Source organism: Mobula birostris, chromosome 8 (assembly GCF_030028105.1).
Source record: "Mobula birostris isolate sMobBir1 chromosome 8, sMobBir1.hap1, whole genome shotgun sequence".
Lineage (NCBI taxonomy): Eukaryota > Metazoa > Chordata > Chondrichthyes > Myliobatiformes > Myliobatidae > Mobula > Mobula birostris.
In genome coordinates, this window is record NC_092377.1 from 85823790 (window position 1) to 85945685 (window position 121896).

Sequence of the window (121896 nt, forward strand, 5' to 3'; positions counted from 1 at the left end):
AGCTGCATCATTACATCGCGACTCTTAAACTCTATCCCTCGACTTATGAAAGCCAACACCCCATAAGCTTTCTTATCTACCCTATCTACCTGTAACGCAACTTTCAGGGATCTGTGGACATGTAACCCCAGATCCCTCTGCTGCTCCACACTACCAAGTATCCTGCCATTTACTTTGTACTCTGCCTTGGAGTTTGTCCTTCCAAAGTGTACCACCTCACACTTCTCCAGGTTGAACTCCATTTGCCACTTCTCAGCCCACTTCTGCATCCTATCAATGTCTCTCTGCAATCTTTGACAATCCTCTACACTATCTACAACACCACCAACCTTCATGTCATCTGCAAACTTGCCAACCCACCCTTCTACCCCCACATCCAGGTCGTTAATAAAAATCATGAAAAGTAGAGGTCCCAGAACAGATCCTTGTGGGACACCACTAGTCACAATCCTCCAATCAGAATGTACTCCCTCCACCACCACCATCTTGCTTCTGTAGGCAAGCCAATTCTGAATCCACCTGGCCAAACTTCCCTGGATCCCATGCCTTCTGACTTTCTGAATAAGCCTACCATGATAGAGCTGGCTGAGTTTGCAACTTTCTGCAACCTTTTCTGATCCTGTGCAGTGGTCCCTCCATACCTGACGGTGATGCAACCTGATAGAATGCTTTCCACAGCACATCTGTAGAAGTTTGCTAGACTCTTTGATGACATACTAAATCTCCTCAAACTCCTAATGAAATAGAGCCACTGTCATCCTTACTTCTAATTGTATCACTATGTTGGGCCCAGGATAGATAGATGTTGACGCCTAGGAACTTGAAACTGCTCCTTCATTCCACAGCTAATCCCTCCACGAGAACTGGTGTGTTCCCTTGACTCTACCTCCTTGAAGTCCGCAATCAATTCCTTGATCTTATTGACGTTGAGTGCAACACCGCTCAACCAGCTGATCTACCACACTCCTGTACACCTCGTAACCATCTGAAATTCTGTCAACAATAGTTGTGTCATCGGTAAATTTATGGATGGCGTTTGAAATGTGCCTGGACATACAGTAGAGCAGTGGGTTGAGCAGGCATCCTTGCGGTGTGCCAGTGTTGATTGTCAGTGAGGAGGAGATGTTACTTCCAATCCACACTGACCGTGCTGCCTACAAGAGGAAGTCAAGGATCCAGTTGCACAGGGAGGGACAGAGGCCAGCTTTTGGAGCTTAGTATTACTGAGGGCATGATGGAGTTGAATGCTGAGCTGTAATCAATAAACAGCAGCTTGATATAGGTATTGCTATTTTCCAGGTAATCCAAGGCTGAGAAAAATGAAATGACCTGAGGAGACATTCTTATGTAAACCATGACAGCTGATTACATAATGAGGGTTACTGAGCTCGAAAGTACAACATAGCTGAAATAATTTATAATATTAAGATGACACATTCATTAAAACTCCTTGGGTTAATGACTGTTCTGACATTAATTTAACTTCCCTCACACAGTTCAAACTCTCCTATTCTTGCTCGATGCCTCTTTCATTGATGTCATTCACAGTCATGGTCTAAAGAGTGATAGTCCTTTTCTCAAGAGAAGTAAGTCACAACATTAACAAAAGTATTAAAGTCTTTGCTTTGAATACAGGATTCAAATTGTGAGACAGCCTGTTATTCTCACTGGTTTTGCATTAACAATCAAGTGCATTGCAAGAATCACAAGACATATTTGCTTCCTAGTAATTAAGTGTGCCCTATACTTAAAAATATGTTTTTTAAGAAGAGGCAGAGCTATGGTTTAAAAAGGTATTCACCATACACCAGAGCCACATTCTGAAAACATTTTGTACAGTTACCACTGACTTACCCCCTAAGTCTTATCAATTGTGGGCAGAACCCAGGGCAGAGGATTCTATGAGTTCCTCAAATTTATGCTTTCATAATTAATATTTTACTTTAAAAATGATTAATTTAATCTTACAACAACAAAATTTGGAAAGGAAAACTAGCTTGGTAATTTAAAATGTGATTGTGATGTGCAAATTGTAGAGGATGGTTCAGCACATAAAGTGTTAACTTTGGCTGTCAAGCACTGACACATTACATAAAAAGGCAAATTTTCATCGATGGACTGTTTTTAAAAATCATACATAATTTCAATTTATAATAGTGCCAATTATTATTACAATAATGATCCTACCAACCGCTTTTACTAAGTCTCATCTGGTCAATAACCTTGCAACAGTTTATAGAATTATAGGAAACTGAATTCTTGACACACACTGGTGCAATTCAATGCAGGGATTGATTTCATCTGTAATCAAATTATTACTCAGTAAATTATAATTTTTACATTCACATGAGAAACAACTTATTAAAACCTGTAATTTACTCTGGAAATGAAAACAAAAAAAAAAAATCAATTAGTTTCAAGCCAGTGGGTACATTTGAATTTATTAAACAAAAGGTCATGGACAGCGTGCAGAACATATACCCGATGCCAGCCAGTAACAGTTCATGGATGTAATTGGCATAATAAAAGTATTCTCTCTCTACAGCTGTACAGACATATGGTCAAGAAATTCTTTGGCACAGGGAATGCACTTACCTTCATGTTTAGTTATACAAGAAAACATAGGCTTCATTTCCTGTTCAGGGGAAGGGAAGGTAGTGGGGGTTGGGGGTGTGCAGTTGCTAGCATTGGTGGAAACTGCTATTGTCCATTGATCTTGTAAAGCAGCAAAAAAAAATCCTGTTTGGATTCTATTTTCAATAGCAAATACTTCCAATTTAACTTGTTTAGGTGTCAATTCACTTGCAAGGTGGGAGAATTGCCTGCCTCACTTCTATGCGTACAATTTCAGGGTCCCAAGAGTTGAAGATAAAATTGTCATTGTGAAACTTTACTCAATCAACAAGTCCTGCTCTCAGGCAGTTTTACCAAAACAACAAAGAAATATTGATCTGCTGGAGCAATCTTTCGAATTCATTGTGGGTTTTTGACTTGTTACTCATATGGTTCAAAATATACACAAGCAAACAAACATGCACACTCAAACCCCGATACCATTGATTTTACTGAGACTTGCCATAAAAGGTGGGAAATGGACATTTTTTTTGTGACTGGTAATAGGATTACGTTGGCTACTAGCTCTATAACTGGGAGCCCTAAACCATCCTTAAATTTTCACTTCTCATGGGGATGTATCATTGTTACTTTACTTAGCTGACTACAGCGGCAAGAAAGCAGCGAGAGAAAAAGCCTGGGATTACAGCAGTGATGGTTACAATGTACACAAAGGCTGGTGGATCAGGTGGGCCAACAGAAGTCGAACAATTCAGTCAAATAGGATGGTAGTGGGGAATTTCACCGTCACTTAATACTTGCAAGTTTCATCTTTCCGCTATGGTGAAGACTAATGTGGATATAAGTGACAAGAAGGGGTTGCTGCTCACAAAATGGACTATTAAAATAATACATTTGGAACTGGTGCTAAAATGTTATTATACATTTAACCCCAATCTATTTGCTTTCATTGGGTTGTAATAAAGAAGCTGCTCAATTTTCATACACCTAAAAGTAGATTTTCTTTTAATTTTAAGGATCGTAGAATTATCTGTTGAATCACTTATTAGGATCTCCGAGTCAAAGTTCATCAGAAATGAGACTGTAATGGTGTAATGTTTTCGTACGGATCTCTAGCTGTCCTAGTTGGCCCAATTTCATCACTTTAAATGTTGTCACTCTAAACTGCACTTGGATTAAAGACCACGAGCTGTGAGGTACAGGTTTTTTGCCTACAGTCTGATAATTTTTGAGCTATTGGCAACTTGGGAATTTCCTTCCCTTATCACTGGGGTTCAGCTAACTTCACAAGCACTAATCAGAGCTCAAATCATTCATTCAAGGATTGCATGATCATGTTTTTCTTTAGCACTGACAGCTGTCTAGGCCTCATTAGCAATGCAGATGAGCTTGTCTAATAGGTTAATGCAGAACACGCGTAAATTAGGTTTAATCCCCAGTGAAATAATCTAACAATTTCTAATTTCTTGATGTTGGGATAGAGACATCGCCAGTGACTCAATTAGATGTAATGCAGATCAAAGCAAATTTACTTTCTGCCTGAACCTTCCCCACAGTTTAGTCTCTAGACTTCAATGCATTGCTGTATCAGTGAGAGCTGGCTGGCAGGTACGTACGTTTGCAGACACATACCCACTGCGTGGAAACAGAGTGGCAGAAAGCTTTAGCAAATCTTTGCTGCCTTTTCTTTGTAATAATTAAGAAAGGACATCTCGGACGCATTGCTTTTTCGGTCTGAAAGAGAGAGCAAACCAAACATTATATAGCCCTGTGGCTAAATTAATTCTTTTCTTGACATCTTAATTCCAAGCCCTTGTGTGTGGTCAAATCATCTTGCTAAAAGAAATGCAATCAGGCAATTATTCTAAATTATATTTGTTCAAATCAAACTGATTGGTAATTCATTTTTATTGGGTAAGCTCATTAATTTTGAAGAGATTACTTATTACCTTAAATATTATTTTTCTCTTCATCGTATCTGCTAGAACCAGTCTACTCATGTTTCGGCTTAGCGTGCGCACTAAACAAGTCTCAGTGATCCATACTGTTGTATATTCAGCAATTACTCACACATTCCTTGTTAAATTTGATGTGAGAACTAATGAGATAAGGCAAGTTATCAAGACTGATCCAATAATATTCTTATTTCTTCAGCATTTGCCATCAAATAAATAGAAATTAATGAAGGTACATCAGACAACAGTCTGAAAGAAGTGTACTGACCATCACATTTGAACATCGTATTACCTTAATGACATTTAGGTTTTCATTCTGTATTGTACTTCCAAGTACAAAAAAAAACTTCCTGTAACTGATTTCCATGCATATTTGCAAACAATAAAACAAAGATGGAACATTATTTACACAATGACTAATTATAGTGTAAAGGAAGGCCTCATGCATTTATTTTTCATAGAACATCCTTAATGATGATGAAATATTGTATTAAGACAAATATCTGTATGCAATCGAGAAGGAATTCCAGCCTAGTTCAAAATGCCAAAAATTTTACAGATAAATAAAACCCAACATGACAGCCATTTTCACATCCCAATTTAGATATTCTGTTTTCCACTGTCTTACATTAATTGCTTTCTATATTATCTGCTTGAAAAAAACTGTTAATGTGATTATTGCTTCAAAAAAAAATCACAAGATGTTTAAATGAAAGCACTTGAATAAAGCAATTTAGGCAATAATGAAGATGATCCTTGCTTTGAATCAAACTGTATCTGTACCTCTGGAGCAGGAGACAGTAACGTTTAATTTGAAATATTTGCAGTGCACCTTTTGATTTAGAGAGTAATGTAAATATTTTTTATATCTATAAACATACTCAAGACAAATGAGAAGACTCATGTTGCTTTTGTCTGAGATGCTGAAGAGCTCTACAAACTTAAAAGCTCAACCTCAATTAAGCTCATCTTCATCTGAAAAATGAGCAACATAAAGCTGAATACATTAGGTAATGCATTCTTGCTGAAGAGCTTGCCTTTCATAGGCACAGCCTCTCTCTCTCTCACACACACACACACACGTGCACACACACACACACACACACACACACACACACGCACAGACACACACAAACAGACGCACATACACTATATTCTTGATATCTAGAAAAGGGCCGGACTGAGAGCTTCTAAATGCTAATATACTTCAAGCTGTTTTGTAAAAACAATATGAGGTATCCATGTTCAACAAAGACTGAATTAATGGCAACCTTTCCCATAGTATCTCATACATCATAACAAGAAGGAAAGTAACAGAGAGAAAAAAATATAGTAACTAATTTAAGGACAAAGGGATGACCTCTAGCATTTCATTAAAGGAACTGAATGAAAAAAGGAAGATTGACAGTATTCATCCTCATTCAATTCAACCAACCAATTTCCACATGCAAATCATAATCTGCAGATGTTGGAGCACGATATGTTTAAAATACCATCTCTCTCAATTTCAAACCATCAGAAATTTGAATTTAAAACAACATCAGGCCATGCTTCAGTGTGTTTAATAGTTATCTTGGAACTTGGATGTTATTTATGAACAGCACAATTTGTTTTCCTCAGTTTAGCTGAATCTCAAGTGTTCAGTGCACTATAAAGGCGACATCATTTATTTTGTATAAAAGAGCAAAGTTGCCTGTGAACTTACTGGAGCCACTGCACAAAAATATGTCATCCTCCACTTAACAATATTTATACATGGTGCAAAATTAATTTCTTTATGAGCAAAATGGATATTATCAGTCTATATCTCTACATTAAAATATCACTGAATAATAATTTTCACTGCGGTCTTTATTCATTCAAATCTTCTAGTGTCTTTTGCTGAGGAATGGTTTGTTGTCCAAAATGTGAATGTTACCATCCCCACCTAACACAATGCACACATACCAATGCCATAATTTTGTATGGGCTAAAGTGATTATTCGTTGCACTGTTTGCAGTGTTCCCCTGCCATACGTGTGGGCAATTGGAAGAAGAATCCTATTGCACAGTTTTATGTGCAGCAAGTCCACAAAACCAACCCATCCTCAAGTTCCACAATCACATTTTACAACTTGTCACCAACGAAAAATCTCAGGATGTCAGGTTAATGTCTGAATATCATTTCAATGTTAATGAGCTGCATTAATTATATTCCATTTATTTCAATCCCAATCATGTGCATACATAATAAGTTTAATTGAAAAAATATATTTGTTAAATTCAGTGTAAAAGAATAATTATTTCATGTGCATGCTTCTTCATTCAGACTGTCCTATAATTACTCATCTCTGCAGTGTTCCAATCACAAGCATAATTACAGTCCCGGAATTAAAGGTTATTTTTTATGTTGTTTCTGTATTGCAAGAACTTTTTATAACTATCCTAAATAAAACATAATTTTATTTCAGAAGTGTTTTTTTTTAAAGAGGTGACCTAGTTTGCTTCTGTGATTTCTGTAAGTGATTGTGACTGATATTCAATTCCAGCACCAAGTTTAAGCTGCCGTATAAATCCAAAGCCATCAAGTTACTGTGGAAATTCTCTGATAATTTGATGGAGCGACTTCAATCCCTCTTCAAACTGATTCAAATGAGCTTCTTGTTCCAGCATATTTAAACAACTTGGAGCACAAAGAAAGCAAAGCCCTGGTTAGAACAAGCAAGGCTCATTGCCTCATCAGTCATGCCAAGTACCCTGCAAATGTCAGAGACATACAAACCCTGCAGCTGTCTGCAGACAAAATAAATGACTTCCGGGGGAAGAGAAAAATTCAATGTATTCATGTGTGTGTGCGGTGAAAGAGCCTTTGTCCATCCTGTGACACAAAACGTTAAGGTACTGCTTCATGACGATTTTATTTATATTGAATAATCCTGTGATAGAACCTATTGTTACCACTGAACAGCTGGATGGCATCAGTATTCCAGGAAAGAATTATCAAACAATATGATAATACTTGCAGGGTCAGCCTAGCCTAAAATTATCTAAAGTGAAGATTTGCTTTTTTGTTGAATGCTGACATTTCAGAAGTGTGTGGTCTTTCCTTTCCTCACCTTTACATTGCTTGAACTATGAGGTGGGAATATTTGGACTGTGAATCAAAAACAGCCAATGCTGGCAAGACCCAACAAGTCAGACAGTTTCTGGAAAGACTTCATGCTTCAGGTCGAAGATGAGTCCATTTCCCTTTCCACAGATGTTGCCTAACCTATTTCCAGCATTTTCTGTTTTTTTTTCATATTTCTTTGGATTTTTCACATATGGTCTGTGGATCCCACAGTCATTTTGAATACAGCTTTTAATGATTTGAACAACAGGGCAGCGCTCATCTTCATCCTTAGCTTCTCTATACACCACTGCCAGATGAACTGCTGAGCAATCTAATTAGCAGAATCAGTAAGACACAGTAAGCAACAAAACTAACCAAGATTAGAGATGGACCTCCAAGTTCTCAATTTCCATAACTTGAGCTAATGTGCAAGCTTCAATGCTCACCTTGTGGCCCATTTTAAGAGCAGAATTTCTCCACTCTTTACTGCCTTGAAAGAGAAGTTCAAACAGATGCGAGTTCCCTTCCACCATTAGTATTTAAGTTTTCAGTCCACCATTCCTGTATCTAAGAAGCAAGCACTGGCTTTTCCTGAGGGACTCAGCTTGCATTTAATTGCAGACATGAAGTAGAAAACTGGAGATGATGGAAATCTGAAAGAAAAACGGAAAATGCGGGAGGTATTCAGTGGCTCAAATGGTGTCTCTGGAAAGAGAAAACAGGATTGATGTTTCAGAAAAGTTGGAAAGAGCCACGTTTTAAAATTATTTTTAAAAAAGGGAGAATGGCATCTGTAGACTTTTGCTCTTCTCTCCCAACAGATGCTGCCTGTATACAGTATATTGATCACTTCCAGCATTTTGTACTTTTATTTTTTAAAATTTCTAGCACCCACAGAGTTTTTGCTCTTTGCCCACATGACATATCTTCCCCTCCCCCTCTCTTCCTTGCTTTCAAAGGGACAAATCCCCAGTTCACTCTTCAATCGCCACTGACACCTCTTTTCACAGCACTGTCTTATACCATCAACACCTATCACTTCCTCACAGGCTGGGATCCAAACAGTCCTTTTAATTTGTGCTTTGCATTTGGTTCTCTCAATGTGGTCTCCTCTATGTTGACAAAACCAAGAAGATCTTTGTTCACTCCTCAAGAATGACATTGAGCTTCTGGTTCCTTCTCCATACTGTTTCCATTCGGATCCCCCTCCCTCTGTGACCACAATAAACTTTGAACAAAATCAAACACAATTTTTTTCAGGAAGAGCACCCCACCTTCGAGATTGACTCATTTTAGCTATGGGGACATAATTCAGCAATTTTTGTATAACCAGCCATTCCAGTTTGTTGCTGAATTGGCCATTTCCAACCATAGCATTAACTCAGTGTTTTTCTCTCCACAGATGCTAGCTGATCTGCTGAGTAGTTCCAGCAGACATATTTTCATGACAAGTACCCAGCAGTGGCCATGTTCTGGGTGACTCAGCCGTAGCAGTATGTTAGTCCTTTTCCCCCTTCACTTCATCTCCCTCTACTTACACCTCCTCTGGACAGACAAATACTCTCTGCCCTCTCTTAGCCAGCATCAACATGCACTTGGGCCATCTGGATTCTCTTAATCTCCACTCTAAAGCAGATACTCCTTTTGTTACCTCCACTTCCCTGTGATTTAAAGCAGGCTTCTAATTGCACTTTTTCCAGTTCTACCTCCACATCACTGTCAGCTTGTCAATATTCACTTGCTGTGCTGTAGTTTCTCTGCAGTAAAGTTTCCTCCTATACCCCCCGCTGTTCCTTTCTCCTTGATAAGATTGTAACCTCTTGGTCAGCCTGAAGTTGCCATTTTACCATGTTGGAGGGTCATAGAAACATTTAACAATGCCTTAAAACTAAGCAAATAAAGGCACACAAGCACAAAAGTAGCATTCCTCGCTAAAATTAAATGACTAGCTTTGCAGAATACTTTTTTAAAAAAGATTTTAATTATGAATAAATAATTTTATGCATTTTAATAAGATCACTAATTTCCTGTTTGAGTTTTATTTCCAATGCAGAACAGAAAGCAATGTACTTAACAACAGGCCAACATATAAACAGTGTTGATATATTTATTTTAATAAGATGCTGCAGAATCAAGTGGATCAGTATCAGGCGAAATTGGTTGTTTGCAGCAGCAGTACAATGCAATACATAAAAAATTACTAAGTAGCACATATAAATAAATAGTGCAAAAGACAAATAATAAGGTAGTGTTCATGAACTGTTCAGCAATACGATGACAGGAAGGAAGAAGCTATTCTTAAAATGTTGAATTTGGGTCTTCACCATCCTGTACTTCCTCCCTGATGGTACTTGTACAATGACAGCGTGTCCCAGATGGTAAGGGTCTTTAATGATGGGTGCTGCCTTCTTGAGGCATTCAATATTTACCATGTAATGCAAATGGATGGTCACTTTAAGGCACGGCAGCACAAAGCTCATATGATGATGCACTATGTGAAAGTGCATTCAATTGTATTCTAATCTCAAACAAATGGGAAACTTTGACTTTTTTGAATAAAGTTCAAGTGCTTCTTCATGAGTAGCAATTCACAAACGAACATTCAAATACCAGCTCAGAAAAAAATCAGGAGCCAAGTCAATTGGGGAATATTACATTGTTGCTTTATCATGTCAAGTTGATTCACCGAGCAGCCAGAGGTCGTGGTCATTGTAGGTACCAATGACGCTGGTATGAAGAGTGACAAGATTTTGCAAAATGAGATCAGGGAGTTAGGTGTAAGTTAAAGGGCAGGACCTCCAGGGTTGTGATCTCAGGATTGCTACCTGAGCCGCGTGCCAGTGAGGCCAGAAATAGGAAGATCACACAGTTTAACATGTGGCTAAGGAGTTGGTGTAGGAGAGAGTGCATCAAATTTTTGGATCATTGGGCTCTCTTCCAGGGACGGTGGGGCCTCTACAGAAGAGACAGTCTCCACCAAAACTGGAGGGGGAATATATCTGAGCGGGAAGGTTTGCTAGTGCTGCACGGGTGGGTTTAAACTGGAGTCGCAGGGAGATGGTAACCAGAGTGCCAGAACAGATAGTGGAGTGGTTGTGGAGAAAGATGCTGTTAAAAGTCAGGAATAAAAAAATTTAACATGGTGCAACTAATGTTCTGAGCTGCGTATACGCAAGAAGTATTGTAGGAAAGGCAGATGAGCTCAAGGCATGGATCAACACATGGAATTATGATATTGTAGCCATTAGTGGCTACATTTGCAGGAGGGGCAGGACTGGCAGCTCAGTACTCTGGGATTCTGTTGTTTCAGACGTGACAGAGTGGAGGGGTTAAAGGTGGAGGGATTAAAGGGGGAGGGGTGGCATTACTTCTCAGGAAAAATGTCACGGCAGTGCTCAGTCAGGACAGACTGGAAGACTCATCTAGTGAAGCTTTATGGGTGGAAATGAGAAATAAGAAAGCTATGGGGCTATTATTACCGACCACCCAACAGCCCTAGGGATTTAGAGGAACAAATTTGTAAAGAGATCACAGACTGTTGCAAGAAACATAAGGTTGTTATAGTAGGTGATTCTAACTTTCCACATATTGACTGGGGCTAAAGGACTAGATGGGATAGAGTTTGTCGAATGTGTTCAGGAAAGTTTCCTTATTCAATACACAGAAGTCCCAGCGAGAGATTGTGCATTCTTGCTCTCTGATTAGGAAATGAGACAGGGTCTGGAGAAACTCAGCAGGTCAGGCAGCATCTACAGAAATGAATAAACAGTCGATGTTTTGGGTTGTGGCCCTTCATCAGGACTGGAAAGGAAAGGGGAAGATGCTAGAATAAAAAGGTGGGGGGGGGGGGAAGGGGAAGGAGGATAGCTAGAATGTGATAGGTGAAGCCAGGTGGGTAGGAATATAAGGTGGTGCTCCTCCACCCTAAGGGTGACTTCAGCTTGACACAAGAGGCAGCCATTGTCTGATATATCAGAACAGGAATGGAAATTGGAATTAAAATGTTTGGCCACTAGGAAGTTCTGCTTTTCGCGGACGGAGTGGGGGTGCTCGACGAATTTACGACAGGTCTCATCAATGTACAGGAAGTCACATTGGGAGCACTAAACACAATAGTTGACCCCAGCAGTTTCATAAGTGAAGTATTGCCTCACCTGGGGCGCTGAATGGAGGTGAATGGGCAGATGTAGCACTTTGGCTGCTTTAAGGGAAAAGTGTGGGAAGAGATGAATAGACAAGGGAATTACAGAGGGAGTGATCCCTGTGGAAAGCAAAGGAGGAAGTAAGGATATGACTGGAGGTAAGATCCCTTTGGAGATGGCTGAAGTTGCGGAGGATGACGTGTTGGATGCAGAGGCTCATGGGGTGGTAAGGACAAAGGGGCCTTTATCATTGTTAAGATGGTGGGAAGATGGGGTGAGTGTGGATGTTCAGGAAATGCAGGAGATGCAGTTGAGAGCAGCATCAACGGTGCAGAAAGGGAAATCCTGTTCCTTGAAGAAAGAGGACATCTCGCTGATGTCCTGAAAAGGAAAGCTGCATCCTGGGGACAGATGTAGCCGAAACGATGGAACAGAGAAAGAGGAATAGCATTTTTAAAGGAGACAGCATAGGTTGAGGTATAGTCAAGAGGTGACAGAAGCTTGTGTAGGGGACACTTTGCATCTAGTGGTCATAATGCCATTAGTTTCAAAGTAAATATGGAAAAAGATAGTTCTGGTCCTTGGGTTGAGGTTTTTAAATTGGAGAAAGGCCAGTTTACGGCATCAGAAAGGATCTGGAAAGTGTGGATTGGGACAAGCTGTTTTCTGGGAAAGGTGTACTTGGTAAGTAGGAGGTCTTCAAAAGTGAAGTTTTGAGAGTGCAAAGCTCATATGTCCCTATCAGAATAAAAGGAAAAGATAACAGGTTTTCAATGGATATTGAAGCCCTGGTTAAGAAAAAAAAAGAGGTGCAGAGCAGGTATAGGCGGATAAAAAACAAACGAGGTACTTATGGAGCATAAAGAATGCAAGAGAACACTTAAGATAGAAATCGGGACAGCTAAAAGCAGGCATCAGTTTGCCCTAGCAGACAAGGTGAAGGAGAATCCTTACGGCTTCCACAGATATGTTAAGAGCAGAAGGTTGCAAACAACAAAATTGGTCCTCTGGAAGATCAGAATGGTAATCTATGTGTAGAGCCAAAAGAGAAGGGGGAGATGTTAAAAGGATTTTTTGCATCTGTATTTATTCGGGAGATGGATGCAGAGTCAATAGAAGTGAGAAAAAAACAGCAGCGGGGTCATAGACCCTGTACAGATTACGGAGCAGGAGGTGTTTGCTGTCTTGAGGTAAGTTAGGGTGGATAAATCCCCAGGGCCTGACAAGGTGTTCCCTCAGATGCTATGGGCGGCAAATACAGAAATTGCAGGGGCCCTTGCAGAGATATTTATACCATCCTTAGTAACAGGTGAGATACCAGTAGGATAGCTAATGTTGCTTCGCTGTTTAAGAAAAGCTCCAAAAAATAAACCAGGAAATTATATGCTGGTGAGCCTGACATCAGGTAATCTAAGGGACTAGATATAGGAGTACTTGGATAGACATAGACTGATTAGGGTTAGTCAGCATGGCTTTGTGCTTGGTAGGTCGTGTTTAACTAATCTTGTAGAGATTTTTGAGAAAGTTACCAGGAAAGTTAATGAAGGCATGGCTATGGATGTTGTCTACATGGACTTTTGGAAGGCATTTGACAAGGCTCACATGGAAGGATCAGTTGCTTGGTATGGAAGATGAGCTAGTACATTAGATTTGTGGGAGAAGCCAAACAGTGGTCATACGTGGTTGCATCTAAAACTGGAGGCCTGTGACTAGTGGAGTGCCGCAGGAATCAGAGTTGTTTGTTATCTATATCAACAATCTGGGTGACAATGTGGATAACTGGATCAGCAAATTTGCAGGTGACACCAAGGTTGGAGATGTAGTGGACAGTGAGGAAGCCAATCAGAGCTTGCAGCAGGATCTGGACCAGTTGGAAAAATGGGCTGAGAAATGTCAGATGGAATTTAATGCAGACAAGTGTGAGGTGTTGCACTTCAGTAGGACCAACCAGGGTAGGTCTTACACAGTGAGTGACAGGACACTGAGGAGTGTGGTAGAACAAAGGGATCTGGGAATCAGGTCCATAATTCATTGAAAGTGGCATCACAGGTAGATAGGGTCATAAAGAAAGCTTTTGGCACATTGGCCTTAATAAATCAAAGTATTGCATACAGGGGATGGGATGTGATGCTGAAGTTGTATAAGATGTTGTTGAGGCCTAATTTGGAGTATTGTGTGCAGTTCTGGTCACCTACCTACAGGAAAGGTGTAAATAAGGTTGAAAAGTATACGGGAAACTTACAAGGATGTTGCTGGGACTGGAGATCCTGAGTTATAAGGAAAGATTGAATAGGTTAGGACGTTATTCCTTGTAACGTAGAAGACTGAGAGGAGATTTGATAGAGGTATCAAAATTATGAGGGGTAGAGGTAGGGCAAGTGCAAGCAGGACTTATGCACTGAGGTTGGGTGGGACTACAACCAGAAATTCTAGTTTAAGGGGGATAGGTGAAAAGTTTAAGGGGAACATGGGGTGGCGGGGACTTCTTCACTCAGAGTGTCATGAGACTGTGGAATGAGCTGCCTGCACAAGTGGTGCATGCAAATTCAATTTCAAAGTTTAAGTGAAGTTTGGATAGGTACATAGAAGACAGGGGTATGGAGGGCTGTGGTCCACATGCAGGTTGATGGGACTAGGCAGTTTAAATGGTTTGGCACAGACTAGATGGGCTGAAGGGTATGTTTCTGTGCTGTACTTTCTATGACTCTATGATGAGCAAAAGACAGCACAAGTGAAGATGGAAAGAGTGCAGAAAATTTGAAGAGAAATACAGTGTATATATTATCTTCAACCTAAAACTTTCTAAACGGCTGTCTCCAGAAACAATTTAATATGTCTTATCCAATTCGTTGCAATCAATTAAGCAATTGTAATTAAACACCCAAAGCTAATTGCAAAAAAAATCAAGCTTAATGTTTACATTTTGGATATAAATTAGTAAGCATTAATCTTAACAGTGACCATGTACTGCGTTAAGTTGAACAGTAATGTTCTTAGTACCCAGAAGAAACTCTATTGTGTTTCAATTAAGATGTAAAATGGCATGAAAGACTCACACGTAAGTAATATTTAATAAATGTTTATAAACATCTAGCAGAAAATTCCAACAAGCTTTTGTCAAACTTGAAGTAGCATCATCATTGCTAATGTAGAAAATATCCCACTGGATTAATGTGTCTAAATCAACAAACAACCTACAACAAGTAGTACAGAAATTAGAAAGGTCAATTCCCAACAAAGCAGGACACTCGAAAAAAATAAATTCTCAGAGAAAACAGTATTTATTTAAAAGTCAGCAAAGAAGCTAATCAGAGAATTCTGTGTCAACAAACAAAGGCAGACACAACCCCTTTAATAAAGGAGCATCCATGCATATCAATACTTTGCAAGCAAGGGCTCAGTAAAGGGGCACCTCACACATAACTCCCAGGAAACACTCAGATGCCACTGAAAGAGACCAGAAAGATGATTTTTTTAAAAAAGTAATCAGGAGTCAGCTTTTGCCTACCTCAGAGTGCTGATTGTACTAACATGTTAAACATTTGTTTTTATATATTACTTTGTATCTTATAATTTGTGTATAATTTATAGTCAGTGTATTGAATGCATGTACAATGCTGCTACAAGCAAGTTTTTCACTGCCTGTGCCTCATCACACTGTGCACATGACAATATATTCGACTTGAGACTGCAAAGATCTCTGTAGTTTCAGCCCGACTACATTGACCTTTCCATGTTATTTCCTTTTGTCCAAATGGACAGCAAGTTAAGGTTAGCATCCTGCTTATCCTCTACTGCTAAACAGGCTATGCTGAGAGTTTAATGGCTAGGTGCCAGGAAGTTAACCTATCCATCACAACATATCATGTTTGTGAGATGCTTGTAGAAACACGGGCTACAGCATGGGATAAATGTGATGATTTATCCAGTGGACTAGATTTTACCAATCAAAAAGGACTTGGGAACATGGCCAACGTGCCTTACCTCAGGTGGAAACTGGAATTGCTAAAACAGAACCACTTCATTCAGCTCAGCCAAACCTGTGTTGGAGTAAATACTAGGCAGAAGCAGTAGTTTGAATGCCATGTACTCTCTCATATTCCTTTCCTTCCGACCATTAACGTGACCTGCTCCTAAGTGCTGACATAATGCCTATTTCAGTTTCCACTCTGTGCATTCCACAGTACAGTATTATAATTCTCTTATGCTCTCTGGTTAACCACTACTGAACGTGAAGGGCTGCTAGTGTTTAACGACCAAGATTTCTGCTCGTGCCAAAATTATCCCACCTCATACATGATCCATTGTGACAGGTTGTACCCATCAATAGGTTCTATAAAAATGCAAGTGTTGTTCAAAATATTAAACAAGAAACCCAGAGAACCTTTGCTGCCATCAAGTAGTTGTTTACTTAGATATTAATGTATTTGGCAAGAACAAATTAGAGTACAGGACTTTCATTTGGAAACAAATCAGATGGTGGCTAGATGTTGTATTACTAAAAAAAATCACGATGTGAATCCTGGCTACCTACATCCTAGAAGAGAGGCTGGCTAACATGAAAGTTGGAGATGGCCTTCAGTGTTTTCTCTTGGCCAACATTGCCACCTTTTTGTCATTCAGTCTCGCTCAACCACCACCCCATCACAGCCAGTCCTTTGCTCGATAAACCCCTCCCTCATCCTCTTTTTAATGCATACGTGATTTCCACTTTTGTCTGCTTCTGATGACATCATTGACAATCAATTTATTTTTGTCACATGTACCCAGGTACAGTAAAAAAACTTTTATACTGTATGCCATCCAAATCCAGGTACACTGAGATAGTACAAATGATAATGAAATGATAGAATGTAGAATTACAGAGAAAGATCAGTGCTGCTCGGCAAATCTGTGGACAATTCTGATTTGATGGAGATGGACGTGAAAGTACAGAGGAACATCTGGAAAAATTTCTGAAACGCTCGTTCGCTGCTGTCATTACTGCGCGGTCGGGAATCTTCCGGAGGGAAGACCTCAAAATCCCCGGCTTTGCCTGCTGTTGGTGACCGAGATGGAGGTCGAATCGTTTCGATAGAGATGGCGCTTAGTACTTAGTGTCGGAGAGCTGATCAGAGCTCGAAGTTTTCAGATGACTCAGAGTCAGACTGCGGTCAGGTATGGCAGGGAGAGTTTTTCTTCCTTCTCCCGTCTGCGTGAGATGTGGGACATTTGAGAGACTTTGAACTTTTACTGTGCTCATGTACTTCTTCATCAAGTTATGGTATTGTTGCACTGTTGTAACTATGTTATAATTATGTGGTTTTATTAGTTTTTTTCAGTCTTGGTCTGTCCTGTCTTTTGTGATATCACACCGGAGGAAATATTGTATCATTTCTTAATGCATGCATTGCTAAATGACAATAAAAGAGGAGACTGCATGTCTTCATAATCTATATCTATAAATAAGGTGCAATGGCCATGACAAGGTAGCATGAAAGATCAAGATTTCATCTTTAGTATGTAAGAAGTACCCTCATGAGCCTTGTAACTGAGAGGTAGAAATATTAAGGCAGACCAATTTTCCATAGATGACACCTGACCTGCTGAGTGCTTCCAGCATTCTTTGCTCTTATTTTAGGTCTCCAGCATCTCCAGCTTTTTGCTGTTGATCTCCAAATAGTCTGGATCGGTTACGAACAGTTGCCAAGGATTTGGACGGACCTGGAAACATTTAGCAGGACCCAGGATAAGTGGGGGAAAGTAACATCTGTCAGATACCAACACTTATGCTTTCAGTTCCCTATAATCCATAGTAAGAATTTCTGTGCATCCAGTCCTGGATGACAGACAAGAATTTTGATCATTTTAAGATAGGTCAAGGGAGGTGGTGGTGGGGGAAAGTTGGGTGTCAGCAGGACCCACTTGAAATCTGACCCAGTATGTTTGGATGTTGCTGGTGATGAGAACCGGGTGGAAACCAAAGATTGATCTCAAGGACCTCAGTGGTAATACTGCCGGGATGGGAAACGAGCCATTACTGGGATACCTTTGATGTTTAACAATAATTTTCAAGATTAAGACTGGTGTGAAAATATTGTCCCTTGCCGCTTTTAAGTCCTCATATTAATTACTGAACACACAGTAGATCCCAGCACTACGCTCCCAAAACCAACAGACACTTTTAGTAGGCCTGACTAATAGAAAAGATTTTAATGGGATCTGGAGGGAAATATATTGTTTACAGGCTTTACAAAAGTGTCCCGGGCTACTTCAGCTCCCTTCCACCCCTTCTCCTCTGACTTCTTTCTTAGAAGTTTGCGAAGATTTGGTAAGTCATCTAAAAACCTTGACAAACTTTTATAGATTAGTGTTGGAGAGTACATTAACTGGTTGCACACAACCTGGTATGGAAACACCAATGTCCTCGAACAGAAAAGCCTCCAAAAAGTAGTGGATACAGGCTAGTCCATGATGGGTAAAGCCCCTCCCCACCACTGAGCATGTCGATAGGAATGATGTCTCAGGAAGTAGCATCCATCGTCAGGGACCACCACCAATTAGGTCAGGCTTTCTTTTCATACTGCCATCAGGAAGGAGGTACAGGAGCCTCAGGACCCACAGTACCAGGTTCTGGAACAGTTATTACCCCTCACCATCAGCCTCTTGAACCAGAGGGGATAACTTCACTCACCCGCACTGAACTGTTCCCACAAAAAATCGACTCACTTTCAAGGACTCTTGATCTCGTGCTCAATATTTATTGTCTATTTATCCATTATTATTATTTTTCTCTTTTGTATTTGCATAGTTTGTTGTCTTTTGCACATTGGTGTTTGTCCATCTTGATGGGTGCAGTATTTCATTGATTCTATTGTATTTCTGTGTATCAGCTGTGAATGCCCGCAAAAAAAATGAAGCTCAGGGTTGCATATGGTGACATATATGCACTTTTGTAGCGACCCACTTTCTACACAAGCGAATCGGCTCACAAAATAGCCCGCGCGCGGGGAGAAACTTTTGTAATGCACCTCTGACGTCATTTCCGCCCGGAGAGGGCTGGAAGGGAACTGCTTAAAAGCTGTGCCGCGAAGTTTGAATAAACTAGTCTCGAGTGCGACTTACCGACTGCGTGTCGTTATTGCTAGCTCTCTGTGTGGCACATCGCTACATTGGTGACCCCGACGGTCCAAACAGGATTTGGACCAAAGATGATTGACTCTTCTTCATCTGTTCACGCAGTTCCGCTAAAACTGCCAACTTTCTGGACGCTGCAACCACGCGTGTGGTTTGACCAAGCAGAAGCCCAGTTCCAGATTTGGCAGATATCTTCTGATTCCACACGTTACTATTACGTGGTGAGCTCCCTTGACCAGGAGACAGCCGCACGGGTTGGGAATTTCATACAGTCCCCCCCTGAAGAAGGCAAATATGCAGCATTCAAAGCGCTGCTTATAGGGACCTTTGGCCTCTCATGGCATGAACGAGGTGCCTACTTGCTGCACCTGGACTGTTTGGAAGACAGGCCGCCGTCAGCATTAATGAACAAGATGCTGGCCCTGGCTGAAGAACACAAGCCCTGCCTCATGTTTGAGCAGGCATTCCTAGAACAACTGCCCAAGGACATACATCTGCTGCTGGCTGACGCAGATTTCAGTGACCCCCAGAAGGTGGCGGCCCGGGCAGATGTGCTGTGGAAAGCCAAGAGGGAGAGCGGGGCGTCCGTCAGACAGATTACCAAGCCACGCGCCCAACAGCAGGCCAGACCAGGCCCGGCAACGGAGCGCACACAACCCAGAGGCAGGAGTGAGGAGGCCAATGAACAGTGGTGTTTCTACCACCAGCGGTAGGGCACAGAAGCCCGCCGTTGTTGCCCACCCTGCAAGTTCCCGGGAAAATGCCAGGGCCAGCTGCCACTAATGGCTATGGCGGCTGGCCACCAGGACAACCTCCTGTACGTCTAGGACAAACAGTCAGGACGCTGCTTCTTGGTCGACACCAAAGCAGAGATCAGCGTCTTACCCCCGACGGGGTATGACACCCGCAACAGGGAGCCGGGACCCACCCTGAGGGCCGCAAACGGCAGCACGACTCAGACGTACGGCACCCGCACAGTGCAGCTACAGTTTGGCGCCAGCCGGTTCACGTGGGACTTCACACTGGCCGCCGTGGCCCAACCACTCCTGGGGGCGGACTTCTTGCGAGCTCACAGCCTGCTGGTCGACTTGCAAGGGAAAAGACTGGTCCATGCCAGGACTTTCCAGATGTTCTCCCTGGGTGAAGCCAAGTTGCCGGCTCCACACCTGGACTCCAGCAGGCTGTCTGACAACAAATTCACCAGAATCCTGGCGGACTTTCCATCGGTTCTGGCACTGCAGTTCACGGCAGCCATGCCCAGACACGGAGTACAGCACCTCATTCTGACCCAGAGACCACCCCACCATGCCTGTGCTCGAAGGCTCCCCCTGGACAAGCTCTGCCTGGCGAAGGCAGAGTTCAAGAGGATGGAGGAATTGGGGATCGTGTAGCGGTCCGACAGCCCATGGCCCCCCCCCCCGCACATGGTGCCCAAAGCAGCCGGGGGCTGGAGACCATGCGGCGACTATCGCAGACTGAACGAGGCTACAACTCCAGACCACTACCCATGCCGCACATACAGGACTTGCAGAAAACCTATATGGGGCACGCATCTTTTCCAAAGTAGACCTCGTCTGGGGGTACCATCAAATCCCGGTACACCCTGAAGACATCCGCAAAACAGCACGCATCACCCCGTTCGGCCTGTTCGAATTCCTCCGAATGCCGTTCGGCCTGAAGAATGCTGCACAGATGTCCCAGAGACTAATGGATGCAGTGGGATGCAACCTGGAATTTGTGTTCATCTATTTGGACAACATCCTCATAGCCAGCAGTAGTCGTCAGGAGCATCTATCCCACCTCCGCCAGCTCTACTCCTGCCTGAGTGATTTTGGCCTCACGATCAACCCGGCCAAATGCCAGTTTAGACTCAACACCATCGACTTCCTGGGCCACAGGACTACCAAAGACAGGGCAACACCTCTGCCCGCCAAGGTAGACGCGATCCGCCACTTCGCCCGACCCAACACAGTCAAAGGCCTGCAGGAGTTCATTGGTATGGTGAACTTCTACCACCGCTTCCTCCCCTCAGCAGCCCATATCATGCACCCTTTGTACACCCTGATGTTGGGTAAAGGCAAGGACATTACTTGGGATGAAGAGGCCGCGGCCGCTTTCGTTAAAGCCAAGGAAGCCTTGGCAGACGCCGCGATGCTGGTGCACCCCAGAACGGACGTTCCAACCGCCCTCACAGTGGACGCATCCAACACAGCAGTCGATGGAGTGTTGGCACAACTCATCAAGGGGTGCTGGCAACCCCTGGCGTTCTTCAGCAGGCACCTACGGCCACCCGAACTCAAGTACAGTGCCTTCAATTGGGAGCTGTTGGCACTATATCTGGCAATCCGGCATTTCAGGTACTTCTTAGAAGGCAGGCCATTCACCGCGTTCACGGACCACAAACCGTTGACCTTCGCATTCACTGGTCGGCCTGCCAGCAGCGACGTCTGTCCTACATCTCCCAGTACACGACGGACATCCAGCATGTCTCTGGAAAGGACAACGTCATGGCAGACGCACTTTCCAGACCTACCATACAGGCCCTGTCCCAGGACTATGCAGCACTGGCGGAGGCGCAGCAGGCAGACGACGAGATGCCCAGCTACAGGACCGCAGTCTCGGGTTTGCAGCTGCAAGATTTCCTCGTAGGCCCAAGTGAGAGGACCCTCCTGTGTGACATGGTTACCGGCCAACCTCGCCCCATTGTCTCGGCAGCCTGGCGGCAGCGAGTTTTCAACTCCATACACGGCTTGGCGCACCCATCTATCAGGACAACCATCCGGATGGTCTCCAGCAAGTTCATGTGGCACAGACTTCACCAACACGTCAGCGAATGGGCCAAAACATGCACTCAGTGCCAAACAGCCAAGGTGCAGTGGTGCACCAAAGCCCCGCCGCAGCAGTTCGAACCCACCCGCCGGAGGTTCAACCACATTCATGTGGATATCGTGGGGCCCCTGCCAGTGTCGCGAGGAGCGCGGTACCTCCTAACTATGATAGACCGGTTCACGAGATGGCCAGAGGCAGTCCCGCTCAACGACACCACCGCCGATTCCTGCACCCGAGCGCTGATTGCAAACTGGGTAGCACGCTTCGGGATACTGGCCCACATTACCTCTGACAGGGGCGCCCAGTTCACCTCCAGCCTGTGGTCAGCCGTGGCCAGCCTGTTGGGAACACAGCTACACCACACAACTGCCTACCACCCACAGTCAAACGGACTAGTGGAATGCTTCCACCGTCACTTAAAGTCGGCTCTCATGGCCCGCCTGAAAGGGCCTAACTGGGTGGACGAGCTTCCCTGGGTCCTGCTTTGAATCCGCACAGCACCCAAAGAGGATCTGCACACCCCGTCGGCCGAGCTGGTGTATGGCACACCCCTGGTCATCTCAGGAGAGTTCATACTGGCCTCAAGGGGGCAAGAGGAGAACCCGCAGCAGTCATGGACAGACTACGCGAAAGGCTCGGCAACCTGGCCCCCGTACCGACTTCACAGCACGGACAGATCCCGACTGTGTACCCAAAGACCTGTAGAACTGTAAGTTTGTATTCGTACGAAGGGGTGCACACTGGGCACCACTACAGCGGCTGTACGAGGGACCATTCAAGGTGATCAGTAACAATGGGTCCACATACATTCTGGACATTGGGGGGGAAAGAGGAGGTTTTCACGGTGGACCGACTCAAACCAGTCCATGTGGACTTGGCGCAGTCGGTCGAGGTTCAGGCACCGCGGCGCAGAGGCAGACCACCCAAACGGTGACTGATCCAGACTGTGGACATTGGGGGTGTATCGCTGGTTCTGGGGGGGGGGGGGTTATGTGGCGACCCACTTTCTACACAAGCGAACCGGCTCACAAAATAGCCCGCACACGGGGAGAGACTTCTTGTAATGCACCTCTGACGTCATTTCCACCTGGAGAGGGCTGCAGGGGAACTGCTTAAAAGCTGTGCCACGAAGTTTGAATAAACTAGTCTCGAGTGCGACTTACTGACTGCGTGTTGTTATTGCTAGCTCTGTGTGTGGCACATCGCTACACTTTGTTTAAAAATTTACTTCGAACTTTGTGGTGTGACCTGGCAGTCAGCTGTGTAACAGCTAGTTTATTTCTACTTGCGACTGGACAACATCAGCCACTGCCTGCTGAAAAGTTGTTTCACTCTGTGCTGGAAACTTTCTGGGCACTTGGTTGCCACAGGACATGGACACATTGGGATTGGGCATCTATGCTCAACTTGAAAGGTTTAGAACATGGAACACAGAACATTACAGCACAGTGCAGTCTCTTCCGCCCATGATACTGTGCAGGCCTTTTAACCTACTCTAAGATCAATCTAACCCTTTCCTCTTACATAGCCCTCCATTTTTCTACCATCCATGTGTCTTTCTAAGAGTTTCTTTAAATGTTCCTAATGTATCTGCCATGACTACCACCCTTGGTAGGGGGTTTCACCAATCCATCATTCTCTGACATCCCCCCAGTACTTTTCTCCAATCACTTTAAAATTATGATCTCTCACTTTAATCATTTCCACCCTGGGAGAAAGTCTCTAGCTGTCTACTCGATCTATGCCTCTTATCATCTTAAACACCTCTATCAAGTCACTTCTCATCCTCCTTTGCTCCCTAGCTCGCTCAATCTATCTTCGTAAAACATGTTCCTAATCCAGGCTGCATCCTGGCATTCCTCTAAATCATCTCTAAAGCTTCCACATCCTTCCTACAATGAGGCAACCAGAACTGAACATCATATTCCAAATGCGGTCTAACCAGGGTTTTATAAAACTGCAACATTACCTCACAGTTCTTGAATTGGTTTCCACAACTAAAGAAGGCTAATCCACCATACCAGCTCCAAAAATAACCCCTGGGTTTCTAGGTTAACTTGAGCTTTTCACCCTCAAATCAATGCTTGATAACTCTTGGGGATCTCTGAGGTAAGGATAAGCTTGTTTACAGGTGAAATGCCCAGCATGGAAAATAGGCTCCTTTACCCTCCAATCTCACACAACAATGATGTGCTTTTGGTCAGCCCTAAAATTTGCTCCTGCCCATTAAAATGTATACAACATAACATTAACATGTGTAGGGGAGGCCAGAGAAATTCTTTTTTTAAGTAAAAAAACTGATTATTGGAACTCATCTGAAAAACTGAAGACTAAAATATAAAATTGTCTTTAAATTAAATATATACATTTTCATTTCCTTAGTATTAAGCATTAATCTTAAAGAACTCACAGGGAACTGCAACGGAATTGATTTCAAAATAATATTACTGAGGGGCAGCTGGCAAAAAATTTAAGTTGAGATTTTGCTTCCTTTTGGAGAGATGTGAATGCTGATATCACTGGCCTAGCTTGTCACCTCATGCTTCTGAGGTGATGAATGCTATGATGGGAATCTATAAATTTAAATGCACCTTCTTCACAAGTGTTAATGACATTTCATCAAAATGTGATTAACAATCCACACTCCTCCAAGTCCTTTCACATTTATCATGAAGAAACCATCCTTTGCTTGGTTACAAATCACCCTTTGGGAATTTCATGATTGTGTGCTGGGTACACAGGTCACAGACGCCTTCAACGATTTTATTAAATGAAACTGTACAGCAATCAATGTTACTGTTATAATCCCTCTGCTGTCTCACTGGCCATTTGGACAATCTCTGCAGCAATCTAAAATGGCCCAGTATATTTTCCAACAGAGAGAATCCTTCATTCAGAAGGCACTACTTACTCCAGTGAAGTCAGAAATCATTAAGATTTATTTGAAGTTTTGCTTTGCTTTGCACTGAACTAATTTAAATCTCTCTTTCCTAAATTATTGAAGGAATTTATAACAGGCTGGTTATAATTAGTTAAGGGCTGGTCTTGGTGACTCCGGTGGCAATCCTATGTAACCTAACCAAAATTGTCTCAAATAGAGATGCATGGTACTGCTCCATATTCCATCACATGATGGTGCTCAATTAACTGACCTTTGTCAGGGCGACTGCGGAACTGAATCAATTGACTAGACCAAAGGGAGTGAGGAAACAGTCAAGCATTTCCAGGCATAGCTCCAATCTTAAAATTTCTTCTTGAAAACCCAAGTTTTGATGCCAGGTTCACTCTGCATTAGTGTACAGGCTACTAAGATCTATCAGTGGCCCTCTCCTATTTTTCATCCCTGTGCTATGTCATCCAAGAGCTAATCGTATAGGTACTGGTATCAGTTCCTACCATTTCTCTTAAAATCTCAGCTATTTCTGATTCGTCATAGTACTTGCCTGACAAAAATGCATGAACTAAATCTTCCATAACTAAACATTGTGGAAAGTTGATCCACTGTTTTGATTCAAACACACCCATAGCCTGCTTGTCAGTACCTGCATAACTCACCTAATCTCTCCAGATCTCTGCACTCCGACAAATCTGGCCCCTTGCATATTATCAGATTTATTCTCTTCAAGTCGGGCAACCGTATATTCAGCCAGCTTGCTTTTTGTTCTGAAATCCCCACCCGCTCTCCCTCTCTACACCTTTAGGTTGCTCTCTGGCCCAGTGTCAAAATGGTAAATTGATGATGCTATTGTAAAGGGTCTTAGGATAAAGCAGCAGCTTAGAAGTTGCTGTCAACAACTGGACCCTCTATCAACGTTTGTAAAATACAGCAGGACAGTGAGCACACATGGAACTAACTAAATACCGAAGTGGAGAAAAATAATTCCAGACTTAACGTACAACAGCCAGCCTTGAACAGTGAAATATTCAACAGAAAATCCAAAAAGTTTGCATCACTCTACCAGTAACATTGTTGACAAATCAGTGGATAACTTCCACATAAATTAATGACATGATTAATATTTCTGTAAAACACGTGTGTCTACAATTATAAAGAATTGTTCATGAAATATTTTGGCCTATCCTCAGAATTTGCAAGGTATGATATAAATATCAATTCCTTTGATATCCTAATTTAAGACACGCAAACTCGGCTTTGCTTCAAATTCAATGCTCATGTGTCTCATAATTATTTTAGACTGGATCACGTTCCCATTAATATGAGATGTTCATGTCCCTTTGTATCTGCATTGATTTACATGAGTAAGAACACCCTTGAGACTGTACAAGGTAAAAAGATATGGATGATCAAATACTATTACTGTACAGGCATGCTTACTAAAGTATTCTTTCTTACAAGAAAAAAAAAAGAAATGGACCAGAAATAGTTGGTTGAAAATACAACAATACAGAAAACAATGTTTGTTAATAGAGAAGCACAGTTAACATTTTAAGTCGATAAGGTCTCAGTACGAACGTGTCTGATCACCTGAGTATTTTCAACATTCTATTTATTTATTTAGAGTTATGGTGTGGAACAGGCGAGCTGCAAGACCCTGCAACCCACTTATTTAAACCTAGCCTAATCACAGGACAATTTACAATGGCCAATTCTGGTTTTCTTCTGGTTTTCCAACATTTGTATTCTTAAGTTCTTTGTTTGTCTTTTTTTGAAACTACATTATAGCAGCTTCACTCATCTAGCAAATTTTTTTGGGAGACCACCATTGATAAGAGAATAGAAATATTTCATGACAAAACAAAGCCATTCAGCCCATCAGGTTTATGCCAGCTCCTTTCTCAGAGCCTTTGCAAATTATCCTCTGTCAAGTGTCCACCTGATTCCCCTTCGAAGGCACTACCAAAATAGACAGTCAATTAAATATTTTCTGTGTAAATAAGCCTTTTCCTCACATACCCTCTGTAAAAGATCTTAACACCTGTGTTCCCTGCTCCTCAAACCATTTGCCAATAAAAAGTTTTCTGCTACATAGACTATTATGACTATTAAATTTCACCCTAATCAAAGAGAACAACTTCACCCTTGCCAGTCTAACCCAATACCTGGCCTTCATGTTCAACAATTAGCTATGAAAACTTTCCTAGGATAAACTGTCAAAACGCCATGAAACCACAACACAGGAGATGGAAGTGTGGTTCTACTTTGGGGTTTAAATAACACCTTCTTCTCTCTTGCATTCATTTTAATGACGAGAGCAGATCCTGGTGTTATCCCGAGGTCTGGTCCTGCACATAAGGTAGTCTGTGCAATTAAGGTCACTCACTGCCCAAGTACTATCTGTGAAGAATCAAATTAATGCACCTTGAGTTATGATCATGGACAGTTTCTGGAGATGGTCTGCAACTTCTCAGGGGTCTCTGTCCACTGGGATGAAGCCAAGGTCTCAGCTCAAAAATAAGTTTCAGAAAAGTACTCTCCCACTCATTCTACAAGCGCCTAGATGTTGGAACACTGTGGTTTGTAACTTCGTCTTATGGAATTGAGCAGTAAATGCATACATTTCAAAAGAATTACTTTATTAGGAAACACTTGAAGACTTGGTTTATTAACAGCTGAAATTATGCATTTATCACAGTGAAATTATGAATGCAACTGCTGGACTGAGCTTCATACCCACACTTCTAGCTGTGCTGCATGTGTTAACTGCTCATCTAACAAGCTCTCACTTGTCACTCGCACAAATCTTTGCTGGTGTCATGGTGACCCTTAGACTGTGGCTGAATTGTTCCTAACAATGGTTGAAGTCTTTACTAAACATTTGTTTCAGCCTGTGTGCTTGCAGCACATCCAGATCATTCTAACAAGGATAATTACTTGTATTTAGACACCACCTTAAAATGGAGCAAAGCATCCCAATGCATTATCACACAATAATCGACAGCAAGGTGCAATATGAGGTATTACCATATGGGGAGGTATGTGATCAAAGGAGGGTTTTGAGGAGATAATACAGGAGGGGAAAGGTAAAGAAGCAAGGAGGTTTCGAATTTGAATTCAGATCACATATTTTGAGACTTCACTATTTGGTACCAAGTGCCCGTCCTGTCTTATCTGTCATCTGTTGAACAATGATCACCATGCTTAGTTCCAAACAGCTGTAGGTCTGCAGATTTCTCGGCTAATTTGTTTTGCTCTGACTTCCTAGTTTTTTCTCTCTCTCTGCTTGCTAATAACTTTTCTAATCAAAGTGGCCAACTTGAGCAGGATGTGGGCTTGGCTTAAAGCCAGGGAAAGGAGGGGCTGGGACAAGGCAGAACAGCCAGTTCCGACTGCTTCTTTAAACCCATGTCGCGCTTGTCAACTGACAACTGCTCTTCTGTGCTTGTTTGAACTGTCCCTCCCAATTAGTGGTAATAAGTAAGTCTGTAAGGATGAGCAAACACAGTGTATTCATCCTTCCAATCCACTAAATTCCCAAGAGCACAACCCTGCTAATAGACGGAGGAAGCCAACTGCATCTTGTGCTCTGCCAACAAGTGCAAGCAAGGAGGCAAATTAATGACAAGTCATTTGAAGAGTTTGGTAGAAATTATGTTATGTTGTCTATCCACTGTAGAATTGATTAGTTTCTGTGTGATGAAAGTGGGTGAATCAATAAGCTAAAGCAAAGAGCAGACAAAGCATGCTCCAATCCAATTTACTCACTGCAATGGTTTGTTTTTTTTTACAAACCTGACATATAAACTGCAGGGTACAAATTGCTGCTCTAGGACTGGGCCTGTTTAGAGCGACTACTTATGGCAAGCTCAGGGAAACCTGTACGATCATCCATCTCTCTGGTGAATTCAAGCCCAACAGATTCGCCAATGACTATTTCGGCAGTGGTGAAGACTTCCAGGTCACCTAACACGTGCCCGCCGATCATCCTGCCATCCTTGTCCGCCAGAGCTATGTGCAAGTGGGGTACTTCATTCAGGGTTCCAACCAACGAGACGATTTCGAACTTTTCATTCAAATGCACGATCTGACAATGAGAAATGCAGCACAGTCAAGTTAAAAGGTGTTAACATTACAACTTCCATGTATCTGCACCCTATCTTCAAAGGTACTTCAAAGCATGCACGGACAGAAACCTACACATGAACGTCCTGTTGCAAGACCCAAATCAAAACAAAAAGAAGTTTGGATTAATATTCTGTTCCCAACAAGGATTCCTCCCCTCTGTGAGGAATCCACGCATTTCTGGGCAATAAAACACAGAACGGGGGTATAGCAAGTGGTGAATTAATAGCATGATGAATGACCTACTGATGGAGAATGCACATCTCTAGTTCAGACACTGGGTTGTGTACAGCTCACTAACCTTTGCCAAATTCTTATCCTTTGGAAGTGCACATTGTTAGATGGACACAAGAAGACTGCTATCTTTGTGTGATGCATTCCATAGCGGACAAGGTTGGCAACATTCCAGTCTACATTTCAAAATAGTTCATTAACTTCAATTTCTAAAAGAAGTCAGAAGTTTCTTAAGTTTCATTGGCCATTGAGCCATTGATAATTTGGAAATGATTGTAACAGGGCCTAATTTATACCCCTTACAAGTCCTGGTTCTGAGTTTGTTAATGTTTGTAACACAGGAGAATGCTTGCAAACCATTGTCTCAAGTCTTTTTTTCCAGATCAAGAATTGTACTTTCAAAACTAATTTAACGCATGGTTTATTCCCCAATTTCATGGTCAAGACACACCGAAGTTGCAACTTGATATCTGCTTGACAGAAATGATGTTAAAATATCAGTACACCGCATGCATGCTCTATGGCTGGATGTCGTGCACATGCATAGAACAAAAAGGCCACTGATAAACGACAGAATCTGTATTTACCTATATTGTGTCATTCATGTTCTAAACCTATCCCAAATGGAACAAAGCAACTGAATAAAAGTTTGAAGCCAAGACAATGTCGCGATGCCGGCAATGCAGCAGCCAAATTATGCACAGAAAATTGCCAGAAATATTCAACCTTAATCATCTGATGCTCGGATCCTGAAACATTAATGCTGTTTCTCTCTATCTAGTTACTGCTTGACCAGCTGATCATTTCCAGCATTTGTCAAGTTATAAAACCCATTAATCTGTACAGTTTTTCTGTGGTCTCAGTTGAGGAATAATGATTGGCGAGATCACTCCCCACTCTTTTACAGTCAGTATCATGGCCTCTGAACATCCACCTTGGGTTTCAATTCTACACCTCAGCAGAAAGGCAGCACCTAACAACACAGAGATGAATTACAAAGGTGCAGAAATGTACAATAGTACACTCGCTCAAGTTAAGTGCTATCACTGGGTCTTTTTGGGGAAAGCTTATTTGCACAATTGTGCAGGAAAGGGATGGTATGAAAGGTGCTTAAAACTCACACCAAGCAATTCTCTTTACCTCAGCCAGGCATAAGCCATGACAGCATTGGTTAAGCTCAGGAAATCAGCATGTGACCACACCACACCATGATTTGACTCTGGGCTGACCCATCACCTGTCACACACAAGCCATGTAGTGCTGCCAAAAGTGGAGGAGTTTGGTAGGAGATGAGTTTGTGGTAATTTTTCCTAACATTGCAACCTGGTTGATCTTTGACACAAGGGACAGAGAGAAACCTGGAGTTCCTTCAATGTGTGATCACCCTTCGTATAGCTGGGAAAAGGGTCCTTCATAACAGTAGACGAGGAGCAAGCCAATGATGTGCAGTGGTAAGAAATGTGTCTTAAACCAAGGACTGGTGAGAGAAAATGAAATATTCTGCACTCTTCAGATATACTTCGCTAAATGTTGACATAAGAGAATGTAGATTCTGGAATCTACAGCAGCAACAATTTGCTGGAACAATTCACTGGGTCCAGCAGCAACTGAGCAGGGAAATGGATAGTCAATGGACAGTCAATGCTTCGGGTCCCAGATTGGAATTGGAATCCAAGCTTGTCAGAAACAACTAATGGAGCCCATATGAAGCATCTCACCCAAAACATCATCTGTTGCTCTACCCTGAGTTATTCGCAGTCTATTCTTCCCACTCTTACCCTGAGCAAACATTGTAAGTAAGTCAAGTACTTCACATTGAGCAGAAGAGAGCAGAGAGGATAAGCACCATATTGGATTGCTGTCTTGCACCTATTACTTTGGAGGTGGCTTGGAGGGCCACTGGCTTACCCAAACTCAAGCCACTGTCAGTCAGTGGCTAGCTGTGGGAGGGGTCCTGGCAGCCAGAAAAAAACATTGAGCTAATTGGATAAAAAATACTGTACACTAATGACAAAGTGGGGTCAAGTGAAATCCAATCTCAGATTCTTTTCCAGTCCTGATGAAGGGTCTCGGCCCGAAACATCAACTGCTTACTCTTTTCCATAGATGCTGCCTGGCCTGCTGAGTTCCTCCAGCCATTTGTGTGTCTTACCTCAGACTTAGAGAACTGCTTACACCATTTAAAGCTCACTTGTACCACTTTTGACACAATATGAAGCACTCAATTTTATTACAGGTCTTATGAACCAGTGCTAGGTGGCCATTAGTTTTAAGATATTGGGGTGTATTTAGTTACATAAATTCACTGTGTTCGCATAACATAAATGAAACCCATTCTCAGGTTTTCGCTCTGCAGTTCAATAATGCATCAGGATCATCTAAATCTGTCTGACTGACTCGCATCTATACTGTGCTGCTGGAAGTGTCTACTTGACTTTTGCCTTTTAAGTCATACTGTTTACTTTCCTCAGTTTTCTCCTTAGCATTATATATTGTGGGATAATCTTTCATTGGACCCAAGGAGCCATTTAGGTGGTCAAGTAGTTTGAATTGGAACCTCATCTAATCTTTGGATCTTGTCTATATAAGCATGGGCAAGTGAGCTACAATTGGGATTGGGATTGGGATTGGGAGTGGGATTGGGATTGAGAGAGGAGAACATGGCTGGTCTTCCTGTCGCAATGGATGTAATGCTGAGTGCCGTACTAAACTGGAGTGACAAAATCATCAGAGGTTTTACGTCCAGAACGTGGTCCACTTTAGCTCTATTGTACATTTACCCAGTGAAGACACTTGCTTCACGATAAAGGAGAAAAACTGTGTTCTACTTCTCCTCGTTCCCTTGCCACACAACAGCTCCATAAACAAAGAGAACTGATTTAATTGAAGAAAAGAGAAGTTGTTCTTACTTTCATTTGCAGCTGAAAACTGGACTAACATCAAAATGTGTAGATCCAAACAAACACAGCCTTTGCAAAGAAACTCAGGCTTAAATTAAACCCAGGTCAGCCACTGTGGTAACACACCATTTATAAAATCTCACAATTGTGCTTCAGCTGGATGCTCAACTCATGAACTTTTCGTCAGGCAAAAGTGAATAATGATTTCTTTACTAAAAAAGGTTTTCCATGGATCCCTTTATCAGCTTGTCTGTGCTTTAAAAAAGGCAAACACCTTAATGGACTATTCTCATTCCCTTTTGCCAATAAACTTTGTTCTGCATTTTTGTTTTTAAATTTTCCAATTGTCTAAGCTTAAAATTACATAATACACATTTCAGGGAGAAACAAAAGCCACTTTGGAGGGAAGATCTTCACAGGGCTGTGTTCCCTATTAAAGAGCTGTCTTTCTATAATTGTATATAGTTCAATGGAAAAGTTAACATAATAAAAGGTCAAAATAAAAAGGAAACCACCCAATAGAATTGATCTCCTCATCAATTTACATCAGTGAGAAGCCACTGTGTATTTTAGTCCAAATTTGCATTTATTTTATTACCATTCTGCTACTCTAAACTGAACTTTTTGTTAATGTTCAGCATAGCTGAACAGCATAAATTTGTTTACTAAATGATGTTGCTATGTTGGAGATTACTGTGCCTGTACACTGCTGGAAGGATTAAAATCGAACACATTTTGTTCTTTAAAGGTGTTGCTCAAGATTAGACACACAGTAAAGAGAAACTATCTCAAACATTCAGTTTATCTCCAGCCAGCTTTTTGCACCCCAGGCACAGCGATTGCTGCCAGTACTACTACCATCAGACATGCCAGTACCTCATTAGTATTCAAAGCAGTGGCATTTGCCAGTCTGAGCGTTGCCTTGGTTACACTGCCCACACAAGTGATGATAAATGGAGCTTTCAGCTTCTTATCCTTCACAAACATTATCAAAGAGGTCAGAATTTCTTCGCCAGGGCTCAAACGCAATGCATAGACTGAAAGGGGGCTTGATCCAGCCTACAAGAGTAAAACAATTGGCACATGAGCTGGAGGTTTTAACAAAGATGTCACAATTTTCTATTACAAAATAGCAACCCAGTCAGTCTAACACTCTGATGTGTCACAGCATCTGATGGAAACACAGGTTGTTTATAACTCCTTGACTAATTGCAAGTGTGTGTAAGACAGCCTTCCTTTTAAGCACATGCTCATTGTTTGAACACACTTTCCTGTGGTTCCAAAGAGAGGATTATTCTAATTCAAACAGATTAAGGCAGCAGTCGCACTGCAGCCCACCATTCCCTCACCAGACTCTGCAGAATGCAATGTGCAGCTGTTTCAGCAGAGTACCACGAGCAGCTGGGCATCCTCGCACCCAGTTTGGAAGCTTGAAAAGAACCTTCCGGCAGTTGGCAATCTTTCATAACGTCAGCATGGCAGCACCATATTCTCAAAACCAGAGGGAGTTAAGACGGGGTTTGAAAGTTCCCACCTTTCTCAAAGGAGGTTCTGTATTTGAATCTAAGTGCCGCAACTGAGCTCCCGATTCCACTCACACCACCAAGAGAGTGAGCAGGAACGAGGAACATTGCTCCGAACAATTCCCTGCATATCGAAAAGCCCGTTAAATGCCTGCTTCCACCACTCCTCTCGTGGTCCTTTCCAGGTACCTACCATTCTCTGTATAAAAAACATGACCGCATATCGTCTTTAAACTTACCCCTCCTCACTTTAAATGCATGTCCTCTAGTTCTCGATATTTCTAATGCTGGGAAAAGAAGATTTTGACTGTCTACCCTATCTATGCCCCTCATAATCATGTTCAAAAGTATTTGCATAAACAGACTTGATCCAAAGATTTATGATTTCTCATGTCTTGCTCTGCCCTTCTCATCTGAGATGTTGGGACATCTCAATTTATTTAATAGAAGTAAACCAATCTTTTGCAGAACTAAAACTGAGGAGAAATGAGTGTAACTAGTTACAAACTATTCTTTAAGCAGACTCTCAGAATGGTGGAGCATTTGTTTCTGCTCCAGTTCCGTGGTTTCTGAAATAGCAAAGAAGGCCAATGTACAACACACAAATTCTGCCATAGTCTCTGCCATGTGTTTGTGCTGGACCCCGATGTAGTTCATCAGCTGAGGGAGAATTTGTTGATGTCAGTTAGGAGCAGGTTTCCTTACTGGTGTTTTGACATTATATTTTGAGTTATCACGAACTGCAGGCTGAAGTTGAGGACTCTAAAGTCAAAACTATGACACTGTGCTACTGCCTGTGTTGTGCCCATCCTACTGAAAGGACAACACTGAACTAGGGATGATAAAGAAATATGGCACATGAACTATGGTTCTGCATGTGTTAACATGTTGATTTGAGGCTTGAATAACCTGGCCCAGTTGGGAGAGCTTAACTTGTGCTTCCAGTGTCGACAGCCCAGGTGTTTCACAATCACCACCACTGTTATTAGGTTTTTATACCATATTTATTGAATAAACTGAATTTACATTCCCAGCTGCCAAGGGATTTGAATCTGTGACACTAGATCATTAGCCTGGTCCTCCGTCCCTCTAACAAATGTTACTTTGTATTTACTATTCCAGAATAAATTTTCTTCCTCAGACCTCTACCATGACCTTTCTTGCTGAATACACGAACCAATCTGTTCTGAGTGGCTTTACATAAACTACAGGTACCTTAATTGTCTGAGATGGTATAAAGGCAGCCTTCCATTTACACAATTGAATCACCTGAACAGATACTGATGCTGGCACCTATTAAACATGACCTTGGCCGTCTTCGTCCCGATCTTCCCCCATCCGCGCAGGATTGCTTTACAAGTCAGGAGAGCTGCACAGTCAAGCAATAATTTAATACTTTTCTCTCAAATCATTATGTCTATCAGCCAATTTCCCAGACTTCACTGTCAATATATACCATTCCAATGAAAGGACAGACCCGGTCAAAGTTCAAAATTCAAAGTTCAAAGTACATTTTGTTATCAAAGCATGCATACTTTACACAACCTTGAGTTTTGTCTCCTTACAGGCAGCCATCTATCCATACAGACAGGTGTTTATGCAGTCAGAAGATGATGGCACTGACAGTCGAAAATCATTATTGTTCTCCATCTTGATCTTCACATAAAATAATTATGCAACATGCTCAATTTATAAGTGAGTTTTGATAACGCTCAGCACCTATACTCAGGATGCTGTCCAAGTTGCATGCCGTCTTGGACAATGTCTCCCATCCACTACATAATGTACTGGTTGGGCACAGGAGTACATTCAGCCAGAGACTCATTCCACCAAGATGCAGCACAGAGCATCATAGGAAGTCATTCCTGCCTGTGGCCATCAAACTTTACAACTCCTCCCTTGGAGGGTCAGACACGCTGAGCCAATAGGCTGGTCCTGGACTTATTTCCCGGCATAATTTACATATTACTATTTAACTATTTATGGTTTTATTAATATTTAATTATTTATGGTGCAACTGTAACGGAAACCAATTTCCCCCAGGATCAATAAAGTATGACTATGACTATGATGGTGCAGATCAAAGGTGAACTTGGTCAGGAAAGGAAATGGACTGAAGAGAATGAAACTAGTGTCAGGCAACATATCTGAGTCTATATTAATGACGAGGGAGCAAAAACTTGGTCTGTTGTGGTGAACTGCACACATGACACTAACCTTAGGTATTTATACTTATCGTGTTTTTTTAAAATTGTACTCTTTTTGCTTATTGTGCTTTTTTTTCGCTGCATCGGATCCAGAGTAAGAAACATTTTGTTCTCCTTTACAGGTCTGCACCGGCTGGTGGTGTAGTGATACCTGCACCAGACTTTGAGGTGAGTGGTCACAGGTTCGAATCCGGCTGGCTCCTTGCACGCTTTCCATCCATGCTGGGTTAAGCGTTGAGCTAGCAACTCGGCCTCGAAAAAAAAAATCAGACAAATGCTAAAGAAATGATGCACCACAAGGCACGGAGAGGAACAACAACACTTCTGTGCTGAAGAATGACAACAGGCAATCTGAATCTTAAACACGTGAAAGTCTGCCGATGCAGGAAATCCAAAGCAACATGCACACACAATTCCACAGGACCTCAGCAGGTCAGGCAGCATCTCCGGAATTGAATGAACAGTCCACGTTTCGGGCCAAGACCCTTCTTCAGGACTGGAAAGGAAGGGGAAAGATGCCAGAATAAAAAGATGGGGGATGGTGAAGGAGGCTAGCTAGAAGGTGATAGGTGGAACCAGTTGGGTGGGAAAGGTCAAGGGTTGGAAAGGAAGGAATTTGATAGGAGAGAAGAGTGGACTATGGGAGAAAGGAAAGGCGGAGAGGATCAGGGGGAAGTGATGGGCAGGTGAAAAGAGGTAAATGGCCAGAGTGGGGAATAGAAGAAGAGGGGAAGGGGAGGGTATTTTTTTTTACCGGAAGGAAAAATCAATACTCTTGAATTTTGAATGGGGTGAACAGTAGGAGAGGGGAACTCCATGACTAACAAACGAAATTTAATTCCAACTGTTAGTAAGTAGTGCACAAAGGAAGCAAAGATAAATGTCATGCACTCCATGAATATCTATGGATTAAATTGGAAGAGATGTAGCTGCTTTTGTAGTCCCAACTTTCAACATGCTCAAGGATTGCAGATGAGCAATTAGCAAAATTAACGGCACGTCAACTGTACAGACAAACAGCATGCGTCAGAATGTGTACTTGTATTCTAGACCAAAATTACATTGAAAATAGATTCCCGGTCTGGTATCCAAGTGCTTCAAAAGGGCCAACAGTTCTGTAGAAATTGATGGCACAAAAGAAAACCATTCAGCCCAGTATGTCCCTGCCAAAGAAACAGCTGAGCTACTTTTGATCACTTTCTAGATCTTGGTTTTCAACTTTGCAGGCTGCATTTCAAGTGCTCATGCAGACTTTGTACACCCTCCCTTTGGAACGTGCGAGTTTTCTCCAGGTGCCCTGGTTTCCTCCCAAAGTGCAAGTGCTCACTGGGCAGGTTAATTGGTTAATGTATATTCTCCAGTGATTAGGTTAGGGTTAAATCGGGGTTGTCAGGCACTGCCGAGCAGCATCCTCCAAAAGACCAGACGGGCTTCTTCCGTGCTGTGTCTCTAAATAAATAAATAGAAATACTCGCTCAGGCAGTGAGTTACAAACCACTGCCCCCACCCACCACCTACTGACAGGATGGGTGAAAAACTGCAATTACCCCATAACTTAAACTTAGACTAGTCATCAAACTCTCCGTTAACAAGAATATATCTTCTCTCTTCATCTTATCTAAGCTGTTCATAATTTTACAAAAATCTCCCTCATTTTCCATTGTTTCACAGAAAACAAACTCAGCAGGTCTCCCCTTCAGGCTATAATTCTCCAACTCGGGCAACAACACCAAATCTCCTCTGCACCATCTCAGGTGCTTTCCAATAAGCAGAAACGTACATAATGCTGTAGCTAGAGCACAATCAACGTTTGTGTACAGTTTTAGTCTGACTGCACTGCTCTGATAATCTAGGCTTCACCTGATAAAGGCAAATTTCCTGTATACCTTGCTAGCCACCCTAACTAACACGCCAGCCAACACGGGTTCTGAATAGACCTTCCCAAACTCTCTAGGTCCTCAGTTGTATCATACCTATTAATGTGAGTACCCTTGCCTCGTTTGTAGTATCTCAGACCTTGCCAATTTCAATTTCAATTCTATTCACCATTTTTGTTACCTACTGATATCTTTCTCCAGCCTAGAACTTTGCTTCTCACTAGAAATCTGTACCTTTGGCAAACCACTTAAACTAAGGACTCAATATTTCATAAGAGTTTTCCCCCAGAGTGAAAAAGACTTACTACGAGGGGGCATCATTTTAAGGTGATTGGTGGAAAGTATAGGGGGATGTCAGAGACAAGTTCTTTACACAGAAAGTGGTGAGTGTGTGGAACGCCCTGCCAGGGGTGGTGGTAGAGGCAGATATATTAGAGATAGCTAAGAAACTTGTAGATAGACACATGAAAGATAGATAAATGGAGGGCAAAGTAGGAGGGAAGGGTTTGACTGATCTTAAAGTAGGTTAAAAGGTTGGCACAACAAGGCCCTTGTGGCCCAAAAGGCCTGCACTGTGCTGTTCTATGTTTAGCATATATCATGAAAAGCAAGGGATAAGGCTCATTTTGACCATTACCCTGTGCTTCCTACACTTGCCATTTTCCCTTGGATCCAATAGCTTTGTATTGTTTTTATTAACCCATCATGTATGAGTTTATCAACATCTTGGTGAATTCCATAGAGACAACATAATATGCTCCACCCTCACCAACTCATTTTCTAAGCTCCTCCAAAGTATTCAACCTTTTGTGAACCCAAGTCCCCTCAGCAAATCCCTGCATTAACCTGCACCTTTCAAAATGTCTGCTCCCCAGTTTCATGCTTTGAGCTGGCAGCAAAGAATGGAGATGCTTTGGGTCATTTTTTTCTGGAATAGCTTATGTGCTATAGAGTTCCAATGATGTTAAAATGGTATCACTTGCCTTGGGCCCAAGATATGATTGAAAGAGCTGAGTATGTGAATACTTGGAACAGCAATCTATCAGATAGTTAAATAGCTCATTGATGATTAACCTAGTTGTTAGTGCTCAGTAAATTCACTATTCTGAACAGGTCTGCAATAAATGGCTTCTCCAAATAGTGCCCAGAAAAGCAGGAGTTAAACTCATGGTTGAGCAAAATTTAAAACTATACTTGTAACTGTTCATTTGATGAAGGAGAGTAACTGTCCAGACTGCTTTTGAAGAGGTCTCTTCAAGCACATGGGTCAAGACATGGACACATTTTTTAAGACTTCAGCAACACCCAATTAATGCTCCTTCTGAAGATACTTTGTTCTGTGCACCTTTTAAACAGCAGGGATTTTATTTGCGATTCTTGGCACCAAAGGGGTAAAGAGGTTGGACAGTAGAAAAAGGTAGTCATCTTCTTCTCCTCCTGTGAAATTCAGTGCTGTGCGTTTTCTCTTTTGGTTCTGAAATTGTCTCGATAACTTCCTCGCCTGAACTTAGCCCTTAGACATTGGCTCCCAATTCCTCATCTCCCTTATCTGAAATTTGTATTCTGAGTTGCGTTCACCTCAAAGACTTAACCCTCTCAAGCATGATAAGATCCAACAGAACTGCAAGGTTCACCCAGAGTTCCTTTGCTCTTGCTTCTTGTGTGCTTCAATCCTACCAAAGGTTTCTAGGCCTCTGGATTTTGTTTTTTGAATTTCCTGTTCCACATTTCACCAGCTCGAGTGGTTCCCCTTTCTTAGAAACCATCTCTTTGACCAAGTATTCGATCATCTTCACCCATCAGAGACATATCGCAGTGCTTCTCCTGATTACCTGTTGCATAAATGCAAACTGTTTGTACAGGACTGAATTAAATATCTCTGGAAAAAGACTGCAAAAAAAAAAGTTGTAGCAAATTAATCTGAATTCCTATAATTAGTAATCAGTTTAGATATTTACTTCCAGCTTAAAATTTGATTGCAACATGGTATAAAATAGTGCAATCAATAACTTTTACTATCATGGTTCTTTGATTTCTGAGTATATTTAAAAAAGTGGGCAATTCAGGTTTAAAACTTACTATATATTTTGTGGTTAATTTGATATTCATAGCTGAATCATTGAAAAAAAATCATCCTACCAGAGCAAATTTTGGAGTAACAGATGTGCTGTCAGAAACATCATAATCTGATAACATTTTCTCCAGGGCAAATAACGGTATCAATAATGGAATACCACTGAAACTGAATCAAAAGTGATCTCTCTCGGCAAAACAGTCCTAAAAGCTATATCAATAAATTCATAAATATTTCAATCAATTCATTGTAAATAGGAAGGCTGAGAGATTTCCTCAGCAAAAAGTCAGAATTGGTGTTTTTTTTTGAAGATTTGCGCAGTGTATTCTATATTTTTCAGCTATGCCACAGAGAAAACAGAGTCTTTGATGAAAGAGATCAGTTTTAACCTGTTATTAGTGCTGTCAGTCACAGAGGGCACAATTTAGTCACAGTCCAGTTCTTCGTAAACACTGTGAAGTGATTGTCAAATAACATCAGTTTTCAGCTGGGAATCTGAAATTCAACAACAGATAAAGGCTGGATCCTGTCCCATTATAATTCACAGTGCCTTTATTATGTGCCAACTCAAATGGGACAGGTTGTCAAGTATTAAACACAAGCAATGTAAGCCGTGTAAGCTCGGTAATAAGCATTCAATTCAGCAGTCATCTGTAATGAGTAAATAAATTAGAGGGGGGTCTTTAAAGGGCTCTCATCAGCTGTCATCCTCCCCACCCCTGAGGAGCATACAGAGTCTCCTTAAATCAGCCCTGCACACAAATAACAATAACGGTTCCTAATCACAGTGTGAATATCTTTTTCTTAAGGTGTTGACTGAACAGAGAGGAGACTTAGAATATTATCCTCAACAATGTGCAATCATTTGCACAGTTTTTGGGCACTACAGAAATCTTCATAGCTGAAACACACTGTCTGTTGGACACACACTCTCCTGTGGGGTGAACTATGCCATATGGATATGGCAGTGATTATCAAAATGCGGAGTGCCCAGAAAATGATGTCATTGGCATGCCATGAAGATTTAAAACCAGCTACTGCCATTTTGCTTCATTTCAGGCCTTCTCTCTACACTGTAGGGCAAACACACACATTCAGCAGCAGCACCATCTGAAGGGATTATCAGTAACTCCTGGCTGTAGCCTACAACGTACCCTTCCTTATTTACTTCAGGTTGCAAAAGTCGACTGTAAGTAGTCCCGATGAACAGTCTTGGCCCAAAACTGTTCATTCCCTTCCGTCGATGCTGCCTGGCCTGCTGAGTTCTTTCAGCATTTTGTGTGTGTTGCTCTGGATTTCCAGCATCTGCAGAATCTCCTGTGTTAGTAAATAGTCCAACAGGTGGAGAGGGAGCTCTCATTGGCTTTCCAACTTCCGCACAAACCTGTTACTCACAGACAGAGTAGGCACTCCTCTGGACATACAACTTGGCTGGAGGAATGAGGAGACTGCACAAAGAGCAAGACAAGCAGCTGAAATGCATGGGGTGGGGTGAAAACAGGACAACATGAGGTCACCTTAACCGAAGGTTATCTAGGTATCACTCTTCAATCAGATCTTCAATGAATAGCAATATATGAAAGATCAGCAGTTCACGAGGACATCCAGTGATACCTGTCACACAGGGCAGTCTCAGCTGTATCTTCAGAACTGGGTTGGTACTGTGTTACAAGGGGCAGCTAATAACTGGATCTTTCCAGGTTGCTGCTGTTGATATTTGCGACATTTTGTTGCTTGCTTTCAACCTCCACATCCTGAGGGAGTCCTCAGAGAGAAACTAACTACAGAAGTTACGTGGCCTGTCTTAAGACTGCAAACTTACCATGGTGCATGGTGCTGTTAGCTGCATGTGAATTGCTTGGGGGATGGAGCCAGCCCACTTTGCTCCACTTATGAGCTTTAGGAGGTCATCTTCACTGACCAGCTGTCACAGTTTGTGTCATCTGGTACCCTGGCAGTAGCCGCGTTGTCTTCATTCTGCACGGGGTCACCATCCAATCTGGATTGGTTACTGCAGCAACCAAAGCAGAACTTCCATATAACAAGGGCTGCACAGAATCAGAAGCAGAATCAGGTTTATTACCATTGACACACGCTGTGAAACACGCAAGTAATCTATGCACACAATGGAAGGGCAGACCTGGCTCTGGGCGCCCATCTGGCCCGCAAACCCAACACTGTTTGTGCTGTCACTGGAAGAGATGAACAGGTCAGGAGAGGAAAATATTCAAGGATGTGGTCAAAATCTCTTTGAAAACTGCATCATTGACAGAGTTGGGAACTGCTGGCCACCTTCAATGTCATAGAGAGGTTGTAGTGAACTGGGCAGTGTCTTGATGTCAGTTGTCCAGTTGGTAAGATGTAGCATTTGAAAACATTTTTTCTGGCTTCAACATGTCAGTTCGCAGCATGTGGCTCAACTCAAGGTTTGACTCGCTGGAACACCTTTCAGGACAATCTCCTTCCACACCCTAATATCTGTGGAGGACAGCCTCCCTCTACAGATACAGCACATCTCTTCTTTTCATGCAGTCTACATCTCCTCGATGGTGTTATTCTGTAATACATTCGTTTATAGGGAGAACGCAAAAGAATGGGGTTGATAGGGTCAATAAGTAAGCCATGATGGAATAGCGCAGCACTCGACAGGCTGAATGGCCTAATTATGCTCTTATATCTTGTGGTCTAATACTTGTGTTGGCCTGCGAACACAGTGAGCATGCTGTGCTGCTGCCGGAATGTGTGGCAACACTTGCGGGCTGCCCCCAGCACACCGTTAGGTCGTGTTGGTCACTGCCGTAAGTGACGCACTTCATTGTACGTTTTGATGTATGTATGATAAGCGAATGAACCTGAATTAATGCTTTCAGCCAGGATGATCTCTAAACCATCCTTGTTTAAGATGACCTCCTGCCGAGTGCCTCCTTCTCCTCCAACCCCAGTCACCATGCACTTTCCCCATAAAAGGTGCAGTCCTGTTGACCTTCTACTGGCACACAGGATATTGCCCCCCCCCACTGATTTGCCAGCCGGTCAACACTCATGTAGCATAGTGCCCCACAGTTCCAAGGTCCCAGCTTCATCCCTGACTGAGTGGAGTTTCCACGGTTTCCCTGTAAGCTTCGAGTCTCCTCCACACGGGTGCTCTGGCTTCCTCCCACCTCCCAAAAACAAGTTTGTATATTTATTGGGCCCTAAAGTGGATGAGCTGCAAAAGGATTTAAGGAGCGTGGGCAGACACGTGAGAGAGAAAAAGTTGCAGCACCTCAAAGAAATAGGGAGGGGAGGGTGAATGGGACAAATGAGATTGCTCTGCTTGAACCTACAAAGTTACATAAATACTATTGATAACCCATGGGTGAAATGGACTCTTAAAATATGGAAAACTATTATAAAAGTATATAAACTAGAGAGAGACATTGCAATTCTTAAATGGTCTGCATATAACTCGGATTTTACGCTGAATAAACTGGATGCTAGATTTAAGGACTGGACAGCTAAAGGAATAACAGCTATTTGCAATATAATGAAAGAAGGAACACTGTTCAGTTTTGAAATGCTCAAAGAGAAACACTTATTAGAAAAACAAGACTTTTACCGATATTTACAGATGTGACAGTATGTTAATAGGAGGGTTAAAAATGTAACCAAGGCAAGTACATGTCTGATAGAGCTATTCAGAAAAGCATATAATTCAGATAACGGTAGTAGAATCATTTCAAGTGTGTATAAGGGTTTGTCAAATCTTAAAACACATTCGACGTCATACATTAAAACAAAATGGGAGAAGGAAGGAGGGATAATAATATCTGAGGAAGAATGGACAATTATATGGAGGTATCAATGGAAGTGTACCAGTTCACAGAAATGGAGGGAGTTCAGGTGGAAAAACTTGATAAGATATTTTATTACACCCTCTCAGAAATCCCATTATGATAGTAACTTCCCTGTTTGCTGGAGAAATTGTGGAAATCAAAATGCAAACCATTATCATATTTTCTGGGAATGCCCCATTATCAAAGACTATTGGAGTGGGATACACAATGCCCTGCAAGACATCTTTAAATGTGAAATACCCTTAGAGAGTAAGACCATATATTTTGGGTATATACCTCAAAAATGGTTGAAAAGAGATAGATATTTAATTAATATACTGCTGGTGGCTGGTAAAAAGACCCTTACCAGGAAATGGTTATCACAGGAGAGCCCAATTTTCAATGTATGGATGGAAATTACATGGACATTTACAAAATGGAGAAGATAACAGCATCTGTTAATCATAAGTTGGAACAATTTGGTTCATACTGGGAAAAATGGTTTAACTACATAACACCTCACAGGCCTGATTTTATTCACACAAGTCAATGAATATGTTGTAAAAAAAAAAGATCACTCCCTACTCTGTATATAGTTTTCTTCTTTCGATGGTTCTTTCTTTCTCTTTCTATAAGTGTATACCTCAGATAAATATTATGTGGAGATTTGCGACAAATATGATTATATGATACATATGTACAGTATCTGAAATACATCTTATGGAAATATTTGTTTGATGATGAACTTCAATAAAAAATTACCAAAAAAAAGAGATTGCTCTGCTTGGGGATAGAATGAATCTGCAGGGCCAAATGGCCTCCTCCTATGTCAAAGCAACTAACTCTGTTTAGCATTGGTCAGACATTAAAGTTATCGAAATACAGTAAGCATAAAGTTAATGTACTTCTGACGCTGTAATTAATAGGCATAAACCAATCTCATATTGTGATCCCTCTGCCCTTTATTTCAAGGGTGAGTGAATTTGCTTCCGTAACTGTTTTACAACAGTTAAAGGAGATTGAATTAAAAGGGAGCCAACCATTCTAACTCCTGAATAAGAGCCTGATGACATGAGTATTATCACTGCTCTGTCTAGGGGAAAGCAAGTCCGCAGGTGTTCAAAATGCTGTATAACCTTACCATTCTGTTCTCTGCTACAATGCAAAAGCTCTCTGCTCCCACTGCATGTTCCTGCATTCTTGCCCTATAATTTACCTCCATTTGCTGTTGACCTATTAGCTTTGCCTCTCATTTCTGTTCGATTTAAAGACAGTGAAATTGGTAGGTTACAGAAATAAAACACGGCTAAACAATGTGAAGATTATCTAATGTCACTCTTAGAAGCATGGTTCACGCCTTTTGGGCATCTCAATCCATAAGTGGTTTCTTTAATGTGATATTTAATTAATGAAAAATTACTTCTAAATTACAGTTAAAATTAAAACTAATTTTAAATAAAATAAGACAACTAAAATTTAATAACTTAATCAACAGGGAATCATTTTGTAAAAGCACCATCTCACATATTCCAGTAAACACGTGATGAAGATCTTTATGCATTAAAACCAAAGTAATATTTGCACTATTTTAGAAAACTAAACACGATTGCTTCGCAACTGAATGGCTTCAGTAAAGGTACGTTGGTAGGGTGGAGCACTAACAGAATTGCACTTTGTGGACTAGCACATGTTTGTGGGTTGCTGTTGACTACATCAGATCCTCAAACATACTTCCTCATTCATGGACTCCTGAATTGTATTGAGAACCCATGAAAGAATTCAGGTAAATTCCGAACCAGATTTCAGGGTGGAGAGATTTGAGGGGTGGTTGTGGACACCCCCTTGTGCTGGAAGACCAAAACATCTCCAGCAGACTAAGTTCGTGATTCACTGAAGTGATAATAAGCCTGATTCTGAAGTTGATGTTCTTCCAATAGTAATCAATGTCTATGTCTCCGGCCACAAAGCACAGAGTCCTACACCAGGATCGAGACTCCAGACAGAGTTTCACTAAAATCCTTTTGTTACATACTCTTCTGACTCATGTTGTCTAGGCTTGAAATTAAAAATAGCTCGCTTGAACCTGGACGTGTGATGGCACTTGTGAATACCTTGCCCGACGTGAGTGTGAACCGACAAGCCAGTGGGGGTCAGCAGTGAAAAGTTGAAGGACAATAAAACAACATTAGTAACTAAAACACTCATCAAGTCCTTTCATTGGTGATTAGGGTAGCACATAAAAGATGAGAAAATATGACTTGGATAATTGATCATTTGGTTAGCAGCTTAATGATCTGAAACTTACACAAGTGTCGAATCAAATATAACTTTCTGTGGCAAATCTGTCAGAATTTAGCAGTAACTGTAGCAGGTGTAAAGTGCCCGTTTCCATAAACAGATGGTAGGGGTCCAGTTCCCGGAGTGGCTCTTTATTCCATCCCATCTGCTACTGGCAGGCAGGAGTGAATTTTGATTTTACTCAGCCCAGTATACTGAAATTGCAAAACACCACCGCTGCTCCAGAATCATACAAATGGCCCAACATGAACGGAAACATATCCTTCCCTGTAAGGAGCTGGAGAAAGCTATTATTTTTAACCACATTTCACAGCTTCTTTTAGATTCCTTTTCACTGATTCACTGGCAAGGCTAGCATTTCAAGGATCAATTTTATTCACCATATACTTTTACCTGTATTAGGAATTTGCTGTTGTGTGCAACAGGTAACAAAAAAAAACAAAATTCAACATTTATAACGTATAAAGAATTTTATAAAAATAAGTTAGAGGTTAAAGTACGGATATGGAATTAAATGTGCATAAATACATAATTACCAGCATGTATTTACAACCTAAACAGCATTTTCAGAAGTGGTTTACAGTGCTGTGCCATGAGTGGGGTAATAGACCCATTTCCCTTCTCTAATTGCCCTTGAGAAGGAACTGTGGAGCTGACTTTTGAACCACTGCAATCCTTCTGGTGAAGGTAGTGTGCTGGTGGGTCGGGAGATCCCGACCTTAGACCAGGCGGTGATGCATTTCCAGGTCAGGACGGTGTGTAAGGTCAGAGCAATGTGAAGAAGGTGGTGGTGGTGTTTCCATGTACCAGCTGCCGTTGTCCGTGGTGATAGAGGCTGTGGGTTTGGGAACTGCTGCTGGAGTTGTCTGGGTGAATAGCTGCAGTCCATTTTCTACATAGTATGCAATGCAATCACCATGTACTAATAATGGAGGGAATTAATGACTAAGGAGGCTGATAAAATATCACCTAAGCATGCTGCTTTGTCCTGGAGTCATGCACTATGTGTGGTGTGCATGTGGGTACGTGTGCATTTAGGGACAGCAAATTCAATCGGCACATTTAATGCCAGAGAAATGTATACAATGCACATCCTAAAATTCTTTTTCTTCGCAAATAACCACAGAAACAGAGGAGTGACCCAAAGAATGAATGACAGTTAAATGTTAGAATCCCAAAGCGCCCCCCCCCAGCTTCACCCCCACGCATAAGCAGCAGCAAAGCATCGACCCCCCCCTCCCCCCACCACCAGCAAAAAACATTGGGACCCCCCACCGAGCACTCAAGCATGCAGCAAAGCATCATGCTCTGAAACATGATTCAGTTACTGGAATAGACTTCCATAGTCCTACAACATCCAGGTATCAACATAATGCCATTTCTTGATCCTCCCCGAACTACTCATTCCATCAAAGAAATCTGTAACTTCTGCTGACAAAGCCCCAAGCTCTTAAGTTCCTGCACCAAACACTTCCTGGTCTCAACAAGCTCTTTAAAACCCAACTCTTTGACCACATTTTAATTATTTGCCTTGACATCATCTTAGGTGGCTCATTATGAAATTCTGTTTGATAATGTTGCTGGGAAGAAGATTGTGACGATTTCCTCAAGTAAAGACATCAATGAAATAGAAAATATTGCTAATCATGAACAACTGAAGACATCAAGGTGATGGCGAAAGTTTGGAGGTCTTTTGGGTGTTCCAGCACTCTGCGGTCTCTGAGAGGGTTCTGGGAGACAGAGACAATGGGCAGGTTGCAGGACAGAGCACAAGCTGGTGTTTGGTTCCATGTCCTCAATTAGAGCTTCCATTGTTCGCTGGCTAAAGTGACGAGGGCGACTGAAGCGAGTGCGGAGGGTGAGCTCTGGTGCCTGGCTTTTGATCGCTCTGCTAAGCTACCAGAGAGGGTAGGGCCTGCTGCTGCACCCGGAGAGTGTTACCCTGGTTTCTTCTGCGTGTTGGCTGTGGACTTGGACTATAAAATCTTTTTTCCAGTCTTAGAGAAACATAGAAAACCTACAGCACAATACAGGCCCTTCAGCCCACAAATCTGTGCCGAACGTGTCCTTACCTTAGAAATTACCTAGAGTTACCCATAGCCCTCTACTTTTCTCAGCTCCATGTACCTGTCCAGGAGTCTCTTAAAAGACTCTATCATATCTGCCTCCACCACCGTCGGCGGCAGCCCATTCCACGCGCTCACCCCTTACTGTTCTTTTGCCCGATCTCAGTGTTTTTTTGTGCAGGAGGAGGAATTTTGGGGGGGGGGGGGTCAATGTGCCTGGATCATTTTGCTCCATTTTTCTGCAGTGGGGGGGGGTGGAGGGATTTCGGGGTTGATGTGCCTGATCCATTTTGTCTGTTTTTTTTGTAGGAGATGGGATTTGGGGGCTAATGATCATGCTGAATTTCTTTCCTGGTTTCATGGCTGCCCAGAGAATTGAAGAATTTCAGAGTTGCATACTTTGATAATAAAATGAATCTTTGAAATTAATAGATAATTTAAAAAAAAACTGGTCAACAGATGCTGCCTGGTCCACTGAGTGTTTCCAGCATGTTCTGTTTATATTTTAGGGAAAATTAACTGCCAGATTTCCAGTCTAGAGTCAGAGAGACATAGCAAAGTACAACACAGAAATAGGCCCTTCAGCCCATCTAGTCCATGCCAAACCATTTAAACTGCCTACTCCCATCAACCTACACTGGGATCATAATCCTCCAGACTCCTACCACCCATGTACCTATCTAAATCTCTCTTAAATGTTGAAATCGAGTTCGCATGGACCACTTACACTGGCAACTCGTTCCATACTTTCATGACCCTCTGAGTGAATTTTCCCCTCAAGTTCCACTTAAACTTTTTACCTTTCACTCTTAACCATGAAATCTAGTTATAATCCCATCCAACCTCAGAGGAGAAAGCCTGCTTGCATTTACCCTATCAATACCCCTCATAATTCTGTATACCTCTAACAAATCTCCTCGATTGCTACCTCCTCTTGCTGAAGACTTAACATGTTGCCTGGACTGTGTTTATTATTCATAGTTGAATGGGTAGTCAACAGACCTTAAGTGGGGACAATGTACACCATTTAGCAGCCTGGATGCTTAGCCTCACAAAGCCAGATATAGAAGGATACTGGACAAATATTAGATCATGGGATTAATGTAGATGACTGCTAGGTGGCCAACACAGAGGCGGCGGGACGAATGGCTGTTTCCTTGCTCTATGACTCTATGACTCAGAGGAAATCTGCTGCTGATTAAAGAGACATTAGTATATTTACCAGTCATTATTTAGACCACTAAGAGTATAAGGTTCAAAATAGTCCACCTCTCCCCCAACCTCAACCCTCCACCAACAATTCTCAATCTTTGAATTAAAATTGGGAACCTGGATTCTCTGATATACGTTTGTCTTAAGTAGCTGACTATGTGCATTCCTGCCAGAAGGGCCAAAAGATTTTCAAACCCAATTTATTCAAGACATTGGATGGCACCTATGGAGACAGTCTATGGACACCAATGATATTCTGGTCAAGGGCTCTAATCTGCATAAAGCACCAACAAAATCAGGTAGTCACAAGTCTAGGTTTCATTTCAGGTTGGGGAGAGGGGTCAATTGAAAAAAATCTCTACCTGAGGAGATTAAAATTATCACAGAGAAATGAAAGGTGTTACATTTTGGACTAAAATGAGATGAGGCTATATAAACGAAAGGATACAGTTCTAAAACAGGTACAAGAACAGAGGGATCTGTGGATTTATGTGGAATTAATAATCAAAAATGGCAGGGCAGGTTGAGGAAGCGATTAATAAAGCACAGGAATCCTGGACTTCATAAAGACATGGATTATAGCAGGTCAGTCATGAAGAATATTTATAAACCATAGGGCTTACCTACAACTAGATCCTGTATCTTGTTCTGGGTGTCATATTTCTGTAACAATATAAAGGCTTGAGAGACAGAGCAAAGACCAGTACAGCACAGGATAGCTCATTCAACCCAATTTGTTCTTCCCATCTTCATACCTTTATACTATCCCTCCATTCCTTTCATATCCATCGATCTATCTAAAAGCCTCTTAAACTCCACCAGGCTGTGTGCCTTCGTTACTACCCCTGATAACTTGTTCCAGGGACCACCACTCTGTATAAAAAACTTGCCCCTCACATCACCTTTAAACATCTCCCCTCCACCAACCTTAAAAGCATATCCTCTGGTATTTCTCATTTCTACCCTAGGAAACAGATTTGGACTGTCTGCTCTGCCTTTGCCTCTCATAATTGTTATAAACCTCTATCCAGTCTCCCCTCAGTCTCCATTGCTCTAGGAAGAACAACCCAAGTTTGTCCAACCTTTCCTTATGGCTCATACCCTCTAATCCAGGCAGCATTCTAATAAACCTTTTTCACCCCTTTCGACAGAATCCACATCCTGCGGTGACCAGAACTGCACATGGTACTTCAAGAACAATCTGACTAAAGTTTTATTTAGCTGCAGCATAGCTTCCCTACTCTTATACTCAACACTCCATACTAATGAAGGCAAGCATGTCATTTGCCTTCTTTACCACCTTATCCACTTGTGTAACCACTTACAGTGAACTCTGAACCTGACTAACACGCGCTGTGCACGGCAACCTTAGAAACGTTCCGGGACCGCTGGGCTTCGCGGGGGGTTGGGGGGGGGTAATTGCCATCATTGACAGGGGTGGAAACATTTTGATTTAATGTGTATTGTCTATTTGTAGTGAAGTAATTGTGTTAGTCACTGTTTTGTATAATTAACACTGAATTTGTAATAAAGATATTTTGTATAGTAAAAAAAAGATCCCCTGGTACCTCAATGCTCTGAAAGGGTCAACTGATAAATGTATTCTTTCTCCTTTCATTTGACCTCCCAATGTCCAATGCCACACATGCCCCAATTAAACTCCATCTGCCACTTCTCTGCCCATATCTGAAACTAATCTATATCCCACTGTACTATTTGATAGTTCTTGTTATACTGTCCACAACTCCATCAATCTTAACTTTATCCACAAATTTGCAAATCCAGCCATCTTCATCTTCATCCAAATCACTGAAATGCACTCAGTGGCCACTTTATTAGGTACAGGAGTGGATACTGGTGTGGTCTTCTGCTGCTGCTGCAGCCCATCCACTTCAAGCTTTGACATATTGTGCATTCAAATGCTTGTCTGCACACCATTGTTGTAATTATTTGAATTTCTGGCACCTTTCTGTCAGCTTGAATCTGTCTGCCTATTCTCCTACAACCTCTCTCATTAACAAGACATTTTTGCCCACAAAACTGCCACTCACTGGATGTTTTTGTTTATTGCATCATTCCCTGTAACTTCTAGAGACTGTTGTGTGTGAAAATCCCACAAGTTCAGCAATTTCTGAGATATTCATGCCACCCTCTCAGGTGCCAACAGTCAAAGTCACTTAGATCACATTTCTTCCCCACTCTGTTGTTTGGTCTGAACAACAATTGAACCCCTTGACCACCTCTGTATGCTTTTGTGCATTGAAGAGTTGCATTATGACTAGTTGATTAGACAGTTGCATTAACGAGCAGGTGTACAATACTTAATAAAGTGGCTACTGAGTGGATATCATAAACAGAAACCCCAACACTGATGCCTGCAGAAAAACACTGACCATGGACTTCTAGCCAGAATAACATTCTTTCATCCCTACTCTGTCATCTATGTGCAAGATAGTTCCAAATCCAAACTTCCAATTCACCCTGGATCCCATGCGTCTTCCGAATCAACCAACCATATCTTATCAACCTTATCAAATGACTTATTAACGTCCACGTAGATATCATCCACAACTTTACCATCATCAAGTACCTTTGTCACCTCCTCAATAAACTCAATGAAGTTTGTAGGGCATGACCTATCACACACAAAGTCATGCTCACTGTCCCAACGCAGGCCACACCTTTCCATATGTGCATTGGTCCTATCCTTCAGCATCTTCTTCAGCAGTTTCCCTACCACTGAGGTGAGGCTCATTAGTCTATATTCACCTTATTTATCCACATCTCCTTTCTTGAACAAAGACACAACATTTGCTACTCTCCAGTCCTCTGGGACCTCACCTGTTACTAGCGAGCACTCCAAGTCTTTATCAAAGCTCCAGCAAGTTTCTCAGTTGCCTCTTACAGTATTCCAGGATATATACCACCAGGCCCTGGGGACTTAGCCGCCTTAATGCTTTTCAGAAAGTTTAGCACTACCTCCTCCTTAATCTCAAAATGTCCATGCACATTTGCACGCCCAACTCATTTTTCACTACCCTCCAAATCCTTCTCTTTGGTAAATACCAACACCAAGTGCTCATTTAGTACTTCAGATATTTGCTCGGACTCCAAGTTCAAATTTCCTCCTACCTTGAGTGAACCTACCGTCATCTCAGCTATCTACTTCTTCTACACTTTGTATATGTAAGTATACAATGCCTTGGGACTCTCGTTGAGTCTGCTCACCAAAGATATTTCTGGCCTTCCTAATTGCCTGCTTGAACGCTTTCCTGCTACCTTTATGTTCCACAAGGGGCCAGTCTGATTCTTGCTTCTTTAATCTTATACATGCCTCCTTTTCCTTCCTAACTAAATGTAGGACCTTTCAGGTCATCCAAGGTTCCCTTGCCTTACTATCCTTGTCCTTACTCCTTCCCGGAACTCACCAATCCTGAACTCTGCAGCAGGCCAGGCAGCACCCATGGAGAAAAAGTACAGACGACGTTTCAGGCCGACACTTTTCATCAGGACTGGAGAAAAAAATCTGAGGAGTAGATTTAAAAGTTGGGGGAGGGGAGAGAGAAACACCAGGTGATAGGTGAAACCTGAGGGGGGAGGGATGAAGTAAAGAGCTGGGAAATTGATTGATGAAAGAGACAGAAGGCCATGGAGGAAAGAAAAACGGGGGAGGAGCACCAGAGGGAGGATGGGTGGGCAAGGAGATAAGGTGAGAGAGGGAAAAGGGGATGGGAAATGGTGAAGGAGGGAAGGAGGGGGAGTGTTGGGGGGGGGGCATTACCAGAAGTTTGAGAAATCGATGTTCATGCCATCAGGCTGGAGGCTAACCAAATGGAATGTGAGGTGTTGTTCCTCCAAGTTTGTTGTACTCCAGGTTGGAGGAACAACACCTCATATGCCACTTATTTCACCAGTTTATGTTAAAATCAATTAGTCTATTCTGCTTTTAAGTGTCCACCTTTCCTGCAAATGATGGAGCATCAGTGACCTCTCCCAAAGCTCACTCAATGGACCAAATATGAATTCCCTTCCCAGATACTGTATATCACTGGTATCTTATATAAAACATGCTACTGGAGCCTGTGATGTGCAGTTCAGAATTCGATCGAATGATCTAGCACTCTGCTATGTCTGGGGAGGACCGACAACACAAACTGTCTCATGGGAAAGACCAGAGGTGGGGTCATGAGCGACTCCATTTCAAAGCAGCAAGCAAGGTTGAAGCATCGAACCCAATGCAGACGAGGTCAGCAGTTGCTCCCAGTGGAGACCACGGGCGCTACAGTCGGGTTGGTGGCATTCGTACCCAGCGCGGCGGGTGCTCCCCACGGAAGGACTGCATTCACACGACTGCTCTCCTTGGATGGTGACAGGAGGATGTTTTCAACAGTCTGAGATCTGTGTGATTATTGGACTGTACTTTGCATCGGTTTCCTTCAGCTTTTGGTGTTTTCTTTCTTGTTGCCGACTGGTGGGTGAGTGATATGTTACTTTTTATGAGAGGGAGAAGTTGGGGTTTGGGGTCTGATGTTCCTGTTGGTGTTTTTCTGTGTGGGCTATCCGTTAGTTTTTTTATTTGTGAGAGAGAGGGTTGGGACAGGTTTGATGTTGTTCTTTTCTGTGAGGGAGGAGGTTGGGGATTTGATGTTATTGTTGCTGTTTTTTGCTAGGGAGGGGGTTGGGGAATTGATGTTATCGTCATTTCTTGCGAGGGAGTTGGCATGTGGCCAAGTGGTTAAGGCGTCAGTCTAGTGATCTGAAGGTCGCTATTTCGAGCCTCAGCTGAGTTGTGTCCTTGAGCAAGGCACTTAACCACGCATTGCTCTGCGACGACACCGGTGCCAAGCTGTATCGGCCCTAGTGCCCTTCCCTTGGACAACATTGGTGGCGTGGAGAGGGGAGACTTGCAGCATGGGCAACTACTGGTCTTCCAAATAATCTTGCCCAGGCCTGCACCCTGGAAACCTTCCAAGGCACAAATCCATGGTCTCACAAGACTAACGGATGCCTTGAATTTTTGTGAGGGAGGGGGTTGGAGATTTGATGTTATCATCGTTGTTTTTCTGCGAGGGAGGGGGTTGGGTGGAGATTTGATAATATTGTCGTATTTTGCGAGGGAGGGGGTTGGGGATTTGATGCTATTGTCGCTGTTTTCTGCAAAGGAGGGGGTTGGGAATTTGATGTTATCGTTCTTTCTTGTGAGGGAGGGGTTGGGTGGAGGCTTGATATTATTGTTGTTGTTTTTTGCCAGGGAGGGGGTTGGGGATTTGATCTTATAATCACTGTTTTTTGCAAGGGAGGGGGTTGGGGATTTGATGTTATCGTTGCCTTTTTTTGCGAGGGAGGGGGTTGGGGGTTTGGGATTTTTGATGTTCCAGCTGCTGTTTTCCATGTGAGTGATCTGTTAGTTTTATGTGCGGGAGGTGGGGGGTTTGATGTTTGCGAATTTTGTTTCTTCTCTTTTTCGGGGAGGGGGGAGTTGATGTCTCTTCTTTTAATAACTTCTATGGTTTTTTTGTATTTCATGGCTATCTGGAGAAGACAAATATCAGAGTTGTATTGTAAATACATAATTTGACAATAACATGAACCTTGTGAGTAGATGATTCATCTGCTACTGTCATTGTGTCTGCTCTCTATTTCACTGCCTGCTATTTATGAACTCGGTGACTAGTAAATTTATTATATTGTTGTCTTAATTGGCATAATAGCATAGTGGTTAGCACATTGCCACAGCACTGGAGATCACCGATCAGGGTTCAATTCCTGCCACTTTCTGTAAGGAGTTTGTACCTTCTCCCCATGACCGTGAGGGTTTCCTCCTGGTGCTCTGGTTTCCTCCCACATTCCAAAGGCCTACAGTTAGGGTTAGGGTTAGCGAGTTGTGGACACATTATGTTGGCGCCTGAAGTGTGGTGACACTTGCCAGCTGCCTCCAGCATAATCCTCAGACTATATTGGTCGCTGATGCAAAACAATTGCACCTCACTGTGTGTCTTGATAAATATGCAACAAATAAAGCTAATTTTTAACTTCAAAGATGGCATACTCTCACCGATAAATATATTATTATTTCCTACAGATAGATATTATTTCTCTCTGTGGCAGATTGATAAAACTTCAGGATTATATAATGATGTCTTCTGCTCTCACAAGAATTGGTTAACTTACTTTAATCAAGGTACTAAGAAAACATCCAGATCAATGATATCAGACAGACATTAAAAAATTCCAGTGAACTACAAGACAGGAGTATAAAAGTTGAGTTTTGTAATCTAAAATTTATTGATCTACCTAAATGGTAAGTATCACAGATGAAGTTCATCTTTTCTCTTCCCCCCCCAACTCCTCTGTACAAGTCTCACCGCACCCCCGCCATCCTCATTAGTTTCTTAGCATTTAATCTCTTCTTTTCCTCTTCTCAATGGCTTCCTCTCACTTGTTGTAAGCACAGTCCTTTCTCTCTCCTTTTAAAACCACCACAACACTGAAAGGCCCAACTCAAGTCGGCCACCTGGAAGCAGCAATGCAGCTTTCTCCCAGGCCTGGCTCCCTGCCAGTTGCCAGCTGTGTCATTGTCTGCAACCATCCTTCTTAATCTCACGCACAGCGATCGTATTAACAGTGTTTACAACAACCTTCTGCCCCACCCCCAACCCCTTCTCCCACCCTGTCCCACTCCCAATTGTCCTCACCTCCTCTTGTTTAATTCTGTTTTGCAAGTTATTAAGCTGGGGAAGTCCATTAATCACAGTTCATGTCTTGTGTAAGCCCACACAAGGAAGAGAGAAAGTGGCTGGGAGGGGAGGGGAGGGGAAGGGAAGGGAAGGCACGTTCACTCTGTTGAATGAGCATGGACGGTGGTCCATTCAGATCTCTAACGAGATCATTACTGCTAACTAAATACAAACCTGCCCCCTTGACCCACTGGGAAATTATGTAGGCCTAGTGCAAGACATTAATATGCTTCTCCACCCCCTCTCCCTGATAAACAGAGAACTAAATGCGTGATCAAAAAAGGCTTAATCACTGCTGTGATTGTGATAAACCAAGACTGACGGGCATTTCTGCAAAGCCCCTCAATAGCTGCGGCAGTGCCACCCCTGTGTATAAGTTCGATCTGCCATGCTCTGCAAGGAGCCTCCAACCGCCTCTCCCCGTTTCTTGCACTGAGACCACCTGGGAGGCCAATTTCAATGCAGCAGCATCCCATCATTCCCACTAATACCCACCCTCAGCCCTTGCTACTAAAATGAATTCCACTTAATCCACTGACCCAGCTGAGCATTCCTTTTTTTAACACTACTCTGAAGAAGCCAGTTTTAACAAGGGATTACACACTTTCATTTCTTCTCTAGGACACCTGAAAAGAGCCACTGGCCAAATATTACAACCTCCACATCCCACCATGCTTGGAGCCATTCCACATGATTCACACTGATCAGCTTTAACCTCACCTGGACACAAGGTCTTAGCATGGTCAGGAAAGCTTGCTTGATAAGTAGGGTAATGATCCACCACTTTGGCAGAGCAAGTGATGGGAAAGGTTGCTGCAAGAACTGAAGTGACTAACATGAAGATTAAAACAGAACCACTTCCACTCTGAGGTATTCTATTCATAGGCCTGGTCACCACAATTTGAACAAGAAATCACCAAATTAAAAACCTTAGAATGAACACCCTGTTTATTTTTGCAAACACGAGGAAATCTGCAGATGCTGGAATTTCAAGCAACACACATAAAAGTTGCTGGTGAACACAGCGGGCCAGGCAGCATCTCTAGGAAGAGGTACAGTCGACGTTTCGGGCCGAGACCCTTCGTCAGGACTAACTGAAAGAGCTAGTAAGAGATTTGAAAGTGGGATAGGGAGGGGGAGGGGGAGATCCAAAATGATAGGAGAAGACAGGAGAGGGAGGAATGGAGCCAAGAGCTGGACAGTTGATTGGCAAAAGGGACATGAGAGGATCATGGGACAGGAGGCCCAGGGAGAAAGAAAAGGGGGAGGGGGGGAAAGCCCAGAGGATAGGCAAGGAGTATAGTGAGAGGGACAGAGGGAGAAAAAGGAGAGAGAGGAAAAGAATGTGTGTATATAAATAAATAACGGATGGGGTACGAGGGGGAGGTGGGGCATTAGCGGAAGTTTGAGAAGTCAATGTTCATGCCATCAGGTTGGAGGCCACCCAGACAGAATATAAGGTGCTGTTCCTCCAACCTGAGTGTGGATTCATCTTGACAGTAGAGGAGGCCGTGAATAGACATATCAGAATGGGAATGGGACGTGGAATTAAAATGTGTGGCCACTGGGAGATCCTGCTTTCTCTGGCGGACAGAGCGTAGGTGTTCAGCAAAACGATCTCCCAGTCTGCGTCGGGTCTCGCCAATATATAGAAGGCCACATCGGGAGCATCGGATGCAGTATATCACCCCAGCCGACTCACAGGTGAAGCCTCACCTGGAAGGACTGTTTGGGGCCCTGAATGGTAGTGAGGGAGGAAGTGTAATGGCATGTGTAGCACTTGTTCCGCTTACACGGATAAGTGCCTGGAGGGAGGTCGGTGGGGAGGGATGGGGGGGGGGACAAATGAACAAGGGAGTCGCGTAGGGAGCGATCCCTGCGGAAAGCAGAGAGAGGGAGGGAGGGAAAGATGGGCTTAGTGATGGGATCCCGTTGAAGGTGGGAGAAGTTACTGAGAATTATATGTTGGACCCGGAGGTTGGTGGGGTGGTAGGTGAGGACAAGGGGGAACCCTATTCCTAGTGGGGTGGCGGGAGGATGGAGTGAGAGCAGATGTGCGTGAAATGGGGGAGATGCGTTTGAAAGCAGAGTTGATGGTGGAGGAAGGGAAGCCTCTTTCTTTAAAAAAGGAGGACATCTCCTTTGTCCTGGAATGAAAAGCCTCATCCTGAGAGCAGATGCAGCAAAGATGGAGAAATTGCAAAAAGGCGATGGCATTTTTGCAAGAGACAGGGTAAAAAGAGGAATAGTCCAGATAGCTGTGAGAGTCAGTAGGCTTATAGTAGACATCAGTAGATAAGCTGTCTCCAGAGACAGAGACAGAAAGATCTAGAAAGGGGAGGGAGGTGTCAGAAATGGACCAGGTAAACTTGAGGGCAGGGTGAAAGTTGGAGGCAAAGTTAATAAAGTCAACGAGCTCAGCATGTGTGCAGGAAGCAGCACCAATGCAGTCGTCGATGTAGCAAAGGAAAAGTGGGAGACAGATACCAGAATAGGTTTAGAACATAGATTGTTCCATAAAGCCAACAAAAAGGCAGGCATAGCTAGGACCCATACGGGTGCCCACGGTTACACCTTTAGTTTGGAGGAAGTGAGAGGAGCCAAGGGAGAAATTATTAAGATTTCGCTAGACGGAGCAGAGTGGCGGTAGAGGGGAACTGATTAGGTCTGGAATCCAAAAAGAAGCAGAGAGCTTTGAGACCTTCCTGATGGAGGATGGAAGTATATAGGGACTGGACATCCATGGTGAAAATAAAGCGGTGGGGACCAGGGAACTTAAAATCATGGAAAAGTTTAAGAGCGTGAGAAGTGTCATGAACATAGGTGGAAGGGATTGAACAAGGGGGGATAAAACAGTGTTGAGGTATGCAGAAACGAGTTCGGTGAGGCAGGAGCAAGCTGAGACAATAGGTCTGCCAGGACAGGCAGGTTTGTGGATCTTGGGTAGGAGGTAGAAACGGGAAGTGCGGGGTGTGGGAACTATAAGGTTGGTAGCAGTGGATGGGAGATCCCCTGAGCGGATAAAGTCGGTGATGGTGTGGGAGACAATGGTCTGGTGCTCCTTAGTGGGGTCACGATCGAGGGGTAAATAAGAGGAGGTATCCGCAAGTTGTCGCTGTGCCTCGGCAAGGTAGAGGTCAGTGCGCCAGACTACAACAGCACCCCACTTATCGGCGGGTTTTATAGTAGGGTTAGGATTATTTTCTTGTTTTTACCCTGCCATTACCCCTTCGAGCCAATCTACTATGTGATCTGATCTGACTAAAGGTCAGACTGACAGGGTAATTAAAATTTATAACAGCCTGCTCCTGCCTCATTCTCTCCCTCTCTCCACAGGTAAGTGTATCCACCAACTGCCCACCATCCATTCAGTAATTAAATGAAGCAGAAAGTCTGGGAGTATTATTTTCTCTTCCTGCCTGTGAATATGAAGTGTTAATTTGATGTTCCCAATTGACAATGCCATTGTTAACAAAGGCTTCAAAACAGAACCCAAGGAGAACATAGCTCGTGAAGAAAATAACCTCATGGGTTTGATTGTCTCTGGACTTTACTGGCAGTGAGCAAAAGCCCATGCTGCTTAGTGTGTCCTCTGCCAACTAATGAAGCCCGCATACCTCAGTGCACAGAATGAATCACCTGAAATACTCACTTATCTACCTTCACAGTATTGTGCTAAACCCACTGGCAGGCCACTGCTCTTTTCCAAGCAATGATTAATTTGACAAGAGTGAGAAACCTAACCCCTTTATTTTGCTAAAATTTTAAACAAAGGTCTTCTTCTTCTCAAAAGGATTAAAACGTAGCATTAACAAAGGAATGAGGCGTGAAATTCCATTCCCCACCTGAGGCTCCATTATTCAGTTCCTGTTCATGGCACCAACACAGGAGCCCCAGTTGTCAGGCGCACAGCACTTAAAACCACATACATTCAAGACTCCAATAATCTGCTATCAGACTATTCAGAATATCAACAGATTGGCATCTGATTTTTACCTCTCTTCGACACACCAAGACACACCAATGGTTACTAATTACTGTTAAATTCACCATGGTGTGGTTCCTGTACTATCCTTGTATAAGGTGATATTAAACCTGATTTCTGCTTCTTTGTTCCTTTTAAATTTAGGGTAAAATTCATTACATTACTCTGTAGCAACTGAAAAAGTAAATTGCTAGCAACACACACAAAATGTTGGAGGAACTCAGCAGGCAAGGCAGCATCTATGGGAAAGAGTACAGTCGACGTTTTGGCCCGAAACCAGTTCTGCCGAAGGGTTTTGGCCCAAAATGTTAACCGCACTTTTTTTTCCATAGATGCTGCCTGGCCTGCTGAGTTCCTTCAGCATTTTGTGTGTTGCTCAGATTTCCAGTATCTGCAGATTTTCTCTTGTAAAGAAAATTGCTAGTTTGTTGCAGTATTAATCAGACTCATGTCCAATGGACCAGAAAATCTGCTGGTCTGTATCACCAACATACGGAGTGTGTCAGAGTAATGGAGATGAACATTCGAGATAGGCAGTAAGTGGAAGCAAAAGCAAATTCCACGATCTAATTGTAAATTTTTTGGTATATTTTCTTTTCTTGCTGGTGGTTGATGTTTATTTTTAGAGGCTTTTTGTATGACGCATGACTCCGAAGTTGTACACCTGATGGTTTTTTTTTCTCACTTTTTTGCTTAGTAGGTTTTTTTTGTTATCACAATATTTTTTTTCAATCTTTAGGATGATGTCTTTTTTGTGACATTGTAAGTGTTGTTACTTCAATGTAATGTTATTTTTTTGTATAATATAACAATAAAAAATATTGGAAAAGAAATGAAAAAAAAGTAAATTCAGGTCTATTACAATAAAAACAGAGAATAGAGAAAATGGCGGAAATACACAGTGGGTCAGACAGGATCAAGAGAGAAGAACGGAGTTAATGTTTCAGGTTGATAACCTTTCATCAGAATTGAGAAAAGTTAGTAATTAGACGATTTTAAATTGCAGTCAGGGGGTGGTGGGGAGATTGGAGGGAATGCCAAGAAAGAGTGAATACTAAGAGAGATTGAAATGATGCTAGTTCTGACTGAGAGAAGATGGTGAAGGCCTGTTACCCATATCTGATTACCCTGGGGAGATGTAAATAGATGGAGAACAATGGAAATAGAGGGAAAAGTGGGGGGAAGCCATCAATGACGGAACTTTTGAGATATAAACAGGAAAAATAAAACACTGCAGAAGCTGCAAATCCAAAATAAAAATAGGGAATGCTGGAAATTGTTAACAGACCAGGGCACAGATATGGGGGAACTGGATTATCATTACAAATTGTTGGCCTTTCATCAGAACTGGTCAGTGCTGTACACATTGCAGAGAATTAATTAAATAACAGTGGCCGCAACATTACAGAGGCTTGCATCCTTGGAAAGCAACCCATATTGCAATTTTCTGTAACTTGAAACGTTGTCATCTGTGCATGCATCAGGAAAAATGAGTTGATAAGATAAATTTTTGAGTTTATTAATTTAATTTTTTTACACTTAAAAATCCACAATAATGAATTTTAATCTGTATCTCAAATTTTTGGGGCAGTGATTTGTCAATACTGCAAGAGTGAATTTACATAGTCCAAATGGCTAGCGGTCTCGTCTTGTCTTGGAGAAGATGTGGATTAGGTCTATATACTTATTACATAATAAATGCTGGTAGTGTTTTTATTGAAGTAGATTTTATACAAGAGGATCTGGCACCTATTTTCTGATGCTTCCTCTTATGGGAAATTCCTGAACTAGGATCATATTCTCTATATAAAGGGTTGTCCATGCCAGACTACAATGAAAATAAATTCCTTTTCTAATAGTAATGAATCCTTGAAATTCTCTATCTCAATGAGCTGGGGATTTGGAGGCATTAAGTCTGTTAATGGCTGAGAAACATGTTTGAACTGTAACAAATTATAACTGCTATGGTAGCGTAGGGGTTAGTGCCACACAATTACAGCTCAGGTAATTCAGAGTTCAATTCCAGTGCTGTCTGTAAGGAGTTTGTACATTCTCCCCGTGTCCGCGCGGTTTCCCTCAGGTGCTCTGGTTTCCTCCCACAGTCCAAATACGTACTGGTTAGTAGGTTAATTGGTCATTGTAAATTGTCCTGTGATTAGGCGAGGGTTAAGTCGGTGGGTTGCTGGGTGCAGCAGCTCATTGGGCCAGAAGGGCTTGTTCTGCACAGTATCTAAACAAAATTAATGAAAAGGAAATGCAGGAAAGACACTGCAGTTTAGGGAGCATCTGTGGGGAGGGAAGTGAGGTGATGATGCAGGTTGATGATCTTTCACCAACACCGAGCACGATAAAATGAATACTGAATGTTGGGACACATGCCTGAATTATTTAAATTTCCTTCCTGCCGCGATGAAGATGCTCCTTGCTATCTCTGACAAATGATCACATGAAGTGCATGGATTGTGGGTATTTTAACACTTATACAAAAGCTATGTTGTGGCCACAAATTCCTCTCCCTCAGCTCCAGATTCCCCACCAAATACGCTTCTGCATTTCCTCTTTACTGTGTTTTCTCCAAGTCAGACCATTCACAAAACCCATAATAAGCTCCTCACATTCCTGCTTCTTATCAGCCACTACTGCCTCTCCAGCCTGGCTCTCTGCTCATGATCTTCACAAGCACCCTGACTAGCCCTCTCCTCAAGATGGACACCTAAATCCCAGCCATTCTTTTCACCTCCTGCTTTAACTCAACGTTTCCATCCCCCCTCCCCCCACACAAACTCCTGGGAGGTTTTGCCAATGTACATTTTGGCTCCAATCACTCTTGATGACTTTACTCTAAAACTGGTAAATGATCCGCAGAAGGCAACTTGCCAAATGTAGTAAATGGGATTACAAAAAGGCACTTGAAGGTTGGTATGGACAGGGTAGGCCAAAGAGCAAGCATGTCACTGTGCTGTAGGACTGTTCAACCTGATTTCTGCACATAAAACACTAGCTGAAGATATCTCTCTCTCTCTCACACACACACACAGTAATTCAATATTAAAGAAAATAAAATCTGGCAGAAGTCTTTAGGCTGACATTCAGCCTAGCCCATCATATGTCACCTACAGCTAGTTGGTTGATGCTTTACCCCTGAGTCTGCAAGAATTGGGTTCAAGTCCTGCTCCAGAGATTGCTGAGCATAGAAATCCTTATGGATGCTGCAGCGCTCTCTTTCATGCATTATGTTAATTTGAGGCTCAGCCTTTTCTTTAGGATGAACATAATAGATTTGCGATACTATCATGACCTACCCACCCCTGGAGTCCTTTCAAGCTCTTGTTGTAGAAACATCAGGTACTCCATTCCTCCCCTTTTAACTGCTAACTGGTAAGAAAATCCAAACGAGTTGATGAGCACGTTTCTTTTTTCCAAATATTCCACGAAGCCTTGTCTTCCTGCTCCTGAAAATCTACCACTGCGGATCTGCGTTTGCTTGCTGTCAGGAATCGGAGTGCAGTGGTCCACCCGTCGCAGTGGGCTGAGCTCGTGCAGTTCCGGTGCTGGGGACACTGCCCTGGGAGAGGATGCTAGTGTTGATCATCCCAACCTGACAATGGACCTGGATGATTCTGCAATGTTCTGAGTTGCTAACTATTTTTTTTTGGTGTAGATAGGAAGGCCTTGAGGTGAATGTCAATTTAATGTCTTGATCTCGGGGCTAGCGTTTCTTCACTCAGCTGTATACACTAAGGTCAGTGGTGTATTATCCATACAGAGGATGTAGAGCACGGGCTCCCAACATTTCTTATACCATGGACCCCTACCATTAACCGAGCGGTCTGTGGACCCCAGGTCAGGAACCCCTGATACATAAGAAATACTTAAAAGTTCTAGTTGACATCTCTTTACTATAATTATCTATGATTTCTGCCAAAAACTCAATTTTCACAATGCTTCTGTATGGAACGTACTGTGCAGATTTTTGTTTAAAAAAGATATCATTGCTAACCCCCTTTTACTGCTTGTTATTAAAGCAAACAGCCTGTCAGTACAGAATTCCACAATAAATCTGTACACTTACTCAACTAGAGATCTGCATAGAAGTCCCAGGGGCAGTAAAACGATAGTCTGAGTGGATGCAAGCAATCAGAAATTATCTGCATTATTGATTTGGTCTTGAAAATTCACTATGACAGTGAATATCAATGCATGGAGTGGTGTATGTTCCACTTTAGCACAAAGTCTGTCAAGCATCTCCAAATGAGAGCAACAATATAGTTTCATAGTCCTTAATTCATCCTTAAGCAAAATATAAACAAATACAAATATGTTTACTCACACGTATATAAAAGTTCTCTTTTCTGAAAAAAATGAACTGTTACAGAAATGAATATTGATTCAAAGCCTGAAAATCTTCACACAGAAATAGTATTCATTAATTCATGTAAGCAATATCACTTCTATATTCATATATTTCCTTACAAGATAGAAAGAGGTGATTTTGGCCCTTTGAATCTCCCAATTCACAGAGCAATTCCAATTCCTCACTAATTTTTCTTGTAACCTGTTCTCCCACATTCTCATTAACTCCTTCAATGGCCATTCGTGTGGGAGGAAACTAGAGCACCTGGAGGAAGCCCACACAGTTACAGGGAGAACATGCAAACTCCACACAGAGAGGGCCAGAGGTCAGGACGTGTCACTGGAGAGGTGAGTAGTGGTGCCACGACACTGGCTTCAGACTCTTTCTCTCAACAAATCATTCTGTCATCAGAGGAATGGAGAACAGAATGAAACGAGAATCCAGTCAACTTAATTTTTGAACATTACTTTGCATTGCTCTTAAGAGCCTGGAATGGAGGAAGAATGCAATAGCAAGAATTAATTGAACACATGAGAAACAGAACATGTACCTTTAATTAAAAGGGATGGCTCAATTGAGTAGAATTGGATAGGGATAAAGAGGGAGGAGAAGATGGTGGCATTACGCAGCATGTGCGGCTGTTCCGAATGAATATCGATTATGTGTAACTAGGGGGCTGTGCACAATCCGGATTTGATGGGGACAGCCGTGAGAAGCGCAGAGGAACATCTGGAGTAACTTCTGAAATGGCTGCTTCGCTGCCGCTGCTACTGTGCCATCGAGAATCTCCGGAGGGGAAGGCCCCAAATCTTCGGCTTTGCCTATTGCCTGTTGCCGGGGCTGGGGTTGATGTGCTCGGCAAAGATGGTGCTCGGTGCTCGGTGTCAGCTGGTCGGAGGCTCGGAGTTTTCGGATGGACTTGGAGTCGGATTGTGGTCGGATGCTTCCAGGATGCTGCATTGGCAAGTTTGCGGCACTGGAAGTTCACCATCTGCGTGAGATGATGGGACTTTCGAGAGACTTTGAGACTTTTACTGTGCCATGGTCTGTTCTTATCAAATTACAGTATTGCTTTGCACTGTTGTAACTATAAGTTACAGTTATGTGGTTTTTGTTAGTTTTTAAGTCGGTTTGTCATGTGTTTCTGCGATATCATTCTGGAAAAACATTGTATCATTTCTTAATGCATGCATTACTAAATGACAATAAAAGGGGACTGCGTGTCCTCATAATCATCATAATCTTAATTGCCCAGAAACTAACTTGCACATTTGACAATATGTCACACTGGTTCAAATGCAGTAGTGTACAGAGCTCTACACACTGTGATCTTATTGAGCATGCACTGTACGAGGACAGGCCTTTCCTTCGCCACTACATGACATGTAAAGAGAATCAGGTGAAGACCAGTGCTGGGACTGGAGATAGGAGCAGGGATGTCCCCCAGTTTCCTGGTTTGTTAACAAACGCCAATTTCCAGGTACATTTACAGCTCACTAACTGCGGTATTATCTGCAGAAATGTGCACTGAATTGAATAATACAAGAAGACAGAATTTGAAATAGTCCACAGAAATCACTTGAGTATTTCGATTATTGATTCTGCAATATTGTTTTTTTTGTGAGACGTGGTTTATATAAAAAATGAAGGATTTGGTTATTTGTTTTTCCTAAGTCCCTCATCTGTGTTTCTTATAACTTTCAATTCATTCATCTTCATTGAGGCATCTGAATTTATCATCAGATAAAATTCAGCGTCTCTCTTGACATTGTAGATGGATGGCAATTCCATAATTTAAAACCCAGAGTTACCACGTGAGGAGCCATTTGACAGATGTACACTATCTCAGATAAAGTAGCTTACTCGTTTGGCACTCCATCCATTACCTTAAATCCTTTGCTGTCTCCACCTACTCAACATGAAGCTGTGTGCAGCATTTACAAATCCAACAGCAGTAACTAGTTAAGGCTTCTTTGACAGCACCTTCCAAAGCTACAGCCTCTTCCATCTAAAAGAACAAGAGCTGCAGATCCATGGGAACACCACTACCCGCGTGCTGCCTTGCAAACTGCACATCACTCTCCCAAACCCTGGACTCCCAGCCCAACAATGCTGTCAACAGGAATTCTGCAGATGCTGGAAATTCAAGCAACACACATCAAAGTTGCTGGTGAATGCAGCAGGCCAGGCAGCATCTCTAGGAAGAGGTGCAGTCGACGTTTCAGGCCGAGACCTTTCGTCAGGACTAACTGAAGGAAGAGTGAGTAAGGGATTTGAAAGTTGGAGGGGGAGGGGGAGATCCAAAATGATAGGAGAAAACAGGAGGGGGAGGGATGGAGCCAAGAGCTGGACAGGTGATAGGCAAAAGGGGATACGAGAGGATCATGGGACAGGAGGTCCGGGAAGAAAGACAAGGGGGGGGGCCCAGAGGATGGGCAAGGGGTATATTCAGAGGGACAGAGAGAGAAAAAGGAGAGAGAGAGAGAGAGAAAGAATGTGTGTATAAAAATAAGTAACAGATGGGGTACGAGGGGGAGGTGGGGCATTAGCGTAAGTTAGAGAAGTCGATGTTCATGCCATCAGGTTGGAGGCTACCCAGACGGAATATACGGTGTTGTTCCTCCAACCTGAGTGTGGCTTCATCTTTACAGTAGAGGAGGCCGTGGATAGACATGTCAGAATGGGAATGGGATGTGGAATTAAAATGTGTGGCCACTGGGAGATCCTGCTTTCTCTGGCGGACAGAGCGTAGATGTTCAGCAAAGCGGTCTCCCAGTCTGCGTTGGGTCTCGCCAATATATAAAAGGCCACATCGGGAGCACCGGACGCAGTATCCTCCCGCCACCCCACTAGGAATATGGTTCCCCTGGTCCTCACCTACCACCCCACCAGCCTCCGGGTCCAACATTTTATTCTCCGTCATCTCCCCCATTTCACGTACATCTGCTCTCACTCCATCCTCCCGCCACCCCACTAGGAATAGGGTTCCCCGGTCCTCACCTACCACCCCACCAGCCTCCGGGTCCAACATATTACTCTCCGCAACTTCCGCCACCTCCAACGGGATCCCACCACTAAGCACATCTTTCCCTCCCCCCCTCTCTCTGCATTCCGCAGGGATCGCTCCCTACGCAACTCCCTTGTCCATTCGTCCCCCCCATCCCTCCCCACTGATCTCCCTCCTGGCACTTATCTGTGTAAGCGGAACAAGTGCTACACATGCCCTTACACTTCCTCCCTTACCACCACTCAGGGCCCCAAACAGTCCTTCCAGGTGAGGCAACACTTCACCTGTGAGTCGGCTGGGGTGATATACCGCATCCGGTGTTCCCGATGTGGCCTTTTATATATTGGCAAGACCCGACGCAGACTGGGAGACCGCTTTGCTGAACACCTACGCTCTGTCCGCCAGAGAAAGCAGGATCTCCCAGTGGCCACACATTTTAATTCTACATCCCATTCCCATTCTGACATGTCTATCCACGGCCTCCTCTACTGTAAAGATGAAGCCACACTCAGGTTGGAGGAACAACACCTTATATTCCGTCTGGGTAGCCTCCAACCTGATGGCATGAAACATTGACTTCTCTAACTTCTGCTAATGCCTCACCTCCCCCTCGTACCCCATCCGTTATTTATTTTTATACACACATTCTTTCTCTCACTCTCCTTTTTCTCCCTCTGTCCCTCTGAATATACCTCTTGCCCATCCTCTGGGTCCCCCCCCCCCTTGTCTTTCTTCCCAGACCTCCTGTCCCATGATCCTCTCATATCCTTTTTGCCAATCACCTGTCCAGCTCTTGGCTCCATCCCTCCCCCTCCTGTCTTCTCCTATCATTTTGGATCTCCCCCTCCGCCTCCAACTTTCAAATCCCTTACCCACTCTTCTTTCAGTTAGTCCTGACGAAGGGTCTCGGCTTGAAACGTCAACTGCACCTCTTCCTAGAGATGCTGCCTGGCCTGCTGCATTCACCAGCAACTTTTATGTGTGTTGCAACAATGCTGTAGCAGGATCCCCCAACGTGAAACTGTAATGGTTCAAAGAGGGGGATCACAAGCACCACCTCTCAACAGCAATGAGAGATGGGTCTTGCTAGTAGCGTCCGCATCCTTAAAACATCATCATTATTTGCCGTGTCATATGACATTGGCGATCGTGGTCTTGGACCATGATTGTTCTTGGCAAATTTTTCTACAGAAGTGGTTTGCCATTGGCTTCTTCTGGGCAATGTCTTTCCAAGATGGGTGACCTCGGCCATTATCAATACTCTTCAGAGATTATCTGTTGGCATCAGTGGTCGCATAACCAGGACTTGTGATATGCACCAGCTGCTCATACAACCATCCACCTTCTGTTCCCACGGCTTTGCGTGACTCTGATTAGGGTGGCGGCGGCTAAGCAGGTGCTACACCCTGCCCAAGGGCGATTTGCAGGCTAACAGAGGGAAGGAGTGCCTTACTCCTCCTTTGGTAGATGCATTTCACCACCTCGCCGCCCATAATTATAGGGATAATTATTTACATATTTATTATTTCAAGGGTGCCCTATGCACACAGAAAATTTAGACAGTGTAACATATTTCATTGTAGTTTGTTTATGAAGATGATGGACTTCTAATCCATCCAACGAAATCTAGATTGAGGCCAGGGGGAGAAGATAGCACAAATCTATATTTACCTCCAACTCTATAATGAAGCTGGCTGACCTACAATAGGAGATTATTGACCACGCAATAGTGTTATCTTCAAAGTTTCATAGCAATAGCCACAATGGCTATGCACCAACATGGGATACCTGGAGGCCATACTATCTATTAATGCAAGTTCTTCGATTTACGTACACCAAGGCCCACTGTTAAGAAGATAGTTAAAAGAGGAACACAAAGGTGTGATGAATTTTAAGAACACGATTTAAACTGATATGTGACTGAACTATTGTCAGTCAGACTACTTGCCACACCAAAAAACAAGCTGTAATAACTGACTCAATTGCAAAGACATTATTAGCTACTGAACTTAGATTAGAGATAAATCCACAGATTTGTTATAGGGTATGAGAAATAGATGTCTTTTCAGCAGTCCAATCTTGTCGTGGAACTGTGTCTGGAGCTTTGTATAGAAATGTAGCCCATTGCTCTGTATAGTACATACCTACTGACTAAAGGCAATATAAAAGATCTATTTCTTACCATCACTCCACAAGCAACACTAGTGACACCTGTCTGGATACTGTTGTAGTCTTAGGTATTATTCATCCTCTGCTCTGTAACTCAAGGTTAGAACTTTTTATTTACTCTCTTCCACCTCAACTATTTCCTTGCAGCCTATTTAACTTCTCTATAATAGTTTTTCTTATCCTGATCCATTAATGTCTAGCCAGAGAGGAAACTGGCTTCCAGTCAATAACTCCTTAGTCTCCAAGTCAACCGCTATATGGTTGAACATACTCTTGTATTTGAGTGAATGAAATAAATCAATAATTTTGGACAATCCTTGGGTATTGAATAGAGTGGACTCATTGAACACAGAGTGGGTTCTTCGGCCCACCTGGCCCAGGTCAACCATCAAGTTCATCTCATTTTATTCTGTCCAGACCTCCCTCTCCCGCCACCCAACACCTAAATTCTACCAGTTGCCTACACACCACAAATAATTTACACCAACCAGCTTGCACATCTTTGGCATGTAGGTGCAAATCAGAGCACCATACAGATCATAAGTAACAAACCTGGGTGTTATCCTTGATTCTGATTTGAATTTTGAACCCCACATAAAGAAAGTCACCAAAGTATTTCTACACTTAAGAAATATTGCAAAGGTACATCTGTTTCTATCACATAATGATGCTGAAAAACTAATCCATACCTTTATATCCACCAGACTAGATTTCTGCAAGGCACTTGTTACTGGCCTTCCAAAGTAATCTATTGATAAACTTCAACTCATTCAGAACACCACTGCTACACTTTTAATGAAAACCACGATGAGGGAGCATGTCAGTCCCGTCCTAACTTCTCTGCAGTGGCTTCTTGCAAGAATCGATTTTAAAGTTCTCTTACTTGTTTTAACCTCCCAATGGTCTGGAACTGGAGTACATAACAAAATCACTTTCATTTATATTTCTGATACTCTCTCAGGTCTTCTTCTGCTGACCTCTTAAATGTAAACATCTCCCCCAAAAGATAATTGGCAAGTCAGCTTTTTTGAACTGCGCTCCCAAACTGTGGAACTCAATAATGTACCTAAAACTAATACCTAAAACTATAAGGGATGCCTACTCAGTTGACACCTTTAAACACAAGCTGAAAATCTATTTAACATTGCTTTTATCTAGCATATTTTTGTCTTTTATTTTCAGATTTGCACTTTATCCCATTGCAAAGCACTTTGAACTACAAACGTCGACTGTACGAAAAATGTTCTATAAGTTATTATTAATAAATTCCAGACAGCGCCCTTATTTAAGGCTGAAGCTGGGTTACAGGAGCTGTGCTAGATGTGCCATCCTGCTGCCTGTAGATCGTTTCATAACAGTATAGCTACGGATCAGAATCAGATTTAATATCATGGTATATGTTGTGAAATTTGTTGGCAGCAGTACAGCACAATGCATTAAAAACTATAAATTACAGTAATATCTTTATTGCATTAAATAATATCACTATTGCATTAAATAGATAATGCAAAGAGAGCGAAAGCAAGTTCATGGGTTGGTTGATTGTCCGTTTAGAAATCTGATGGTGGATGTAGTACAAGGAAGACAGGAGCCTAGAAATGCAGCAAATTCTGTAAAATGCAGCATTGCACAGATTAAAATTGCATTAGCATAGCAATTACGCAATTGCTTTTGGAAGAATCATGTAGTCATTAATCTCAGTGTTAAGGCATAAGATATTTTTGGTTTCCTGCATTCCTTTACCAGGTTCCAGTTCAGTGATCTGAAATGCAACACCCAAAATTCACCCACAGCAAGATTTGCAATCACATTAACCAAATACCAAAAGGTACTATCAACTCTGAGAAGAATCAGCTGTACTAATGTTGAAGCCTATGACACTTGAAGGGGCAGATGTGTTTCTCCAGCATTTCAAGTGGACTGATCCAAATTGGAATCGCAGTTACTGCACCCACCAGAAGATGATTTCACTGGTTCCCTGCATAATTTAGTGGCTAGAAATGCCAGAAGAAATCCCATAAATAGATTAGATTAGATTATGAGAACACTCAGTCCTCTTTTATTGTAATTTAGAAATGCATACATGCATTAAGAAATGATACAATGTTTCTCCAGAGTGATATCACAAAAAATCAGGACAAACCAAAGACTAACACTGACAGAACCACATAATTATAACATATAGTTACAGCAGTGCAAAGCAATACCATAATTTGATGAAGAACAAACCATGGGCACAGTAAAAAAAAGTTTCAAAGTACCCAAGTCGATCGACTCCCAAGTCCCTGATGGCAGGCGGCAAATGGGAGAAACTCCCTGCCATAAACCTCCAGGCACCGTCAACTTGCCGATGCCTTGGAAGCAGCCGACCACAGCTGACACTGAGTCCGTCCATCCGAAAACTTCGAGCCTCCGACCAGTCCCTCCGATACAGCCTCCCGAGCGCCATCCTCTGCCAAGCGCCTTCAACCTCGCCCTGGCCGCTGAAACAAGCAAAGCCGAGGATTTGGGGCCTTCTGCTCCGGAGATTCTGGTTACCACACAGTAGCAGCGGCAGCGAAGCAAGCATTCCAGCAGTTTCTCCAGATGTTCCTCCATACTCTTACGTCTGCCTCCATCAAATTAGAATTGTGCACGGTCCCCTACTTGACAGATTACAGATATCATTCACCAGAGAGGCCGCGCGCACTGCCGTCGCGCCGCCATCTTCTCCTCCTCCATGTTTTCCATATTTATCAAACACAAATGAACAAAAACAGAGATACACACACACAAAAGGCTGGAGGAGCTCAGCAGGTCAGGCAGCATCTCTGGAAATGAATAAACAGTCCATGTTTCAGGCCAAGACCCTTCTTCAGGAATGGAAAGGAGGGGGAAGATGCCAGAATAAAAAAGGGGGAGGAGGGGAGCTAGAAGATGATAGGTGAAGCCAGGCGGATGGGAAAGGTAAAGGGCTGGAGAGGAGAGTGGACCACAGGAGAAAGGGGAGGAGGAGGGAACCCAGGGGAGGTGACAGCCAGGTGAGAAGAGGTAAGAGCCTAGAGTGGGAATAGAAGAAGAGGGGAGGGGGAGGGATTTTTTTTAACTGGAACGTGAAATCAATATTCATGTCATCAGGCTGGAGGCTACACAGACAGAACTTAAGGTGTTGCTCCTTCACCTGAAGGGTGGCTTTATTATGGCACAAGAGGGGGCCATGTACTGCCATGCTGGTACGGGAATGGGAATCGGAATTAATATGCTTGGCAGATGGAGTGGAGGTGATCGGCGAAGAGGTCTCCTAATTTTACGTCGGGTCTCACCACTGTAGAGGAGGCCACATCAGATCACTGGACACAATAGAAGATCCCAGCAGATTCGCAGGTGAAGTGCTGGCTCTCCTTGAAGGACTGTTTGGTGCCCTGAATGCAGGTGAAGGAGGAGGTGAATGCGCAGATGTAGCACTTTGGCCATCTGCAGGAATGAGTGCATGGAGGGAAAGTAGTGGAGAGGGACATACGGACAAGGGAATCACAGAGGGAGTGATCCCTGCAGAAAGCGGAGGGGAGCGGGGGAGAGGAAAGATATGTTTGATGGTAGGATCTCTTTGGAGATGGCTGAAGTTGCGGAGGATGATGTGTTGGATGCAGAGGCTCATGAGGTACTAGGCAAGGACAAGAGGAACTCTACCACTGTTAAGGTGGCGGGAGGAAGTGGTGAGCACAGATGTTCAGGAAATGAAAGAGAGGCATATGAGATCAGCATCAATGGTGGAAGATGGGAAACCCCGTTCTTTGAAGGAGGAGGACATCTCTGATGTCCTGGAAAGGAAAGCCACTTTCTGGGTACAGATGTGGCAGAGGCGAAGAAACTGAGAAAAGGGAATAGCATTTTTACAGGAGACAGGTTTAAAAAAGATGTCGGTTGACAGTTTGTCTCCAGAGATGGAGAAAGAGAAGGGAGATGTCAGAGATGGACCAAGTGAATTTAAGGACAGGATGGAAGTTAGAGGCAAAGTTGATGAAATTGATTAACTCAGCGTGGGTTCATGAAGCAGCAGCAATGCAGTTGTCAACGTAGCAGAAGAAGGGTTGGGGAGTATAACTGGGGAAGGCTTGGAATATGGACTGTTCGATGTAGCTAACGAACAGGCAAGCACAGCTGGAGTCCATGTGGGTGTCCATGACTACCCCTTGACTCTGCACAAAGTGGGAGGAACTGAAGGAAAAACTGTTAAGTGTGAGGACCAGTTCTGTCAGATGGAGGAGGGTGGTGGTGGAGGAGAGGCACTGGTTGGTTCTTTTATTGAGAAAGCAGTGGAGAGTTTTAAGGCCTTCTTGATGGGCAATAGGAGTGCACAGATTCTTGACATCCATGGTGAAAATGAGGTGGTCAGGGCCAGGGAATTGAAAGTTACTGAGGAGATCAGGACCATAAGAAGTGTTGCTGATTAGGTGGGAATGGACTGAACCAAGAGGGATAGAATGGAGTTGAGCTTTGAGGACAGAAATAAGAACAAAATGAGAAAGACATCTGAAAGAAGAGGTAGCACTCAAAACCTTCTTCCACCCAAATTTAATCTATACTTCCTACAGGGGCAATAATTGTTCAAACTGCCCTCCCATTAGAGAATCCTCATTGCATCTGTGACCTTGAAAATCCTCCACCTGTCTGCATCGGTCTCAAATTTAAAATCACAGACATCTCATTTCCTGAGACTAAGCCTGAGGACCTTTCTGAGCTGTTTTTATTGCTATCCGTGATACCTTTTGTTCACTGCTGCAAAGCAGAGCTGAGATTTCAATCAACATGGTGGTGATCCTTCTACGTTTGGTTCAGGCAGGTTCAGCATTTAGATCCAGACTGGTGCTTGACAGCACTGCAGTGATTCTGCTCCTTTGTCTTATGGTCTTATTCCCAAAATCCAGGCATTCAGGGAGGTCACGGATGCCTCTCCAGACACTTCCTTGGTAACCTCCTGCCACGGGTACACTCTGCATAAGGACACTGCCTCCTGGGAACACCAGGAAAAGATCTGGAAACAATAGTGCAGGTCACAAGGACACAGAATGTACCCAAGGTGAGGGAGGTTTAATATCCATAACTAACGTTGGCTTGTTCAACACACAGTTGGCTGAGTCCTCGAGGACAAAAATGCCAAATTGGCTTGGGAAATCCAATCGCAGGCAAGCAACAATCAGTGATGGCTCAGTAAATCAAATTCCTCTTACAGTGCTCCCTAGTAGTCGGCATGGACTTGTTCGACCAAAGAGCTTGTATCTGTGCTGTATTGCTCTATGACTCTATGGCCCTCTAGACCGGGGGATGTTTGTGGCAGGGGTGCCTCAGAGCCCTTTGTCCCAGCCTTACAAGGAAGATTCCAGACCTTCTTCAACCATTAGCAGTCTCTCTCTAATCTTAAAATCAGCAATTGTTTTGCATCCCTGCACTGAAATCTGCCTTTGGTCCTTCCAATTTTCCTCTCCTATTCTCCCAGACTCACTTGTAAATCCTAAGCACTCCCTTTCATCCCACTCTCTTTTTGCCAACTCCCATGTCCCCAACATTCTAGCCTCACCAAATCTCAGTCATTGGTTCCTTCTTGATTATTATCAAAAATCACCATCAAAGATGGAACTCAACCTCCTCTGGCTGGTTTTCCCGTCTCCTGTATTGCTCAATCCACACAGTCAAGACTGACACAACAGGAAGATAAGTGACAACCTGAAGACTGCTTGGCCCTGATAAGCCAAATTATGGCACATCACCTTAATCAAACCAATGAGAAATGCTCCAGGTTGGACATCAAAGTTCCACCTGCCATCTCAGGAAGCACTTTCTTGTCGTCGAAGAATAGGATACAAAGATCGCTAAGAAGTTATGCCATAAAATCCAACAGGACCTCATCTTCTCAGCCTTATTATATGTTTCATTACCATATCACACTCTTCAATGCTCTACCCCTTCCCCAATTTCATTGGGTCTTCAGCTCTAGTTGGGGATCATATCTGGGAATTTTTATGCACAGTAATGTAAGAAGCTGCAGGGAGTAGTGAACTGAGCACAATATATCTTGGACACATCATTCCCCACCATCTACACCATGCCATCTTCTCACAGCTCCCATCTGACAGGAAGTACAGAAGCCTGATGTCTCACAGCACTAGGTTCAAAACAGCTACTTTCCTTCCACTATTTGTTTCTTGAACCATCCTGCACAATCCTAATCACTAAACTATGACCACTTTGATCACTTTACGCTACCATGGGTGTTGTTTTTTTGTTTCTGTTCCAACTGCATTATGTTTTTCCTGTGACTTCTGCTGACAGGATGCAATGTACCTGTGGTGATACTGCACGTAGGTTTTTCATTGCACCTGTGCATTCACATACTTGTGCTTATGATAATAAACCTGACTGACTTTGACAATAATCCTCTGTCACAAAACTACCAAAATCGTTAGTCATCAGAGGGACACAGAGAAGATTAAATGCACAAAAATCCCTGCAGGCAAACAACACTACTTTGTCATGCGAACTCGAATATGCCACTGGCCTGAGTGCTGAACTATACTCATAACACCTACCTCTGGGCTCTTCGGTTTTGACTATGTTGAAATCCAGTGTTTCACTCTATCCTGGTCAGGCCTATATTGTGACACTGTAATGGGTTTCATGGACACTTTTTCAAAATTTACTCTTGCTTCATTGGTGCTCCATTGCATTCTTGAGAGATTGCTCACTTCTCTAACCCGACTGAGTTACCGGACCAAGGATCGGCAATATACATTCACACGTACTAACAATTTGCTGATGTGTTGGCGTGACGTGCCACAAAAGCAACACCATTCAACAACTGTAAAGAATAAAGAATAATATATAAAAAATAAAGTTAGAGGTTGAATTAGGATATGGAATAAAATGTGCATAAATATATAAATACCAGCAAGTATTTACAAGGTAAATAGCATTGCAAAGAAGTGTTACACCTTTCAAGTTACACCTCCCTTTTCTGCATTCAATCACTTGGGAAGTTCACAGGACTGCTCTCCTGATTGAACCCAGAAGATAGGGAAGAATGTAGGGGTCCATATAATTGAGCTGAGTTGGCTGTTTCCCTGGAAGATTTTTTTTGTGTACTTAATTGTCTTGCAAGAAACAACTTGCCCTTTTGACAGCTCACCCTGTTCCAACTGATTCTCAGTTCTCTTGGCTCCTGCTGGCTAGGGGAGATGATACTGCTTTCACCAGCTTCCAGCTGCACTGTTCTACATCTTCAGATGTGACCTGCTCCACTGTAACCTCCTCCTCTGAAGCAGCACCCTGAGGGCTTGCTATTGTCCTTGCTATTTGACCAAAGAATCAGAATCAGAATCAGGTTTATTATCACTGGCATGTGACGTGAAATTTATTAACTTAGCAGCAGCAGTTCAATACAATACATAATCTAGGAGAGACAGAAAAAAAATAATAAAAAAACATAATAATAAGTAAACAAGTAAATCAATTATGTATATTGAACAGATTATTTAAAAATGTGCAAAAACAGAAGTACTGTATATTAAAAAAAGTGAGGTACTGTCCAAAGCTTCAAAATCCATTCAGGAATCAGATGGCAGAGGGGAAGAAGCTGTTCCTGAATCGTTCAGTGTGTGCCTTCAGGCTTCTGTATCTCCTACCTGATGGTACTGGGTGCTGGAGGTCTTTAATAATGGATGCTGCCTTTCTGAGACACCGCTCCCTAAAGATATCCTGTGTACTTAGTAGGCTCGTACCTAAGATGGAGCTGACTAGATTTACAACCTTCTGCAGCTTCTTTCAGTCCTGTGTCGTAGCTCCTTCATACCAGACAGTGATGAAGCCAAAGTTACAGTGTATGAGTGGGAAACCCTCCTGCAAATTTGGCTTTAGGTTGGGGAACAGGGAGGAAAATGGAAAAATAAAAGCTTCGTGATTATGAACATCTTGAGATGTTCAACAAAACCTCAATAACTTTTTAGTGCGAAAATCAACTCCTTCCGACTCTCTGTGTTATTGGACTCCCAATATTTCAAAGGTTTCTGCGCCAAATGAATAATAGAAAATTACAATTAATTGGCCTTAAGGGCTGGAAGCTATTTAAGCTGGATAAGCTGTATAACACAAAGAGGCTGATGTCATGTTTAATTTTTCATAAGATGCCCATGGTAGATGTACAGTAACTGCTACCCTGTGAAGCAGATTTCTTAGAAAGTGCAATAGAGACAGCTTGTGGCAGAACATCAGCAGTGCATTTACTCCATCAGCAGAACAGGATATTTGGCTCTGGATTACTGCACATTAATTCTTTACCAACTACAGTTTTGAATGTTAAATTCCTAAATGGTGTAAGGAGCAATTATAATTAGTGAGCAATTTAATATAAAATCATTGATGAATTTGACACTATTATTAATCAATACACAAACACGAGGAATTCTGCAGATGCTGGAAATTCAAGCAACACACATCAAAGTTGCTGGTGAATGCAGCAGGCCAGGCAGTATCTCCAGGAAGAGGTACAGTCGACGTTTCAGGCCGAGACCCTTCGTCAGGACTAATCAATACATATTAACATAATGTACAGCAATGTCAATGCAAATATAATTAGTCCTCACCAAATGTAATTATTTAAAAATATAGACTGATAATAGATACGCAGGGTTAAAACAGAATCAAACAATAGACCTTAACAACATCAAAGGTTCATTTTTAATGGCGAGTTTACCTAAAAACATGATTATTTGAACATAAATTATAGAACACAACAAAGAGCGAATATGCCGTAATGTCCAAATTGAGTTACACGTTCTCTTTAATAGAATTTATCAAGTCTGTTTTGTGGCAGTTACGTGGTCCATTAAACCTCTTAAAGTCAATTCCTCTCATGATGAACATCAAACAAACATGGATTGCACTAATCAATAGACTCTACTCAAACGAAACCATCTGACCTCGCCAATGATGCCTTATTTTGGAAGAAAGCAAAACAAATGTGGAACAAACCTTCACAGAAATTAGGGACCAATCTGGCAGAGGGCCAAGACTGATGAAAAACTAACTAGCACTTTGTAGCTCGAGGCCCAGGAGAGTTTAATCCACAGGATCCCCTGCTTCTCCACTGTGTAATGTGAACCTGAAGGCAAGAGCAATAGTTCTGACATAAGTGACCGCTATCTTGTCTTTGGGCAGACAGGCAGAAGTTCTGAGGGGGACAGAGAAGCCCGGCGAATTAAAGGCCTGAGATTCCATCACGTGGCTTGTGCTATGTTGTTCGTCAAGGAAAGAGGCAAATGATTTAAAATTTCACGCCTTGTTAGGCTTCTTCTAGCCTTCCTGACAGATTTAGCTTGAGGGGTAAGTCTCCTTTCAGAAGACAAATTTTTTATCTGTCTTGTATCTTCACATAGCAAAACATTTTCCTGGTATTCAAGGGGTACCTTATTCCCCTGTGATTTACTTGATGCTACATTTACAAATTACCAAAATAAACCCAGTTTATCTATTTAGAATGCAGTAGTGATTTAGAATCCCTTTGCATTCAGTGCTCTACACGGTCCATTTGTTAAATGGGAGTCAGATGCAGAGAGGGAAGACAAGTTAACAGAGGTCAATGAGTGGTGATCTGCAACATTACTGGAGTCAAGGGTATCTTTTTGAAAAGGGGAGCTTATAACTGCAGTTTTAAAAGTGAAGGCGATAACAGTAAATTACTCCCTCTCTGCGGTTAAAATACCAACTAGAAAGAGGGTCAGAGGATAGAGACAAGAAAGCAAAAAGTGATTCACTGAAGGGAAATATGAAAAAAATTGAAAGAATAAGTTTTTGCTTAAACATACTTTCTTAGATTAATAATAGTTACCCCGCTTTAATCTGGGGTTAACAAAAGCACTACTGTGCCATTTGGGTTGCTCCGTATCTTGGTAATCATGGCGACTAAAAGAGCTTTCTATTGTCACCCACCAGAAGATGCACATCCAAGGCATAAGAGACTGCACTTTTCTCAGGAAGCAATTTACTTCATGCCGATCCTTGTTCATACCTTCTCTTGGCAAATCAACATCAACATTTACAAAATTACTGCAACAAATGTTCTACTGGAAGAACTCAACAAAATAACTGGCACTATCGATGCAAGAAATTTAAGGAAATGACAGAAAAGACCCTCATCTAAAATCCACAAATGGTGTTGTTTTTGTGTGGATAGCAGAGAATCAAGTGATGTGGGGAAAGATGCAGGATTATTCATGATCTCACTGAATGTTACAGTGGGGCTGAATGCAGCAACACAGTCAAGATGTTTTGCTCACAACACAGAAGAAATGCAATAAAATTCTGAAGGTATTTTGTTCCAGTGAAGGAGTGGCATTAACAGCACAACTGCTGTTTAATTCAGCAAAGATTTTTAAGTTTCATTGCCAGCATAGGGGCAAATGTTGCAGATCTTCAGAATTCTGCTGAAGATGAAAGACCTGCTGTGTACTGTAAGCCCTGTAATGTGTGTGGAAGTCACATTACCTTCCTTGGAAAAAACTGGTGCACGAACATACAGTTGTATCAGACTGTGGAAAAAGTCAGGCACACTTATTGTTAACAACTGAACTGATCTTAAGTAATTGATCTATCCCTAAAGAACAATAATGGCATTGAAGCAGATTGAAACCATGAAACTTGTTCATAGAAAGGTTTTCAGGTACACCTGTGATTTTTCCTCCAACTCTGTGCCGTACTATTTAAAAACAAACACTAACAGTTGGTCCCTTTCCCACTGACAATAGCTGTTACTCAGCAGGAATGACTTGATTTTTAAGTAATTTATCAATTTACAATTCAATTTTGCATTTCCACATGCAGATTTTATATCTCAAACAGTGAGGATAAACAGTGTTGTTAGCTGATTACCTCTTAGCGATCACAGTTATTACTGAATGTTATACCATTTTCAATGCCTGTGGCATAATAATGAAATCAAATGGCTTACTTATTAATATTCTACATAAATTCTCCACAATTTTTTTAGCCATCAGTAATGGCTTCTCCAAATGTATTAACACACTTAAGTGATTAAATGTGGGTGACTTAAAATGTCAAACTATTACTAGCTTGATGTTTGCTACAGGCTTTTAAGGCAAGGTCATCTTCCTCATGGGGAATAATTTGCCTAATCAGGTGCTTTGCGTCTGTACAGTGTTTGATGGGCCATCTAAAAAGGTGAGAACACACTTAATCTGCAGAAAGAAAATCACTACCTCCAATAACACCCATTCATACGCTTGACAAACATCTTCTACTATGGAGTTCTGTTACAAACATACTCAACAGGGTTGCTCCAAAATGCTGCATTGCCTTGAAACTATATATATCTATACGCATTAAATTACAAATAATTTATTCTAGTTGCACCTCTCCCCTTTATTTTCTGACTCTATTTGCGCTGTGTTCAAGTCTACCCACTTGCACAGCTGATTGCTGGAGCTTCTCTATGTCGGAACCCCAGCAGAGGGTATTGGGGGACAATTCAATTATGTGGACTGTCAAGGAACACATCTCTGACCACAAGGCCTTACAAAGGATTGTGACCACTGCTGAGAGGATCATTGGGGTTTCTTTTCATTGGGCTCACTCGAGATAGTTAGATTTTAGATTATGAGAACACTCAGTCCTCTTTTATTGTCATTTAGAAATGCATACTTGCATTAAAAAATGGTACAATGTTTCTCTGGAGTGATATCACAGAAAACAGGACAAACCAAAGACTAACACTGACAGAACCACATAATTATAACATATAGTTACAGCAGTGCAAAGCAATACCATAATTTGATGAAGAACAAACCATGGGCACGGTAAATAAAGTCTCAAAGTCCCGAGTCGATCAACTCCCGAGCCCCCGATAGAAGGTGGCAAAAGGGAGAAACTCCCTGCCATAAACCTCCAGGCACCGTCAACATGCAAGCAAGTTGCAAGCAGCCTTGGAAGCAGCCGACCACAGCCTACACTGAGTCCACCCGTCCGAAAACTTTGAGCTTCCGACCAGCCTCTCCGATACAGCCTCCCGAGCGCCTTTGAAACAAGCAAAGCCAAGGATTTTGGGGCCTACCGCTCTGGAGATTCCGGTTACCACACAGTAGTAGCGGCAGCGAAGCGGGAATTTCAGAAGTTTTCCAGATGTTCCTCCGTACTCTCACGTCCGTCTCCATCAAATCAGAATTGTGCATGGTCCCCTACTTGACAGATAACAGACATCACCACCGAAGTGGCCGCACGCGCTGCTCTCACGCTGCCATCTTCTCCTCCTGTTATCAGGAGTGCTGCACACACATGGCCCTTAGCATTGTCAAGGATCCCTCCCGTCCATCCCAAAATCTCTTTAAACCCCGTCAACATCAGGCAGGAGACATGTAGCATTAGGACAAGGACTGTTATCATGGGAAACAGCTTCTTCCCCCAGACCATGAGACTACTGAACCCCCTATCACCACCCAGATCTCATCACTTATGAAGCACCAGTTGTTATTATTTTTAACGTGTCATAAATGCACCTTATGTTAAGTGTCAACCTTCTGGAAAATATTTTATTATTTGTGGTAATATCACTTCGTGTGTTGTGTGTGAGTTATATGTATCGTGTTGTGCACCTTGGTCTGGAGGAAATTGTTTCGTTTGGTGATATACACGTGCATGGCTGAACAACAATAAACCTGAATTTGAGTCCTCACCAGATGCAAGTTGTTCCCATCTGGAGCAGCCGGATGGGGAACACAAATTAAATGTTTTTTTCTCAACCCCATCCAGTGCATAGCCCTAATTCATATTGCTGGTTTGATATATCTAGTAAATGAGATAATAAGTCAGCAAATGATTGGAGAAATATTGTAAATGTTCACCTTTCTCCCCGGCTGAGGTATATTTATACGGGTGTTAATGTCTACATGAGTTTTGTTGATGATTGCGGGGCATGGCAGCAATGTACGATCCTGGCTTCATTGGTGCTTACATTGGTCACCTCCAGCAGGTGATCCCTAGGCAATGACCAGTGGCAGGAATCCCCTGAAGTTTTGACTACAGAGGCACTGATTGCTTCTGAACCTTTGACATGTCTATATCCAAAGCCAACACAGGCTTCGGCTCTGCACCCTGCTTTCAAAACCGTTCCATTTAAGCTGCAGCCCAGTTTCAATTAGCAGGCAAGATACATGTGGCACATTCCTATTCAAAATCTTTAGGCAGTGTAAACTAAGATCAAACTTCTATGCTGGCCGTTTTTATAGCACCCTGTCACACACCTGGACCATGCCAAACTCCTGTTTATATAGGAAGATGCAGATACTGCTTAACCCACTGAATTCTTGAAGCAATACATAGGTATTTTCCCTCCGATAAATATATTATTCACTTTAAGGGTAATGAAAAGAACAACAGGTAGAGGGTTGTTCAATCTACAATTGAACCAAGTTAACCAATCTACTCATAAAAGAAAATACAAACTTGAATACATTTGCACAATTGCAATATTTAAAAGACATTTGGATGTAGTTAGAAAAGGTTTGGAGCAGGGTTCCCAACATTTTTTTTTCCATGGACCCTACTGTGAGGTTGGGAACTCCTGGTTGAGAGGACTATGGGCCAAACACAGGCAAGTGGGAATTGCATAGATAGATATCATAGTCAGCATGGACAAATTGGATTTATACCTGTTTCTATAATATATAACTATGTGATCTATGAATATCACCAGATAAAGAATCTGACCAGGTAAAAGGTAACACCAACAGACGGCGTATATGCAGAAAGAAAGCTGTTTACAATGACATAATTAAACGATTACACTTGATCCCATGACAAGGCAGCAGGCTTGCAGGTAGGTTTTGAAGAAGGAAGAGATAGCAAAATGGTGAGAATTAGACAGGGAATTTCAGAGCAAAGGACTTGGATGGTGGAGCAATGGAAGTCAGGTAGGAATGCAAATCCTAACTGTGAAAGGGAAAATGCTTCAACAATCACGCAGACCAAGACAGCTACTTAACAATCAACATGAAACAAAAGCAGATATAAATACAGGTTTCCCCTGCCATCTAAAGGTAGAGCGTTCCTATGAAACGGTTCGTAAGCCGGAATGTCGTAAAGCGAAGAAGCATTTACCATTTATTTATATGGGAAAAATTTGTGAGCTTTCGCAGACCAAAAATAACCTACCAAATCATGCCAAATAACACATAAAACCTAAAATAACAGTAACATATAGTAAAAGCCAGAATAATATAATAAATACACAGCCTATATAAATTAGAAATACTTCTCTACAACAATTGCCTGCACTGTTCTCCGTAGCAAAAATCTCATGCTAGCGCTCTCGGCAGAAACACTCTCTCCAGTAACCTTTAAGCTATGAAGCTGCCAAATCATACCAAATAACACATAAAAATACACCGCCTATATAAAGTAGAAATAACGTATGTACAGTGTAGTATCACTTACGGGAATCGGGAAGACATCGAGCACACTGATGATGGTGTGTTAGGCTGAGTCGTTGGAGGTTGGGATGGTGCAGTGGCCCCCACCCTCCGGGCAGCGAACCGATACCAATTCGCAAAGCATGCAGGGGTCCAGCGGTAGCTGGGACGCACCCAGCACATCTTTAAGAAAAAAGTCGAAATAAACAAGCTAATTAATTAGGTGCCACCTGGCACGTAAATGTTGGCCCAGATCAGAGGCAATTGCCAATTACATAGAGCAAGTGAAATCGGCAATCGCTTCTGATCTGGGCTGATACTTACGTGCCAAGCAGCACTAATTAATTAGCTTGTTTATTTCCGCTTTTTTCTTAAAGACGTGCTGGGTGCCTCCCGGCTACCGCTGCATTCTCCGTAAATCGGTATCTGTCGGCGGCCCGGAGATTGGGACCACTGGGGTGTCATCTCATCGTTGATCAGGGCAGGCAGGTCATCTTCTTCTATGTCTGCCTGCCTCAATGTCGAAGGTCGAGGTTCGTCGTCTGCTGTGGCTGATGTGGAAGCCTTGAAAAACGACTGTATGCTTGACTGCTAGCCTCGCTCATTTTTCTACCATACAGTTCTTTGTAAACCATCTTGCAAATATGCCCTAAACCGACGTACCCTTTCAAAATTAAAGTCGTACTTTATCATTGCAGCGAAAATCTCATGCAGTCGCCTCACATTCAGTTCCTGGACGACTTCACTTTCGGTCCGTTCGCTACTGCATTCAGTTTTGATTGTTATCCTTTCCTCTTCCAAATGCATCAGCTCTTCATCTATCAGTCCTTGGTCATGGGATGCCAAAACCCCTTCAACATTATCTTCGCCAACTTCCACAAGCCAAACTCACTTTGTCCTTACTTCGTTCACCACGATCGAAACGCTTTATTATGTCTAGTTTTACGCTAAGTGCAACGCCCTTACGAGTTCTTTTAGGCCTTTCCGATACCTTAGAACTTACCTTGCAAACGGCTGCTCACAGGTACGTGATTAAGCAATGCTGGCGAGAATGCCGTTCCCGGGGAGGAACAGCGGCTTGGGGCGCACGTTGCTTTTTTTCGCGCGCTGCCTTTTCTCGCGCATTGTTTTTTTCGTAACAGTGAAAACACCTTCTGTTAGCGAAAACAGGGAACTAATGTAGGTCTTTCGTAACAGCGAGGTTTCGTAAAGCGAACGTTCGAAAAGCGGGGGACACCTGTAGTTCAAAGCAATTTTTAATGCTTCGTCATGTAGTTAATAATGAAAGCATTCAATGAAGCAAAATCACTTGTTCTCTCAAACCTGCTCCTTTGGCAAATTATGAACGCTTGCATCAAAACTATACCACCACTCTAGCCTTCGATCACTAGATTACACTTTCACAACTTGTGTTGTCTACCTACCTCCACTCCACAATTTCAGACTGCCATTCCCCACACTCACATATCTAATACTAAGTACACAAATAGTCATCATGCCTTTCACAAGCCACATGAATCACATCACAAAAACTCCAAGCCAGCTTTTCAATAAAATAGCAAACTTGTAGTAAAGCACCAAAGTTAATTTTGGATCAAACCATGCTGACTGACATAGGGAATTGCCAGTCCAGCATGTATCAGATTTCTAATCTTGTACAGCCAATGACTGAAGTGTAAAATATTCTGGAGGTTCCACCAGTGAGCCCAGCATGAGGTCACTGGAATACTGAGGAGAGGTTCTGAAGCACTTTTCAACTGGCCCTCATCTGACATGATGGCTGCCAGTCAGCTGGAACCCAATGATTTGTTGACTGTGGAACAAGGTTATTTTGATTTTGGATATTATTTTTAATTATTTACATCAGTTTAAAAGGTTCTTATAAGCCTTTGCTTTCACAACTGCTGAAACATTTTTGGCAGGTTGATAGAACATAGGACAGTACAGGAATAGCCCACAAATTCATGTTGAACTAAGAACTGAATGACAAACTAAACTAATCCCTCCTGCTTACACAATGTTCTGCACATTCATGTGTCTATCTAAGAACCTCTTAGATGCCCCTATCCTATTTGATTTCACCATCACACCTGGCACTGCATTCCAGACATTCGCTACTCTATATGTAAAAATATTTGTCCCACACATCTCAGTTGTGTATTTAATATTTCAGTAATCATTGATTAAGCATTGTTGTTCACTTTCTTAATTCCTTAGGGCTTATATGTAAAAATACGCTAATTGCATACGTCATCACACTACCACATGATACGTGCACACCTCGCTTAAAGTAAACCCAAAGTAAGACATGCCAATGATCAACAAGTACAAATCTTGCTGAGTGCATTGGTTTAAAGGCATACAAGTTTGCTTAGAAATTTGACTGCTCCAGCCAAGCCAGCAGAAATGACTTTTGCTGATATTGTCAAAGTAATGCAGGGACACTTAGAACTGAAGACAATGGTGATTGCAGAATGCTTTAAGTTTCATTAGTGGAATCAAAAATTAGGGGAGTCCATTTCAGCGCATGTGGATTAATTGAAAAGGTTGCCTGAGCATTGTCAGTTGGGTAATAGTCTTAATGATGGACTGAGAGATCATTCAGTTTGTGGAATCTTATAAGAAAGCATTCAAAAATGACTTCTAACAGAAGCACAACTCACTTTTAGAACATAGCAGATAGAAAATCTACAGCACATTACAGGCTTTTCGGCCCACAATATTGTGCCAGCCATTTAACCTACTCTAGAAGCCGCCTAGAATTTCCCTACCGCATCGCTCTCTATTTTTCTAAGCTCCATGTACCTACCTAAGAGTCCCTTAAAAGACCCTATTGTATCCGCCTCTACCACCTTCGCTGGTGGTGCATTCCAGGCACCCACCACACTCTGTGTGAAAAATTTACCCCTGACATCCCCCTTGTACCTACTTCCAAGCACCTTAAAACTATTCTCCCTCATGTTAGCCATTTCAGCCCTGGGGAAAAAGCCTCTGACTATCCACACAATCAATGCCTCTCATCATCTTATACACATCTATCAGGTCACCTCTCATCCTCCGTCACTCCAAGGAGAAAAGGCCAAGTTCACTCAACCTATTCTCATAAAGCACGTTCTCCAATCCAGGCAACATGCTTGTAAATCTCCTCTGCACTCTCTCTATAGTATCCACATCCTTCCTGTAATGAGGTAACTAGAACTGAACACAGTACTCCAAGTGGGATCTAACCAAGGTCTTATATAGAAATATAGAAAACCTACAGCATGATACAGGCCCTTCGGCCCACAAAGCTGTACCGAACATGTCCTTATCTTAGAAGTTACCTAGAATTACCCATAGTCCTCTATTTTTCTAAGCTCCATGTACCTATCCAGGAGTCTCTTAAAAGACGCCATCATATCTACCACCACCACTGTTGCCAGCAGCCCATTCCACGCACCCACCACTCTGCATAAAAAACTTACTCCTGACATCTCCACTGTACCTACTTCCAAGCACCTTAAAACTGTGCCCTCTTGTGCTAGCTATTTCAGCCCTGGGAAAAAGCCTCTGACTATCCACACGATCAATGCCTCTCATCATCTTATACATCTCTATCAGGTCACCTCTCATTCTCCGTCGCTCCAAGGAGGAAAGGCCAAGTTCACTCAACCTATTCTCATAAGGCATGTTCCCCAATCCAGGCAACATCCTTCTAAATCTCCTCTGCACCCTTTCTATGGTTTCCACATCCTTCCTGTAGTGAGGCGGCCAGAACTGAGCACAGTACTCCAAGTGGGGTCTGACCAGGGTCCTATGTAGCTGCAACATTACCTCTCGGCTCTTAAACTCAATCTCATGATTGATGAAGGCCAATGCACCGTATGCCTTCTTCATCACAGAGTTAACCTGCGTAACAACTTTGAGTGTCCTATGAACTCGGACCCCAAAATCCCTCTGATTACTCCACACTGCCAAGAGTCTTGCCATTAATGCTATATTCTGCCATCATATTTGACCTACCAAAATGAACTACTTCACACTTATCTGGGTTGAACTTCATCTGCCACTTCTCAGCCCAGTTTTGCATCCTATTAATGTCCCGCTGTAATCTCTGACAGCCCTCCACATCCCCAACCTTTGTGCTGCAACGTTATTACATGGCTCTTGAAATCAATCCCATGTTTGATAAAGGCTAACACACCATATGCCTTCTTAACAACACTGTCAACCTGCACAGCAGCATAGACCCCAAGATCTCGCTGATCTTCTACACTGCCAAGAGTTTTACCATTAATATTATAATCTGTCTTCAAATTTGACCTATCAAAATGAACCACTTCACACTTATCTGGGTTGAACTCCATTTGCCACCTCTCAGCCCAGTTCTGCATCCTATCGATGTCCCGCTGACAACCCTCCAGACTATCCACAACACCCCCAACTTTTGTATCATCAGCAAACTTACTAACCCACACTTCTACCTCCTCATCGAGGTCACTTATAAAAATCACAAAGAGGAGGATTCCCAGAACAGATCCCTGTGGAACACGACTGGTCACCGTCCTCCAAGCAGAATACAAACCATCTACAACCACCCTTTGCCTTCTGTGTGCAAGCCAATTCTGGATCCACAAAGCAAGGTCTCCTTGGATCTCATGCCTCATTACTTTCTGAATCAGCCTCGCATAGGGAACCTTATCAAATGACTTACTGAAATCCATATACGCCACATCCATTGATTTACCTTCATCAATGTGTTTTGTTACATCCTCAAAGAATTCAATCAGGTTCATAATGCATGACCTGCCCTTGACAAAGCCATGCTGACTATCCCTAATCAGATTATATCTCTCCGAATGCTCATAAATCTTGCCTCTCAGGATCTTCTCCAACAACTTGCCCACCACTGAAGTACAACTCACTGGTCTATAATTTCCTGGGTTATCTCTACTCCCTTTCTTGAACAAGGGAACAATGTTTGCACCCTTCTAATCCTCTGGTACTTCTCCTGTCCCTAATAATGATGACAAGATCATTGCCAGAGGCTCAGCAATCTCCTCCCTCACTTCCCACAGTAGCTTGGGGTATACCTTGTCCAGTCCCAGCAACTTATCTAATTAAATACCTTTCAGAAGCTCCAACACATCCTCTTTCTTAATGTCTATACATTCAAGTGTTTCAGTCTGCTGTAAGTCATTCCCACAATTGCCAAGGTCCTTTTCACTGGTGAATACTGGAGTAAAGTATTCATTAAATACAAAAGGGCTTCAAAAGGCAGCAGGACTGCTGAAGTGTCTCGGCCCAAAACGTCAACTGTACTTTTTTCTATAGATACTGCCTGGCCTGCTGAGTTCCTCCAGCGTTTTGTGTGTCTTGCTTGGATTTCCAGCATCTGCAGATTTTCTCTTGTTTGTAAAAGACAAGTAATAAGGCTTATACCAAAAGTGAATAGTAAATTAATAAAAATGGAATTAGACAGTGGTTCAGTGGTTTCAGTCATTCCACAAGATCAGTTTGAACGGCATTTCAAAGATACTGAACTGAAGCCTGTAGATATTCAACTATGAACTTATACTGGAGAAGAGATAACTCTTGTGGGAATAACATTTGTAACAGTGACATACAAAAACAAGCTACATTGAGCTTTAAATGTGGTAAAAACAGAAGGACCAGCATTGTGGGGGTGCGACGGCTGAGACAACTACGACTTGATTAGAAATCCATCCATGATTTGCATGCCACATCCCCTGCAATAGTCAACTGAAAGTGAATTAACAGTGGTACTAGACGATGCCACAACTGTCTCCAGGCCACATGTCATGAACCATTGCCAAACAGAGGACAAACAGATATTGGTGTCAACCTCTGTGCCTCTGGTTGGAAAGCATATTAGACCAAGGAAGGACCATGCTGCTCAGAGGTATCATGAACGTGACAAAAGTAGTGGTCCGGCTACAACAATTTTTGAAGGCAACATACCTGAGAAAGCTTCAGATATGTTAATTCAGAATCAAAGGTGGTGATGAATCAGAATACAGGAGGGAGGTTGAAAATCTGACTGAGTGGTGTCTTAACAACTACCTCTCACTCAATGACAGCAAGACCAATAACTGATTGTACACTTCAGGAGAGGAAAACCAGAGGTCCTTATCGATCAGAGGTGGAGGGAAGTGGCAAATTTAAATTCCCAGGTGTTACTATTTCAGAGGATCTGTCCTGGACCCAGCACTTAGGTGCAACTGTGAAAAAAGCAGGGCAGCACCTCTACTTCCTGAGGAGTTTGCGGAGATTTGGCGTGACATCTTAAACTTTGACAGTTAAAGTCTGTCCCGAGCCTTATAGGCTCATCAGGCCGGTTTCCGTGGCGTGAAGCGACGGAGAGTATAAGACTCCCCCACGGATAGGACACCAGTCTATCGCGAGGTTAACCCCCAGCATTTAGCAGGTACCCATTTTCAGCTAGGTGGACTGGAGCGGTGTGTGGTTAAGTGCCTTGCTCAAGGACACACACGCTGCCTCGGCTGGGGCTCCAACTCACGACCTTCAGATCGCTAGTCCAACACCCCAACCACTTGGCCACGCGCCAATAGGTGTCTAGTGGAGAGTGTATTGACTGTCTGCATTGTGGCCTGGTATGGAAACACAAATGCCTTTGAACGAAAATTCCTACAAAAGGTAGGGGATTCAGTGCACTATATCACAGGTAAAGCCCTCCCAACCATTGAGCACATCTACACGAAACGTTGTCATAGGAAAGCAGCATCCATCAGAAATTGCCACCACCTAGGCCATGCACTTTTCTCACTTCTGCCATCAGGCAGAAGGTACAAGAACCTAAGGATTCACACCACTAGGTTCAAGAACTGTTACTACCCCTCAACTATCAGGCTCTTGAACCAAAGGGAATAATTACACTCACTTGCCCATCCATTGAGATGTTCCCACAACCAGTGATCTCGTTTAAGGAAGGATTCTTTATTTCATTATCTCATATTCTTGTTATTTATTGCTAGTTACTTAGATTTGCATTTGCAGTTTGTTGTCTTCTGCACTCTGCCTGATCTTTCATTGATCCTTTTATAGTTACTATTTTATAGATATGCTGAGTATTCCGGCAGAAAAAAGAATCTCAGGATTGTAAACAGTGACACATACGTACTTTGGTAATAAAATCTCCTTTAAACTTACCCCCCCTCTCATCTTAAAATGCACGCCCTCCAGTATTATACATTTTGACCCTGGGGGATAAAACAGCTGTCTACATTATCAATGCTGCCAATAATCTTATAAACAGATCTGAAAAAGGTTCCCAGGGTGTTCCAAGATCAGGGCCACAGTTCCGCTGCCCAAGGTCTACTTGCAACTCAGCTTGCTCCACCTCCAGGACATCCAACGAGTGCACAGGGTCCGATTGTTTGGCCTTGCTCATCCAGAAAAATAGGGCCATGCCTGGGACAATTTGGCCTGTGACTTTACCCTCCTTTCTTTGATTGTATTGTAAGTAGACTGTCTGTGATGCAAGCATTTCCTGCGTGGTTAACTAGGAATGATATTGTAAATTGCCAGGCCAGGAAAACGTGAAGTCATAAAGACAGAAGGATTTTGGCATTGAAACTGTGTCATTTTCATAAAGGAATACAATTCAGAGATAAGCGACCCACTAAATGCCCATAAACCACAGGACATCAACCAGAAATCCAAACAAGCAGCTCTTGACTGACAATACGAAGATAGGTGGAGGGGCCGGTAGTGCTGAGGAAACAGAGAGTCTGCAGAGAGACTTGGATAGATTGGAAGAATGGGCAAAGAAGTGGCAAATGAAATACAATGTTGGAAAGTGTATGGTTACGCACTTTGGCAGAAGAAATAAACGGGCAGACTATTATGTAAATGGTGAGAATTCAAAGTTCTGAGATGCAACGGGTCTTGGGAGTCCTTGTGCAGGATACCCTTAAGGTTAACCTCCAGGTTGAGTCTGTGGTGAAGAAGGCGAATGCAATGTTGGCATTCATTTCTAGAGGAATAGAGTATAGGAGCAGGGATGTGATGTTGAGGCTCTATAACGCGCTGGTGAGCCCTCACTTGGAGTATTGTGGGCAGTTTTGGGCTCCTTATTTAAAGAAAGGATGTGCTGACGTTGGAGAGGGTACAGTGAAGATTCACTGGAATGATTCCAGGAATGAGAGGGTTAACATATGAGGAACGTTTGTCCACTCTTGGACTGTATTCCTTGGAGTTTAGAAGAATGAGGGGGGGGGACCTCATTGAAACATTTCAAATATTGAAAGGCATGGACAGAGTAGATGTGGCAAAGTTGTTTCCCATGATGGGGGAGTCTAGTATGGGAGGGCATGACTTAAGGATTGAAGGGCGCCCATTCAGAACAGAGATGCCAAGAAATTTTTTTAGCCAGAGGGTTGTGAATCTATGGAATTTGTTGCCACAGGCGGCAGTGGAGGCCAAGTCATTGGGTGTATTTAAGGCAGAGATTGATAGGTATCTGAGTAGCCAGGGCATCAAATGTTATGGTGAGAAGGCGGGGGAGTGGGACTAAATGGCAGAATGGATCAGCTCGTGATAAAATGGCGGAGCAGACTTGATGGGCCGAATGGCCGACTTCTGCTCCTTTGTCTTATGGGTCTTATGGTCTTGACTGCAGCACAAAGTCTGTGCTGACATCTTCCAACGGAGACAAGAAAATGCTACTACCAACTCAAACCAAACCACTCAGAAAGGTGCTTCTGTCACTAGCACCCCAAGTTCATAAAATGCACAAGGAGCTGTGGATATAGCCTCAATGCTGAAATTCCTGTGAATTTCCACATGTACCAGACTAAACCCTGAGGATGCATTCTTATTTTTATAGTTAGAAGGACAAGAGTATAAAATTCAATGGCATTCACATTTCTAAGTTCCTGGGGAGATGTTACATGTTACAATTATAGAGCTCATCTTACATCTGCTGTGCTTTAAACCAAAAGCTTTAAAACAGGTTTGGTCATCTATGGTTCAGCTTGAGTTTACACATAAGTAGCACTTAGGGTACAAAGCGCTCTAAAGACTGCGGCCACTATCATGCTGCACATACGTTCAAAGATCATCTACATGTGTCCATAATGCCCCACATTGAAGTCTACTCTCCAAGCAATTGTAGCACCACAGAATTTGTGGTTTTTAAGAGCTCATTTCACATCATCACTTGAAAAAAATTGTATTGAGAAGTAGTATAAAGAAACAGCAAAACTCAACAAGAAGAGCCTAATAAGCAGCAAAGCCAAACAAAACGCAAGGCCAATGTCTGGCATCCTTTTGTACACCTGTATTCAATAGGATGCACTCTACGGATATATACAAGAGAAAAATACAACTGCTGATAAATAAATGACTAACTATGAATCAAAAAAGTCACTGTATCAAATGAGACACAATGTGCTTTTGTTTAATTTTGTTGCAATCTACTTAATAATATATATTATTGACAAACAACTTTAGAAATATTCATGTAAAGGACTGGAAAAATATCAGAAGACATCTTGACCAGCACTAAACTTATAGCACTTGGAAAAGGATCTAGTGCTTTCCTGGCATTTACGATGAATAAACTCTTCTCGGGCTTCAAGCCGCTTACAGGTCTTGATTATAAATTTGTTAAAACTGGAGGAAAAGAATTTTAACAAAGGCAAAGATCCAGCTCTAAGTTAGAACTAGAGTTTGATTGTAAACAAGGTGGGAGAGCGGAAACCTGATTGGATGAGGACTAACCAATCAGGAGGGACGGACTACAGGGGTATAAATACCACTGGACTAGTCTTACCCAGGCATTATCCCTGAAGAAGATGGCAGAGTTTGTATTCGAAACGCCAGTCATAATTGATACCTGTACCCAGCTTGAAGCCCGAGAAGAGTTTATTCATTACCTTCACTTGGAGAGAAATTCATGTAATTGTCTAAATGAAACTTTTGGGTGTTCTATTGGATATCCTTCAGAATGAAATAAACTTCAAAATAAATTTCAATTGCACAGTAGTTTTTCTGATTACTGATAATCTCGAAGGACTTTATAGCCTATAAATTGCATTGAACAGTAGTAGTCGTTGGGAAGATTCAACAATCTTAGCAGTCTCCAAGAAACACCAATCTAATCCTGACCAGCCAACTGCTGAGAAATTGTACCCATTATTATGTTTTTAAGGATGGGTCTAATTTCTCAGCAGTTTACTCTTCTTTGTCCTACAGCTCCAGTGTTAACAAAACCTAATACAGACTAAGAAGTTTAATTACCTCCTAACCGTCCCTGAATCTATACATCCCAGTTTTACTAAATCACAGATCATCCCTTTGTCCTATGTTCATTCTGCAAACAACTTTACATAGAACATAAAACATTGCAGCCCAGTGCAGGCAGAATCCAAATGATTGTGCCAACCTTTTAATCTACTAGATCAGTCTAACCCTTTCCTCCTACATAACCCTCCATTTTTCAATCATCCATGTGCCTATCTAAGATTTTTTGAGTGCCCCTAATGTATCTGTATCCACCACCCCCTGCAGAGTATTCCACCCACCCACCACTCTTTGTGTAAATAACTTACCTCTATACTTTCCTACAATCACCTTAACATTATGCTATTTCTGCGCTGGGGAAAAAAGAGTCTCTGACTATCCGCTTGATCTCTTATCAATCTCTGTCAATCACTCTTTTACCTCAAAGAGAAGAGTTCTAGCTCGCTCAACTTATATTAAGACCATAAGATATAAGAGCAGAAGTAGGCCATTCGGCCTAACAATCGATTCCAACAACTTCCCAACCACTGATGTCAAGTTTCCTTTATAGTTTCCTTTCTGCTGCCTCCTGCCATTCTTAAATAGTGGAGTAACACTTGCAATTTTCCAGTCATCTGGTATAATGCCAGACCTATCAATTCTTGAAAGGTCATAGTTAATGCCTCCGCAATCTCTCCAGTCATAGTCATAGTCATAGTCATACTTTGTTGATCCCAGGGGCAAATTGGTTTTCGTTACAGTTGCACCATAAATAATAAATAGTAATAGAACCATAAATAGTTAAGTAGTAATATGTAAATTATGCCAGTAAATTATGAAATAAGTCCAGGACCAGCCTATTGGCACAGGGTATCTGACCCTCCAAGGGAGGAGTTGTAAAGTTTGATGGCACAGGCAGGAATGACTTCCTATGACACTCTGTGCTGCATCTTGGTGGAATGAGTCTCTGGCTGAATGTACTCCTGTGCCCAACCAGTACATTATGTAGTGGATGGGAGACATTGACCAAGATGGCATGCAACTTAGACAGCATCCTCTTTTCAGACACCACCGTGAGAGAGTCCAGTTCCATCCCCATAACATCACTGGCCTTATGAATAAGTTTGCTGATTCTGTTGGTGTCTGCTACCCTCAGCCTGCTGCCCCAGCACACAACAGCAAACATGATAGCACTGGCCACCACAGACTTGTAGAACATCCTCAGCATCGTCCGGCAGATGTTAAAGGACCTCAGTCTCCTCAGGAAATAGAGACGGCTCTGACCCTTCTTATAGACAGCCTCAGTGTTCTTCCTTCTGCTACTTCCTTCTGAACCCGAGGGTGCATTCCATCAGGTCCAGGAAATTTATCCACACTCAGACCATTAAGCTTCCTGAGCACCTTCTCAGTCGTAATTTTCACTGCACATATTTCACTTCCCTGATGGTCTTGAATGTCCAGTACACTGCAGATGTCACTGTGAAGACTAATGCAAAATATGCATTCAGTTCCTCTACCATCTCTGCATCTCTCATTACAATATCTCCAGCGTCATTTTCTATTGGTCCTATATCTACCCTCAACACTTTTACTGTTTATATACATTAAAAAAGCTTTTAGTATCTTCTTTGATATTAGTCACCAGTTTCATTTCATAATTCATCTTTTCCTTCCTAATGACCTTCTTAGTTTCCTTCTGCAAGTTTTTAAAAGCTTCCCAATCTTCTATCTTCCCACTAGCTTTGGCTTCCTTGTATGTCCTCTCTTTTGCTTTTACTTTGGCTCTGACTTCACTTGTCAGCCACGGTAGTGTCCTTCTTCCACTCGAAAATTTCTTCTTATTTAGAATATATCTGTTTTGCAGTTCCCTCATTTTTCGCAGAAACTCCAGCCATTGCTGCTCTGCTGTCCTTCCTGCTCGTGTCCCCTTCCAGTTAACCTTGGCCAGATCCCCTCTCATGGCATTGTAATTTCCTTTATTTCAATGAAATACCAACACACTGGAATTTAATTTCTCCTTCTCAAATTTCAAAGTGAACTCAATCATATTGTGATTACTGTTCCCTAAGGGTTCCTTAACCTTAAGCTCTCTTATCATCTGCGGATCATTGCACGACACCTAATCCAGCACAGCCGATCCCCTAATGCAGGGGTCCCCAACCTACTTTGCACCGTGGACCGGTTTAATATTGACAATATTCTTGCGGACCGGCCAACTGGAAGGGGGGGAGGTGTTCAAGTAGGGTTAAACTCACCTCAACATGTCTTTTACAGTTAGGGTTGCCAACTTTCTCACTCCCAAATAAGGGACAAAAGTAGCAGTCAGATCCTGACGAAGGGTCCCAGCCCGAAACGTCGACTGTACCTCTTCCTATAGATGTTGCCTGGCCTGCTGCGTTCACCAGCATCTTTTGTGTGTGTTGACGAGACACTTGTGTTTACCCCGAGAAAGACTACCATGACCATGAAGCCTTGCAGGCTCCAGTGTGCACATGCATGACGTTCGCATATGTAACGTGCGCATGCGCGTATGTGCCGATTTTTTCCCCCACACATCAGTTTTGGCTTAATCTTCCCAACTACACTGTACCTATATCATTTCTACTTTATATAGGCTGTGTACTTATCATATCATTAATGCTTTTACTATATGTTAGAATTATTTCAGGTTTTATGTGTTATTTGGTATGATTTGGTAGGTTTTTTTTGGGTCTGGGAACGCTCAAAAATTTTTCCCATATAAATTAATGGTAATTGCTTCTTCACTTTATTCCATTTCGGCACGAAAGGTTTTATAGGAATGCTCTGCCTTAGCGGGGGAAATACGGGACAAGGGTGGTCCCGTATGGGACAAACCAATTTAGCCCAATATATGGGATGTCCCGGCAAATACAGGATAGTTGGCAACCCTATGTTCAAGTTTAACAGTGCGTGACAGGGAATGAGGAAAGGTGCAGCTGACTCATATCGTTTCCTCATGGCCCGGTACCGGTGGTTGGGGACCGCTGCCCTAGTGGGCTCAACAACAAGCTGTTCTAAAAAGCCATCCCTTAGACATTCTACAAATTCTTTCTCCTGAGGTCCAATACTGGCCTGGTTTTCCCAATCCACTTTCATGTTAAAATCGCCAACGATTATCATGACATTGCCCTTCAGACATGCCTTTCTATCTCCTGCTGTAATTTGTATCCACATCCCTGCAGCTGTTTGGAGGCCTGTATACAACTGCCATTAGGGTCCTTTTGCCCATGCCATTTCTTAACTCAAGCCATAGAGGCTCTACACCTTCCAATCCTATGTCATCCCTTTCTAATAATTTAATATTATTTCTTACATACAGGGCCACACCACCCTCTCTGCCTACGAACCTACCTTTCCGATACACCGTATATGCTTGGACGTTCAATGGCAGCCATCCTTTAGCCAAGTTTCAGAGATGGCCACAATGTCATACTTGCCAATCTGTAGCTGAATTTCAAGATCGTCCATTTTATTTCTTATGCTGCGTGCATTCAAATATAACACTTTCAGTCCAGTATTTATTGCTTTCTGTTTTAACTGCACCACACCTCTATTGCCTGTAACTCATCCCACTGGCTGTGATTATGCCTCATCTCCTACCTGTCCATTCTATCATCTCTGTTGCACGCTATCTTTGATTTATTTCTGTTTTCCCCTTCCTCTGCCCTATCACTCCGGTTCCCATCCCCCTGCCAAATTAGTTTAAATCCTCCCGATAGCTCTATTAAACCTGTCTGCTAGGATATTGAACCCCTTTGGGTTCAGGAGTATCCCATCCGTTTTGTACAGGTCATACCTCCCCCAGAAGAGGCCACAGTGATCCAAGAACCCGAAGCCCTGCCCCCTACATCAGTCTCTCAGCCACGCATTAATATGCCTGATCATGCTACTCTTGCACTCATTAGCACGTGGTACAGGCAGCAATCCTGAGATTACTACCCTGGAGGTCCTGCTTTTCAGCTTCCTACCCAACTCCCTGAATTCTCTCATCAGGACCTCCTCCCTTTTTCTACGAATGTCATTGGCACCAATGTGTACCAAGACTTCTGGCTGTTCACCCTCTCCCTTCAGAATACTCTGCACCCGATCCGAGACATCCTGTACCCTGGCACCTGGGAAGCAAGACACCACACACATCTTGCTGTGCAATTTAAGACTATCTTTGCTTAATCTCTTTCCCAGTTCTGGCAAACAGTCTCCAACACGAAACATCAACTCCATTTTTCATTGCACAGATACTGCAGAGTCTTTTTAGTATGTTCTAGAAACATAGAAAGCCTACAGCAAAATACAGGCCTTTTTGCTCATAAAGCTGTGCTGAAAATGTCCTTACCTTAGAAATTACCTAGAGTTACTCATAGCCCTCTATTTTTCTAAGCTCTCTGTACCTATCCAGGAGTCCCTTAAAAGACCCTATCGTATCCGCCTCCATCACAGTCACCAGCAGCGCATTCCACACACTCACCACTCACTGCGTAAAAAAATTTGCCTCTGACATCTCCTCTGTACCTACTTCCAAACACCTCTTTGGTTCTAGCCATTTCAGCCCTGGAAAAAACCTTTGACTAACCACATGATCAATGCCTCTCATCATCTTGTACACCTCTATCAGGTCACCTCTCACCCTCTGTCACTCCAAGGGGAAAAGGCCGAGTTCACTCAACCTATTCTCATAAGGCATGCTCCCCAATCCAGGCGACATCCTTGTAAATCTCCTCGTCACCCTTTCTATAGTTTCCACATCCTTCCTGTAGTGAGGTGATTAGAACTGAGCACCGTACTCCAAGTGGGGTCTGACCAGGGTTCTATGTAGCTGTAACATTACCGCTCAGCTCCTAAACTCAATCCCACGACTGATGAAGGCCAATGCATCGCATGCTTTCTTAACCACAGAGTCAATCTGCGCAGCAGTTTTGAGTGTCCTATGGACTCCGACCCCAAGGTTCCTCTGATCCGCCACATTGCCAAAAACTTCTGTTTTTATTTCTGACTTCCTGCAACTGCAGCATTTTCTTTGATTCTCATTGTCCCGGAAGGAGTTCAGCTTCTTGATGGTTATTCGAAAGCGCACTCATCATTCAGGGAAATGGAGATTATTCCATTACACTCCTGACTTATACCTTGTAGATGCTAGAAAAGGCCATGAATGTCAGGAGATGTGTCACTTACCATAGGATCTTCGGACTCTGACCTGCTCTTTTAGCCACAATATTTACAAGGCCTAATCTAATTGAATTTCTGGTCAGTAATGACCGCAGGAGGTTGATGGTGGGCCTTCGGTGATGGTTATGCAGCTGAATGTCAAGGGTAGCTGGTTAAATACTCTCCTTTTGGAGGTGCTCATCACCAGGCACTTGCCACTTATCACACAGTTCCTGAATGTTGTCTAAAGCATGCTGCCCCGGTGTGGGCTGATTCATTTTTGAGGAGCTACAAGTGGATCTGAATATTGTGCAGCCATCAGCAAGCCACACATCCTGACTTTCTAATGTTCTGACTGAAGGAAAATCATTTCTGAAATGGCTGAATATAGATGGGCATGGGACATTACCCTGAGGAGTTCCTGTAGAGAAATACTAGGTCTGGGATGATTGACTCCCTGCCACTACAATCATCCTTGAGTGAGATACAAATGGATGTCCCATTCATTTTAATTTTACTCAGAGTCCTTGAGGCCCCACTTGTCAAATGCTGCCTTAATATCAAGGACAGTAATTTTCACCGCACCACTAGAATTCACTGTGATGGCGACACGGTGTCACTGCGAGCAATGCAGCTGCCTTGCAGCTCCAGCAACACGGATTCCATCGTGACCTCCGCGAGGAGTTTCTAAGTTCTTCTGATGGCCACACAAGTTTCCATCCAGACCCTCAGCTTCCTCCTGCATCCTAAAGGTAGAGGGTGATATTTCAATTAGCCACTGCAAGTGTAGACGGCTGGTGAGTGGTGGGGCTGGGTACTCATGATCATGTACGAGAGAATAAGTTAAAGGAAAATAAGCAGAGAATGGGATTCCTCTGAGAAGCAACATTCAATGGGCCAAACAGCCTCTTTCAATGAGGTAGGAAAATATGAATTGATACTATGAAGACATTTAGTTCAAAAAGGTAATCAAAAGCACATCTTATGAAATAATCAACAGTTCCACACACAAAATGGAGAGATTCAACTAAAAGGTGAAATGATAAGTACATTTCATCAAACGAGTTGGCTATAGACCAACACGAGCATAAGTCTGCAAACTGTTGGAGCCTCTGGTTTAGACCACTGAGACAACACAAACACCTACATCAGGATGCTGTTCATCGACTACAGCTCAGCATGTAATACCATCATTCCCACAATCCTGATTGAGAAGTTGCAGAACCTGGGCCTCTGTACCTCCCTCTGTAATTGGATCCTCAGCTTCCTAACCGGAAGACTACAGTCTGTGCGGATTGGTGATAACGTATCCTCCACGTCGACGATCAACACTGGCACACCTCAGGGGTGTGTGCTTAGCCCACTGCTCTATTCTCTGTATACACATGACTGTGTGGCTAGGCATAGCTCAAATACCATCTATAAACTTGCTGACGATACAACCATTGTTGGTAGAATCTCAGGTGGTGACGAGAGGGCGTACAGGAGTGAGATATGCCAACTAGTGGAATGGTGCCACAGCAACAACCTGGCACTCAACGTCAGTAAGATGAAAGAGCTGGTTGTGGACTTCAGGAAGGGTAAGACGAAGGAACACATACCAATCCTCATAGAGGGATCAGAAGTGGAGACAGTGAGCAACTTCAAGTTCCTGGTTAGATCTGAGGATCTAAGCTGGTCCCAACATATCGATGTAGTTATAAAGAAGGCAAGGCAGCAGCTATACTTTATTAGGAGTTTGAAGCGATTTGACATGTCAACAAATATGCTCAAAAACTTCTATAGATGTACCGTGGAGAGCATTCTGACAGGCTGCATCACTGTCTGGTACTGCACAGGACCAAAAGAAGCCGCAGAGGGTTGTAAAAATTTAGTCCACTCCATCTTGGGTACTAGTCTACCAAGTACCCAGGACATCTTTAGGGAGTGGTGTCTCAGAAAGGCAGCGTCCATTGTTAAGGACGTCCAGCACCCAGGGCATGCACTTTTCTCACTGTTACCATCAGGTAGGAGATACAGAAGCCTGAAGGCACATACTCAGCGATTCAGGAACAGCTTCTTCCCCTCTGCCATCCGATTCCTAAATGGACTTTGAAGCTTTGGAGACTACCTCACTTTTTTTAATATACAGTATTTCTGTTTTTGCATGTTTTTGCACCTCAGTCAGCCCAGATTGGAAGTAGCATCTCCAACACCATCACACTGAGCACAGGGGCCCCCAGGGCTGTGTGCTCAGTCCACTGCTGTTCACTCTGCTGACCCACAACTGTGCTGCAACACACAGCACGAACCACAGCATCAAGTTCGCTGATGACACAACCGTGGTGGGTCTCATCAGCAAGAACGATGAGTCAGCATACAGAAAGGAGGTGCAGCGGCTAACGGACTGGTGCAGAGCCAACAACCTGTCTCTGAATGTGAACAAAACAAAAGAGATAGTTGTTGACTTCAGGAGGACACGGAACAACCACTCTCTGCTGAACATCAATCGACGACTCCTCCATAGAGAACGTTAAGAGAGCCAAGTTTCTTGGTGTTCACCAGGCGGAGACTCTCACCTGGTCCCCCAACACCAGCTCCATAGCAAAGAAAGCCCAGCAGCGTCTCTACTTTCTGCGAAGGCTGAGAAAAGTCCATCTCCCACCCCCCATCCTCACCACATTCTACAGAGGTTGTATTGAGAGCACCCTGAGCAGCTGCATCACTGCCTGGTTCGGGAATTGCACCATCTCGGATCGCAAGACCCTGCAGTGGATAGTGAGGTCAGCTGAGAAGACATCGGGGGCTCTCTTCTCGCCATTACACACATTTACACCACACGCTGCATCCGTAAAGCAAAAAGCATTATGAAGGACCCCACGCATATGAACTCTTCTCCCTCCTGCCATCTGGCAAAAGGCACCGAAGTATTCGGACTCTCACGACCAGACTATGTAACAGTTTCTTCCTCCAAGCCATCAGACTCTTTAATACCCAGAGCCTGGACTGACACCAACCTACTGCCCTCTACTGTGCATATTGTCTTGTTTATTATTTATTGTAATGCCTGCACTGTTTTGTGCATTTTATGCAGTCCTGGGTAGGTCTGTAGTCTAGTGTAGTTTTATGTTGTTTTACGTAGTTCAGTGTAGTTTTTGTATTGTTCACGTAGCACCATGGTCCGGAAAAAACATTGTCTCCTTTTTACTGTGTACTGTACCAGCAGTTATGGTCGAAATGACAATAAAAAGTGACTTGACTTTACTTTTAACAATCTATTCAATATACCTAATTCACTTACTTGTTTGTTTATTATTATGTTTTATTTTATTTATTATTATTATTTTTTTTTCTCTCTGCTACATTATGTATTGCATTGAACTGCTGCTGCTAAGTTAACAAATTTCACGTCACATGCCGGTGATAATAAACCTGATTCTGATTCTCTGCCTTACACAAGGAATAGTAGACTTGCCTAAACAGGGTGGGGGTGGGGGAGGCTGGCAACGAGAACTAGAAACATGGGAATGAGAGATAGGAGCAGGGTATTCAGCCCTTCAAGCTTGCTCCACCATTGGGTGGCTTAGAGGGATAGGTGTAAAATGTGGGCAAGTGGGACGAGTTTAGATTGGCTTCTTGGTCAGCATGGACAAGTTGGGCCAGTTTCAATGCTGGATAACTCAGACTCCCTGACCATTCAAGAAGCTCTGGAATCTGAGTGAGGAATCAACTCAGCATTACTGTATAACCCCACTCCACTGTAACCTTTCATTCTCTTGCTTACTACGAGTCTACATTCCTCTACCTAGAAAATATTTAAAGCATCAGTTTCCACTGCTCTTTGAGGAAGAGACTAAAAGACTCATTACCATCACAGAGAAAGACAAGTATATTTCTACGGTATTAAATAAGACCACTTATTTTATAAAAGAGTGACACTAATTCTAAATTCTCCCATAACTGTAAATATCCTCTCCACAGCTAAGATCTCCATCAATCTTCTTTATTTAAATTAATTCACATCTCACTCATCTAAACTCCAGCAGATACAAGCTAGCCTTTCCAATTTCCCCTTTAGAGTACCCTCACCCTGCTTGTATCAATCCAATAAACTGTTTCTAATCGATTTATAATCTTCATTAAGATTAATGAAGATTATTAAAGATTAATCTTTCTCTACACAAAATGCTAGATATTGTCTCACCGATGTCATTTAGAACCTTCCTAATTTTGTATCAAAGTCCTGCCAAATAAGCAATGACATTTTGTCAGCTTTACTAATTTTGAGAATCACGCAATCAGACATCATGCAAGTAGCATGACAATATTCCTTGTAAGGCAAATTTGCCTTTTGTCTATTGAGGAACATTGTCTACCCCACTTAAAGTTTAAACATATAGGAAAAGCAGTAATATTTTGGGAATTCCCACACTTTATCAGAAAGGGAAATAAAGATTTGGATAGCATTTGATGAGGAGAGAAATTACTGCAATGGTTAAAAAAAAGTATATAAATCCCATCACCAGACATTTCTGCATTAATCCTGTTTCATACCACCTTGTACAATATATTTTTGATCATGTGCAAATCTAACAACTGGATGCAAATACCCAGTATTCGGTAGGAACAAGAGATGATGCATTATCAACCTAAGATGCCCAAATTAAAAGCTGAGACAGTTAATACATTTTGTGTTTGAAAGAAGGGCAATTTGTCTTTCTAACTGCTCATTTCTTGGTGATAGTGACTTTGTGTTAACTATCAAACACTCCCTCAGTCTCCCCTCCTAGGTCTTGTCATCTATCAAAGGAGAGAGATTGAACAATGGAACACGGAGAAGATAAGAGATAAGCAAAAGCAATCAGCGGCTCCAGTAAATTATCATTCTGTCACTGTCAGTGAATTGGGCTCCCAAAAAGAAGTATTTGCAGTGTTATCCTTCTATCTGAAGTTATTGATCAGAGATTTTAAGAAAGCACTCTACTATTCAGACTCTATCACAATAAAACCAATTGAACTTTGAGTACATGACTGCAAGCATCAAAACTGGTGCTGTCTCTTGTATCAGAGACTAATAAATGCAGGAAATCAAAGAACATGAAAAGCCTTTTAGTTAGTCAACTTATTCCATCTACAGACTCAGAATCGTCCAATGGAGACACAAGGGATCTGCAGATGCTGGAATATGGAACAACACAAAGGCTGGAGGAAAGAAGGTGGGCTTGATCTAAACTGTTGATTATTCATTCCCCTCCGTAGATGCTGTGTGACCCACTGAGATCCTCCAGAACTTAGGATGTTGCTAAGAAACAGTGTATCTGTTTTAAACATTAAGTTAATTCTGTACAATCACTGCACCAAATATCAACATCCTCCTATGTTTTAAGAAAATAACATGGAATTACCTGTGCCTTCTATCACATCCCTCCCACTTCCTGAAACTCCAAAATTCCCACTGCTCTGATAAATGCGTCGTTTCTGGGAACCACATACAGTATTATTGCTTTCAGAAGAACAAGGCCAAGGATTCTGGAATTAGTTGTGGACTGTGACTTTTGAACTGAAGTTTTCGTATTTGAGAACCTGACTACCCACTGTAATACAGAGGGAATGGAATCCTGTCAGAGGTGTTAACTTCCAATGAAAAATTAAGCCAAGGCCTTTTCAGTCTTTCAGACAGATTTGAAAGCAGACTTGTTAAAATTAAAAAAAACTCACCATCTCTTCTGGATGTTTTGCCCAGAATTCATTCGTCACAATTTTCAAAATATATACAGTTTAGATGTACTATGTTGGTTATGAAGGGCCTAGGGCACCCTGACGTGAAAAGCAAAATAGAAATCCAAGTTTTCTTTCAACCCATGCCTCTGCCACATGCCCACTGTTCTGCTCTCTATATACACATGACTGTGTGGCTAGGCATAGCTCAAGCACCATCTATAAATTTGCCGACAATACAACCATTGTTGGTAGAATCTCAGGTGGTGATGAGAGGGTGTACAGGAGTGAGATATGCCAACTAGTGGAATGGTGCCGCAGCAACAACCTGGCACTCAACATCAGTAAGACTAAAGAGCTGGTTGTGGGCTTCAGGAAGGGTAAGACGAAGGAACACATACCAATCCTCATAGAGGGATCAGAAGTGGAGAGAGTAAGCGGCTTCAAGTTCCTGGAAGTCAAGATCTCTGAGGATCTAGCCTGGTCCCAGCATATCGATGTAGTTATAAAGAAGGCAAGACAGCGGCTATACTTCATTAGGAGTTTGAAGAGATTTGGCATGTCAACAAATACACTCAAAAACTTCTACAGTTGTAACATGGAGAGCATTCTGACAGGCTGCATTACTGTCTAGTATGGAAGGGCTACTGCAAAGGACTGAAAGAAGGTTGGAAATCTAGTCAGCTCCATCTTGGGTACTAGCCTACAAAGTACCCAGGGTATCTTTAGGGAGCGGTGTCTCAGAAAGGCAGCGTCCATTATTAAGGACCACAAGCACCCAGAGCATGCCCTTTTCTCACTGTTACCATTAGGTAGGAGGTACAGAAGCCTGAAGGCACACACTTAGCAATTTAGGAACAGTTTCTTCCCCTCTGCCCATCCGATTCCTAAATGTCCTAAATCCTAAACCTTTGGACACTACCTTACTTTTTTTAATATATGGTATTTCTGTTTTTGCGTGTTTTTTTAATCTATTCAATATACGTAATTAATTTACTTGTTTATTTATTATTATTATATTATTTATTATTTTTTTCTCTCTGCTAGATTATGTATTGCATTGAACTGCTGCTGCTAAATTAATAAGTTCCACATCACACGCCGGTGATAATAAACCTGATTCTGATTCTGACACATAGATTAGCAGATCATTTTATTGATGTGTAATCTAATCCGGTTGCATTCAAACTGGCAATGGCCATATGTTGGCCTTAAGTTGCTCTGGGACGTGAATATGACAAAAGTCTTAACTTGATGCAAGCACAATGTACAATAATATATCTACCCAGCTCAGTATGTCATCCATATTAGATTGCAATGGCCACCTCATCCCTGTTGATTTGAGATCTCATGCCAACAGTTCACATCACTGGCACAAGATTTCCTAACATAACCTATCCTGAAGCATAAAGTAAAATTTAGTGAATATCATGAAATACATTGAAAATTAAGTATATGAATAAAACACAACAAAAAAGTCCAAGAGTCATACAGCTTGGAATCTGCCCTTTGACCTAACTGGTCCATGTCAACTAAGATTCCCATTTTAGCTGGTCCCGTATGCCCATGTTTGACCCATATTCCACTAAACCATTCCTATCCACGTACCTGCCTCAACCACTTCCTCTAGCAGCTCATTCTATATACTGATCTCCATCTGGGTGAAAAAGATGCCCCTTGGGTTTGTAGTTCCTATTAAATCTCCCCCTCTCATCTTAAATCTATGACCTCCAGTTCTCGATTCCACAATCAATGATATAAAAATTAAAATGTGAATGTATAGAGGAGAAGCAACAGTGAAGAGGAATTAATGTTTCATTTTCTTAAGGACTTCAATTATTTATTATTTGTTGAATATATGCTTGGAAAGGTTTTGTTTTGTTTATCTGCCATCTTTGGCGCTCAAGTCTTTAGCTCATCTGAACTAGCCACTAGGAAGTGCAGACATTGTCAGCACGTGACTTTTTTTCACAATGTCGTTTCTAAGGAAAAAAACATACAACATCGAACAATACATTACCCCACAAATATAAACACACAGTGAAATTCTGACGGAAAATGGCTTTGCCCTTTTTATCAACCTAACAAAAGAACTGAGAAAACCAGCTGTTTCAATGGATTAAATACAGGTTTAAAAATATGCACTTGGAATTGGGAACAGGCTATTTCATGACTTCATTATATGTCGTAGCTTTGAGATTGCAAGTGATATCAGTGACTTAATTTATAAAATATGATCTGCAACTACTAATGTGAAGCACTTGAAATTTAAGTAATAATATTTACGAGGTTGAATAATCTGTAATGAAACCAGGTGCTGACCCCAAGCATCCAAATCTATTCATCTCCAAGAGGTGAGAGAGATTAAGCACAGGATGTCTTTTCAAACCTTTCCCATGCTTCTACCTTCAATAACGCTATCACCGTATTGATTTTCTTTTCAGTTTGTTCCAAGGCCAGGAGTGAATGGCAAATCCTGCTGATTTCAAATTGAAGTTCGCCAAATTGTATCTGTTATATTCCTCACAAATTCAAAAGTTGACAGACATTATTTCTTGTAGTGCATTTGCTCCATAATAGCTTGCTCTGTTAAAATATTCTATTCAGAACATACTGACTGATGAGAATTTTGCAAAGAATGTATACTCAATGGTAAAACCACTCAGAATGGCTTTTACTTAAGTCTTATTGCACATTAAAATATTTTATAATAAATCTAATTTTGCAGGGTAACAATATCAGATTAGAAGTAAAACATGACTGCTACATGTCACATAAATCATAAAGAAGGTAATTTTAAAGTGCAAATGGTGGGGATGTGATGGTTGGTTTCTGCCGTTCATGTACTTTATAGATGGATGCAAAACGGACCAATTTTTGGGCAGTGTTCTACACTTGATTTTTCCCTGTATTTGAGGCACTACCACTTTGGTAAGAAGCCTTTCCAGACATCCCTGCATCTGCCTGAAACAAGTATTTGGCCCCTCACAAGCATACGTTGATCAGGTAATCTGTGATATTAACAGAAATACAGAACTAAAATAAGCAGATATTCCACTTGGCAGATTCAAAATGGAACTACAGGACAGAGATTGCATTTTCTGTGATGTTGATGATGCAGTTTTGTGCTACCATCAACTTCATTCATCTCCAAGAAAGAATCATTGTCATTTGTGGCACAGAGAAAGAGCCCTGTCGGTGCCGAGGTTTTCTCCCTCCTTAACAAACCCCCGTAAATTAATTTTCGCTCAACTTCTGTCTGATAGTATCAATTACCACCAACTAACCCAGTCACAATCAGATTTATCATCACTGACTTGTTTGTCGTGAAATTTGCTTCTTTGCAGCAGCAGCACAGAACAAAGATATAAAATTCCTATAGATTACGAAAATAAATAAACATTGCAAAAAAGCTATAATGAGGTAACGCTACATGTATCAGTCAAATATCTAATGGCAGAGGAAGAGACACTGTTTATGAATCGTTGAGTGTGGGTCTTCACATTCCTGCACCTCTTCGCCGATGGTGGTAATAAGAAGAGGGCATGTCCCTGGTGATAGATGCTCCCTTCTTCAGGCACCACCACTTGAAGGTGTTTTCAATAGCGGGAAGACTGTGCCCATGATGGCTGAGCTTATAGCCCGTTGCAGCATCTCCTGTGCACTGGAACCTGCATAGTAAGCAATAAGCTAAACAGTCAAAATGCTGTCCGCCGTACACCTATAGAAATTTGTAAGCCTCTTTGGTGACATCCTGAATCTTCTCAAACTCCTAGCAAAGTAGAGCTGTTGTCATGATTGCATCAATGTGTTGGAACCAGGATAGATTCTACAAGATATTGTAGCCAGCAACTTGAAGCTGCTGGATCTACATCCCCCTAGTTACTAATGTCTTTGCTACGTGGAAAGTTCTCTTTCTGTTTAACCTGTCTGGAATCTTTCATACTTATATACATCAGGTTTTTTCTTCTTGCACTATAATTCATAAATAAGGAATAAGAGCATAGCATAAATGCTGGGACCATGCACAACATTAGTGAGACCGCAGAGAGAGAGAGAACTGCTACAAAGAAAGCAGCAGCAGCAGCTATATTTCATTAGGAGTTTGTGGAGATTTGGTATGTTACCAAAGATACTCACAAATTTCTACAGATGTACCATGCAGAGTATTCTAACTGGCTGCATCATCATCTGGTATGGGAGTACTACTGCACAGGATCGAAATAAGCTGCACAGAGTTGTAAACTTAGTCAGCTCCATCATGGGAACTAGCCTCTGTAATATTCAGGACATCTTCAGGGAATGATTCCTCAAAAAGGTGGCATCCATCATTAAGAACCCCCATCACACTGGTCATGCCTTGTTCTCATTGCTACCATCAGGGAGGAGGTACAGAAGCCTGAAGACACACACTCAATGATCCAGGAACAGCTCCTTCCCCTCCGCCATCCAATTTCTGAATGGACATTGAACCCATGAACATCACCTCTAATTTTTTTAAGCAACACATTCAAAATGCTGGAGGAACTCAGCAGGCCAGGCAGCACCCGTGGAAAAGAGCAGACAGTCGACGTCAAGCCAAGACACTTCATCAATATTTAATTGAACCATTTAATACATATGGTGGTGGTGGTTGGCATCCGTCTGTCTTGAAGGACAATGAGTGATGATCATTATCACTACAAGCCTGGGTGGAAGTATGGAGATCCTGAGATGCCCAGTCATCAAGATCCCCCTCTCGGCCTCACCACAACACATGCTGGTGATACTACACCAGATTCTGATTCTGATTCAGATCGTTGATATAGATGGCAAGCAATCCCTGCAGCACACCAATAATCACAGGCCTCCAGTCAGAGAGGTAACCATCTACCACCACTCTCTGGCTTCCCTCATGAATAGGGTTGCCAACTGTCCTGTATTTGCCAGGACATCCCGTATATCGGGCTAAATTGGTTGTCCCATATTTCCCCCACTATAAGTAGAGCATTCCTATGAAACCGTTCGTAAGCCGAAGTGGTGTAAAGCGAAGAAGCAATTACTATGAATTTATGTGGGAAAAATTTTTGAGCGTTCTCAGACCCAAAAAATAATCTACCAAATAACACATAAAACCTAAAATAACACTAACATATACAACCGTTTGTAGGAATAATATGATAAATACACAGCCTATATAAAGTAGAAATCACAGACCGCCAGGGCCAGGACTTGACTCGGAACCTGGAAGCCGCCAGGACCAGGACTCGACTCGGAACTTGGAAGCCGCCAGGGCCAGGACTTGACTCGGAACTTGGAAGCCGCCAGGGCCAGGACTCGACTCGGAACTTGGAAGCCGCCAGGGCCAGGACTCAACTCGGAACTTGGAAGCCGCCAGGGCCAGGACTTGACCTGGAGCCTCCGGGTAGTGGCGAGCTCTCAATTCAGCCCGGGAACAGTAGACAGCGGTTCTTGATTCCCTCTGGGGGATTAACTGATGGACCCACCTTGGTGAGGAAACTTTGCAGGCTCGCTTTGGTGAGGTAACTTGACAGGGTTGCTCCGGTGAGGAAAGGTGAATTACCTGCACTCGCTTCGGGCGGAGACTAGGCTTGCTCTGGCCAGATGACATTGGCACGCCGTACCTTGGTGACTTTGCAGACGCTCTCGCACCGAATGGCTGAAAGCCGGAGACTATATACTACCGGTTCAGTCGAGAGTAATTGCCTCCAATCACCAATGCCGAGGGACATGGGAAAACAGGGAACCAAAGGGAAACAGGGAGTCAACGGTCCGGATCATAACATAAACAAAGTAAATTTAAAGGGACCCTGATCTGGATCTTGACACTCAGTTATATTAATTTTAGCTGCATATAAGCTAGGCTACATAAGGAATGCTGATCTCTGCCTGAATAAATCATTATTCAATATTTTTTATTCACAGTTCGTCAGATAATGAAGTGGGTCATCCTCATTTCCAATAAGACTTGGAAATGGTTCAGGCATACCACCATTTGGCAGGTAACATTTACACCGCACAAGTGCCGGGCAAAAACCATCTCCAATGAGGGAACCTCTTGTCATCTTATTCTGACATTCAAATGCAGCATCATCCTCTAATCCACTATCCTTGACATTCTGGGGATCACTAAGCACCCTGGTAACACAATGGGGCCAGCTTTTAGTCATAGGTGACTCTAGCTTTTTCTTACACCGTCAAAGACACACATCAAATGCGGAAAGCTTCCCGGAATGTTATGTAAAGCCTGGTGTCTAACTGTAAGTGGTTCATTTAATTTAAACACAAAGTCACAGGTCTTGACCTTAAATGGCAATTATCCCTTTGCCTGCACAGATGCAGCCTGACCTGCAGTGTTCCTCCAGAGGATTGTTTGTTGCTTCAGATTACAGCATCTGTATTCTCTTGTGTCTTGATTGATTTGCCCTTGGCTTTCTTGTATTCTGATTCAGAATGAAAATGTCGCTGGTTTGCCCAGCACTTGCCTATCCCAAATGCATTGAAGGAGGTGGCAGTGAGATGAATGCTCGAGCCACTGCTATCCTTCTGCTGCTGGTCAGTAGAGAATTTCATAACTTGGACCTCAGTAACGAAAAACAAACGGTCATTTATTTCAAAGCTGACACGTATGTGGGACGCAGTTAAGTCCTTGATATTTTTGAGCACATTTTCTGTTCTCCTACATATAATAGGAAGGTTGCAGAAAAATAGAGCACATGCAGTACTGACTGTTAGGAGGTGAAATCAGTCAAACTTCTCCGCCATTGTTTTTCTCCTCTTTTGTGATTATTGCAATTAAGTAGCCTTGACTATGATGTATGATGCTTAAGTTACCTTTGTTTTATAATTAATGAGACAAGGCCTGTTTACTGATCTCTACTGCTTTTCTGCTGGACAGGCAACTTCACAGTGGAAAGAACCACATGCTAGACTGTCAGTGGTATGGATCACTCTCCTCAGTACTGAATACTGCAAGTAGCACTGAAGGGTCTGGGATAAGCTTCTGGAAAGTATGCTGGTTACACAAGGACAGCCCATCAAGAAGGCAAACAGCAAGAAGTCAGCATCAACACATGCCTGAGAGGAGACACTATAGTCTAAAATTATGGACACTGGTCAGGAAGCTGTGCGGCTGGCAACCGGTTCAGCACCGGAATGGAGAAGTCCAGTGGATAGTACAAAATCAGGAGCACTTATTACAGAGGAAGAACAATCTAAACTGGCCTTAATGCTCAGCTTTCCAGGATTTTCCCAGCAGCAGCATCTGGCAAATGAACAGCTTCTTCCCCTCTGCCATCCGATTCCTAAATGGACATTGATCCCTGAAGCACCTTCAATTACTCCAAAAGACTGAGGTTTGGTAAAATACTGAAAGGCTTTTATTCGCTGTACAATATGACCTCCACAGTGAGTGTCTGCCCCCGGACTGAGGGGGAGGGGCAGGGGCAAGGCGAACACCTTTATACAGGACTCTGTGGGAGGAGCCACAGGGGCAGTCAGCAGAGGGGTGTGTCCAGACAGGCAACCGAGTTACAACATATATACATGGTTTACCACATTCACCCCTCCTTTTTTAAAAAGAGTCCCGCGGGGTGAAGTGACTGACAATATTTAAAAGAAGTATATTTACAGGTTAAGTCTATCAGGCGGCCGAGTCCGTCGCTGTGATCTACGTAGCACCGGCGATGGCGGTTGTGCTGGCTCCGGCCTGACTTCAGGTGCCAGCACGTTAGGCGTCGCTAATCCCTCGTGCGTCGCACCCGGTATGGGAGTGTCGTGTGGTGTCTGTATAGGGTTTGGGGTGCACGGTGTCTCGTAGGTACATACATTGGTGGATACAGGGTTAATAGTCACCACGGAGTGTTCAGGGTAGGGGCCCAGAGCTCCTGCGGGCGCCAGGTCGTGGATGGAGACCGTGTCCTCCCGCCCATCAGGTAAAACCACATAGGCATACTGGGGGTTCGCATGAAGTAAGTGAACCCTCTCGACTATCGAGGAGTATTTATTGCTCCTTGCATGTTTCCGGAGCAGCACTGGCCCCGGGGACATCAGCCAAGATGGTAGGGTGGTCCCAGTGGCTTCCTGGGAAAAGAAAAGAGCCGCTCATGAGGGGTGGCATTGGTGGCCATGCATAACAAGGAGCGGATGGAGTGGAGTGCCTCGGGAAGGACCTCCTGCCAGCGGGAGACCGGCAGTCCCTTTGATCTGAGGGCTAAGAGTGTGGCTTTCCACACTGTGCCATTCTCCTTCTCTACCTGTCCATTCCCCCGGGGATTATAGCTCGTGGTCCTACTGGTTGCAATTCCCCTAGCCAGCAGATATTGGCGCAGCTCGTCACTCATAAACGAGGACCCTCTGTCACTGTGGATATAGCATGGGTATCCGAACAGAGTGAAGAGCTTGCGCAGGGCTTTTATAACTGACGTGGTAGTGGTGTCGGGGCAGGGGATGGCGAAGGGGAACCGCGAGTACTCGTCAATTACGTTAAGAAAGTACACATTGCAGTCGATGGAGGGAAAGCGGCCCTTAAAGTCAACACTCAGTCGCTCAAAGGGGCGGGTGGCCTTGATGAGTGGTGCCTTTTCGGGTCAGTAGAAGTGCGGTTTGCACTCTGCGCAGACTTGGCAGTCCCTGGTCATCATCCTGATTTCCTCAAGGGAGTAAGGCACGAAGTGGAAAAGCCGGGTGACTCCCGGGTGGCAAAGGTCTACATGTAGGGCGTATAGCCGGTCGATCTGCGCGCTGGCGCAAGTTCCCCGGGATAGGGCATCGGAGGGCTCATTGAGCTTCCCAGGCCTGTACATGATGTCATAGTTGTAGGTGGAGAGTTCGGTTCTCCACCCCAGAATTTTATCATTTTTGATTTTGCTCCGCTGCTGATTATTAAACATGAATGCGACTGAGCGCTGGTCAGTTAGCAGGGTGAACCTTTTGCCGGCAAGATAGTGCTTCCAGTGCCTTATAGCTTCCACTATGGCCTGGGCCTCTTTCTCTACCGCAGAGTACCGAATTTCAGGGCCTTGAAGGGTACGGGAGAAGAACGCCACTGGTCTTCCTGCCTGGTTGAGGGTAGCAGCCAGCGCAAAGTCGGAGGCGTCACTCTCTACTTGGAAGGGAATGGCCTCATCCACCGCATGCATTGCTGCTTTGGCAATGTCCCCTTTTATGCGGCTGAAGGCCGTGTGGGCCTCAGCAGAGAGGGGGAATGTGGTGGACTTGACCAGGGGGCGGGCCTTGTTAGAGACCCATTGGGCGTAATATGAAAAGAAGCCCAGGCACCTTTTGAGGGCTCTGAGGGTACTGGGAAGAGGGAGTTCCAACAAGGGGCGCATACGGTCGGGGTCAGGGCCAATGACTCCATTCTCCACGACACACCAAAGGATAGCAAGTCGGGTGGTCCCAAATACACACTTGTCCTTGTTATAGGTGAGGTTGAAAGGTTTGGCCACTTGGAGAAATTTTTGGAGGTTGTTGTCGTGATCCTGCTGGTCGTGACCGCAGATGGTGATGTTATCCAGATATGGGAACCAGGCCTTCAGTTGGCACTGGTCCACAATCCGGTCCATTGTCCTCTGGAAGACAGATACACCATTCGTGACACCAAAGAGGATGCGCAGGAATTGATAAAGCCTGCCGTCCACCTCGAAGGCAGTGTAAGGGCAGTCCTCCCGGCGGATGGGGAGCTGATGGTAAGCGGATTTTAGGTCTATGGTCGAGTACACCTTGTACTGTGCTATCTGATTGACCGTATCCGCGATGCGGGGTAGAGGGTACACGTCGAGCTGCGTGAACCTATTGATGGTCTGGCTATAGTCCACCACTATCCTATTCTTCTCCCCGTTCCGAACAACCACCACCTGCGCCCTCCAAGGACTTGTGCTTGCCTCAATGACCCCCTCCCTGAGCAGCCGCTGCACCTCCGACTTAATGAAAGCTCTGTCCCCCGCGCTGTACCTCCTGCTTTTAGTTGCCACAGGTTTACAGTCGGGGGTCAGGTTGGCGAACAGCGATGGGGGAGGGATCCTGAGGGTGGAGAGGCCGCAAGTGGTGTCGGTAGTGTGGCAGTTGGCATGGTGTTGGGTGGGATGCGCGGGTCGGTGTGTGTGTGTGTGTGTGTGGTCAGTAGCGGGGTACGTGACACATCTCTACAAAACAGGGGATTTATGACAGTAATTGGCAGGAGGGGCCCATCATACTTCATTGTCACGCTTTTCAGGTGACTCTGGAAGTCCAACCCCAACAGCACAGGGGCACACAGTTGAGGCAAGACCAGTAACGTAAAGTCCCGATATTCTGTGCCCTGCACCACTAGTGTCGCTACACAACCCCCCTGGATGTCTGTTGTATGCGACCCGGAGGCCATGGTGACTCTCCGACTTACCGGCCGTATCATGAGTCCACAATGCCGCACCGTGGCCCGGCAGTCAGCAGAGGGGTGTGTCCAGACAGGTAACTGAGTTACAACATATATATATGGTTTACCACAATCCCTCGCTTTTTAATATATATTATTTCTGTTTTTGCACTATTTTTAATCTATTCATTATATATATATACACACACACACACACACACTGTAATTGATTAACTTATTTATTTATTTTTTTCTTCTATATTACATATTGCATTGAACTACTGCTGCTAAAGTAACAAATTCCACGATACATGCCGGTGATAATAAACCTGATTCTAGGCAGCTCCAGGAAACAATTATATCAGTATGCCAATAGAGTTTCTTTTGTCAAACTGCCAGAACATCACCAGGGATAGCTAAACCTAACCTATTCAGATTTTTTAATCCAACACTTGCAGCAGGAAGCTTACCAAACTTGCAGACTGATTTCATATTCTTGACTTAGATTGACTTTTAAAACGGTAGCAACTTCAATCCTGCAAATGTATTAACCGAGGTAGAATGTACATCAAAGCTGTTCCTTTCTGGTAAAGGCAACAGCCAACGTATAACACAGCCACATAGACCTGCATGTGTGCATTGAACACGATGATCTCAGCAACATAAAGGTTCGATATTCCAGATGATCAAAAAATCTGTGGAGCATAGAAGAGCAAAATAAAATTGCCCTGAGTTCTTGTTCTAGTCACAATCTACAGTCCCCTGGACACTGGCTGAGGGTAGGATCAAGACAAAGCAATTTGCCTCATGCAGCTGAGAAATACTCACTGGACTAATACAAGGATAACCAATTGAGTAAGGGGCTAGATTGAAGCTGGCACAGTGGAACAATATGCAATGAATCAATGCCTTTATAAGTGGAAGGAAGGAACTAGAGGAGGAGGGAGAATTCTAAAAAAAGACCTTTCCGATTGTTAGACAGGAAGAGCTTCAAATACCAGCAATTATTTTATAATGTAATATGGAATAATAGATGTCCCATATATGAGAAACCATAAAGGCCTTAATTGTGCCATACTTGGAAGAAGAGAAGTATTCAGTAGTGCAGTCGGTCTGAATTCGTTGATGAATATTTATGCCATTGCAAAATCATTCGCAAATTAATTGTAGAAAGGCTGTTGACAAAAATAGAAGATACCTGGAGCTGTTTAACAAGCAATAATTCCATGAACTGTCTGAACCCCATTAGATGAATCGTCTGACCCCAAGATAGAATAAGAGCTTGAAATTACACTTAAAAAGCAATGATAATTCTGCCTGAATCTGCATTGCACCCCCGTCATGTTGAAGCGTGCGATCTTGCCGCACAATGTCAGTGTCATGTGGAAATTTGATAAAAAGAAATGGCAAGGTTAGTCACATCTATAACTGCAGAGGAATAGAAGAGGTCGATGTGAATAAATAGACTACAATCAACTTTACTGAAATTGTCCTGCCATACTATGTCCATGTCAGTCAGTAATGGGGAGGTTGGTACACAGACAGGAACAGCCATAAACATCCCAGCCCCTCAACCCTGCCCTGGCATTCAACACGATCCTGCTGATCTGCTCCAGATCTCCTCATTTGTGCCAGTTCCCCATTATCATGAATTCCTTGATCCAGTATTTAGCTACTTCCTCGTTAAATACCCCCAGTGATCCAGCCTCCAGAAATCTCCAGGGTACAGAATTCCAGAGATTTATCATCTTCTGGAAGAAGAGATACCTAAACACCTCAGTCTTAAATGATCACTCCCTTATATTGTACCACATTCCCTAATCTACTTTGCCACGGTCCCTTCAAGGTCTTATATGTTTTCATAAGGTCACCCCTCAGTTTCTCATTTCTAAAGAACGGAGAGCCAACTCCCTTAGTTATTTATGACAGGACAATCTTTTCACCCAAGAATTAGCATAACGTATAGTGGATGTGGAGAAGATGCTTCCTGTAGAGGGGAGGTCTAAAACCAGAGGCCACAGCCTCAGGACAGAGATGAGGAAGACTTTCTTTAGCCAGAGAGTGACAAATCTATGGAATTCATTGCAACAGGTAGCTGTGGAGGCCAACTCACTGGATAGATTCTTATTTAGTAATGGATCGGTCATGATGAAATAGCAGAGCAGACTCGATGGGCCAAATGGCTTAATTCTGCCCCGACATCTTATGATTTTATGGCATCTCTTTTGGTCAGTCTCCAACGTTATATGAGGAACAAACTACACACCAGCCTCACCTGACGTACTGTTTGAAGTCAAAATTAATGAGGAAGTTTTAAGCAAGGCAGTACACGTGATTCACTCATGGACTGTAAGTGAATAACTTAAGGTTGGAGGTGTGCTGTGGTTGGTGACAGCAGGAATAAAGAGCATTGCCCAAAATAACTCACATTTACACAAATTTAAAAACATAAAGCTTCACAGTCAACATTTGTAATTTAGGGAAACATGCACAGCAATATCTGTGAAACAATGAGATAAAGATCTGAGATTTTAGTGCCAAGTTCTTGTGTCTTGCATTTATTTTAGTTCTGTTGGGTGAAGAATAACTATTAGCCTAGATGGCAAGAGGAATCTCCTGCACTCACTGGAATAGTGAAGGGGAATCTGGTGGAAGGCAAACAGGGTTTGTTTTGTTTTCTCCCCCAGTTTTCAGTAGACACTCACGTCTCTGAAGTAGGAACTGAATCCATGAGGGAAGAAGTATAATGCTGAACAAAATCATCTCTGTTCACATGGCCTAAAGGATAGAAGCAAGCTGTAATAAATCCAGAACCTTCATAGGAAATGTCACAAATATCAGCATTTTTCCTTTCTCAGTTCAGCACAGTAGCATACTGGTTAGCGTAATACCATGACAGTGCTAGCAATCGGGGTTCAATTCCATCCCTGTCCTTGAGGAGCTTGTACGTTCTCCCCATGACTGGGTGGGTTTCCTCCAGGTGCTCTGGTTTCTTCCACTTTCCAAAGACGTGTGGATCGGTAGGTTAACTGGTCATACAGGTGTAATTAGGCATCACGGGCTCGTTGAGCCATAAGGGGCCTATTATCGTGCTATGCCTCTAAACAAAAACTATCACTTTTAATCATCAAGTATCAGCTTATGTGATATTGTCTAATATTTCTGTAAAACTGATTGGGATGTTTTGTTACATTGAATGGACTATATAAATCTTAGTTGTTGGAACAAAATCAACTGCATTCTCCTGGCATGGAGATTTAAGCCAACTGGTTCACCATCCGAAAAGAAACACTTTAATTTCATCTCATTAATGCTCCATATGAAAATATGTTATTTGTATCTATTCTAAAAAGTGTATCTATTGCATTTTATCCCATTGTAAAATACTTTGAACTACATCATTTGTATGAAAAGTGTTATTAAGATTAATTTTTGTGGGAGATAGGAAAATAGCGATTGGAGATGATGGCACAAAGAGCTGTGGTTTCAGATCCAATCTCACTTCCCTCTAAATGGTCATAACAACCCTCGAAAGTGGACTTGAGAAAGAAGGTAAGTGGTTCCTCTCACCACATAATCCACAAACAGGAGCTCTAAAAGAAAGAATACAGACAGATATTCCTGCAACAATATGGCAATTCTCCATTGCTTTCCTACCCCCTCACTGTTCCTAGTCTCAGTTGCCTTTGAATATAACCAATTCCCTTCAACTTTACTCCAGGAGCTAACTTGTACTATATTTGTCCAGGTACTAAGCCAGAAAGAACAGAGACATTATCAACCCAAACACAAGGAAATCTGCAGATGCTGGAATTTCAAGCAACACACATCAAAGTTGCTGGTGAACGCAGCAGGCCAGGCAGCATCTCTAGGAAGAGGTACAGTCGACGTTTCAGGCCGAGATCCTTCGTCAGGACTAACTGAAGGAAGAGCTAGTAAGAGATTTGAAAGTTGGAGGGGGAGGGGGAGATCCAAAATGATAGGAGAAGACAGGAGGGGGAGGGATGGAGCCAAGAGCTGGACAGGTGATAGGCAAAAGGGGATACGAGAGGATCATGGGACAGGAGGCTTAGGGAGAAAGAAAAGGGGGGGGAAAGCCCAGAGGATGGGCAAGGGATATAGTGAGAGGGACAGAGGGAGAAAAAGGAGAGAGAGAGAAAGAATCTGTGTATAAATTACGGATGCGGGAGGTGGGGCATTAACGGAAGTTTGATAAGTCAATGTACCTCATCCGTTATTTATATACACACATTCTTTTTCTCTCTCTCCTTTTTCTCCCTCTGTCCCTCTCACTATACCCCTTGCCCATCCTCTGGGCTTTTTCCCCCTCCCCCTTTTCTTTCTCCCTGGGCCTCCTGTCCATGATCCTCTCATATCCCTTTTGCCAATCACCTGTCCAGCTCTTAGCTCCATCCCACCCCTTCCTGTCTTCTCCTATCATTTTGGATCTCCCCCTCCCCCTCCCACTTTCAAATCTCTTACTATCTCTTCTTTCAGTTAGTCCTGACGAAGGGTCTCGGTCCGAAACGTCGACTGTACCTCTTCCTAGAGTTGCTGCCTGGCCTGCTGCGTTCACCAGCAACTTTTATGTGTGTTGCCAGAGACATTATCATTTGTGTATGATGTATGGACAATACAAGGTCTTTTAAGAGCCTCGTAGATAGGTACATGGAGCTTAGCAAAATGGAGGGCTATGCGGTAGGGAAACTCTAGGCAGTTTTTAGAGTAGAATACATGACTGGCACAACATTGTGGGCCGAAGGGCCTGTCGTGTGCTGTAGATGTCTATGTTCTATGTATGAACCACATACAGAGAGTACTTCGCTGCTCCAATTATGATCAACAGCCCTGTTGAAGTTTCTGCGTCATGTGACTGTAATTGCAAACTGCACCCTAGAAACAGTCAGAGTCCACTTTGGCATACACCGTGCAGTCCCCGGGAACCTCCATTCGTAACTTACTGAAATAAAAGGTAAAAAAAAACTTTAAAAAAAAACTATCGTAGGATTAGTCGAATTAACGGAGTTTATATAGATTGTTAAATGACTGAGAGGTTGTTTCACAAACCCGGTGAAAAACGTTCTATTATAAGGCAGCCTCTTTGCACCGCCTGGGACACACTGTTTTCCAGTCTCCGACTTCATAAAAACTTCGCCTGCTTATGGAGAGGCCAGTTGGAAGTATTTCTATGATCCTCTGACGAGAAGAAGATGCATGACATTAGCTTTCCTCGATGCTGTTATCAAATAAATTATAAACCAAAATAAACTGTCCGACATTAACTCACCATTCCTCAACAACAAATATTCCCGGGACGATCCCCGTTAACCCAGGCGTGCTGTCAATCAGCGGCTTAGCCTGAAGGTCATGAACTCAAACCAGTGGAGCATTGGTGTTTGTTGCAATGTGTAAATAGCAAGGCAAGTTTTGTTGCAGAAAGGACCACCAGTTGACTTATTCATCCGAATGTTTCAACATAAGTAGATTATATTAACCAACAATAAAAATGTCGGTAATTATTTCGCGCTCGTTGTCAGATTTTCTCTATCGATTTTGTTTTCAGTTCCGGGGTAATCTAAGATTTATTTTTCTTTTTTTTTAACCGCCTTGACATGTTCCGGGTCATTGGATTTGGAACGATTCTGACAGGCTAGCTATGTCCAAACATTCCCGGTTCTTGTGTTTGTGTGTGGTGGGTTTGCATTCATAATACGAATAAAATATGCATGTAACATAAGCCAGAAATTCACAATCGTCGCCTTTACGTACTTCCCTTCCCGAATTACCAGCTGTCTGCCACCGCTTAACAGTATACTGTGCGTGTTATATTTAACCCATTAATTTCCTTTAAAAATCATTGTTAACTAATTTTAAAACCTGCCTAATTTCCTTATGTATATCACCCGTGCAGACAGTATCATTTCAACTTTCCAATGATGGGCCAGTTGGTGAGGTTGCTGAGAAAATTGACAGCAAGGTGGGGTGGGAGGGTGGGCGATGGTCACGGACAATCAGTTTGCCCCTATTGTGACGAACGGAGGTAGGTAGAGGTAGGCAGCCTGGAGTTTAAGAACGCGTGTGTGCTTACATGGGCAAAAGGACAAGCATCGAGAAACTGGGTTAGAATCCACATAAACTGGGATCTCAAGGTTTGAAATAAATCTAATAGATTTAGCAATTCAGAATCTCAGAATATTTAAATTAAGAAAATGCGGCTTGCTATTGGAACAAAGTGGCTTCAGCAACCCAGGTCTAGGGGCTGTTAACAGCGATGCACGTGGTTGCAGAGAGCTGGACTGAATTGTATTGTCATCTGGTCACAGTCTGCCATGTGATAGGAGCAGCTTTTTATTAAGATTTTAGTTAGATGGGCAAATGTTGACCTCTTGTGGCTCTGTTCCCAGGAACTGGAGGGTTTAGTAGTTTTATACAGCTGCCAATTTACAGACTGCAATTAGACTAAATAGAGTGAGGTTTATAATAGGGTATTTCAGGAGCATTACTGATGAATAAGGCTGAGAATTCAGTGTTGTTCATAAGTTCACTGACCCTAATCAATCTGGTGGAGATTTTAATATATTGACATTATTTAGGAGGGATGGGGGCATTGGGGTGAGGTGGAGGAGGGGGTAGGAGAGGGAGGCACTTGGGAATGTTGGCAAGTGGTGAGTTAAGAATGTGGCTGCAGAGATGCGCAGACACTGAAGTTTGGTGGACCTGAGGGAGAAATCAGATGTTCCCAATGACTGTGGAATTATTGCAGTCAGATTTTAGTAACACGGGAAGGGAACTGTGGGAGTA

The 121896-nt window shown here is 42.8% G+C and overlaps 1 long non-coding RNA gene across 1 annotated transcript; it reads right to left on the minus strand.

Annotated features, from left to right (window-relative positions):
* Window positions 1-27262: 27262 nt before the first annotated feature.
* LOC140202233 (uncharacterized) lies at window positions 27263-120575 on the minus strand. Its single transcript, XR_011887046.1, has 4 exons — window positions 120383-120575; window positions 120163-120291; window positions 32739-32921; window positions 27263-28690 (listed from the first exon to the last, which is right to left on the minus strand). It is a non-coding gene; the product is annotated as an uncharacterized lncRNA (long non-coding RNA).
* Between the last annotated feature and the right edge of the window lie 1321 nt (window positions 120576-121896).